At 41.8% G+C, this 128,348-nt stretch overlaps 4 protein-coding genes across 6 annotated transcripts; 1 reads left to right on the top strand and 3 right to left on the bottom strand.

The window, feature by feature from the left end:
• The first annotated feature begins 15,196 nt into the window (after positions 1-15,196).
• Positions 15,197-63,517, top strand: OGDHL (oxoglutarate dehydrogenase L). 3 transcript variants are annotated; one of them, XM_048311081.1, is made up of 23 exons: positions 15,197-15,219; positions 19,672-19,906; positions 26,542-26,721; positions 29,911-30,013; positions 33,285-33,400; positions 35,098-35,252; positions 37,866-38,012; positions 38,601-38,691; positions 39,187-39,366; positions 39,748-39,876; positions 40,255-40,434; positions 40,703-40,855; positions 42,180-42,282; positions 42,880-43,008; positions 45,004-45,154; positions 47,238-47,365; positions 53,609-53,787; positions 57,470-57,541; positions 58,839-58,964; positions 59,579-59,651; positions 61,679-61,842; positions 62,393-62,547; positions 63,266-63,517. In XM_048311081.1, exons 2-23 carry the CDS (start codon positions 19,700-19,702, stop codon positions 63,387-63,389), a joined length of 3,045 nt encoding a protein of 1,014 aa, XP_048167038.1. In that variant the 5' UTR covers positions 15,197-15,219; positions 19,672-19,699; the 3' UTR covers positions 63,390-63,517. The 3 variants fall into 3 exon arrangements, with proteins under 3 accessions (XP_048167038.1, XP_048167036.1, XP_048167037.1); XM_048311079.1 differs by lacking the exon at positions 15,197-15,219 and adding an exon at positions 15,226-15,342; XM_048311080.1 differs by lacking the exon at positions 15,197-15,219 and adding an exon at positions 15,572-15,769.
• Positions 63,518-74,751: 11,234 nt separating this feature from the next.
• C8H10orf53 (chromosome 8 C10orf53 homolog) lies at positions 74,752-76,852 on the bottom strand. The gene is made up of 3 exons (XM_048311392.1): positions 76,792-76,852; positions 75,824-75,943; positions 74,752-74,810 (listed from the first exon to the last, which is right to left on the bottom strand). The coding sequence occupies exons 1-3, from the start codon at positions 76,850-76,852 to the stop codon at positions 74,752-74,754; spliced, it is 240 nt and encodes a 79-aa protein (XP_048167349.1).
• A 1,730-nt stretch (positions 76,853-78,582) lies between these two features.
• CHAT (choline O-acetyltransferase) lies at positions 78,583-112,353 on the bottom strand. The gene is made up of 15 exons (XM_048311778.1): positions 112,221-112,353; positions 109,140-109,284; positions 107,036-107,227; positions 104,822-104,940; positions 103,342-103,395; positions 101,627-101,807; positions 100,470-100,647; positions 95,854-96,023; positions 93,800-93,900; positions 93,539-93,667; positions 92,170-92,292; positions 90,572-90,713; positions 87,422-87,484; positions 84,351-84,488; positions 78,583-82,683 (listed from the first exon to the last, which is right to left on the bottom strand). The coding sequence occupies exons 2-15, from the start codon at positions 109,200-109,202 to the stop codon at positions 82,414-82,416; spliced, it is 1,923 nt and encodes a 640-aa protein (XP_048167735.1). The 5' UTR covers positions 109,203-109,284; positions 112,221-112,353; the 3' UTR covers positions 78,583-82,413.
• Positions 112,354-113,749: 1,396 nt separating this feature from the next.
• On the bottom strand, positions 113,750-116,002 carry SLC18A3 (solute carrier family 18 member A3). The gene has a single exon (XM_048312057.1). It carries the CDS (start codon positions 116,000-116,002, stop codon positions 114,416-114,418), a length of 1,587 nt encoding a protein of 528 aa, XP_048168014.1. The 3' UTR covers positions 113,750-114,415.
• Between the last annotated feature and the right edge of the window lie 12,346 nt (positions 116,003-128,348).

The following is a 128,348-nucleotide window of genomic DNA, read 5'->3' as shown; positions in this document are numbered from 1 at the left end:
CGCCACTATTGACATTGCCAATGCATTCTTCTCCATTCCTCTGGCAGCAGAGTGCAGGCCTCAGTTTGCCTTCACCTGGAGGGCCGTGCAGTACACCTGGAACCGACTGCCCCAGGGGTGGAAGCACAGTCCCACCATCTGTCATGGACTGATCCAGACTGCACTAGAAAAGAGTGAGGCTCCAGAATATCTGCAGTACATTGATGACATCATTGTGTGGGGGAACACCGCAACCGAAGTGTTTGAGAAAGGAGAGAGAATAATTCAAATTCTCCTGCAAGCTGGTTTTGCCATCAAGAAGAGCAAGGTCAAGGGACCTGCCCGAGAGATCCAGTTCCTGGGAGTAAAGTGGCAAGATGGACGACGTCAGATTCCCACTGAGGTCATCAATAAGATCACAGCAATGTCTCCGCCGACCAACAAGAAGGAAACACAAGCTTTCCTAGGTGCTATAGGTTTCTGGAGGATGCACATTCCCGAGTACAGCCAGATCGTGAGTCCTCTCTACCTGGTTACCCGCAAGAAGAATGATTTCCACTGGGGCCCTGAACAGCAGCAAGCCTTCACTCAGATCAAACAGGAAATTGCTCATGCCGTAGCCCTTGGCCCAGTCAGGACAGGACCAGAGGTGAAGAACGTGCTCTACTCTGCAGCCGGGAACAATGGTCTGTCCTGGAGCCTCTGGCAGAAGGTGCCTGGTGAGACTCGGGGCCGACCACTGGGATTCTGGAGCCGAAGCTACAGAGGATCTGAAGCCAACTACACTCCCACCGAGAAGGAAATCCTGGCAGCTTATGAAGGAGTCCAGGCTGCCTCAGAAGTAATCGGCACAGAGGCACAACTCCTCCTGGCACCCCGACTACCGGTGCTGGGGTGGATGTTCAAAGGAAAGGTTCCCTCCACGCATCACGCCACCGACGCTACTTGGAGCAAATGGATTGCCCTCATCACGCAGCGCGCCCGAATTGGAAACCCAAGTCGCCCTGGGATCTTGGAAATAATTACAAACTGGCCGGAAGGTGAGACTTTTGGGTTATCTTCTGAAGAAGAAGAGGAGCAGGTGACACGTGCCGAAGAAGCCCCACCATATAACGAGCTACCAGAGAGTGAAAGACAATACGCCCTCTTCACTGATGGTTCCTGCCGAATTGTAGGCGCTAGCCGGAAATGGAAAGCCGCTGTATGGAGCCCCACACGACAAGTTGCACAGGCCACTGAAGGAGAAGGTGGATCGAGCCAATTTGCTGAGCTCAAAGCTGTCCAATTAGCTCTGGACATAGCTGAAAGAGAGAAGTGGCCAAAGCTCTACCTCTACACCGATTCATGGATGGTAGCCAATGCTCTGTGGGGTTGGCTGGAAAGGTGGAAGAAGGCAAACTGGCAGCGCAGAGGAAAACCAATCTGGGCTGCTGAAGAGTGGAAAGACATTGCCACTCGGGTAGAGAAGCTATCCGTGAAGGTCCGTCATGTAGATGCTCACATCCCCAAGAGCCGGGCTAATGAAGAACATCGTAACAACAAACAGGTAGATCAGGCTGCGAAAATAGAGGTGTCCCAGATAGACTTGGATTGGCAACATAAAGGAGAACTGTTCCTAGCTCGATGGGCCCATGATGCCTCAGGCCATCAGGGCAGAGATGCCACCTATAAGTGGGCACGAGACCGAGGGGTGGATCTAACCATGGACAGTATCTCCCAGGTTATCCATGACTGTGAGACATGCGCTGCGATCAAGCAGGCCAAGCGAGTGAAGCCTCTGTGGTATGGCGGGCGATGGTCCAAATACAAGTATGGGGAGGCCTGGCAGATTGATTACATCACACTGCCTCAAACCCGCCAAGGCAAGCGCTATGTGCTCACAATGGTAGAAGCCACCACTGGGTGGCTGGAGACCTACCCTGTGCCTCATGCTACTGCCCGGAACACCATCCTGGGCCTGGAAAAGCAAGTCCTTTGGAGGCATGGCACCCCTGAGAGAATCGAGTCTGACAATGGGACTCATTTCAAGAACAGCCTTATAAACACCTGGGCTAGAGAACATGGCATTGAGTGGGTGTACCACATCCCTTACCATGCACCAGCAGCTGGGAAGGTTGAGCGGTGTAATGGACTGCTTAAAACCACCTTGAAGGCACTGGGTGGGGGGACTTTCAAAAACTGGGAGATGCATTTAGCAAGAGCCACCCGGTTAGTTAACACTCGAGGTTCCACCAGCCGAGCAGGCCCTGCCCAATCTGAACCCCTACAAACAACAGACGGGGATAAGGTTCCAGTGGTGCACATGAGAGGTATGCTTGGAAAAACTGTTTGGGTAAAGTCTGCCTTGAGCAAAGACAAACCCATCCGTGGGGTTGTTTTTGCTCAGGGACCAGGTTGCACCTGGTGGGTGATGCAAAAGGATGGAGAGACCCGATGCTTACCTCAAGAGGACCTTGTTTTAGGGTGAACTACCCATGGCTCTGTACTTGTATCAATATCAGCATGTATATTTGTATATAATTTGGGTAATGCATAGATTTATATGGTTAAAAAAAAAGTTAAGTTTCATGTAACATGTTAGTATGGGAAAAAATTCGGGGTGGATAATGTTGGGGTTTTAGTTTAGTCTTAGGTTTTCCTGTTAAAGGAATTTTCTCCCATATGCATGTTGCTAGGGGACAAATAGCTGTACTTAAGAAAGACAAAAAGGGGAGTGGGGCAGGCCTGGCTACTCTTTTGTCTACACCTGAGTGTGGGGACAGTTCGCTCTGAGCGTCCGGAGAGAGAAGCTGCAGAGAAAGGAGCTGCTGCTGCTTTCTTTTTGGCCGTTCTTTCTTCCTGCTGGAAGCAACGCCGGGACCCCAAAAGCCGCTTTCCCTGCCCTGCTGGAGACCGGGCTGTGGCTGCCCTGCCCCGCTGCTGCTTCGAGTTTTCGCTACGCTGTAGCCCTGCTCGCCCTGCCTGCCTGGGCCTCCGTGGTTTTTCCCATCTGGATACATCTCGCCTGCCACCCGGGATTTGCGTTCGTCCCTGCCATTCCAGTCTGCTGTTCCTGAGAGTCCGGGATCGGCTGCCCAGCGGTTTGTGAAGCCTTTGTTCCATCCCTTCCCGGGATCCCAGGGCACCGGTGCCGCGTGCTCCCCGAGCTCGCTCCGGAGCGCCCCCTGCAGCCGCGGGGGAACCATCGCACCTGCCCTGCTCACCGGGAGCCGCCAGCGCCCCTGCCGGCTGCGAGCGGAACTGCACCCGAGGGGAAAGGGCCTGACAGCCGAGAAGGCTGGCACTGGGTTTGTGATTGTTGTTACTGCCAGAGTTGTTGTTGTTTTGTTTGACTGGTTATATACATATATATATATAGAGTAAAGAACTGTTATTCCTATTTCCCACATCTTTGCCTAAAGGCCCTTGATTTCAAAATATAATAACTTGGAGGGAAAAGGGGTTATATCTGCCACTTCAAGGGGGGCCTCTGCCTTCCTTAGCAGACACCTGTCTTTCAAAACCGAGACAACACACCTCAGCCTTTTGCAGTCAGCTGTCCTCTCAGATGGATTGCACTGAAAACTCTTTGCGTAACTGATGTGCCTAAAAACAACAAGACAGGTTTTTGTGCTGGTTTTTTTTTCTGAGGTTTTTCTTCATTAATTAATGGTAAATTGAACAGGTGATATTAAAGGTACGAGGTTTTTTGCCCTTTTTTATACTGTTGAGTAGCTAACAGGATCACTTTGATGTTCAAATTTTTAAAGAAATGGAATACAATGAAGGAATTTATTCATTGGGTGTGAAACAGTAACAGTATGCCTGGTTGGGTAAAGGTTACTGAAAAGCCTTATCTCCTTCTGCCCAAGTGATAAACATTGTTTTGTGTAAATCTCCTCTTGGAAAATTCATGCAACATGCAGATAAGAACCTACTTTCTCTCTGTGGAACTTTCCACAAAGGCTTTGTCTATCCTGCTCTCAGTTGTTTTCATTTGGAAGGACAATTCAGTAACATCTTTTTTTATTTATTTTTTAGAGATGCCTTCTGCAAATGATTGGAATTTTTATACCTACTACAGCTGCTTCCTTTTGTAATTAGTATTATCAAGGTGAGATTCTGCACAGATAAAAGCTGCATTTGCTAAATAGGAAGGGAACAAAGGACCAGTGATGCAGGTTTGTTTTAAAAGTCCATGTTTAGAGTTAACAACAAACAAGAATGTAGTGCCACACGTGATGTTACCAGTTTGGATCCAAGACATACATGTGTGTGTTAGCGTCTAATCACTGTCCCTGTGCAAATCCTGAACTTTCATTATAAGGCTACTTTTGTAGGAAGGCAGTAATGACAAATTACAAACTGTTTCTTTTAATATATCTGTATGTCCTCACCTTGTTGATATGTGTGACCTTAGCTAAATGTTACGGGCATTATGGGTGTTTTTGCCTGGAAGAACAATGTTTGCTAGCTTTTGTAAATGGTAATTTACACTCAGAACAGCATCAGGAGTGTGTGAGGAATTAAACCCCTGTAAATCCTCTATGGATGTGCTCCGTAATGGCTACTGAGCATCTGAAATCTTTTCAGGGTGGAGGAGTGTGCTCTGAGGCTACAGGGGAAAACTGCAATCTTCTTGCTCAAAGACAGTGCTTTCACCTTTCTTTTACACTCACTTGATGGAGATAGAAAATTATTTTGATTGTTGGGGAACTGTTACATTTATTCTCAGAAATTGCTAATAGCACCTGTTTAAAAAATAAACCAGGAAAGCAAAGTCAGAATCAGGGGAAAACTTCAGTGTTTTCACATTCATTACAGTAATCTTTTCTAGTCACGCTCTCTAAATGTGATGCTTAGATTCTCTCCGAAGTCATCATCAAGACCAGCTATAAGGGGGGCAGCAATGTATGTTCACAATTAGCCTTTAGTTTCAAAGTTTGCAGGTCTTTGCAAAGAAGACAGAAAACGCTTTCAGGAGCCAGTTGATTTTTGTTTCTGTGTTCCCATTTGCTGGGTTGCCATCTCCCACGTATTGGTGTCCAAGCAGAAACACCTGTATGGGTTTCCTTTGGTGCCTGTGTGATTGATGTTTTTCATTTGTGAAAGACTGTCCTAAGTGGATCCTGACAGTAATCTTGCTTTGCTTATCAGGGGAGAAAAAAAGAAAGGTGGTGTTTCTATGAAAACACCGATGTGAGCTCTGACCACACATGTCCGAGTTAAGTCATGTCTGGTTTGGAACTATGTGGGGCAATGACAAAGTTAAGCGCTTTGCATGTCTAAAATCTTGCAATTTTGAATTAGGATTAAGAAAAATACGGAAAATTTTCTCCAGGCTGCCTGGTTGGTTCAAGTTGTTTTGCTTTGTGTACCTGGAACACCAGAGAGTAGGTTTTCAGTGAACTATTTCCAAGGGTTTGTGTATTTTCATCAGTAACAATGTTCCCATGTTCATGGGGTCCACTTCTGTGGTGGTGAATAACTGGACCAGTGAGGAGCTGGACCCATGTGTAGAGAAGGCAGGGTGTCCCCTCTGGCACTCTTGGCCTTGCAGAACTGACCAGGGGGAAAAGCTTTATTATATGTATTATATGTAAAGATCTTTTCCCAGGAGTTTAACCCGCTGCACTCTTGTGGATTAATTTCTTGTGCTATTTCTACATCAGGTGTTACCTGTAAAAGGACACTTAGGAAAGTTCATGATCCTGAACTGTGTGAATTATCCCTAAGCAGAGAGAAGTTTTGTTTACTTCCATTTGAAAGAGGAGGGAGCTAAATCAAATCAATTCATTAATTGTGTCCACTTAAGATTTAGACGTAGTTTATGACACCTGCTTTAGAGATGCTTCAGAGGAACCCTCTTCCATGGCCTTGCATCAGTGAGGACTTGGCTCCTCTGGACATGTACAACTGGCTTTCAGCTGGAAGTTGATGGGAAGTGCTGAATTCGCTTATTTTTTTTCATTCATCAAAGCATCTTGGCATACCAGATGCAATAAAGGCACTGTATAGATCAAAGTGTTTCATCATGGCACAAAGTTAATTTTGCTAAGATTTGAAGACTTACCTTTTCAAAATTAAAGGTTAAAAAAATTGCTGTGAATAGCTAAATCCTGTTATTGAATAATGACAGAATTTTCCTTAATGTACTAGGAATTGATTGTATCTTAAGCAAAATGTCATGAAAATAAATTAAGGTAATTGTTGGTGTTTCACAACCTTTTATATAAAGGATAAGGTCCTAAAAATTGTATTTTCAAATCCAGAGCTAACTCCATCTTCAAAATGCCTGCATTGTTAGGTAATTATCTTATTGCAGTTTTAAGTCATTATTTCGCCTGTTGCCTGAGGAATTTTACAGCAGAGCAGTATTAATAAGATGCCAGGAGAACAAATTTCATAACTTAATCACTGTCATAAATGGAACTCATATAAACAAAGTGGCATTTTCATTCATAATTAAATGACCTGCAGCAAATGTAGGTCAGGAGTGAAGGAATGTTTGATTTTACATTCTGTGGAAAATCAAAACTATTGCATTTTGAGGAGAAAGGTTAGAAAAAATACAATCAGTGCCTTCTGGATATGGATTGGACATACCACAACTTTGAGAAAAGGAGATTTCTAATTCATCCACATTGTAAATCTCAGCTAAGTGGCATTTAGACTTTACTGTTGGTGATGACAATTTCCTGAGCATTCAGATGAAAAAAAAGACCTACTGATAGATTGAGTCCAGTCCTCCCTCATTCTGCCGATTCCACGTAGACAAAAACTAGCAGCCAAACCCAGCAGATTGAATTTAAAATGCAACAGATTTGAAGCTTTTTTTTTTTCTTATCTGAAATTGGACTACTTGATTGTGAGCAATCATGAGGATGAGATGTTTCTAATGACAACTAAGCACGTCCAAAGTCATATGACTTCAGCATCTGTGGCTCTAAATCTTTTGACTGAATTTTTTTGGGTTGATTTTGTTTTGAAGTTTTTGAAGTCTTGAAATTGTTTCCAGTCATTGGCATGAGAGCTGGAAACACTCAGATGAACCTGCACCTTCTACATGTCAGTTTTGGAAGGGGTTTGTTACCCTGACTTACATCAGGAACCTCCTTTACCTGTTAGGACAGGCTTTGGCCCCAGTAGTTTGAAGGGTTTCAAGGCTAATCGAATTTCTGTTTGCTTTAGACAAGGATCCCCTTCTTTTTGCCTCAAATCTTGATTACATGTGACCTTCAGAGAGCCTCAAAATGTCAATAAATTCCTCGGAGATTGGTTTTTGTTACAGTCCAATGTAAAATTGTACCCATGAGAAATGCTTAATCTATGACCAAAATAAGGCTCTTGTATATTGAAATGATCAGGGGAAGGCTTTTCTGTACTGAAAATTCATATGGCAATGACGTGACTGAACTATGTCTTAAGGGAGTTAAATCCAACTTTGAATTCTGGTCTCCAGGTCAAATAACTCCAGGTATTCTCTGCTGCCTTAATATTTCCCCAGGGCTGGGACATTAACACAAGCAGCAGCTAGTGGCCCAAGTATCACAATGTTGTATTTGGTAGTTTGTGCCTTAAAGCCTTTCCAAACCCAGTACTGGTAATGCGCCCAGGTGGGGGGTATTCTCTGAAGTGGGCTGAAGGGAAGAATGAGCCAGGGGAAGGTGAGGGACCCCCGTGAGTGTCCCTTGTCCCTTGCTCAGCCAGTGCCCAGCAGACACAGGCAGCACGTTTTCCTTACGGAGGTCAAACACACCGCTATAAATCCAGTCCTGGTGGCTGAGACCCATGTGTGTTTTGTCCCACACCTGAGAAGATGTTCATTTCTTGCAAAAGCCTCTTTGTTTACTGAAGTGCTTGCTTTCTATCAGAGTTCTGGGCTGATGGCTCCTCAGCAGCGTCTGGCTGATGAGCTCAGCCTCGCCCGAAAGCTTCACCCTGTCTGCAGGAGGAGTCGTAATTCAGCCTCGGGGCTCGCTCCCGCTAAGCCGCTGTCGCAGGCGGAGCGCCGGTGGGGACAGCGTGTGCCAGACATGCTTAGTGGCTTTAGAGTATTGACTGAACTGCCAGACCCAAACTCATTTACTTAAGGCTTGGGCTAATCACAGTCACCCAAGTGACAGGCAATCCTTGCTCTTTGTAGCTAGATCCTTCCCATGCTACAAGCTCCGAGGTAGTGATGACCGAGGATCATGATTTGCTAGCAGGATTGAGTAAGAAATGACAGGTAGGATTTATTTCTCACTTGCCAGACACCTTTACAGACTTTTCAATATTTTTCTATAATTGGCTTCAGTGACAGCCTCCCACAGGCACTATGCACATCCTGGGAATGGGTCTATGCAGGAAAGGGATGTTTGTTAAGGCAACATCTGTAATTGCCTTAGGCTGCCACAGCAATAGCACTAAAACTCCAAACCTAGCATCGTTACAACCAAAAGTCATCTTGCCGTGGGTCCTGCCTTTCACTTAGTAATGTTGTCCTTCATGTAGTGTTCTGTGCATTGAAGGTGATACTATGATTCACCAGACTAGGATTTAATGCAGCTCAAAATGCCTTCAAGTGGAGCTGTAGAGATACTCTTTTCACGTAAGTGACACAAGCCCAGTTCCAGACATCCACTGGTAACTGGCCTGCAGAGACTGGAGAGCTGGACACTGCTATGGTGCTGTGTCCTGAGCTCCACAACTGCCTCACCTTAATAAGCATTAGAACAATTCAGTGAGCTCAGCATCGATGGGTGAGGACTTTGTAAAACAGGGGATCTCTGTAATGTGACAGCATGGACTGCACAGCAAACTATTCTGAAAGGAATTTAGAGCAGAGTTTGAACAATTTATTCCAAGTTGATAAACACAAAACTACACACCGGGGGCAAGTTTGGGGTGAGTTGTTGACATTTTTTCTATGGCACCAACATTAGTTTTCTGAAAACGTATTTGGTGATATGGCGGCTGCTAGTAGATCAAGAGTCCCCATGAAGCATGAACAGTAAGCTCACCTTGGTAACTGAGATGCTCACGTGTCTACTCAGTTCAGGTGTCTCCTCTCTACAGGAAAACATTTGCAGTTTGCTGGTAGCTAAACATAAAGGAAGCACAGAGCTGCTTCAGCTGTGAAGCTCTCTAATACTGTCCAGCTGAGTTCAGCACTGTAAATGCAATGTTTCCAAATGGCCACCATCAGGAAAATAAGAAATGACTGTGACTCTACATCTATCAGGTTTGATATTCCCAGCCCATCCCTGAGCCCTTGGGTATTTTACATTAATACTTTTGCAGATGGTCCCCTTTGGCTCTGGCGCCGGAAGAGAAAGGGTTGGGAATGCTAGAGGAAAGTGTTAGAAAGAAATTATGAAGTTTTAACTGTACAACAGGTTTGGAATGGAACTCCAAAGAATCCCATTGAAAAACAGATAAGTTTCTAATTCTGAAAAACAGAAGTAAACAGAAAAGCCTGTTTAGTTATTGCAGAATAACTCAGTAGGGACAGTGCTTCTAAGGGAACTCTAGCTTTGAGGCACAACGTGGTGTTGATTAGTGCAAATAAAGCTCCTCAAGAGTCACCTTTCAGCAATTACAATCAGACACTGCCACTGTGGCTTCAAAAGCTTCATTAGCAAACCCTGCTCCTAGTGAGAGCTGTAAATCTCAGATACCCCAGAAGTTTTAGCTGATGGAGAACTGTCTTGCCTTATTTATTTTCTTTCAATTGAAAGAAGTGGAAAGATAAATACACATTCCTTCATCCAGATAAATAGCATTAAAAATCAAAATAGATCCTCCTGAAGAAAACACAGCCAGTGGTATAGTTCTAAAGAGATGATGATAATTTTCCAGTTGAATATGATGAAGTCAGGGCACCTTAATGTTTTATTGTCATCTAAAGCGACAGTCTAACAAAATGCAGTGTCTTTTAGATGTAGCCAAAAGAAGCATATCAAAAATAATTCATTTTTTCTATTTTTGTTAGGGTTCTCTAATGAAACCCCTGCAAAGACTGAAAAGTATTTTCTAGCAGTTTTCTACTAATCCCCTGGTAGAATAGAAGAAAATGATATTTTCAATTCATTCTTGGTTAAGGAAAGGGCAGTTGGCAGTGGTTTGTTCATTGTCATCATGCCAAATGCTGGCAGGCTCTTTTGCAGTACCACCGGTGATGTTTCCACAGTTAGTGGGAAGACTTCTTGCTGTTTTGCCTGCCAATGTACTAATCTCCCATTAAAATAGTGGGACAAATTAACTTTAGTGCTCTTGCTAATTTCCACATGAATTCATTATTTGGCAGCTATAATAAATGTTGTATGCCAGAGTTCCTGCTTAACCTACGCATTTCACCGACTCACTCGCTGCTTTGTATATACTGTAGTTAATTGTTTACTCTAAGAACTTAATGAAAATACAGTGAGGTATCAAAGAAATAATTACAGCAACAGTTGCTTTTGTTCTTGTAGATGTAATGGAAAGACTTGTTTAGTTTATTAGGAAAGACTTGTGAAACCACCAAGTAGAAGTTGTGTTTTCCTGATTTTCAGTCAGCTCTATTGTCTAGCTTGTCTCTCTCTAACAGATCTGTGGCCAGACAAATGGGCTCCGGCAGTTTGATTCTATCCAGATCTATGTTTGAAGAATAAAATCACTTGAAAATAATCTGTTGGCCAAAATCAATCAACGAGCAGTCTTGGGTGTTATTGGTCTTCCAATAAAACACTCTGTACTTGTACCTGTTTTCTCCAGAGCATCACAGCCTGAAATTTTAGAACAGAGAATAATTAAGCCCCAGATAGCTGTTATCCATATAAAACTATCGATATGAGTTTGTCTGTTGACCAAATAATGATGGCATGCTTACCCTTAGGTTTGACATGACTTGGGTTGTGAAACTGGTACAAATCATTGGTGCTTCAGTCAGGTTTGAAGGAAGCTTGGAGGTCATCCAGGGCTCAAAGCAGGATCAACACTGGAGTCAGACCAGGCTGTCCAGGGCTTTGTTCAGCTGGGTCCAGATGCCTCCAAAGATGGAACCGTGTTTCTGGGTCCCTGTTGCGATGTTTTTTTATCCTCTGAGTGGAAAATGTTTTCCTCCTGTCTAGATTGAACCATTTCTATTTCACCATCTTATCCTCCTGCCATGCAGCACTGTGAAGAGCCTGGCTTTGCTGGCTCTGTCTTCCTGCTGAACTCCCTCCCCCCCCCCCCCCCCCCCCAGGTTATCCCTGCATCTGAGGAAAGGGCAGTCATTGCTTCCCTTCAGCTCCTGGCTCTGCTTCAGTTGGCACAGCCCAGCATGCTGTTGGCTTTCCCTGCTGCCTCACATTTAACCTGCCCAAAGCAAGGAGCTATGTGAAACTGGGACTGACTTTTCTGTCCCTCAGACATCCAGCAGCACGTCTCTTTTACCATGGGAAGTTTATTCAGGGAAGTCAGGGATATTACTGAAGCTTATTACTGAGCCAAGGTTTCAGAAAGCAAAGGGAACAGAAATAACCCGTATGAAATTCTTCTTGTAAACTTTTCTGTAGGAGGTATCAAATGTAATTAAAATACTTCTCTTATGTAGGAGTGGAGAGGAAGAAAAGCTTGGTATATTATTTGTTGACAAAAAAAAAACCAACCCAGAATAAAAAAGGGTTTTAGCACTTACTTGAAATGTATACCCAGGAAACCCTCCCAAAGCCTCTCCTTTGAAAACTGAATGAATCATTTGTTGCAGCTGTTTGGTCTGGGGTGCTCTAGGGTTTTTAGGTCTTAGATTTAAATGTTACACAAACATAATGACCAGAGTCTTGTGTGACATCCATGGTGTTTATTGTTAGGCTCGAAGTGAAAGCAGGTCTTACAGTTTCCAAATTGCCTTGCTTTGAGAAGAGATGGTGCTTTAGATTTGAACCTCTGTTAGTTTGTAGCCTGTGTGTGTAATAAACACGTTAGGAAATAAAGGCAAATGGAGTTTCTGGCTTGGCTTAAAGAGAACTTCTGGTAAACATTGTCTCTAGTGGAATTACATTACCAACAACAATGAAGAGTTGCCAAAAATACATAAATGTATCTATCTCGGGGGGGAAGCTATTAATGAGATTGTCCTTCTACGAGTAATCCTGTACCCAGACCACCTCCTATGAGATTACCCTTTGAAAAAACAAGCCCACTGAGAAGTCACGCTGTGTTGGAGAGAGACTTGTGTGGAGCAATTAACCGCAGGAACTCACTGCTGATTGCAAGTGGCTGCTGATCCACCAGGTACCAAACCCAAGCGAAGACAGGAGCAAGGCGTTAGAGGGGTGTGCAGCACCATACCCTGGAGCAAGCACATTGTGCCCTCAGTGGGCAGCACAGTGAGTTTCCAAAGCCAGCTGGGTTATAGTTTTGTTAAAACATGCTTTGGGTTGTTTAAACAGGTTGGATCTAGTTTTGTTAACTCGTGCCTGAGTTAAGCCAGAAATGAGGCAGAAATAAGTCAGCAAACTTGTTAGATTCACACTGGTCTGCTACAAAAGGTAAGGATAAATATAAAAATAAATCATGGCGAGGCAGTGTGTCTTTCAGCACAGCAGGCAATTTCACCTCTGACAGCACAGGGGTGCTGTTGTGACTATTCTGTGCTGTACATTTTATCCAGTACAAAACTTTTCTAACACATAGCACTTCCTCACTATGGAGCTGGCATGAGAACCATGTGAAGCAAGCTGGCACACCTGACTGTGTGTGCTAGGAATTGCAATTTTTTTCAAAGCTTTCATTCTGCTGATGGAATATCCATTCCAGCCAATTTCAAAGTGTGATGGTTTAGGAGGAAGCAAAACCAGTGTATGGATCTCCCTTTGGCTGGCTGGAGGGAGAGGTAAGTATACAAGTGCTCACATAAATGGGCAGGTAAATGTGAATTGTAAATGGAAATTGTAAGAATTTAAACAGGAATCATGAGCAAATGGCTTGTTGTCCATCATGGGCTCACTGGGGAGCAAATGGATGAGTGGTAAGAAGGTGCTGCTCCGGGGTGCGGACTGGTGACAAAGTGACACCAGAAGCCAGCAGCAGTATGGCAATAGCTCAGCACACCAAAAGCTGCTGGGGCAGGCTGGTGGGACAACCCAGTCACAATAAATACTGGAGAATTTGGGAGCTGCTCCAAATCACAATAAACCAGAATCTTGCTGTTACAAGCACACAGATCCCATTGTGTGAAGAATTTAAGAAAAAAAAAAAAAAAAGGAAAAGAAAAAAGCCAAACCCATAAAGGTGAAACTGGGCAAAGGCTTCTGGGAACAACATAAGCACTTGAAATGTACTGTAATATCTTTGTGTCTATCCAAGCATATTTAATTTACCCTGCAATGGTATTCACAGTCAGATTTGACATGTGGGTTTCTCTATAAAGTGGAGGGGAGGTCTGCTTGTCCTCACTATAATTTTTAATTGAATTTATGTTCAGTCAGCATAACGTGATTGCTCTAAAGATGGCTTCTGTCTGCTCATAATAAGGTTAAGACTCAATTAGTAGTTGCAGCATCTAACAATGTTTCACCACTTGCCAGAAGGCTCAAGTAGCATCTGTTCAGCTGCAGGTACCAGTTCAGCACCCATTTCCCTCTGCGGGGGTGCTGGGCCACCCTCCCTGGGAGCACTGAGTGAGGGATGGGCCATCCTGGGGGGTTCCCTGTGCCCCATCCCTGCTCCATCTGTTCCCTGCACTAAACACTGTATCACAAAAACATGAACACATCATTCACACCCTTGCTCTGCAGTATTTATCGGTCTCCTGAAGGTGCACAGCTGCTAGGAAAACTGCTGAGATGATAATAAGGTTTTTGATGTATTTATGTGAGGATTAAGGGTTTTTTTCATCTTGAAGAAATTAATTTTACCCTAATCAACAATTGTATCAACCAGTAAGCCTCAAGAAAATCTGAGCGACCGTTAGGTAACAAAATGCTAGATGAAGCCTGTTGTGTTCCTTCCTACGGTTTTTACTTTCCATTTCTGCTCACCTGACCCTGATAAACTGATTTTTGCACTATATCCTTAGCACAAAACAAATTATAGCTTTGTCTTTTCCTTGCTTTGAAGGTGTGCCCAATTTTCCCATCAATCTTATTATTTACCCAGAAAGTTACCAAACATTGGAATGTGTGTGATGGTGTCAATAGTTGTCTGAAATACCAATTTTACCGTATATATAGGCATTTGATCTTGGTTGTAACTTTATTAAATAGAGCAGGGAAATAAAAAATACGTCATTTCTGATTTATGAAAGAAAATGGACAGACATGTAATTTGAAGGCAACCAGGAGAAAAGAAAACTTGAAAGAGGTAAATAAGAATTCTACCACCAAAGGAACACTTGAAATTCTATTGTCTTGCACTTAATATTTGGTCATATAAGTTGGGACAATAATTCACTCTGAAAAATTGCTCACATACACGTGCTATAATTTTGTCAAGGTCTACTACGCTCAGTCTACTTTCTATACAAATTTTGGAGAGCAAACGCATGTGTCCTTGGGACACTTTGTATGTCCCTTGTGAAACTGCCCGTCACTCCTGCACAGGAGCGGTGCGAGCAACTTATCCACGGGATGGGTTTCCTTAGGCGTTCCCTGTCACGGGTGCTCACCGACGCGGTGCTCTCGCCCCTATTTACACGTTTGATGAGAGCTGTGGGCCGGGAGCACCGAAACGCGCTCACCGGACCCCCAACGGCTCCGGGGCCGCGGGCTCTGAGGAGCCGGGGGCGTGTCCGGGGTGTGGGTGCTTCCCGAGGGGCGTGGGCGTGTCCCGAGGGGTGTGTCCCTTGTCCCGAGGGGTGTGTCCCGTGTCCCGAGGGGTGTGTCCCGTGTCCCGAGGGGTGTGTCCCGAGGGGTGTGTCCCTTGTCCCGAGGGGTGTGTCCCGTGTCCCGAGGGGTGTGTCCCGTGTCCCGAGGGGCGGGGCGTGTCCCGAGGGGCGGGGCGTGTCCCGAGGGGTGTGTCCCGTGTCCCGAGGGGCGGGGCGTGTCCCGAGGGGTGTGTCCCTTGTGCCGAGGGGCGGGGGCGTGTCCCCGGGCGTGTCTGGGGGCGGGGGCGGGTCCCCGGGCGTGTCCCGAGGGGCGGGGGCGGGTCCCGGGCGTGTCCCGTGTCTCGGGGCGGGGGCGGGCCCCCGGGCTGTCCCCGGGCGTGTCTCGGGGCGGGGGCGGGTCCCGGGCGTGCCCGGGGCGGTGGTGCCGGTGCAGCGCCCGCGGCTCCGCCCCGCCGTGACCTCAGCGCGCGCCTCACGTGATGCAGGTGCGGCCCCCGCCCCGCCGCTCCCGACGCTCCCGGCGCTCCTTCCCTTCCCTTCCCTTCCCTCCCCTCCGCGCCCTCCCTGCCGCACTCCGCGGATGCGCCGGAGCTCCCGCGCCCCCGCAGGTCTGTCCGCGCCGGTGAGGGGCGGGGGGCGGCGGAGCTAGGCCGGGCCTGGCCGCGGTGCACGGCCCGTCCCCCGCGCAGGCCCCCGGCGCGGCGGGGCCTCTCGTCGTGCGGCTGAGGGGGGTCGTGCCGCAGGCCGGGCTGGGCCGGGCCCCGGAGCGTGGGGTGAGCGGGGACGGCCCCTCCTGGCCCGGGCTCCGGTGATGCCTCAGCCCTGTCGCAGCTGGGAGCGCCTTGACAGCCTGGCAGGCTCCGGCCCCCGGTGGCCAGGGTGACCAGGGCACCGCGTCCTGGCGCCACGGGGAGGGGCCGGAGAACAAACCCGACCTTCCCAGATCCTCCCCTCTGCTCTTTTACAACGCGTTGGTAGCCTGGAGTCTGTGGTGGTGGTATCCCTCTGGAACCCGCTGAAGGCGTTTCTTCGAGGGTAGGGTAATAAATCCGTTAAGTTTTATTGCACCGAGGTGCCTCCAGTGCCCAGGACTCGCGGTGTGCGCCTTGAGGCCAATGCGCCGCTCAAAAACCTCCTGCAGGCCAACTTTATGGGTGGAGAATTAGGATTCCCTATACAGCGTGTCACATCTGTGCTGGGGGAAAAGAAACATTTAGTGCATGGAGGTATCCCTGAAGTAGCCTTATTTAATAAGGATATTCCCTGCATCTCTAATTTAAATTATCTATGATAATCTTTTGGAGGAACTTTATCATCTTCATCCATTTTTTTTTTTCACTGTCAGCCTTGTTTTATTTGAATTATTCAGTCTGAAAAAGAACTTTAAGCTGTGTGGGGAGTATAGGAGAAAATGGCCATGATAGTGGATGAAGGACTATTTTTGTGAAATATGGGCCAGGCTTTTTAATGACCGCTTCTGCAGAGCATGAAGAATATTTGTTAACATTGGCAGGGCTTCCCATGTGTTAAGAAACTCAGTAAGGATACTGACAATACCAGGAGGATATTGATTCATATGTGCAACGTATTTATAATAAAAGTGATTTTGAAAAAAGCTGGATAAAAACTTTGTTATTAGAAGTGTCTGCTGTCTTTTCCACATGCTTCTGTCACCCTCTAGAAACCTGGGTAGGATAATTCCCACGACTGTCCATGACATTAGGGCACTTCTAGAGTTGGAAGGGCCAAGGTGAAAGCTAGGTTGTTGCTTGAGACAGAACAGCTGCAAAAATTTTCAGCTGCTTAGGCCTTTCATTTACTTCCACCATTTGGAGGGTGCTGTGGTGCATTAAATATCAGGTTATTCTTGTGGTTCACTGCTTCTTTCTTATTTTTGACCTCCGGTAGAGATTTAATTAATACTATCCTTAAGGTTGCTCTTAGCTCAGCTTGATGCCTTTCCAATCACTGTTTTCATTTCAGGGTTGGTTTAGGAAACATAGTGAAGTGGAACAGTTCTAACTCTTCCTGACTCCTGCCTGCTGTCCTGGGTGCTGATTTCTGACTGACAGTCTCAAGGCTGAGTGGGCTGGGATGGTCTATGATCACGCTGGTGGTCTCTGGTTTGTTTAGCTGCTGACAGCTGACATCTGTGCTGAAGAGCGATGTGTGCAGAAGGAAGAACTAGGAAGAAGTCAGGTTTTTTGAGTCATATTAATCTGTAACTGGAATCTGGCTGGAGTGACATAGCTCCTATATGCTTCTGTAGATTGCATATTCAGTAGTTACTACTTGGAGTATGGCTCTGACCCCATTTTGAAATTCAAATGGAGCTGGAGGGAAGTGACTGGTACCACTTACAAGCTCTCTCTTTCTGTTATATATTATGTCATTTGCATCCATTTTCCAATCTCCCTGACAAATTTTTGTTATTCTGTTATGTGTTCTTTACTAACTTCTAGAAGAAAGAACTACACATTCTTCAGGCAGACATATTATGAAGAAAAAATGTAAAATTACCTGTACTTAAGAAGCTTGCTACTGCAGTATGATAAACTAAGAAAAACATTCTTCTCATTCCCTTCTCTCCCAAGTCTTTACAAAGTACTTTAAGTGAGAGTAGGTAATCCCTTAGGAATGAGTGTATGTGTGCAAAGGTTTTGTGGCAGAGGGTGAGATTTTCATGCAGTAAGGTAGGTGGAATAATAATTTCTATCAGAATGGGCGCAGACATAAAGTTGTAAGTGCCATGGTGACCTCTCTGTTCTTACTGTTATAACATGTTGAAAACTCACCCAGTTTTGCAAAATAACATCGTGCATACTTGCTGTTAAATCTTACAGAGAATTATATATGCAGACAGTATATGAGCTCTGTCAGTGCTCTTGCAGTCACTGAGCTCTTCCAGCACTTAATCTGCTTCTGAAATGGTGCTGATGGTGGTTGTGTTCCTCCAGTTGCCAGGGAGCCCTGGTCAGAGATGGGGTGTTGACACACATGTTCTAATAAGCTTCGTATCCGTGAAGTGGAAAATGACAAGGGAATATATGTAGGTAGGAAATAACACTGATGAATAGGGATTCAGCATACCAGTAGCCCAGCTGTTTCCAATTTGCTGCAAATGCCAGGTGGAGAGAGTAGAGTGTGTGGTTTTGAGGAGTTCATAGGTTTAAATGAGGACTGTGTGCTAGTTTCAGTGATGCAGCCTTGGCAGAATACTCTCCATGTGTCCAGGCACATGGAGAATGTGGACAAGTGCTTGTTTAGAGCATCCAGTAAGTGGATGAGAGCAGCTGCTCTTAGGAGCTTTGGGTTGGGTTTGCTGGATGAGAGTGAAAAGGGTATAGAAGTCTTGAAAAAGGAGACAAGGGAATCTGGTATGATCAAGGAGAGTTCACTGCTGGGATGATACAGTTAAAGGTAGTGACTAAGAAACTGATCTAGTCATCAGCGTTTAAAATACATGTTGAGCTAAAAATGTGATGCCAGAGAAGAACAAGCAATAATACTGTTTTATTTAGTAGGAGCCCTTTTTCTTTTCTTTTTTTTTTTTAATCAATATCAACTTTTAAATTGGATGATGAAAAACATAGCTATTCCTACCCCTCAGAATTAGGCATTTTATAACCACATGTTTTGTTTCTTGAAAGGAGGCTGTAAGAGGAAAAACAGTGAGAAAGTAATGGGAATTATATACAGAAAATGTTCATGACATTTTTTATGGTATCTATTTTTGAATTAGAAATAAAGAAATCTTAACATGTAATAGGTAACATTAAAATTTGTTTTATGACTCAAAATGACAGTGTTGTTTTTAAAAACAATTAAAAGTTGATTTGGCAGCTCAGTACTTTTGTTTTTAGCAATTGTACAGTCACACCAAGCAGCAAAAAACGTTGAGTTTTACCTTGGATCAAGTAAATTATTTCTCTAGATGGACAGCTAAACAAAAGAGATACACCTCGGAGTTAAATCTGAATTTTACTTTTTCTAAATTAATACCTCATCCTTCATGTTATTGTAGCATTCTAAATACTTTTAAAGTGAAAACGAAACTAATAATTTCTTTTCACATTATTCCTCTTTCTTTGCAGTTTTAGCAACTTCAGCATTAAGATTATATTATTTCAGGACTAATTGTAAGGTGCATTTGTTCTTTTTTATTTTGAAGGTAAGCTCTGCTTTCTTTTGCTAGCACTGGAGCTGATGGTGTTCAGCATTCAGAAGATTCAACCCTTATTGTTCTTCCCATTGTGGGAAATTGAATTGGAAAATTGAATTTCTCAATTCAAAATTGCAGGGAATCTGCTGTCCTTGTTACAAAGCTCGTAAGAGATCATTGGAAGCACAAGATAAATGTTGCTAGTTAGGAAAACAAATTAGAGCAAGCCTTTTCCCTGTGTTTCACTGTTTGGTTGAAGGCTAATGTCAATATGAACACTTAACTAACACTTCTCATTGTTTAGTCAGCTCCATTACTCGTGGCAGAAATTGCAGGTAGCGGCTTTTTGTTATCCACAGCACCTGTGGCTGACACTGTTTGCTGACCCCACCCCAGTCTGACTGGGTAAAAGGCCACAGCTTTCTAAACAGAGACAGCAGAGGGTTGCCAGGAGCTCCAGAGAGGTCAATGATTAGCAGACCCATTTGTTCCAGGGAGCTGGGCTTAGGGGCTGGCGGTACAAATGGTGATTGCTTCAGGGAGCAGGGTGGTGACAGCAGTTACAGAAGCTGTGAGAGGAGCTGACTGATGTGGGGAAGGCCATCAGCAGCTACTCCACTGCTGTGACTGTAACTCTGAAGGGAACTTCGTGCCTAGGCCTGAGCTCTGTACTAGAGCACTGTAGCCAGAAACATCAGTTTTTCTGTGAGGCTGAAATGCATCTGCAATTCATTGGCTCTTTTTCTGATTAATTTTGGTTTTATTTTATTAATAGACTTGGATTGTCTGCCTAATAAACAAACATGAGTCATCTGAAGTTGTTTGCAGCTACGCTGAGGAGGCATGGCTTTAAACTTCTGGAAAAGCAGGATATAGCCAGAAGGGCATTTTTACATGGCCAACGGTATGTTTCATCAGGAACCTCAGAGCCATTCCTGAGTGGGAGTAATTCCAATTATGTGGAGGAAATGTACTATGCATGGCTTGAAAACCCTAAAAGTGTACATAAGGTAAGTCTAAATCTTGACTGTAATACTGGGTTAAGAGTGGAATAGGTTTCTTTTACTTTTTAACTTGCTTTTTTAATAAAAAGTTCAGGACAAGGTCTTGTGTGAAATGAAAAACATGAAATTAATTTCCCACCTATTGATTGCTGTAAGATGTGATACTGCAACTGTAAAAGTACAGAGGAGGCACAGACATGGTGAGCAGAGCGGAAAGAATAAGTCCAGACCAGAAATAGAAAGCTGCTCTGGAACTTTATTCCTCCATGAACATGCTGGTCAAGCAGTCAGTTCAGTAATTAATTACATCCAGAAGAAGACCCAAGAATGAAATATATTTAATTTTTTGGTTTATAATAAGGCTATATTGGAAAATATGTTATATTTAAATAATACGTGTTGATGTTGGTACTTCTAAACTGTCTGAAGAAGATGAATGTTCTTCCCTTTAGATTAAACTGTGGAGTCTGTAACCTTAAAACTGAATCTGAAATTATCAGAAAATTCTTAAGTATCTTGAAAAGTATTTTGTTTTGTGTCTCTCCTTCTCTCTCCAGGCAATATACATGTGCTTGCTTTTCTAAAAACTCTATTACCCAAATCCTTTCTTGTGGACAAAATACATACGCTTATTTTTTAACAAGCTTTCTGCTGACAAGGAGGGCTCTGTTATGGTGATACATGTACAGTAACTTAAGAAGTTGATCAGAAGTCTGATCAATTCTAAGACAGACAAATCATTTCCTAGGAAGTAATGTGAATTGTGCCCAAAATGTTTACCAGATTGGTCCTCTGTTTCCTTATTCTCGAAGCACGAATATCAAAATGTCACTTAGAAGTTGTTGTTCTAAGTCTCATAATCTGTCTAGAGTGTGAGGAAGTTGACTGTGTGCTGAGGGGGGAAACAAAAAAGGAAACCAAAAAGGGTGGTTTTGGTGGTTTTGTAGCTGTTTTTTTTTTTTTTTTTTGGATGTTGTGTATGAACTTAGTCTTGTTGAAAGTTGACATATACAGTGACAGCTCTGAAGACTGACTGTTGTTCACATAGCAGATAGATCCTAGGTCTTTTATGTTACACCTGAACTTGGGATGGAGAAACCTTCTCTGGCAGTGGCTCTCTCTCATCTGACTTTGAGCCCTTGTCCTGTAGCTGCCAGCTGAGCTCCACCAGGGTGGGGTGGGGTAGCACATTGTGAGGGTGCACTGAATTAATTTCTGCAAAGCCCTCATGATGTGTCAAGGCTGGAGATCGATATCAACCCTTTTATACTGGGGACACTGAAGGGATGAACTCATGCATAAGGAGTGTACGTAGTGACATCAAGGTGACATCTCCTATTGTATTTACATTACATTGGCTTCTGACGAACTTCATTCCTTTCAGATGAATGAAATTCCTGGTTCATCCCCTTTGCAGTGGAGTGCATTTTGCTGCTGGGAAGCCCTGCAAGCATGTCTGTGGGTGGGCAGTTCCCCTCGGTGCGGGCAGGGGAGCGCGGAGCCCGCCCCAGCCGGGAGCGGGGCGGCAGCGCTGCAGCGCGGGGCCCGCCGCCGCACGGAGCTGGCCAGGGTGCTGAACCACGGCGGCTGGGAACTGCAGAGGCGGCTGCTAAGGATTGGTGCTCGGGGTAGGCGGAAGTGCTAAAAGTCCTGCCGAAAGGCCATCCAGTTCATCTGGGAGTGCAGGCGCAGTCTGATCCTGGATCCTGGTGGGGTGATGCAGCCTGTGGGTTGAACAGCAACCAATAAATCATCACAAGTGAGTTGACAGAGGAATGTAGGGTGTGGCCTAGGGAGTGGATCCCAGGTGATTCAAGATGCATTTTTGTCGTGGTTTAACCTCATCTGGCAACCACGCAGCTGCATGTGCGCTCTCTCTCACACACACGCGTGAATGGTGAAAAGAATCAGAAGGGTAGAAGTGAGAAAACTTGTGGATGGAGATAAAGGTAGTTTAAAAGGGAAAGCAAAAGCTGCATGAAACAAGCAAAACAAAACAAGGAATTCATTCACCGATTCCCATGAGCAGGCAGGTGTTCAGCCATCCCCAGGACAGCAGGGCTCCATCACACGTAATGATGACTTGGGAAGACAAACTCCATCACTCTGAATGTCCCCCCCTTTCTTCTTCTTTCCCCATGCTGAGCATGATGTGGTCTGGAATATCCCTTTGGTCAGTTGGGATCAGCTGTCCTGCCTGTGTCCCTCCCAATTCCTTGTGCACCCCCAGCCTCCTCACTGGTTGGGTGAGGAGCAGAAAGGCCTTGACACTGTAAGCTCTGCTCAGCAATAACAAAAACGTCTCTATATTGCTAACCCCATTTCTGAATCCAAACCAGCTACTGTGCAATAAATTAACTACCCCAGCCAAAACCAGCACGATTATAAAATTGTGTGAATTCTTTTCTAGGTTAACTGTGTTTAATAAACTTGCAACAGTAACAAACTGAAGTAAATTCACTGTGTTCCTGATTTATGAGGCTTAAAAGAATATGATGGATAGAAAGAACGGATTACAGCTATTCTTGCCTAAATTACTAGGTTTTTCACAGCCTATGAAGAGAAGGCGGGGATGGGGGGGGACAGAAGAATGCCAATTAATTTTACTTTGTTTCATCAACAAAATTGATTTTTGGTTTCTTGAAAACCATCTCATTTCATTGGCTGAAAGCTACAAATACCTTCTCAAGATTTTTGTTGACAGAAATTGTTCAATTTGAGCTTTCATGAAACAAGTTTAAAATGTTAAGGGTTGAAATCACCCTGTTTTCTTAAAAATACAGAAAAATTTATGCTGTGATTTTGACTGTGAAGTTGTGCACTTGTCATTTTGGTATGGAAAGGAGTGGAAGCGTTGGAAAAAAACGTCAAGAGACACCACGTGGTGTTGATTATGGTATTGTTAATAATTTGGTTCTTTGCAGGCCACTCATATTTCAGTGTTTTATTCAGTATGTCCAGTATGGTTTAGAGAACCAGCTTGTGCTTTTTGACATATTGCATTCTCTTTCCTCATTTTCCTTTTTGTATCCTATTTCTCCTCATGTTTCTTCTTCTTAGATAGTCCCTTTTCAGAGGGGTTGTGCCTCCTCATTGATTAGATGGAAAAGCTTGATTTTTCCTGGACTTTAAAATCCTATTCTATTCCCTTGTACTTAGAAAATCCAATTAATCAGGGCTCCTGAACTGATTTCCCTCTCAGAAGATTTGACTGCACATCTTCCCACATATGCTTATTTACAACTATGAAATATGGCTGTCACATTGCAATGAGCATATTCAGTGTTTCTAAGAATTTCTCCTTTCTATGTATATTATGGTTGCATATCAAGGAATATGCATGTCTATATATATATATATAAAAGAGATTTTATTCTTTGTACAAATCCATTTCTAATGATTTCCTGCTTTTCCTTGTCTTTTGAATTTCCTATTGTCAGAGTAGCCAAAACAACAATCAGAATAAAATGATGTGGTCTCTGAAAAAGGCGTCATTATTTCTCCTTGAAGCTTGGTGTCAGGGCCATAGATCATAAGAGAGAAGCTTGACAAGGCTCAGTTATTACTATCACAAGATTAATTACAAAACTGCATGGTTGGCTATGGAGTACATAATGCCTCCCATGTTATCCTGTATGCAGCCACTCTGCTGTGAGCATGTAATCACCTCCTTGGCTTATGGACTAGGGAAAAGTGGGGGGGTTTGTTTTTCTTTGACTTAATTTTATTCATTTTCTTTTTTAAATGATATAGTGGTGCTCAGTGTGTGTCTTCTAAGGCTTTACTGTCCTCAGTGCAGTTGATGAATATTGTGATGGCACTAAAAAAAACCCCTCAAACTATCAAGATAAAGCATATTTTACTTGTTATTCTGTTTGCAACACTGTTTACTATATGGCAGTAAAATGTTGCTACTGAATCACTTGAATTGTGTTATATTACTTGAGAAAATAATGCTTAATTGCAATATAGAATTGCTGGCAGAAGGAATAAAAAATGTATAATCTATCACTGTAGTAATTTTTTTTGGTGAATGTATTTTTTTGTTTTATAAGTCTCCTCTACAATCTTCTTGAAGAACTTCACTAATTCAGTTGAGAAGCTTCAGGTTTGCTGTGAGACCAAGCTGGTCTTCTCTCTGTTCAGTCACATGGCAAATGCTGTTGCCAAAGACTGACATTGATACACAGAACTTGAAGACTATAATCTGGTATCAATCTTGAAAGACACTATAGAAATTTGTAAAGGCTTTGATGGATGTGTATCTAGTAAAAACTAATTTTCTGTAGCCAAATGATGTATTTTCCCTCCCCGCTGATTAAATGTCAAGCCTGTCTAACAAATCAATAAGTTCAAAAATGTGATAGGAAAAAATACTGTGGGTCCATTCTGTCTCAGCTGGCTGCATCTTCAGATGGAAACATTTTCTTTATATTTGTGAGTTTGCATGAAGAAAGAGCTGTATGCTGATTCTCCTTAAACAGATGACTTGTTGGGTGAGTCTGTTTGCATTTTGTTAACAACTCTGTCAACAGAGCACTTGTCTAAAAACACATTCAGTTGTTTGTGGGACTGTGCTGTGATAACTTTTACATTTAAATGACAAAATCTTACTCAACAAAGGGATAGTTATTATCATCATTGTTTGTGTATCATGACATTGGAAAAAGTAAGGAAGAAACCTTAAGCAAAGCAAATTCTTTATTAAAACTTCGAATGTGAGAGATGTCATGGATCCAAATGTGTGTTTGGAGTTTCCTAATTTAATGTTTAAAGACAATTAATAACTGAGTATTGCCCAAATAATTTCTCCAGTCTAAGTAACTTTAGTAGTTAAAAAAGGGATTATGATTGTTTTTCACTGTCAGGGGTCTGCAGACACTCAGGCTGAGTGCTTTGTAGGCATGGAATAACAATACTGTTCTTAGCACAGAGCAAGAAAGGTGTATAGAGAGAATCCCAGCTGAAATACAGTCACACTAGTAGGCTCTTGTAGACCACTTAGAGGATGTAAATTCAGGCTTCTAATCTGTGTGGCTTCCAAGATGTCAAGGTAAGAATAATATAGGAAATGGGCATGAATAAGAGAAGGGAGGAGGAATGAATTCTTCATAGTGGGTCTGGAACTGGCCACCACACATGATCTGTCTGCCTTAATTTGTCAGGGCATATAAAAGGCTATGTTTAGATAAGCTTGTGTAAGAGCAGGGTGATAAATTAAGTTTACTGTATTTGGTTTGATGCAGCTTTGTATGAATAAAGAAGTAAGAGGAGTGCATTAAAGCAATGTTTCTTGGCAATGTCCTCATGATAATGATGAGGTTCCCACCCACAGGTTCAGTGAATCCCCCCACTTCCACAACTTGAACTTGGAAGGTTGGGTGATGTTTAGCTCCTTTATGCTGCCCCTCTCATGGTGTTTCTGAACACTTTAAAGCTTTTAGAAATTTCAGTATGAAGACTTTTTTTTAATGAAAACAGGATTTTGTAAATATTTTTCTGTCATGCCATGTTTGTATTACATTATTTTGATTGTTTGGTGAGTTCTGTAATGCATATGTTAAGTAATCTTTTTAAAAGAGTTGCTTTGGACTACTTTTTCACTTTTCTGGCACTTGGTTCTTTGAAATGTAATTGAAATCTGCACTTGCAGCCTCACAGAAATTTATCTCTTTCAGTTCTTCTATTCCAGTCAGAAAATTATGAAAGTTTTTAAATAGCTTACTTTTTGTTTTCTGAAAGTAGCCAACTGAGAGAAGTGTTTTACACAGATTTCTGTGTAAATCTACATTTCTTTATTGAGTCTAAGTGTCTCAGATATTTTATCCCATTCTGCTGCTCTCTGTTAGCATTCATATATCTAAAACCATTGTAACCTGGCACAGTGACCACCTCATCAGAATGGAAACAGTTCAGGAAAACAACATTTGGGCATTTGTGAGTGAAGTAGCTTGTGTAAAAGCACAGAAGGAAATAAAATAAACTTTTGTTTGTTGTGATTCAGTTTCTGAGATAAGTACTTTTATAAAATTATGACTTGCACTTGAAACCAGGCCCATCATTTCTTTCATAGTAAGGTAACCTAAGATGGTGAGGAAAGGATTTTAGAATCGAAGTCTCTCAAAAAAACTCCCTTTAATTGCTTTTAAAGTTTCTTCAAGAAAAGCTCTTAAGGACTGATTCTGATTTAGTGTAATCAGTGAATGTCTTGAAGTACCATAAATTCTATAAGTATCATTAAAGGAATGGATTCATTTAGTTTATTAAAGTTCTTTGTTTTATAGGCTTGGTAGCTCTTTACCAGCAAGATATTATCATAGCCATTGTTAGCTGCCTGAACAGCACAATTAAAAAGAGCTGTGTGAATGGATAATGTATGAAGATGCTTTACAGTCCTGTGTGCTGGAGAGTTTTCTGCTGAGCAAGCTCAGTGTAAGAAGTGAGAGGAAAAGTGTTCTGTGTAAATAAACACACAGTTGCTACCGAGATTGGGACATATCAGTGCTCTTTTTTTTGCTGTCTATTAGTGGTGTTTTAAGGCACTGTAATCCAGTGAGGTTCTGTTTGCAGCTTGAAAGAGTCGCTTTGGTTTAGATTTTCATTTGAGGTACTAAATTTTTCTCCTCTGTACACGTGTCCAGTCCTGGGATGTGTTTTTCCGAAGTGCTAACGCTGGCCAAGCGCGTGATCCCCATCTACCAGCTCAGCTGGAAGGAAAGGCATCATTTCTGCAGAGCCACGGCCTGGCCCCGACACCGGGGAAAGCTGAAAAGGTTGTTGAGGACCACCTTGCTGTGCAGTCATTGATAAGAGCATACCAAGTAAGTGTACTCTGGGGTGGGTGTAAGAAGGCCTCTCCTTTGCAAACAACCTTCTTCCTTTTTATGTTCACGTTTGGTTTCTTGTCTTAACCATTGTTTTGCTTCTAATCCAAAATGCCTTGAGCTAGACAGCTTTTCCTTTCCAGCACAGTGTCTAAACATGGAAGTGTTAACATTCAGACTGAGGTGATCCCCTGGTTTAGCACACTCATAATTCACACTACCCACAGACCTGATGTTGGTCATCTGACTTAGCCTGGAAGGACTTTTGTGGAAATAGTGGTTTGTGAAAGTCTGCCTTCACTTCTGGGAATGTTTGTATTACAGTTTTAAATGTTACAGTCTTTCTTTAGGAAAGAACGAAATGTACTTGCCTTCTCATACATCTAAGGTGAATTTTGAGGTTCCTGATTTGAGCAGGATTATAGGGAAAAAAAAGAGAGAGGAGAAATGATGAATTAACCAGAAACTGAATTTTGGGAGGCTGACAGTACTGAGTTTGGGTTAGCTTTGATGGATTTCTTTTAGAGAGCTGTTCATCCAAATTGACTTTGTTTCACACTCTGATTTTTAACCCTTTTATTAAACTAAGAGATTAAGTCTTAATTTCATTATTTTTCCTCTAAAAGAAGAAGTAATTTGGAAATAGGACAGTGGGTTTTGTTAGATGTTTTCCAAATGAAAAACAAGTTGAAATATTTTTTTTTAGACTTGTATCTAGTATCTTAATTTCAATTAAAAGCTTAAAAATTATGTAAAAAACCCCCCCAAAATAACCAACCCATAAAACTAGATCTGTATTTAACAAATATTCCACAAGTGTTTTTTAAATGAGTAACTTCCCAAGAAGTTTCCTACGGTTTGGTTTGAGCAGATCTGTTCCTCCTTGCCCTAAGTATTTTAAATTCTGTTTGGTGTCATGAGAGAAATAGAAGAGGAACTTCTTAAAAGACCTTTTTTTTGTACACATCGCATTGTCACCACTGAGTTGGAGGGCTGTTGTAAAAGAGTGAAAATGTTTGTGAATATAAAGAATATGTGAAATTTGCTTAGAAATAGATATGTAGAAAAGAACCACTTTTGCAGTAAAAATTTGGTGAAGTATTAGAGAAAATTGGAGAATGTTAGGCTGCTTTAAGACAATTTACTTGAAAATAGTTCAGGGGTTGCCATTTTGCTCCCTGTATTTGTCAAGTGATGGAACAGAAATGTCTGTATAAATGGCAGGCACCCATGTGTCTGCAACAAACAGTCACAGAGGATTGCCTAAGGCAACTATCTGCTTTTTAAAAGGTATTTAGTACCCTCTAAATTCAGTGTTGAAGTGCTATGGTAATTTGTGACCTTCCTTTGCCTGATAATGAAATGAAATGGAGAAGGATACAGAATTTTCATTTCTCAAACCTGTCAGTGTTTTATGGTTTTTGTGGTAAACTGCTTTGTGGTCTGTTGAGCTGGTCTTCTGAGAAGGCAGTTAATCTATTGCTTGTTCTAACAGAGAGCCCTGGGCACACTGAAAGAAGGATTTTCAGTGAGTTCTGTGTGCTTAGCAAAAGCGAGGCCAGAGGAATCAAGGTCTAGTTTCTGGCAGTCTGTACTTGCATTTAATCAAAGTTATGGAAATTGATGAAAATTTTTTATGTATGTGTTTTCAAAAGGTTGATCTTTGACTTCTGCAGATGTTACTGTTTTCTGTATTCAGTGAAAGTAATAGAATTGATTGAAAAATAGCTTGATATTGAGGAAAATATGTCTTTTAGTTAAAGACTAAACTGCTCCTGGAATAATATGGCACAGCATTGACTGATCTGCCATTCTGGGTTTTGGCATTCTTGCTGATCTTCTTCCTCTTCCTGTTAATACTGAAGAGCAGATGTAACTTAGGGAGGTGAATTCTTTCCTGTTGATTATGTTTGAGACAGAATTGTTTGCTTTGTTCCAGTCAGATAAACTTAGTGCTGCTGTAAACAGTCAGATGGCACAGATGTTGCTGTGGGCATCATTTGGCCTGTCAGAGTTTCATTACTGATGATTCATGAGATGCAAAGAATCACAGAAATCAGGCTGAGTTTACAGGGCTGGTAGTTACAAAAAAGATGCTGTGTTTCTGGTTTCTTATGACTGGAAACCATTTTGTTATAAACTCTCCTGCAAATATACAATAATTGAACAGTGTTTTTACAGGTCCCTTCTTGATGAGCCACACTCTAATCATATTCTATTACTGTGTGATGCTGTTAATACTGCACTTTATAATTTCTAGGTTTTTTTCAGGGACAATTAAGATACTAGTAGTATGAATGAAATTCTACCCAAGGGGTGCAAATTTGTTATTAAAAAGAAAAATTATAAGGAGAAATTAGTAATATATTCATCTATACAAAGCTTTTAATGAGTTAATTTGCTATGTGAAAGTCACACATAAGAGGCATATTAAAATTGTTTTATGTTTGTGGCTCTGTTGGATCAATTAGTCCTTTCTTCTGTAGCAATGTTCTATGATAATGCACTAGTTTGTAGCCGCTTGTGCCATGCATTAACACCAGTCACACTGATCACTGAAAGCTGGCTAAATTTCCCACTCAATTTGTGCTCTTCAGTGTCTTGAATATCAATTCTGTCATAGATCAAATTTCTGAAATTTCATGAGTGAAAGTAGATGCTGTCAGATGCTATCTGATGTGGAGCAGAGCTTAGGAAGAGTGATCCCTTCATTGCCAATATAAACTACTTCAGCACCAATCTTTTTTAAGTCAGCAATGCTGTATTTTAATGTACTTCAGGTGCAGAAGAGAGGATTCAGGCAAAAATATAAAATGACTGAATTGGCAGAGGGTAGGTTCTATAGGCTCATCATAATTTCTTAATTTTACCCAGAGACTGAAAATGTACTCTATAGTAACCTTCTTCACTTTAACTCCAGTGTAATCCCAGTTAAATTGTGTGTCAGACATAATAAAGATTATGTTGTAGTGTGTGAGGTATATATGGATTCAGTGATACAATGCTTGTTTTTTGTTCTTATGGGAATACTTGGGGAATATGTAGCCCTGTCATCACATTAATGGTGTTTGCTTGTTCAACTTAATGGCTGATATATATCCTATGGAGACCTGTCACTGACTTTTTCCGTTTATCTGACTTTTGTTAGTGTGATTTCATTTTGCTCTTACTTTCCTCCTTTTTCAGATCCGTGGCCATCATGTGGCTCAGCTAGATCCCCTTGGAATTCTGGATGCAGATTTGGATTCGTTTATTCCATCTGACCTTATTACCACAATTGATAAACTTGGTGTGTAAGCTGTGTGCCTTCTTATTTGCAATGCTCATTTGTGTATCATTGGGCTGAGGTGATTTAATAGGACATTTCACAGATTCATGGAAAGTCTTGGGTTGGAAGAGACCTTAAAGATCACCTAGTTCCAACTCCCCTCTATAGGCAGGGTTGCCACATTTCAGGGAAGTTTCTATCTTTTCTGCTTGCTGGTGTCATGATATAGTACTTTTGAGCATCTGTAAGGAGGCTAAAATTTCAGGACAATGGAAATTCTACTCTGAGATCACAGGTGAGGTTCCTTTGAATTCATCACCTGATCAATGATGATTATAAACACTCTATAAACCCCCTAAACGTTTTATTTTGGAACCAAAACAGAAATTAATACTAATCAATACATTGGGCCAAGATTCTGATAATCTAAATTACTCTTATAGCATTACAGTTCATACTTGTTTGAACTGGGGACATCTGAAGGCTAGTCAATAGAGAAGCCAAGCAATAAAGCAAGCACTGGACAGAGGAACTCAGGCAAATTTCATACCAAATTTGGATTCTAATGTCTGATACTTATTCCTTCTGCAATCTTGAAGAAGACTGTTTGAAGTTATCAGAAAAAAAATTAAAAGCGTAGAATTCTTTACCTGTGGATATAATCCAATGGTGATTATGTCTTCTATTATAAACTTCAGTTTACTGCTGTAAGAGTGTAGTGCACTAGGGTCTGCTTTTGCAAAGGTTGTTCTTATTGTTGGAAGGGCTCGTGTCTGAGAAATTGCACTGATCAATTTCTTTGCCTCTCTCTACTTGAATAAAAAAAACACCTGATTGATTTTTCTCTGCTCTTCAATCTACCTGGTTCGTTTAAAATATGGTTTTCTACTTGATGAAGACACTGAATCAATTTTTCTTTGATGCGTAGGGAAGCTTTTTCAATCAGACATAAAACATAGTGCAGGAAGTAAATAATACACATTCTGCTTAATTTTTCTGTAAGCATATCTATTGCCTCTGCTGCTCTGTTTTCTATTTCTGGTGTAGGGAAGGAAACAGTTCTGATCATATAAAGGAATTGGGTGCTTAAGACTAAATAAAGAGATGCTTACACAGATTGGGTCTTCTCTCTGAAGTTTGTCAGCTTTAATTAAGGAAAAACACCTACTAGAAAATACATGAGACATTTACTGAGCAAATATAATTAATTTGGAGCATGGGTGACTGCTAGCACATCAGTACATATTCCTTTAAACTCTACAGATAGTTTAGTACAGGGTGTTGTGACTGGTCAGAAGGCAGCTACTGAAGCCCTCATGCCCATAGGAAAAATATGCCAGACGTCTGAATGAGATGGGGGGATGTGTTTGAGAGTGTAACCCTGGAGATTTCAGTTCGTTAGGGAAAACAAAATTTATAACCCAGTCTTGGCACAGCAAAAATAGAGGAAGATCTCAAATGCCTATCCTTGAATGTTCCAGGCAGGAAACTTACGAAAGGTCTTTGGCAGGACAGAAAGTATTTTAATGTTTGATTTTTCTGTGCATTTCCTTTGTCCCATCTTCTGGTTTCTTTTTGAGAAATCTTGTGGTAGGAAATTTCTTCTGAGAGTTGCCTCTGTAAATGCAGTTAGTTAGAGATGCACCTACTGCCTGAGTCACACTGTAGAATTGCTTTTGGGATTGCAATAAGGTTGTATCCCTTTAAACACGAGGTGATGCTTCAGTAAATATGTGGTGCTGTGGCACAAAGCACAGATGTTCTGTGTGTGCCTGAATCGCTCCTGTACGTGTTCTGGTTTATGCATGAGAGGACATCAGGAGCCTTTGAAGTCTGAGGGAAAGTCAGCAAAAGCAAAGAAATAAATGCACTGCTTTGTTTCAAATGACACTAAGGCTCTGTCATCCCCTGTGTCACTCTCCCCTCCTGCTGGGAAAAAACAGGTTACAGTGCCAAAAAGGAGAAGTAGTGGTACCTATGCTTTTTTTTGGCCACTCCAGGTTTGAAATTTTAATATAGTATTATAATTTTTATTGAAACCAAAATTTACATTTTAAAATATATTATTTCTAAAACACAAAACTTGTTACTTACTGACAGTGCTGTATAGTAGAAGTGGTGGCAATGCAGTCCCGTGGCCTGACTTCAACTCTTAGGTGCTGTTATTATTTCATCTTTAAATTGCTGCTTTGCTTTTATCTTCAGAAAAATCACTTAACATTTAAGCACTTTATTGATTTAAGACTTATGTGCATGCTGTGATATCAGTATTAAAGTGGATGTCTGCAGCTTATCTGGAAACAAGATAAAGAGTTCAAAGTTAAAAATAGAGAAGCTGTTTTTAATTTTTCAAATACTTTTACATGTGTAGGCACATATGTAGTTTTAATGTATATATAAGGTTCTATAATGACTGTGTGTAATGTGTACTATAAATGTTGTATATTTCCTTCTTCCAACTATAAGAAACTGTTTTTCCTTCCTTCATTTGACAGGTCTAGGTTAAACTTGTATTATACAAGGCCTTTAACTTGCATTGATACCAGTCTTTCAGTCTTGTCTGTTGTATATTTTGGCTTTTGAAACTGCATAATAGTTAGGTTAAATATTTTCTTAAATAATATTCTCAGCCAGAACAAGTTGAGGTATGTCCAAATCAAGATGGGTCAATGTGGTTAAACAAGTTTTAGATGATGGGGGTGTGGAAATCTATGTGTTTTATAAGGGGTCACTGCCTGGGAACTAGAGCTCTACAGGCTATTTCAAACAAATTTTCCTAAAAAGAGAGGGTGAATAGAAATGCCTTGAAAATTCTCCAGAGTGCTTGTACAGCATTTTATTGAACCTGTTGTGCATTTTCTCTATCTATTAATGTAATATGCTTCCAACCAACTGGTTCTGTCTGTGAGAAGGGATTCTTTTTGTGTTTGTTGCTCGTGATAGAATAGGTTGTTAAATAAAACAGTGAGCTGCAAGAAGTGTGGAAAATTGATGACATGTCTTAATATGCTAAAATATAAGAAAGGCTTGGATGATTCTAATTTCAATTGTTTCATCTGAGCATTTAAGAAAGAATCCAACAATGACTAATTAAAATATTCGCTTTAAAATCCAGATTAAAGTCAATTTTACTAATGGATACCTTCAAAATATTCACACTTTCAATTTTTAATCTGGTACCTTCTTTCTTAATATTGCTTTATTAAATATGATTGCCATGGTTTAAAAAACAATGCTGGTTTCCTTTTTGTCTTCTGTTCTACTTTGCAAATCAATAATGTACCTGTTGTAGGATTTTATGGTTTGCATGAATCAGATTTGGACAAAGTCTTTCAGCTGCCAACAACCACCTTCATAGGAGGAAACGAGAACAGTCTTTCTTTACGAGAGATCATCAAACGCCTGGAGGTCAGTGGGACATTTTTTCATTTGTGATTTTTTTCATTCAGACCAAAGTGAACTTTATCCAGGTGTCAGTCACAAAACCTTCTTATCAGTTGCCAATTATTAATAGAGCATGTAAAGGATTCCAACAACATTAAAAATAACCTTTGTACTAATTCTAGAGGTAGCAGCACCATTGGTGCAATTAGCTGGATACTGGAAATGCCTAGATTAAGGATAACAGGTGAATGTGGTAGAATACTAATGCCAGCCCTCATTCTGGAAAAAACTGATATTGTTTAAAAGGAGGAGAGCCTTTAGAAATTGTCTTCTAAGTGTTGTACCACAGATAAAACACCTGTGTACACCGTGCTCAGGATGTTCAGGGGTTGCTTTCAGATCCCCATCTCTAGTGAGACCTTTACTTGAGGAAAAATACGAAGGCTGGGTACCAAATTCAAGCCCAGCTGTAGCTTGTAGACAATGATGGTCTTTGTTTTCCAGTCTTTTTTCCAGAGTTTCATTATCTGACAGGTGACATGGTTGATGCCATAGGAAGTCATCAAAGCTAAAATAATTCAAAGGAAAACTAATTTGAAGGAATAAATATCATTAGAGGCGAGCTCCAAATAGCAAAGCAGCAAGTAGGAATGGTAATGAATTTATAGACTGCCGAGTGAGTCATTGCTGGATATTCCCAGTTGTTTGACTTTTATGTTGGCTTAGCTGAGGCATGGTAAATTGTTAAACCACATTATCTCTGCTGTGCATTTGAGCTCGATATTTGATTGGGGGTTTTTTTTGTTTGTTTTTGTACTTCTGGCTTATCTGTGTAGCAATTTTCAAGAGATAATCTTTAAAATTGTAATGTGCAAATAAAAGGACAAAATCAGTAACAAAATCTAAAAGCCTTGAGCAACTGATTTGTGTTAAGGAGAGAGAACCCTCTGCTTTCCTCTTCACTCTAGAGCTTTGGTTTTTATTTTTTTTAAATTGAGGTTAACATTCAATGCTTTCTTAAATGCAGTAGAGAGCACACACTATGCTGAGAGTAGTTTTGTCTCAAACTCACAGTAGGTCTTACTTCTGTTGACTTGTATTGTGGACGTATTTTTCCTAATGAAACACTCTTTTTTAAGGTAAGAAATAGAAAATTAAAAAAAATTAACAAGGAGATAAAATTTCTGTTGTGTCTCTGCATTTCTTCCTGTCCTTTCTCTGCTCTCAGCTGCTTGGATTCTTTTTCGCATTTCCAGGTTTCTGAAACTTGACAGTTATCAGATAATTTGCATTAGACTGTCTTTATTGCTTGATTTATGGTGACATTTAAATAAGATGTGATAAAAGACACAAATTTTGATAAATCACTTGAAATCTTTGCTGGTGCATTTGAAGAAGAGTGTGCTATGCCTGTAAGAACAGCACTGAGTGAGGTGAAATGTGCCAGGCTGGTTTACTGGCCTACTTTGGGTGTACCACCAAATGAGAATCTTTCCGTTTTAAGATTTTGAAATGTTACTTTGTAGAGAAAGTTTTTTGGTACAAAACTAGATTCAGTAAAATAATTTATTCACTTATAGAATTACTTTGGGGAAGGTACTGTGGAAGAGGAAGACAAGGTAGCTTTCAGGAGAGTAACAGAATATAATTTTAAAAATATATTAGTTTCTTTGTGGCCCACTAGCTCCTAAAGCTTCTCTGTTGGTGTTTTCAATTGCTAGTATACCTACTGCCAACACATTGGCCTGGAGTATATGTTCATCAATGATGTGGAGCAGTGCCAGTGGATCCGTCAGAAGTTTGAGACGCCGGGAGTTATGAAGTTCACAAACGAGGAAAAAAGGACTTTGCTGGCGAGGCTGGTGCGCTCCATGAGGTATGCTGGGCTGGGGCTGGGGCACTGCTCTGTGATCTGGAGCTGCTCACATGGGGGAGAACAGTCTCACTGAAATCTGGAGTCCAGGTGGGTGTAGTTAACCTGGCTGCCGCAGCAAAGGAAGGTGTGTGCTGTGAGGAGGCTGTCAGGGTCTGTGTTGCCACTTAGTATTCTGTTATCTTAAAAGGCCTTTAGTGGCATGCCTGGCAATGTTTTCATTGGCTTGAGGAGGTAAACTGGGAAAAAGTTGTTTCAACACACTAGTAATCTACATTTGTGTTAAAGATTCAGTAAATAAGTGTCAGAACAATGTTGGTGTCTGATTTCAAGTCCTGTTCTGGCCCTTTTCATTTTGAGATGTGCCAAGATGTGCTGTACTGTTGCATGACCTGGCAGCAGCAGTTTTAGCCTCTGCAATATATGACAGCACATTTGGAAACAGCTTATTGACTGCTCTCATTGTGGCTATCTGTGTGGAACTACTGTGATCCCAGACTGAATTATCCTCTTACCCCTGGAACAAGGCTTCTCAGACACGAGATTTATTTCAGTCCCTACAACCTGAAACAGTGTGTATGTCCTTTGTTAAACACAAGAGTCAGAGATTTATAAAGGCATGCTTTTTGGTTAAGAGTCTGTTTTCAAAGACCTAAAAATGAAGTGCTCATTAGAGGTGACAAAAGATATTTTTGCCAGGTGTTTTGTTTGCCAGTGTTACAGTGTCTCATTAAAGTTTCATTTAAACAGAAACAAAAATGTCACTTAATGGGCAAGTGAATATTACATTTGAGTAAGTTTGTTTAACAGGCCCTCAGTATGAACTGTGTTCATTTATCCTAAGACAAGAATTTGTGCTTTTATTCCTGCCTAAGCTGTGGAAAAATCTGGAGTTTCTTGTAGCATGTGGGAGCCTAATGTTCATCTTTTGCCAAATGAATTGTCTGCTGAAAAGGGAAGAAAAAAGTTTTACAAAAATTTCTATCCAGCTATTTTTAGAGTGCTTTTTGTTTTATTGTTTGAAAATGACCTAGGAAAGAAGTCTGGTTTTGTGGAAAACTGGTTGTCCTCGAGATTTGTGGCTTTGTAAAGCAGGTTTTCATTGTTTTGCTCAAGAACGCTATTTTCAAAAATGGTCATTCCAAGTACTACAGATTTCAGGTACTTGAAACTGAATTTTAAAGTTGGATTTCTCCTCCCTTGTGGTTTTCACTGAGAGGTTATTGAACAAAGGGTAATTTTTAACTCCTCCTTATGTAAAATACTCATTGTGTATTTTTGAGCTACTTTGTAACACGTTAGTAAACATGTTAGACCCTGATGTGGAGCCTGACCTGGGCAGGATCAAGCATTTCCAGGTTATCCCTTCTGAGAGCAACCAGCTTTCATCAGATGTATTCCTCACTGGATACTGAATGCATGCAGTGACAGGGGCTGAGCCTTTGTGACTCACAGTGGCATGTGGGGGACTGGCAAGGTGTGACTGTGCAGTGCTGTAGCTCTGCACACTTAGTGGCAGTTTGCCTCAAGGAATGAACTAGCTACTTGTCCAGTACTGGCTTAACTTTCTGCTGCAAAGAGGAGGAAATTGGCACTGGTTTCATTCACCCTGTGGGACCTGCTGTTCACATGGGATGCCACTTTCCCTTTATATAAAAACTGGCATAGCCCCACAGACTCCCCTGGGGAATTCTGGCAGAATAGCTCAGCTGAGGGTCTGGCTTGTTGCTTAGATGGCTGGATTGTAAGGTATTGATGGGTGAGCTAGGAGAGACTTTTGGCAACAATTCATATCACTGCTTTTAGGACTTCAGTCTAAAGAGGTAAATGTCAGCGTTCTAAGTGAAGAATAAGCTGAGTATTAATGGATTATGGCAGTGTTATGAGTGGAGGCACTGCACAGATGATGTAACCAATACAGTTACTTTCATGAATCAGATGTATTTTCTTTGCCTTTTGTATCTCCAAGCTTTACAATGTATAATCCTTTCAGTGTTTGTTAAAAGGTACTTCTAACCACTCACATTGCCTCTGGCCCAAATGCATTAAAGAATAAAAGAGCTTAGAGCTGTCAGGGATTGACATCATTCTGCTGCTGAAGCTGAGGCAGGGATACCAGTGTCCTGGTTCTTGGCCCATTCTCAACTGTTACATCACACAGTCTGAGGAGCCTTGCTATTGAATGAGACCTATGGAATAGGTGTGCTTTCTACTCCGGGTTTTTTACAAGTATTAGAAAATACAGGTTCTGTGTTATATTCTTCAATTCATAGAAGAGTCTTCTTTGCTGTGACTCTGCCTATCCAGTGGTCAGTGTCTGTGTACATGAGAACAGAGTTTAACTTAGGAAGTGAATTTTGTCTGAGGTGGGGACTCTTAATTGTTTCAAAGTCCCAGTAAATACTTTTCAGATGGGGGAGAAAGAAGACTGAATTCTCTCCTGTGTTTCCCTCCCCATGTGTGACTTAATTCCAGAAGCCTAAAAACTTGTATTCACAGATGTTTTAAAACAGTTTAATATAATTTTATTTGCTATAAGATGGTAGACAATAAGTATTTGCTACACTACCTTAGTACAAATAATTTCTCTTGGTTTTTTGTTTCTTTTTGGCAAAGATTTGAGGACTTCCTTGCTCGCAAGTGGTCTTCCGAAAAGAGATTTGGTTTGGAAGGATGTGAAGTAATGATTCCTGCACTTAAGACCATCATTGATAAATCCAGTGAAATGGGAATTGAATATGTTATAATGGGAATGCCTCATAGGTAATGCCAATGGAAACACCCCAACAAATGGGCTTACTGTGTTAAGACAAGTTCTGTGTTCAAGAATTTTACTTACAAGGTTGATATTAGAGAAGCTGAGGTAGCAAGAGTCAATCATAGGAAGTAATGGGAACACAGAACTGTAACAATTGCCTGTGAGCAAGATGCTACAGGCTTCACAGGTAAATGGTAGAGAAAGTCTCCTCAGTGTACTTTGAAGCTGCAAGCAAATGTGGCAGCAGCCGTGGTATCTCTGCCATTGCATAGAGTCTAGAACTGGGAAAGGTGAGGTAGTTTTGAACTTACTTTTGCAGTCTGCCTTAATTAATTTTTAATGTGATTTTGTATAAAAATTGCTAGATAGCTACAAAATTTACTTGGATAACTAGGTGTTCTAAAATGTCTGAGGGAATGTGTTGGAGGAACTTTGTAATGGGAAAAAGGGTTGAATCAAGGGTTTCAGGCTCAAAAATTTGAAGAGAACATTTGCAAATTTCTGACAGGGTGGTTTGCAGATTTTGTAAGTTTTATACTGTTGACTCTGTTAGTACTATTTTTGAGACATAACCCTGTTTGGAATTTTCTTAGAGGTCGGCTGAATGTATTGGCTAATGTAATCCGAAAAGAGCTGGAGCAGATCTTCTGTCAGTTTGATCCCAAACTTGAAGCAGCTGATGAGGTAAGATGCTTTTTCAACAGATCTGCATAGAGAGGTCAACGTTCAAGAGTTGCTTTGGTCACAGTTACTATGAAAACAGCATTATCAGCTGCATTGACTTCTTTTCTAGTTTGAGGAACATGATTCGGTGAAATTTCTTAATAAATTCAAAAATTATGTTATACTTCTAACATGCAGAAGGTCTCTCAGGAGTGACTGTAGATAAATAAGTTCCATTTGACAGAGTTCCTAATCTCTAAGCATCTCTTTTTGTTTTGTGTAAATGAACAGTATTTATATGCTGTAAGTATTTATCTAACATTTGATGACAACAGTAAGATAATAGAATAGGAACAGCATCCCAGTTTGAAATTATGGTATCAAACCCATAGTGCTCACTGATGGTCAGGTAACCAGATGCATTTTTCAGGCTGAAGGATGAATTTTAGGCTTAGTGAATCAGATGGAGCAGGTCTGAATGACATTCCTGAATCATGATTACATCTTTCATATTAGGGATCCGGGGATGTGAAATATCATCTGGGAATGTACCATGAGAGGATCAACCGAGTAACAAACAAGAAAATCACTCTGTCCCTGATGGCTAACCCTTCTCACTTGGAAGCAGTTGATCCTGTTGTGCAAGGGAAAACAAAAGCTGAGCAGTTTTATCGAGGGGATACGGCAGGGAAAAAGGTAAAGATTGCTTAATATAGTAACTTTTAATGGTAGTTTTTCATGGTATTTCCAGTAAAAATAGTTTGCCAGTAGTTTCATATCTCAGAATCTTTCTCTTTTCCTCCTTCACAAAAGGGGTATATCACCTGTTGAACTAGGTAAGGTTTCTGACATGATACCTCAAAGGTAACTTCAGGAAGTAGGCTTAAAGCTTTATTTTATTTGCAAACTGAGCAAAAACAGCAGAATGCTGAGAAATTTATGGTTTATTAAAAAATTACTGTTTTAGTTTGTAAGCACTGCAGAAATATGGAGCCAAGAAATCCTGCTGAGAAGCTTAAATTGCAGTTTTCTTTTCTAATGTATGTGTGGATATGTGTGTATAATTCTCCCTCTTAGGTTATGTCCATATTATTACATGGGGATGCTGCCTTTGCAGGACAAGGAGTGGTTTATGAGACATTTCATCTTAGTGACCTCCCATCCTACACCACAAATGGCACTATTCATGTTGTGGTCAACAACCAGGTAACAAGTAGAGCCTTTTCCAATCAACTTCTCTGCTGAATATTTCCTCATCTATGTCTTTTTACTGTTGGTTATTAACTGGGTTACTTGTCTCCTCTAGTCATTAGAATGGTTGGGATGTTTCTGCAAGTGATCCTAGTATCTAACAACTCTTGAGTGGATAATATTTTATCACTTACATGTGTTCCTTTCAATTTGTAATACTTAATTGGATTAGGCTTGCTTTGGTTTTTAAGGAAGCAAAAAGAAGCTAGCTAGCCAAAATGAAAAGCTGATGCTGTTGCTGTGCGAATGGCTATTAAATGCAGACATTGTTCAAAACAGAGTAGAGGGAAGTGGTCCCCAAATTATTTTAATAGAAGTTTCTGGAATTTTTAGATTGGCTTCACCACAGACCCCCGTATGGCCCGTTCATCCCCATATCCCACTGATGTTGCTCGTGTGGTCAATGCTCCCATTTTCCATGTGAATGCTGATGACCCTGAAGCAGTGATGTACGTGTGCAGCGTAGCTGCGGAGTGGCGAAACACTTTCAATAAAGATGTGGTCGTTGACTTGGTAAGTCTTGGTTTTCTTAACTTTTCATTCTGTGCATTATGTACTTCTCTTATTTTTTAGCAGCTTGGAAGGTCCTGTCAAGAAAATGTATTTGATTTTAAAGGCGTTTAGTTTCTTCGTTTTAAAAAACCAAGCAACTAACAGACCCGCAAGAAACCATAAATGTTTTTTATGCAATAAACCACTTAAAATCTCTGTAAAATTTTGAAATGGAAATACTCCATTTTACATTTTTCCTTATCAACAACAGCAGTGTTTCCCTTTGTAGGTTTGTTACCGTAGGAGAGGGCACAATGAAATGGATGAGCCCATGTTCACCCAGCCTCTGATGTACAAGCAGATCCATAAGCAGGTGCCGGTGCTGAAGAAGTACGCTGACAAACTGATTGCAGATGGAACTGTGACACTGCAGGAGTTTGAGGTACATGCCAGCAGAGTTAAAGTAACCTAAGGAGTTGCAGGGAGAAAGATAGATAGATACAACTGTCACTGTATGTTGCCTGCTTGAAACTTCCTCACTGTGATAAGTCTTCACCCTTTGACAATTTGTGTTTCAATTTGGCTTGGATTTTTATGTAAAATACTATTGTTGTAACAAAAGGACTGGAAGTGTTCTGAAGTAATTAATATGTATTGCACATAAAAAATTGCTTCAGTTCTGAGGGTAAAGGTGATTAAATGAGAACACTGGAAAATAGAGGCATTTGTCAGCTGTTCTTCATCTCTAGAACCTTGATTCAGCAACAAGACCGTATTTGAACACTCCCGTTGATAGCTTCATATTGCTAATGTTGGCAGGCTTGTGTCCAGCAGTGATGCAATAGAACCAATTTAACTTTCTTATTTTCTTGAAAGAATTCAACCAAGTTCAGAGATGATTTGAAGTATTCCAGAAAGATGAGGTGTAGAGCCTGGTGTCTGTATTAAACTGGTTAGGTCTTCACTTTAGTTTTTTTGAGAATGGGTGTTTAGAGTGCACATGAAACAAAGGACCTTCTGAGAAGGTGTAGTGACATGATATTGCAGATCAATAAAAAAGCAGTTTGTGTAGGTGCATTCTGTTGTCAGTAAAAATGATCATACCTCATGCAGAAGTAGCTTTCCTGAATTATTTATTATAAGAGTGTGCCCGTAGAGGCACTAGATCTAGGATCCTGGATGGATATTTGGCTGTACAGACAGACTTCAACATTGCTGTTAATTCTTTTAAAGATTAGCTAGTTCAGTAATGTGAGTGTGTGGCTCTGCAATGAAACACAGGTGTTGCAGAGGCATTCTGCCTCTACAGAATACGGCAATCTATCTGTTGCCATTGAGAGGTGTGGCCAGCAGATTCTTTGCGAGACTCTCTCAGACAGACTAATTTTTTTGAAATTTCTTTTCCAAACTTTAGTGGCTTTTGTAGCCAGGAGTATGAGAGCTGGATGGTTTTGATCATAGAAGTATGACTGTAAATCATATTTGGTATTTCACTTCTGTCTCATTCTAGAGCAATGCTTGCAGCTTCAGCTCTTGGTACACTCCTCTGTAACACCTCTCCAATGAACGAAATGATTTATGTAGAGTAATGTGTGTAAGCATGTTTCTAAAAGGCAGTTTGATCCTAGATAAAATTAATTCTATTTATTTGAGTTATTGTGACTAAATTTTCTCAGGGAATTAAATATCCTGCTGAATGAGAGGTGTCATCTGTAAGATATAAGGGTGTTATGTTTATCCATTTTAAAAACCTCCTTGTTCTACAGGAAGAAATTGCAAAGTATGATAGAATATGTGAAGAAGCATATACTAGATCTAAGGATAATAAGATCCTTCACATCAAGCACTGGCTTGATTCACCTTGGCCTGGTAAGGAGTGTCCTTTCACTTACCGTAGTGTTATCCAAGTGTGCTTTTATTTTGAGTCCAAAATTTAGGATTTAAATAGATTTTATCAGACAGCGTTCCTTTAAAATGGAATATATGACCTATGATTTGCCCCTGTTAATAGTAAATATAGCATTCTGCCAGATCAACTTGATATAAGTGCTTGTATTAAAAAACATGCAGAGTAGGGTGTGACTTTGAAAAAGCAATTTTTCCAGTTTAGCAGAGAAGTGGTTTTCCTGTACTGTTAACTGTCTGTGCTGTCTGGAAGAAGGAGTATGTCTCATGTTATTTATTTTTTGAGGGATTGAGGTGCCATAGGCCTTTTATTGGCTGCTTCTGCCCACATAGTTGGACTTCACAGCGAGTGAAAGCAGAAACAAAATAGATTATTGTGTGCCTGTAAGATCAGCTTCTGTTGTCATGCAGACAATCAAAATTTTTGTTTCCCAGCAAAAGGGGAAGAACTAGGCTTAGTCTGCTGCTTAGAATGTCACTTGAGTTGTTAAATAAGTTGTAGATAATATACATATCTCCTAAACAGTCCTTTGAACATCTAATCAAATCTTTTCCTTCCAGGCTTCTTTAACATGGATGGAGAACCCAAGAGCATGTCTTGCCCTCCGACGGGCATTTCGGAGGAGCTGCTGACTCACATTGGCAACGTTGCTAGTTCAGTGCCAGTTGAAGACTTCAAAATACACTCAGGTCAGCTGAAGGCTTTGTGTCTCCTACTGGCTTTGTGTCTTGTTTCATTTCTGTATTTCTGCGCAGAAATTATTCTTGGGCCTTTTCTCAAAGAAGAAAATGCCTGTGACTTTTTTTACTTTTACTCTTCCATTCTATGGGTGAGGAGAATGTGACATTTAAGTTCCTCTTACTTGTTCTCAGCATAATATTCTTTCAGTATCACATCACTTTTGTTCAATACCTAATTAAAATACATTTTTCTCTGAGGGAGGTAAAAGTCTCCTTGCAACCTTAAGAATGAAAGGAGTTATTACCTTCAAGTCCTTGCATTTTTTTTTTCCAAAAAGTCTTGGCTTTTGTTCTGAAAAGATTCAGTTCTCACTTTGGCATCTGTTACATTAAGTGCCTGTCTCACTGGGGAGCCCTAACACTGTGTCAGAGTTCTGATATAGTTTTACTTCCTGGTCAGGATGAAATCTAGCAACTGTTGGGAGCACTAACCTGCTCATTCTATGGGGAAATGTGGAGACCCTTTGTTGAGGGATCTTTTTTCTTTTGTTGACTTGTAGGGTACGTACTAAAGGAATAAAGAGCTTTGTTCTCTTTAAAATCTCTAGCTAATCCTCTGAGAGTCATCCATAAAGGAATAAAGTTTGTCTTCTGTAAATATTCTATGTGTTTGTGTTCCTTTGGGAAATGAAACACAAGTAATGATGGTAGGGCATTCCCAGTTCTCAATCGCAGGCTTGTTGAGCAGATACAATTAATGGATAAATTTAAAACTCTTCTACACATTTGTGCACTTTGTTGTGACACTGATAAATTAAGAATTATAGTCACCCAATAAAATTTAGTATTAGACATTCTAATTAAAAAGGTAAATTGGTCTCTCGTTAATAAGTTGATTAACCATTGACACTGGGGAACACTTGCCAGTATATAAGGTAGACTTATGGTTCAAAACAATTATGGTATGTTAGATTCTTTTATGCAGTTTAAAAGGCCATGAGAGAGAATTTGTGGAGAAATAGAAGGGGAGAGAAATAGAAATTTAAAGTACTTTGTCCTTTCACGAGAGTGAAACAGCTTAATATCATATAGTCTTGCAACAAACAATGGGAGGATTATTTTGTTTTATTAAATGTTTAGTGCATTCTAAAGGGAAAATTTTTCAAGACTTTTTTCTTTACTTAAAATGTGGCAATTTCAATGAGAGTTTTATGTGGAAAGAAGGTGGCTGGTTTTCTGTAAAATTGTGGGAAGTAAGGAAAGAGAAATATGGGAAAATAACATATGGGACATCTTACCGAAATCATCAGTGCAGATGTGAAAATAAGATGGTGTCAAGTGACAGTGAATGCAGGAGACACCTGGCCTCAAAGCACTTGTGTGCAGCTGTGAAGTTTTGTTCCCTTTGAAAGTTACAGTGTTGTGATTTGTGTTTTGGCTCACAAGTTTATAAAATCTTCACTGAAAAAAATCAGCTTTTGGTTACCAACTGAAAACCATTGGCAGCTGCTACAGTTTTTCTATTTATATGATATTTGTAGTATTGATCAGTCCAGCCTGTTTCACTGTATAACATCTCCAGAAGTCCAATAAGACAAATGCCAAGAAAAAATGAGAAAAGGAAGGAAGAAAAAAAATCAGAAACCCATCTGCTGATATTTTCAGTCTCTTATAAAACAGTACTTGGTGTTGTAGATGTGAAAATAAATCTTGAGGAAGAAGAATTTCACCATGGGTCTTTTTAATTGTCCTCAGTAGTTTCTGACCCAGTAAACCTTACTTTCCTCTTCAAAAACAAGGTATGAACATTACACAACTGTTTGCTCAGGAAGCAAGTTGCTTTGTTTTACCAGCAGTTCAGTTCTAGAAAACAAAACAATTTGTAGACTGGATTTGGTATCTGTGCTTAGCTTAGCCCATGAGGAAGGAGAATGGTGAATGTAATGTGAACATAGAATTTCTCTGAAGTAGATCCATTCGTTTCTGATCTTTATGCCAATGTAGGACTCTCCCGGATTTTGAAAGCCCGCTCGGAAATGACCAAGAGCAGGGTTGTTGACTGGGCCTTAGCAGAATACATGGCTTTTGGCTCTGTTCTCAAAGAAGGGATCCATGTCCGACTAAGTGGGCAGGATGTGGAGAGAGGTACTTTCAGGTGAGTACTGAGATAACTGTTAAATGCTGTTAAAAGTATTTAAGTCCCACACTTAAAGAAACAACTTTAAACAGTTTGTTAAAAAATATGGTCTTCTGCAGGGAGGGGGAAGTTGGGGCTGTTCAGCATTAATCTGAATGTTATAGGTTCTAGCAGTCAATAATAATTAAATTTCCTGTGTATCTGTAAGCAGCATTTTAAAGTATAATATTTAAGGCAGAACAAAGATTTTTAGACACTTTCCACCTTTGCTTGCTGAAAAGCAGAAATGGCATCTTTGCTCCTGCTTTCTAACAAAAAGTACAGTTGCATTCCATCTAATTGCTGAGAAGTAAGAGAGGGTACTTGCTGCAGCAGATCCTGAGTCTTTTAAATACCATTCCAGTGGTGGCTGCTTGGAACTTGTATACCCTGTGAACAAACAAGTTGCCAGTTGTCGAGGCTTTTTAAAGTGAAATAACATCCTTTGTACTGAGACTTTTAATGCCTATGGAGCAGGTATGAAAGCAGGATCTCATCACTTGGTAAAATATATACAGTTTGCTGCCTTACCTGATTCTCTGTGGAGTAAAATGTTAATGATGTATTTAATTGAAACCTTTGATGTGATGCCAGTTCCTGGGGTGAATGCTGCACTGTGCTTCATTGTGAATGCTTCCAGAAGAGAGAAATAAATCTTGGTGCCTGTCTTCTCTGGTATAGTATTGGCTAGAATTTGGGAAGAACTGTATATACTGTGTTGCCATAATAAAACAACATGATGGGGTGCTTTCACTATTTTGGGGCTTCTGAAGTGCTGTCTAGAAAATAGTTCTTTCTTTCAATATTCCACGTGATGGCTTGTTTTCTTCCTGTTTCAGTCCTCAACACTATCAATAGATAGATGCTAGACAAAGCTGCAGACAGAAGAACCAGACCCCGTCTCCTTTTGGAGACAAACTGTTGAGAGAATGGAGGGAAGGGGGGCAGACTTGATTCTGTACTGGTTTGATGTCAGTAAGTCTGACAATTGCACATGTGAAACTTCCATCTATGCTCATCTTAATCACCTTCTGCTAGGGAAACACAAAACTTTTTTGCTCAAAAAGCTTAACATCTAGCTAAGCCTTCTGTCTTTGAATGATAAAATCAAAATTACAGTGGCAAAAATGATTCCTGCCAAACAGCTGCCTGGTATGTGAATTTCCCCCTTTCTCTCTACTTTCCTCTCTGTGCTCCTCTTCAAAGGTTCTGTCTTTTTCTGGCTTTACATTGTTGAGTTCTAGATGAATTTCAGAGCCCTTTTGCTAGTGTTTGTTTTAGCAAAGGGAAGTGCAAAAAGATTCAGACTTCAGTGTTGGCAGCTCTACAACACACAGTATTGTTACCAGTACAATAGCTGTCCTTATGTTAGCAGTTGTAAAGTTGGACATATTGCTGTGATTCACTCAGTCTGCTCAGAGAGTTAATGGATTGCAGTAATTACTTCAGTCATCTCTGTTTTGGTAGTATTCCTTCGTGCCCTATTCTAATGCTGATTAATGGTGTTCTAGAGAACTGTAAATGGTGCATGTGAATGGAAATAGCAGGAAAGAGGATACAACTCCTTCAAGTTTCAGTGCTGAAATTAGATTAGATTAGATTACATTTTTTTTCCATTAAAGACAAACAACAATTGTTTCAAGGAAAATATTAGAATTTGTGAGGAAGGCAGAACAAAATGTTTAAATTTAAATATTTAAAAATTTAATAACAATTTGTTCCTCTGAGTTTCTTTACTTTAGTAATTCTGTTTTATAGCAATGCCTTCCCCATCCTTTTCTCTTTCCCCCCAGTTCTACTAGTGATGAGGTATTTGTAGTTTATGTGAGTGCTTGAGAAGCCTGGATAGTCAGTGAAAGTTCTTACAATGCAGCAGTTACATTAGACATGTGATGGTATTTCCCATGGTTTCACCCAAACCGAGCTGTTGTGTGCAGCAAAGATAGCCATGGTGCTTGCTTGCTTTCCAGAACACAGCGTTGATGCTTTAGCTTTGGCAATAGCTCTGTTAAAGCCCAAAGTGATTCTTGGCTAATAAATCTGTTTTAACAACTCTTTGCAGCCATCGTCACCATGTGCTTCATGATCAAGAAGTTGACAAGAGAACTTGTGTTCCCATGAATCACCTCTGGGAGCAGCAGGCCCCCTATACCGTGTGCAACAGCTCCCTTTCCGAGTACGGGGTCTTGGGTACGTCTCGATCTGCCTGGGGTTTGGTAGGGCTGTTGTACAAGAAGCAGAGCTCAGCAAGGAAGAGAATGGGGAAAAAAGAAAGCTGTAAAATGGTTATGTATGAAACAGGTACCAAAGCTCTTCCTCTCAGGTTCTGGCATCTCTTAAACAAGCATCCTCACATTTTACAATTCTGGGATTCAGTTAAAAGCATCCATCTGCTATTGTTGATCTTGGCAGTGCTGGAACATGCACCTCATGCTTTCTTAAAAGGGGAGGAAATGACAAGAAAACCAGGGACTGTTTGTCATAAAGATAAAAAAATCCACCCTGGTCTCATCTGAACTGCTATTCTGAATGTGCTATTTCAAGAAAACAAATTATTTTTAGGGATAGCATTAATCATAGTGAATTATTTTACCTTCAGCCCCAGAGAATGGATAACCTTACTCTGACATGATGAGGGTGGCAAGAGGAATGTGGAGCACGAAACAAATACATCTAATGATTTATCAAAAGCATTACTGATCCTATGGATAATAAAATATTGTGTGAAGGAAAAACTTGAAACATTGTCGTAGATAAAGGTGATAGTCAATAGCTGCTTTCTTCAAAATTCCAGAAATATTTGATTACTTAGTCATTTTTACAATGCTACATATTACCTATTGCTAATAATATTAAAGTGGTATAAAATTATACAGTTGGAGCATGGACTTGAAGACCAGATTTTTTAGATATTTTTGTTAGCTCTGTGGCAGAATTGGTGTGAACAGAATCACGGTTTTTGTATCACTAACATGTAAACTCTAAATAGGAGAGTGCAAGCAAGGATGTGTATGAACAAGAGGAAAAGAATTGGCATAAATAAAAATCAAGAATTTAATTTCAGAGAATGATTGTTTCCAATTTCCTATTGTTTCTCACAGTGTATTCTGGGGTTTCTTAATTTGAGCCTGTTTACAGTGTTGCTGCAAATCTTGTGGGTAAGTGGGTCATAGGTTTCTGGATTTGGTTTTTTTACATCCAAATGATGGTGACAAATGCCTGGATATGGTTGAAATCTGATTTTGTTCCAAAAATAACACCTCGGTAGGAAGCCTAGTGTTGTTATGGTGTGAAGGCAATTTACTGTCACAATTCCATTCTTTAAAAAACTAACAAGTGGGTTCTCTCTCTTTCTTGATCTCCTGCTCACTATTGCCCTTCCACCTTACCCAGCAAAAGATAGGTGGAAGTTGATTTAATAAAAGTCATTGAATACAAGGAATAGGGTAAAATAAGGGTTTGTTTGTATGCTGAAAACAAGAATACCATTTCTGTGCACTTCTGCTTCAGCAGATGGGATGACAGCTTCTTCAAAACTAATAATATTGATACTTTTAATTTTCAAGAACTTTAAATTCCTTATGTTTGAGATGTTTTCTGACAGTAAAGGAGATTAAATTGATAGAAACAGTTGATAATGTGGCTTTTTGTGTTTGTTGGGTTTTTTTGAACTAAAATGCCATGTTCTGTGTTGAAGTGATTTTATAATGAAGTTTCTCTCCCTTGCTGGCTTTTATATATTGACCTTTTCCAACGTTTTTACTCTTGTGTATTGTCTCCTTAGAGAGACAGTGTTGGGATAAGCAGCAGTGTGTAAACATGTCTCCTCTAGTTAAGGCTCTGAGTCAAAGAGGAGCTATTAGAATTGATATTTATTTGGCTGGCAACATCACTGGGTCTCCTTTTTAGTACATGGAAGACATGGAAGGGTGCAGTTCATGGAGTTGATTCTTCAGGAGAACCAAAACCCCTGAACGCTTTATTTTCTCTAACTGCTGTTTCTACTATCTAATTCTGCTAAAAGAAGCAGTTTAGAATTAGTGCACTGAAGTGTTTGGTGGTGGTAGGGAGAGTTGTGAGATAATATAAAAGGGAAAAAAGGTGAAAAAGTGCTCGGAATTTATTTTATGACTGTGTTAACATGCAACACCTCAGAAGCATTTTGGGAATTCCCTTCATTTCTGTGAGGGAAAGCTAAGTAAAAATGTATTAAACAGCCCAGCATGATATAACTACAGATTATTTCCTTGGCAGGTGCATAAGCCAAGAGCTGGTATCCGTTCAGAGCTGTGAGCTGTGCACCAAGTTATAGTTGAGCTAGTTAGGAACACCTGGGGAGCCATTGCTTCATTAAAATGATACTCTGACAAGATTGATTTCACTTAGAAATAAAACAAAGGCAGTCTTGTTAAATTGTAGTTGAGACAACTGCTTATGTTTTGTCTACAGGAAGCTCTGGAGTATGTGTAACCTGGGCATTAAGTCAGAGTACTTAACAATCTCTGATAATTTAGAGCATTTAATAACCTCTGAAAACTTTGATATCCTATGTCTACTATTTTTAGTTATACCCAGATTATTATAATTTAGTTGTGTATCCACTTGACTTCCTATAATTTTTCCCTTTTACTGAAACTGAGTATCTGGAAGTACAAGTGATGGCTGTGAGAAGTCATTTAAGCAAAAGAAGTTTGTCTGAATTTATTTGCTGATTAGGATAGAGGAGAAAAACAAAAGTAATTTACAGATGCTCCATTCTACCTCTTCAGCATTTTTTAAATACTTGAAAGGATTTCCTGTCTTTCTTTACAGCCCTCAGAATGGCTTGTGTAGTGTTGAGTTTCTATCCAGGAGGTGAAGTTCTTTGTCAGATTCTGTACTGCCTTTGAGAGGTCTTGGGCTGTGGCATCCCATACTGGGAGCTTCCAAGGAACATCAGGCAAGATAGACTTGAAACTAGTGTGTAGTTCAGGAAATTCCTCAACCATAGGACTGGAGTATAGCTTTTTCAAGGGAAGAAGTCGAGTTTAAAGCAAAAGATGAAAGGAAGAAGACAGGTGTTGATGTAAAATTATTTTTTTGTGATACACACCTTGGATGACGTATGTAGTATTACTGCTTATTCAGAACAATGTATTTTTAAGGTGGGGGGTAGCAAATACAATTACCTGTCAGAAATTGTGTTAGGAACTAGGACAGACTGTAGTAATCAATGGCATCTGCATGGAGTTCTGAGAAGGCATCAGTCTCCCTGTTTAATAGAGTCAGCCCCCAGATGGGTATTAACTTCACTTTGTCCTGAGCTGTGTTTGGGTTTGTGAAAGGATGCGTATCCCTCTGTAGTCCCTGTGCTTAGAATTTCCGTTAAACATAGCAAAACTCTGTCTTTATAACTTTCCTCCTTCTGGCATAAAATCTTTGCACTGATAAGCCCTTTTAACCATTAGTTAACATTTGTGCCCTACATCCTTCTAAATCATATTGAATTAAGTTATGGCTGTAGCCTTACATTAATTGAAAAACTGCAGTTCCTATGACAATCATGAAAATGCTGTGGGGGAAAACACAGCACAGTATGCTGTGTAAGCTGCCACTTTGCTTGACAACACTTCATTCTGTGGCAGAGTGACGAAAGAACAGTGAGGGAGAACAGCAGGCACTGGACTAATAGAAACAAGCATTTCTGCTAGGCCTGTCATCTAGGGACCTTAATGAACTCCAGCAATTAAAACATTAGTTTTGCAGCCTTAATCAAGTGCTGTGTATTTTTCTTCCCATTGTCTCCTCAGTGTAGAAGTTTACCAAACTGCTGTGCTGGTTCCTGGTTCCCTGTGCCCTGGTGTGCACTGAGCCCTGAGCAGCTGCCTGCTGTTTGGAGTTGGCTGGTTGCTCTCCAACACCCTCTGGGTGTGCAGATTCCTTACCTGACATTCTTTTAAAGTTGCTGCCTGGTTTTCTTAGATTTCCTCACAGCTTCAACCTGTTGTCTGTTTCTAGCTGTGTAAGAGTTAATCCTTTAAACCCACAAAATTTGCACAGCATTCTAAAGAAATGATCAGTTCTTGTTTCTGCAGATGCAAACAATTAAGTTTGCAATTAATCTCTGCTGTATTTTTTCTTTGTTTTTTTTAAAAATTCTTTATTCTGGTCTGAGGTTGAGCCCTCATGAGGGACCTGTTTAGGAACCTGCTCCCCTGCAGTTCATGTCCTATCTCTAGAATGGTGGAGACTTTCTAGTTCATGTCACCTTCCCTGACCTTGACTTTGGTGCCCCAACAATTCCCTTTAAGGAGAGCCCCTCACCCTCTCCTGGGTTGTTTACCTTGCATCTGTCTAGATCTCTTTCCACGAGCATTTTTTTTTTAACTTTACCAGTTCAGATCGTGTTCTTTAAGTGATTTTTCTCCCTATGAAGGTAGTAGTAGTAATTCTTGACAGTCTACTTAGTCTGTCAAAACTATTCCACTGCTACAATAATGATTGGAATAGTTTTAATGTTAGCAACTCTCATTGCCATTTCCCTCGTGGAAAATTGAGTTTTGGTATACCAAAGATGTGTATACCACAGACACACATGCCATGAAATAGTAGTCCTGGCAACATTAATCTCAAAATACTAATCAGAATGTATAGATTACATTTGGATATATTTTCCTAGATATTTTTATGGCTGTCAAAAAGCTTGCAAATGGTATCTGTGCTAAGGTCACATTTTCTGATACAGCTTCACCTACAACATTGTTACATTGTGGAGCTTAGCATAAAGTTGTCGACAAGATAGGAAATGAGAAATTATACTCTTCTTACCATGTGAGTTTTAGGGGTGATCTTTCATAGATGAAGTAGAATTATGTGTGCACTGTGACCAAATTTTAAGTATGCATTGAGCTCCATACTCCTGGAAAAGCGCTGTTTGATTATTGATAACTCTGAGTGGTCAAGACCTCAGCTTGTGCTTCTCTAAAATCTAGATTACCCCACCCTTACAGAGAGCAGCATATGCACAAATAAGTCTTGAACATATTGCATATTTTCTCAACCATGTCACCCAATCAGTAGAAATGGTCTCTTAATGCTTGTGTAAAATTAGAATGGGATTCAAGCCTATCTAGGGAAATCTATTTTTCAGATACCTTTGGGAATATGATTGGAGTTGTGTAATTTTTCCACTGTTTTCACTGTGTTAAGAACAACAGAACTACAGAAATGAGGAGGCCAGAGATGGAGGAAAGGCTGTTCAGACAGTCAGGCCAAAGGCAAGGCCAGCAAAAGTCATTCTCTTTGGTAAAGACCTGTCATGGGAACTCACAGGCAAAGGGCCATCTGTCTGACTTACCAGTCTTCTTTTGGCCTCTAATGTATCAGTTGCCTTTTGGTGGGACCATGAGCGTCTGCTGGAGTCATGGATGGACTGTTCAGAGATCAGCAGTCCAAAAGCCAAGTGACTCAAAGATTTATTGCCATGGGGATGGTAAGTGAAAAACTGGGTTGGAATTACCAAGGAGTAGACTATGAAGACCCAAAAGTTAGTGGATCTGCTGGGGTAAATGTCACTGACAATACTCCTGTATTGAAGTTCTGTGTTTGAAACCAGATCATTATATTCTGTGTAGAGCTTCAACATGAATTGTATCTATCAATTAAAAGTTTTATTCTCTGTGTATTGAATCAGTTTTGCCTCAGTGAGAACCTCTATGCCCAGAGCAGTGCTATATAGCTCTGCTTTTTCTGAGAGCTTTAACCTTTTTGGTTACAATCATTCCAAGCTATAGGTGGAGGATCTGAGTACAGGTATTCATTCGGCACTCCAGGCTCTGCTCTATCAAAGGGTCAAAGGAAAATATGAACAGAGATCAAATACTTTGACACTGAAGCAGAAACCTAAAGGGTCCTTAACCCTGCCTAAGAAGGGATTGTTTATCCAAGTCCCAGATCTGTTTACCATGCACCTATTATATTCAAGCTTTTTGCAAGATCTGAAGACTATTATCCTGTCTGTAGACTGAAAATTGATGTCACCAGTAATTTTCTTCAGCATCTGTGTATGAGAGGGGGGGAAAGAAAGACAATGTTGTGTAGGGCTGTGGAAGTATTAAAATTAATAAATAACTTTTGGGCGGTAAGTGGATGTTTACAGGAGAAGATAGGAATGAGCTCTTAGGGAAACATTACATTAAAGCTGGAGCTGAGGGAGGGGGATCTGGTTTGTTTAAAAACTCCTATGATGTTGAAGTGCTTGAGGAAAAGTTTGAAGGAGTGAAGTCAGGCTTGGAAATGGTACTATTGAAAACTGTGTGATTTATAACAGGGCTACAAAAATCCAGTTCATGCTCTAATTTTGGGTTTGTTTTATTTTTAATTTTTAACAAGGAATTAACAGGACTTTCAGGAAATCTGTTTATTTTCTAATTCTCCTACTTGTTTGCTTGTCAGGTTTTGAACTTGGCTTTGCTATGGCGAGTCCCAATGCCCTGGTGTGCTGGGAAGCCCAGTTTGGGGACTTTCACAACACGGCTCAGTGTATAATAGACCAGTTCATCAGCTCCGGCCAGGCCAAGTGGGTTCGGCACAACGGGATCGTCCTGCTCCTGCCACACGGGATGGAAGGAATGGTGAGGGCTACTGGCTGCCACTTGCAGGAGGGAAATGCTGACTGCAGTTCCTTCTCTGCAGCTGTAAAAGCCAAAGGTGTCTTGGGGATCCAGTGGTGATGGGAGCCCAGGGCAGGAAGGCACTGTTAAGCACGTGGGACTGCCTCAGTGTGACAGAGAAGAATGTAGATAGACTGACTGGTAAAAACCAAAAAACCCTGAGGAATATTTCTGAGCTCTTAACTTCCCGTCCTTCTTAGTGGCATGTACCACTTCCCCCCATTTTTTTCCCTTTTTTTCTCTCTCTTTTGTGGTGTCTTTCCTTAACACACTGCCATCTTTCCCTAGAAAGCTTCATTCTCAGTGTACAATAAGAAAGAAATCATGCCTAGGAGTGCTTGCTTGGTTTTATTTTGCATAAAGTATGTCTGTGTAAACTCTGCACTAAATTCTCTTGCCATGAAGTGATATAAGACAACTTTAAAACTTCTTCAAAAATACTGACCTTGGTTAATTTTGATATAATAAGAAATCTCCCTCTTTCTGGAAAGGAAAATGTTTCTACCAGCTGTTGACTGTCTTTTCTTTGGCAGCTAGTAGGAGGAACTAGACAACATCGTAGAGGGAAAGGGCGTGGGCACGCCCTATGCATAGAGTTATGTGAAGTTCATATCAGCAGTAGAATAGTTCTTCAAATATTTTAAATTATTTTTAAGATTACATGAACATCATGTCAGGCAAGGTTAATTTTCTCCTTTTCAATACATTAACCTTCATTAATTGTTGCATGCATGTTTCTAGTTTTCTATTAAAAAAGCATTGTATGTGCCACAGTGGCAATCTCCATCTGTATAAATGCTTTAGACCTTTTCACCACAAACTCTGTCATTTCTGTTCTCACAAACAATTTAGTTTATTACCATTCTATTATGATCCTGTCCTGATACACTGGGGTGCATTCATATCTTATGAATGGCTTTCCATTCCATTGTACTTAAAGAATAAAGGGTCTGATGCTGTTCATAAGGGTTTTGATAATTTTTTTTTTTAACTGAATCCTGAGGAGAGAGCCTGAATGAGCCCTCAGCAGGAGGTGTGGTCCTCTGCAGGGAAGCACTCAGCTTAAGGGGCTGGTTCTCTGCTACTTACAATACATTTAATCTTTCTTTTCCTGTAGCCACTTGGCAGCAAAGATTTGCACAGGTCTTCTGAAACATGCTTATTTTGCTACTAGTGTTAGCTGTTTTTGGAATATTTAAGAATCCCACCAGGCTGTCGAAATCTTTTATCTTCCCAGAGGACCTTTTCATTACAGGAGGGCTGGTCTTTCTATAACTACAGTGTTGGGGACAAGATGATTTGGGGAAGGATTTTTAATGGGATATGGATCCCTTCACCTCTAGGTCATGCATTCACAGGCAAGTTGGCTGTGATTGAAAGACTCTGCAGCCTAATGGCTCCTTGGGGACTCATCTGAAAGTAGCTAATGGATTCAGTGTAAGTCTCACTGGATAGGTGGTCACAGTAGAAATAAACCCTACCCCATCCCACGCAGCAGTTGCTGGCAGTCTGATTGGTGGTGTCAGCACAGAAGCCAAAGATGGATGTGAACATTGAGGCTCTGGACTGAGGTTGTTGCTGGGGCAGTGTGTGAGTGGTGGGGAAGCCTCACCTGTCTCTCCTGTAATTGTGTGCTGGTAACATCTCTGTTCCCAGTGTACTGACTGCAGTGTGCTTGTGAAGCACTGGGTTTGTGCTGTGTATGCCTTGCTTAGTGCAGGATTTTATTTACAAACATGTGAACTGCAGAGGTGCTACGATAAACTGGGCTGCTGCTGTGGTACACTAAACTGGGCTGTTACTGCGCACCATAGTTCTGTGCAGCTTTGCTCCTTGCTCTCAAGTCCTTAACTGTCTGTGACGAGATTACTTGGTACCTCCAAAGTGGAGGCAGACTTCAAAGGAACAGTGATACAAGGCACAGTTCTAGGCTGTTTGTGTTACACCTTTGTTCCCAACAGAATGTTTTTATCCTTTGAATTCCCTTAGTCCATGAAGTAGACTGAATCACAGAGTCTGATTCAGTCTACTTCACAGGTTTGGGTTGGAAAGGACTGTAAAGACCATCTAATTCAAACCCCCTCACCATGGCAGGGAACCTTTCACTAGACCAGGCTGCTCAAAGCCCCATCCAGCCTGGCCTTGCACACTTCCAGGGATGGGGTACCTACAACTGCTCTGAGCAACCTGTGCCAGTGCCTCACCACCCTCACAGCAAAGATTTTCTTCCTTGTATCAAACCTATACTTGCTCTCTTGCAGCCTAAAGCCCTTCCCTCTTGTCCTATCACTGCTTGCCCTTGTAAAAAGTTGCTCTCCAGCTTTCTTGTAGGTCCCCTTTAGGTACTGGAAGGTGCTGTAAAAGGTCTCCCTGGAACCATCTCTTCCCCAGGTTCTCTCAGCCTGGCATGATAGGAGAGGTGCTCCAGTCCTCTTATGATCTTTGTGTCCCTCCTATGGATCTGGAATCCTGCACTTGAAATTAGGAAGGATGATGTGTTCAATAAGGTGGACTACTAGTTGTCAGAATAATGACTGATACTGGAGATCATATATTAAGATTTTGACAGAAGAAGTTATGATGAGAGGTGGCCAGCAAGAAAAGAAAAAAATCTCATTATGAACATTATTAGCTTAGGAGACATGGAGAGAGTTGAGAGGTGTAATAGTTTGTGTTTGGGTTAAAATATTTCACAGCTGTGTGCAAAATAAAAGTCCTTCCTAACGGCTGCCTGTCACTTGAACAAGCCAAGGCTATCGGCATTAGCAATACATAAAAAAGCACACTGCATTCTCACACTCCTCACAGCTTTCTCTGATCCTTTATAAACAAGGAGATGAAAAGGAAAAATAATAGCTTCTGCTACATTCCTTATTCCAGATAATTTCTGTGGCCAGCATGCATGTTTTGCTAACGTAAAATGGAGCTAACAGTGTTTGTGCAATTCAAGAAATTGCCGTGGGTACTGCTAGTGAGACAGTGGATGGGAGTGTTCAGTAATGACAGAACATAAAATACCTCCTGAGGAGGCAGAAATTAATCATAGGTTAGTCTGGCAGATAATGTGCCTGTGTATTTTGATCCATTTTAGCTAAAGCATTCATCTAGGTATTTGGTCCTGTACCGAACAGTGAACAATGGTAGGAGAGATCCTGTGTCTGTTTTCGTTGCTAAGATAGCAAAAGTAGTCAGCAGTTAACTTTGTGTTTGCTCCTCTTCAGCATGCACGAAGTGTGAGTCACTGCAGTACTCTGAGGCACCCAGAGTTTCTCCTCCTGGCATTCCTTGTACTCCTGTTTGCTCTGCATTAGCAAGGTCATTCTTGTGCCCGCACGGATCCACTGCCTTTCCACTGGTCTCCATTGCGCAGCTAGACTGAGGGTAGAAATCACTTGTAGCTGGTAGAAACATTGGAAATACATGTGAAACCTGATCTGCTATGAAAACAGAAGACAAGGAATTCCTGTCCTGTGGTGTGTGCTCTCTCTCTCTGGTGCTGTTGATGCCTTTGGCTGGGGGGCAGGCGTGCAGCTGGTGCAGAGCTGCCAGGGGGACAGGAGGTACTCATGCAGTGACTGATCTAGACTGATGTCTTACTGCTTATTTGGCCTTTTAACATTGCTTTATATGATACCTTTACCAGGGTCCAGAGCATTCATCAGCCAGGCCTGAGAGGTTCCTGCAGATGAGCAATGATGATTCTGATGCCTATCCAGTAAGTAGTTTTGTCCTTTTCTTGCTTTTCACATCTGAGATTTTTTGTTAGAAGCATCCTTTTAGCTAGGTATAGCAGGTTAGAATTTAGCTTCAAGTCTTGGTGTAACATTAACTTGATCCCAGGAAAAGTAATGGAAGCATGCAGCATTGCTGCTCATTGCAAAGCTGAGGTCATATACAATTAATCTCTGGCAGCATGATCTTTTTATGGCTGTTCCTCAGGGCCAGTGATCCTGCTTGTTTATGTTGCTGTGTGTACTGCAAATAGGTGTCTAGCCAATTTCTAAAGGAGGTCAAGTGAGACTACCCTGGCTCTTTGCAATGGAGCTAAATTGTATTGCTGGGAGCATGAAAATAAGCAACTTCTAATTTTGATTGGGCTAAGACTTTCATAGATTGGTCATTCATTTCTACAGATAAATTACATAGCTCTACAGGGTGCTGGGCGTCCACTTCCCACTGCAGATTTCCTAAGAAACACTGCCATGCATTAATAGAAAAGTCCACCAATTAAGCAAAATAAAATGGATATTTCAGTTTTGTCCCTGACTTTCTTATCCTTGGGGCAAGGATCGTCTCAAAGCCATGTTCCTCCTCATATAAAAGTGATTTTTTGTCACTGTACTGGCAGATTAGGGACCTGTTTGATTGACTATAGTTAAGCACTGCCACTGGCACATAATAAGGAAGTTACAACCTTCTTTGTAGAAGGTAGAAGTTCAAGGAGGTTGTGTTAAATGCTGTACCAATCTGTAATTAGATTATTATGCTATAATATAATTGTGCCTATACCTACGCTCACCTAATATATACATTTGTAGCTATGGATAAAAACTCCCTATGTTCATAAGATATGTAAACAGAAAACATATTCAATTTATGTAATAAAATGGTATAAGAGAATGGAATACCTACCAAAAAAATGGGAGAGTGAAAACTAACTGTACACTCAAAAGTTGAATTATAGTTTAACATTCTTTCAAAGAGGTTCTATTTTGTGTCTTCCATCTGCTGATGTCCTAGTCCTCCTCAATCTTCCTTCCTGGACTTCCCATCTTTTCTGAATTAATGGAAACTTTTTGTGTTTATTTGCATGAATTTTTAGTAAGAAGTAGAAACAGAACGGAATGATTTGTAGGGATGCTTCCCTAGCTAATAAAACAATCTCAGCTGAGAGCTGCTAAATAAATTTTTTGAGGAAGGGAGTTGCTGAGAATCAGAAATAGAAGGATGGCTTTCAAGCCTTTTTTCTGATCTTTTAGACATTTTTCTAATGCCTTTAATGTTTCTCTCAGGAGTTCAGTGAGCAGTTTGAAGTTTCCCAGCTGTATGAATGCAACTGGATTGTGGTGAATTGTTCAACTCCAGCCAATTACTTCCATGTCCTCCGAAGGCAGATCTTGCTGCCATTCAGAAAGCCGGTAAGGTTGCATTAATGGACTTGATTATTCCAGGTAAATTAGCCCTCCAGCAAGGAGTGGTCTTTGCATATGACACACTGCTGAAAAGAATAAGGATTGCTGGTGAAAAACCTTAACTGAACACAGGTTGAAGTTGCCAGTTTGATAGAAAGAAGCTCAGCTCTGACTTACTATGGCTCTAAAACTTGATTTTCAGCTTTGCTTCCATCTGGCTGTGCAGATCTTCAGATGAGCTTGTCAAGATAATAATGATGTAGCTAACAGGTTGCAGAGCCATTACCTGCATGTCTAACTGCTGGAACTTCAAAGACCCAAGATACAACTGTTGAATGTTTTACTGGTTTATAGCCTGTGATTTGCTTTTGTTGTCAAAAAGAAGCATAAGCAGTGAATTTTGAGAACCTGTAAAAGGAGTAGACCACCCAAATCTTCTGAATAATTTTGAAACTTTCATGGTTCTCAAAACAGGAAAAAAATTTACTGTGTTTGCTATTCATATTAATTTATTCTATATCATACTCAGTTTGTGGGTTTTGTGTGCACAGTATTACAGATGTTGCATGTAATGATGTAGGTAAAGCAGCTCCTGAGTGTTGGAAAACTTTGTCTTACAGCTGATTGTTTTGACACCCAAGTCACTGCTGAGGCATCCAGAAGCTAAATCCAGTTTTGATGAAATGGTGTCTGGTAGGTCACCTCAAAGTATTGTGGAGAAATAATTAGCTATACCAAGTTGCATGTTAGACTGTGAAGAACAGAATCTGCTCTGCAGAGTTTGTCTTTTCTTTCAGCATAATTTCAGCTGTCATAGTGAGATCTAGCAGGGACTTTTGCTGAAAAATTCGCTTTCACATATAGATTTTTAATTTTAACAGGCTTACCTTATAACCAGCCATTAATCTTAATGGAAAGTGAATTCCCGTCTCTGCAGGGATGTTCCCCTCAAGAGGCTGCTATGTTCCTCTGGTCTTTTTCTCTTCTTATAAAAATTTACTTGTTTTGTGTACTGCCCATGCCTCCTGACCAAGATTGAGGGATAGATTGTAATTACACTGGGACCATTTGGAAGAATAAGGTGCCCAGTTCTTGTTACAATGCTCGGTTTTGGGGCTGCTGTGTCACACCAGTGATCTAAAGTGAGATCAGTGAGTTCAGAGCTGTTGTTGTCATGCCATCAGCACCAAGAGATACACAGTTACTGCAGGGGGAACACCAAACACTGCAGTGGTTTTGTCCTGCCTTGCACTGGTTAGACTGTGTTGGAGTGGCATCAAGAAATGCAGTGACATGTAATGGGTGGGGAATTAGTGACTGTTCAGAGTGAGAATGTGGGCATAGATGTGCTGGGCTGTCTCCAGTTCTACTCAGTGTCTTGACTGGTGTCAGAAGAGAACAACTGCTCAGGTTTTTAAAAGCAACTTACACTGTATAAGTGTACTTAAATATTGCATTATGTTCTTTTTTTAAGTGTGTAAAATATGCTTCTCAAGCAAAGGCATTTGCTGTTTTTATTACTGTTTAAAAGCGTTGTAGAATGGGTCAGATTAGAAATTCTGTAGGCTCTGTGATTTGTCACTTGGACTTGGGAGTCTCCTCTACTTCAGGCTAACCTCAATAGTGGCCAAACTCGTAATTAACATTGAATTCTGACATACTTTCATGTTTCTTCTGAAGAGGACAGCAGGTACTAAAGTGTTTCTGACTCTCAGCTAACCCTTTTTGCTCTGCTTTTAATAGAAAGCTGAGAGAGAGCAAGACTGACTCCAGCTGACCCAGTGAAGCACAGATTCAGTCTTTTTTAATGATGAATTTTGCTGTTCAGTGGGACGGGATAATTCTGACATAAATCAGTTCCTCTTTGATATGTTTGTGCTGTTGCTTTTCTTCCCCGAGATAAATGGTTCAAACAAGAGCTTATTCTCCTGGTAAGTGGGTGTGCTGATTCAGAATAGGAGGTTGTGCAGCTGTCTGCTACTCTGCAGTCGTTTAATGTGGAAATAGTTCTACTCAATCATATATGAGAGCAAAGAAACCTTCAAGTCCCTCTTCCAGTTTCATGTATCCCAAGCAAATTGTATTCCTGGGAGGTGGTAGCAGTGAAGATATGCATCTGAAATTGTACTTACACATTATCACTTATACATATGGTTCAGCTCTGTGCCAATTCTTGCTTTGGCTCTCAAACAGAGGTTTAAATCAAATATACAGCAGTAATGTGTGTGCTTGGGAAAATATTTCTGCAGTTGCCAGATTTAGTTGCATTATGGATATGTTTTGTTTTTCTAGAAGAATATTCTGAAATTTTGTAAAGCTGTATTAATGTTACATGGTTGAGATCATCTTGGAAAGAAGAAACATTATTTCAGGTGATTCTCTGAAAAAAACCCCAAACTGGAAGCAAAGCTGAGCTGTCCAATCAATTTAAAAGATGTAATACACAACACAAAGCTAAAAACCTGTTAATGTGATTCTGTCTAGTGGTGAAAGACTGGATTGTTGACAGTCTTCTAACTTCTTGAAACTGAACTGCTGAAAGTCACTTTAGCCAAGTTACCAGTCTGGAAAGTAGGACCAGAGAGGCAGGAGAACCCTTTGATCACTGCAACCTCTTGCTTGCCCAGTAAAGGACTAAAAGACTGTTTCTTGGGCTGCTTTATTGAAATGTCAGGTCCCCTGAGAGCACTTTTTCTAATTTGGTAATCTAATCTAACCAGGTACCACTTTCCAACGTGTGATTCCTGAGAATGGGCTGGCAGCTCAGGCACCACATGAGGTCAAGCGAGTGATTTTCTGCACAGGAAAAGTGTACTATGACCTTGTGAAAGAGAGGAAGAACCAGGACCTGGAGAAACAAGTAGCTATAACCAGACTTGAACAGGTGAGCTCCCTGATCCTCAGAAGACAGGGTCAGTTGGGTTCCTGTGCTTTTAAATAGACACTTCTCCTAGAATCAATGGTGATAGCATTTTTCTAGCACTTGGCATCTTAGAAGACATATTCTAATCCATCATGGCCTTGTGGAGAAGGAACACATCAATAGCATACTGGACAATGAGACCCAGAAGGCACGACAACTTTTCCAGAACAACATAACAAAGTGAAGATTACAATAAGGTAGTGCCTTAAATTTGTATATGCAGTCTGCTAGGTTAAAATGCTGGGAATAGTACACTTCGAAGCTATACTGTCATTCACTGATTAAGGACAGGCTACAGCTACTTCACTAAAAAAGCTGTAGGAGTGCAGGTGGTCTGGACTATGACCTACTTCTGTTCATACCAGTACAACTATAAAATACTTGTGTATTCATTTCTGAGCATTAAATCAATTAGAGAAACATGAGTCACTCCCCATGAAAAAGGAATGACTCACCATGGGCTAATATCATGTAAGAGAAAGCATTTCCAATTATTACCCTCTTTTTCCAGATCTCACCATTCCCCTTTGACTTGCTAAAAGAAGAACTTGATAAGTATCCAACTGCTGATCTAGTTTGGTGTCAGGAGGAGCACAAAAACAGTGGCTATTACGATTATGTCAAACCTCGTTTCCGCACTATTGTGAACCACACTCGACCTATCTGGTATGAGACTTTAACAATTGCTCTGTCTCCTGGGCTTATTTGTTTGCTTTTAAATTTTGTTGGGGTTGTTTTCAGGTATTCATGGGTTAGTCAGGTTCTTCACGAATCAAAACCCCTGAATCTGGGTTCTTGGGTGAGGGAGGGAAATGTCTAGACTACTATTTCTCAAATACAACATGCACATATTGCTCCTTCTTGTAGATCTAAAGGAAAATCAGTAGCAACTAGGTCTGTATTTATTGCTACTTAGCACAGCACTTAGCTCTCTTTTGTCTAAGATGCTGTCTTTTTTAAGAATTTTATTCCAGATGTTAGGTTTCTGGAGGAAACAGGTGTTGTAAGAGCTCAGTCCAGGCACCTTTGCATTTATTTTAGATGATTGGCTCAGATCTGCCTGTGCAGCTGTCAAAGGAATGAGAGTCTTCATTGCCAAAAGCAAATTATCTAATTATGAGATAGTGTACCTGGCTGTCCTGGGAGGGATGGGGGAGAAGACACAGCTTAACAATGATGGCAGGGGGGAAAGAGAGGGAAGCTGACCAGAAGGTATAACTTAGTACAACTTAGATTGATTTTTATTTAAGAAAGATTGATGACTAAATTTCCAAATCTGCCAAGCTGACTTGAATGCATTAAACAGCATGTTCTCATGCTTGTTATTGTCAAAATAGTCTCTCTTTTCACCTCATTTGTCTGCCCAATTCTTTTTGTCATGCAGGTATGTTGGCCGAGAGCCTGCTGCTGCAGCTGCCACAGGCAACAAGAACATGCATCTGGTGTCACTCCGAAGATTCTTGGATACAGCTTTCAACCTGGAGGCCTTTGAGGGAAAGACATTCTAACTGCAGGGTACTGACCTGTCTCTGACTGGTAGTCTCTTAAAACACTGCATCCAAAAGGAAAGTGGGGAGAATCCTGGAAATTATGTATTTTTGCTTTACGAAATAAAAGGATCCAGCAGCTGACTTCATTACTGTGTACCTTGCTCCCCAGTTTATACGGAGAAAACAATTCCGACTTACCTTCTACCATTTTCTGTCACTTGTCTATTTAAATTGGGATGTCTTTGACACAAGAAGCTTATTCTATCCTAAGATGCAATGTCTGGCTTGGTGAGGCTCATATCTCAGTCTATGGGCACTGTCTAAGTACTGTAAGTAAGTAGAGCAGGCATGGACTGCACCATAGTTATGCACACAAGGAAAATAAATTACTTACTTCTGTCTATATATCAGAGAAGAGTGATGAAACTGAAAAGCAGAGTTGGTAGATGGTTTTGGTAGAGAAATGTGCCAGCAGTGTTTGTTGGAAGGAGATGGTGAGGTAACGTGGAGATGTGAGGAGGAGACTGGAAATAGGGAGTCACATTACAAAGTTGTTCAACTGGGGGATAACAGTAAGTAATGTGAACCACTTAGATATGAGATCAGGGAGGGCAGAAGTAAAAGGGGCCAGGAAAAGGTTGTTTGGGGATAGCTGAGGAGGGAAGAAGTGTACATGAGACCACAGCTGACAGAGCAGTGGGTGATCACCAGGAGAATTCAGCATCAAACGACTTCAAAAGTAAGGTGCTGGGCTGCCTGCTTTGATGCTGTGTGGTATTAGGGAATTGTGGGGTCCTGTAAACATCCTTGTTTTGGATGAACAGTCTTTCCCTTACCATACCACTAAGATCTGCTGTTCTTTGACCATTACAAGATTTTGTTTGGATGAGAAATCTCTGTTTTTGCAACAAGCAGTGGGTTCTCAGCTTTCTCCAGTGCTATTCCCTACCTCACAGCTCCTTGCTGATAATAATTCAGCTCTGAAGTGGCTATTCCTGATTTACTCACCCTTTTTTAAAGGAAGGTGGGCAAGCAACAGCTGCTGATTTACCAAAAGCACATGCTGTGATTTTGCACAAGTAGTAATGGTTATTTTTGGTCCCTTATGTTTATTTGTCAATTTAGGGTATCAATTGCTATGTACTTTCAGTTTGGACATAATAGTGAGCCACCTCAAGAGCTGCTCTGTGTCATGGGGCTGATGAACAGGAGATGCTGGAGGGGAGAGAGCAGCAGTGGCTGTTTCTCTTCCTGGGAGGTAATGCTTGGCTTCTGGGGAGGCACTGCATGGCAGGATGGTCTGAGAACCATTGCTTGTGCTTCCTCCTCAGTGCTAGAAGGCAGGTGAGCCCAGCTTTCCTCTCCCCTCTTGATATAAGAAGGTCCTGTTCCCTCTGCCCCAGGAGAACCTGGCTCTGAGTGGACCTTGTGACTGCAGGTTTCTGCAGCGCTAACCTATGTAGTGGCAGGAGACTTTTTGCCATCTTTGTGCTGGCTGGCAGAGGGAATGGTGAGGTGAGCAGTGTCAGTGGGGTACAGAGGAATGGCCACGCGTGTGCTGGAGCAGGGAACTGTAAGCAGCTGCACAAAGCCCTGTGCCCCAGCAGTGCCCTGAGGGAGGGTCAGGCTGGATGTGCTGAGCAGCCACCTGGAGACAGCATAAGAAGTGACTGAAAAACAGAGAGATGAGACTTCACCCCATCTCCACTTGCCTGTCCTGAGCATGCTCCTTGGACATGCTTTTGCTCTGGGAGTACCTTTTGGCCTGCTGCTGCTGTATGGACTGTGACATAACAAAGCATGGCAGCTTATGTCTGATTCAAAGAGTCGGGTGATGCTGGAAAGCTTCTTGTCTCATCAAAATAAAAAGTTGTAATTAAAAACTTTTAGCTATGATCAGGTACTACATACCCAGGCAGGTTTCCAAAAAGGCCTGTGTGCCTTATATTGTCATTTTATTTGGCTCAGATACACCATATGATGGTGAAGAAACAATCCTTCTGTCAGAGTGTAGAATTGATGTGGTAAGGTACTTACCACGGCATCCAGAACTGAACGTAGTCTAATGTTTGTGAAACTCTGTAGCATCCTTTTAAATCAGACTGGTTGCCCTGGGCTTTTTCTCTCACTTAAGCATTTAAGCTAATTCAGTCTTTGAAAACCTAATGAACTTGGAAAGTACTGCAGTTGACAGCCACAAATATTGTCTCCTATCCCTTTCTATAGCTCAAAACATTAAGCTGATAGAGAGTAACCATCCCCCGAAGTATTTTAATGCTTTTATGAATGCTTGTTTCTGTAGCAAGAATTGAGTGCAGCTAAAATATACTCTGTTTATTGTATCCTCAGTTTGCATAAGGCAGTCAGTGCTGCATGAAATATGATAAATGCACTTATGCCACAGTATATGCAGAGGTAGAAAACAAAATTAACATAGAAATATAAATGGTAAATGACAGATTTCCACTCTCATTGTGTATCATAGATTGTGGCATAATAGTTGCATAAAAATTCTATCAAAGATGTAAAAAACCCCAATAAAATAAAAGTGCGTAAGAAGAAAATTCTCTGTTATGGCTTTTCTTTTTGACAATTTCTCCTTTGAGTGAGGACATTAACAACCCATTTGTAAGAGTGCTAGGACAGCTCATTTTTCTGTTTTCTGTTTGTTTCCTCAATGGTGGCTTATTTAAATATAGAAGTAGTGAGAGAGACAGCATATGAACTAGAAAAAGATAATTATTCAAAACCATTGAGTCAAAATTGACAATAACATTGAGGTTATATTAGAACACTTTGTTTATTATTTGCTAATTTTTTGAAATAACATGTGAATGCGTTTTTATTTCAAGGAGAGTTTTTAGAACACTGAAACTAGACTGGAATTAACATCTAATTTCTAAACATTCTAAGTCATTAATCTTTGTAGAATGTTTGAAAAGGACTGAAGTATTTCATAGACCTCTTCTGAAAAAAGTCGGCATTGAAATTCAAATGACAGCTTTGCAACTTGGAAGAAACAGCAAATGTGAGAGTGAACTGACTTCATCTACTTGGGGACACACCATACTGTGCATGCCCACAGCAGCAAGTCTTAGCTTCTGTCACTGTTCTTCATTCCTGATAAGCTGCACTGACAGCAGGAGTGTGCTTGGTGGAAACCTTTGCTCTGCCCATGGTACAGTTGGAGTCTGTGCTAGAGCAGAGGAGTAACCTGTTCTCCAGAAAAGAAACCATTCTGTTTGTTCCAGGAGGTAAAAATTAATGTGTGAGACTAGGCAAAAAACAGGAATGTGTGTGCATTGTTTGAACTGAGTAGATGAAAGTGTATGCCTTGGGGGGTGTTGTCTGTTTCGTTTTGTTTTGTTTTAAGTATCCCTTGCTAGACTCTCTGGCTGCTGTTCCAAGAGCTCTGGGTAGCTCTTAGCTGGGTGTACAACCAGCAGATGTGCTGTCTCTGATACAGAGATGAGAATACCCACTGCTGCTAATAATAACAACAAAATGAAAGCTTGGGAACCTCTACTCTATGCTTTCACACATACATGTATCTATATATATATATTTTATATCTATATGTATATGTGTATATCCTTTTAATTGCTGTTGGCATAGATGACATTGTTTAAAACATGAAATAGAGACACACTCAATAATCACATAAAGCCAGAACAGCCCAAAACGCAGATAGAATACATTTGTAAACTTAAGAAGTCTGGTCAAAGATGGAAGAAAAAAGTCCAGTGTTGTCTTTTATATTGGTTCAGTGAATTCAGAATGCTTTGATTTTATAGGCAGCTCCTCAGGTTGGTGCAGGGCTCTGGGATGCGATGAGGGGCATCAGGGCCCCTGCCAGGCTAACAAGCAGCCCAGCAGGGGATAATTAATTATGGCTGATAGGACTGGCCTGTGAGCTGTGGGGGTTAAAGCCCAGGTTTTGGCCACAGCTGGCCCATCTCTCTCTAATTTGTTGTTGTCCCCGTAACACCTCAAGCACTTCACCGTCTTTTCCTAGAATGGAGGGCTGTGGCTGTGCCCTCTGTGGGCCCTGTGAGCATCACTGCCATTTCCGCAGCAGGAGGGAGTTACAGAGTTAAGGTGCGGGGAACAAGGCCTCGGACGGCTGCTGGGAAAGGCTCAGGAGTGAAAGGAGGCCTCAGGCTCCCAGATACTTGGACTTTCTGCGGGTAGGTAAGAGACTGGGAACTGGGTAAGGATGTCTTGTCCTGCCCCTGGGGTGAAGGGAACATTGTTCTGTGAATTGTTGTCAGAGCTGCTGAGGACTGTAAGGCCTAGAGTAAAGAACTTGGCGTGGCTGTGGATTTCTGAGGTGAGCCAGTGGTGAAAGCTGCTCGGGCTATAAAATACTGCCACTTGCATTGTGAGTGCAGTGAGGCTGGTTTGGAAAAAGTAGGGGGACCTTTGGGTGGTAAAGAAATACATTTTGTTCTGTTTGAAAAAACTCAATAAAGCAAACACTTAAGCTAATTATTCTTCCCTCGGGAGAGGTGTAGAATGACCCGGCTTTTTCCAGGCTGCAGCCATCATCTCCAGGTGAGACCTGCTGGGATGGACAGACACTGAACCTCTGCTTCTCCCTCTTTCCATGTCTTGTGGACAAGATTGCAGGTCTTGGAGCTTTGGTCAGCACCTGTCATACAACCTTCCTGTGCTGATGAAAATGCGCCATTTTAGACACCAAAAAAATCTTTGCAGCTGTGAGTAATTTTGCACATACCTTTCTGCCTTTGTTCTTGAGTAGTAAAGGTTACTGAGTAGAATAACTACAAAATGGCAGAAGGCATTCAAGATTCCTATTGGCACTGATAAGAAAGTTTTGTGGGGTTTTTTATTCTTTGTTGCTTTTGGCTTTTTAGTAGTTCTGCAAAGTCCAGTTGTGTAGCAACAGGAGTCTTGATTTCATGGACTCTACTGATTAAAAAGATAATTGAAAGTTTTTCTTCATTTTTATGCAGAACAAGGACAGAGATTAAGTGGGTACATTTTCTTAATCATTGGTGTAAGATATCAGGAAACAGCATGCAGTCTAAAATAGGGATTCAACATACTTGCTAGAAGGAAACAGGAATATTTTTTTCTTTTCTAATTCATGCTTTTTAACATTGAAACCACTTCTGGTTTTAGATACCTCTTAACTGTTATTTCAGGTTTTTTTAATGCCGTTATTTAAAATGTAGCCTATTATCCAAAAGGAATAAAAGAACAAAAGGAGTAATTATTCAGGAAAAATATTTTAGAGAATTATTAGCTTTGATTGAAAATGTTTCACGGATTTCCTCAAAGTTTTCAATTATTAATAAGCACGCCAGGCAGTTCCTTTGTGATACTTAAGTGATTCGGTCATTAATGGCAAATGGAAATCTAATTTGTTTAGAGAGGAAAACAGTTATAGTCATCACTAAAGATGCTGTGTGAAACCCTGAAATATAATTTCAGAAATCTTTACTTGCTGTTCAATAGCCCATAAATTCACTGCTACTCTTATAAACGAGCACATAGACACTTTCTGGCCATGTCATACACAATCAATGTTAAATTCCCCTCCCCTTCAGGAGAGGAGCCTGCCACAAGAGGAGGAGGTCTGCATGAGTGCTTAGCTTGGGTCTCAGTTATTTTCCTTGGGTGGTTAGAGTATCCCTGTAATGGGTTTGTTTCAGTACTGGTTTGAGTGACTGCATTTCGCTTGGAATTCCACCTGCAGTGGAATAACAGCTGTCTGCACACAGACTTGGTTGAAGGGCAGTGATGTTTAGTGCTCCCACAGAATTCCCCATGCACCTGTGATGCTACCCAGGCTGAAGGAAAAAGTGCAGATCAGTGCTAGAAGCTGCCTGAAAACACACCACTGGCACCCTGTGTTCGGGGCTTGGCTGTGCTGTAGAGGAGACCTGGTTCTTCTCTCTGCTGTCCCTAAGTGACCTCGCCCAGGCTGTGAGGTTAACTCTGCAGTGATGCCCTGGGTAGTCTTGCTGGGGTTCCCACTAAAGCTCCTCTATCTGGAGTGAGTCAGTTCCACAGGAAAGGCTGGGAAGTAAATATGAGCAGCCACTGTGTGCTGGCCAGGACTTTGCAAGGGCAAAGTTAATTAGTAAAAGGCAAAAGACATATGAAGGAAGAGTATGTTTCATACACATTAGAGGAACGATTATATTTCCCCAAATGAGCATATCCACTGCTGGGGGTAAAATAAAGAGGCTAAAATAAAATTGTCTAATATAGAACATGACAAAATGACTGTACATAATTTACCGTGACCAGAAATAAATGTTTAACAAACTGCTCCCAGTAGGCTTGTTAAAGATGAAATATTTATTACTATATGTTAATTACAGAGTTTAAGCAGTACTTAAGTAATTTAAGGGGATTGGCTTCATCTTGCTTTCAATAATTTTATGTGATTAAATCCTCCTTCATCAGTTGCTCTTTGTGCTACAGCAGTTTGCCCAAACATATCCTTAGTTAGTCCGTGTTTGCAATGTTGGTTGAATTGTATAGGATGAATAGTGGACAGTTTTCTTTGTGAGTTTCACGGCCCAAGCAAAATCAAATTCCATCAACACTGATGTTTTTGCATGTGGACTGAAACACAATAACTTGTCAAGTCTAGAAAAATCCTATTATTATGGTAAAGTTGTATGTTACTCTCAGGATACTAGCTGCTGACATTACAAATCAGTTTTGAAGAAGTCGTTATATACTTTTTTTAGGCTGCAGTATGTGCAACAAATATATACTGAGCATTTACGTTTTCCTCTTTCCCCTGAACAGCATAAGGTATCTGTAAATATTTTGCTCTTTTACATCTTAAAATACTGGTTTTTACCAACCCATTTTGCACAAAATTACATTGAGTAAAATTTTTGGCTTATCCTGACTTCAAACTGGTGTTGACAAAACTGTCATCTTGGAGTTGATGAAGAACTGAAGCTCTGCGTTGCTTAGGGACTCTTCCTTGCAACAACCTACTGCCTATTCAGAAGGAAAGATAAACAGAAATAAAGCAACTTAATCTCCAGTGATTCTAAACAGTTCCTAGTTACACTCTTAGATAATCAACTTCTCCTGTGATGTGCTCATTTAATAGATACCTGGTCATATGTGACCATGTTTATTTAATGTGGTCTGCAATATTTATATCACAATACACCCTTCTCATTATAAACCAGACAGTCTTTAATTTATTTACACGCACATATTCTAAGGCTTTTGCTTGGACAAAACTCTACAGGCTTCAGGAAAATATATCTGAATGTTCATGTCAGTTTATGACTGCTCATAAATAGCTTCTGAAGAGACTGCCAGAAAAAAAAAATCTGGTATTTTTCCTTCTTTTCAGCATTACTGTTCTGATATTTATGTACATTAAAAAATTAGGGACATGCTATATGAAGTGTGATTATTTTTGTTACTTCCATTTTTATTTCATTAGGCCTTTATCACAATGCTGAGGTCCCTCATTAGACTTATCAGTAAAATATTATTTTGTCATAGTGAGCACAATATTGCACAGCTCATAAGCTCAATATATTTATGCAGATTTCAACTTTGTGGTACCTGTCCCTGTAACAAAGCCCAAAGGGAAGGAGATCTCCGTAGCCACATTCTGTTCTCCAGAATTAATTCCAAAGCCTACAATAAAGACCACTTGTTTGCAATGTTTCTGGCTATACTTCATATGACCTCAGTGGGCACATTTGCATATACACCTATATGTGAGCAACTATTTATGTGCCTGAAAAGTGCCTGTGTGTTGGTGCAGGACAACTCTTGTCTTTTCTTAAAACTGCCTTGCAAAACTGAAAGCTGTAGCAAGCAAACAGCTGCATTTCATATCAATTTAAAATTAATTTCAAATTAGTGATGCATCTTCTCTCTCACTTGAAGGAGCCTATACTGAGGATTAGTGTTGTAATTTCCTTCCCATGCACCACTTCTGTCTCCACAGAAGAGCTCCCAGGCCTTTGTGGCCTTTTATTTTCCCCTTGATCAAGCTGGTAACCATGAAAGTACGTATGTCTTGCAGCAATAGCTGTGCCACTTTTGAATTAGGCTTCTGAAAATTACCTCCTTGGAAATTAAGTGTCTGCTGTCTTTAATATGATAAGGTATGGGATAAACACCTGGAGGCTTCCCCTTGTAAGGGCAACTGTCCTGCTGCAGTGTACGGCTTGTGCAGCCACTGGGAGTGATGGCCAAAGTCCTCCTGTTTGCTGAGCATGAAGAGTGGTGACTTGGATAATGCCAATTTGCTCTTTTTTAAATGTGCTCCTTATATGAGGAAGAAGCCTCATCTTTCCTAATATTGTTTGAAACCAAACACCAATAAAGAGTACCAAGATTAGGAGCCCAGAGATGCTACAGGCTGTAGAGATCTGAACTGCTTTGTGGAGGTGCCTCTCTCCATCAGTTCCAGAGGTGGCCCAGGGCAAGCCAGCTCCTAACTAAGGTTCACTGAAGTGCCTGCAAATAACTGACAAACTCAGTCTTTGGAGGTGTGTTCTGCAAGGGGGGAGTGGACTGGGTGCCACACAACCATGCTGCTGTGCAGTCCATACTTGCTGCAGTTGTTTCAATCTTTTTAAAAAATTTTTTTGAATGTTTTTAATTTGTTTCTTGATAGCTAATGTATTTTATGTATATTTTCCCTCTCCTTTTGAAGACATTACTGGAAAAATTGTCAGATTTTTCTGAGCCATTTGCAAAACACGAGGAAACGCACATGATGGAGCTTAATCATGTTATAAGAGATTGTTACTGTGAAAGACATAACTATTTTAGTTATATTGGGTTATTGTGCCATTAGTACCGTTTGACTGCCAACTGTGCAGCGGCGGGGCTCCAATCAACAGGAGCCTGGGAGCCTTTTCCATTGCAAAGAGTGCCAAGGATAGGAGGGAGAGAGGCTCTTAGTGGTACAGTTTTTTCAGTGATTAATAATACTTGAGATCCATTTCAGTGATCAGAAATGTGCCTTAATGAGACAATTAGTCAAACCATAAAAGCTGCACAGCAATTTAGTTGGTGTTACTACTGGAATAATTTGCTGCGGCTGCTTGCTTCTTCCTGATTTGACTTTATCACAATGGTCTGTCTGAAAGTCGCTGTAGAGAAGACTTGGAGGCTAAATTCAGTTTTCAAATGGCCATGATTATCTACAGGGCAGATAATCCCCTTAAAAATGAGGAAGAATTTAAGGGGGAAAAAAGTGGGTATTAATTATAAAAAATTTACATGCCTTTGTCCAAGTGGCTACTGTAGTGCCTATCCAGCTGCCTGCTAGTGCTGTGGAACCTAACTGCAGGTAGTGTTTGGGGGACAGGTACCAGACTGGAAGGGCTACTACAAATCTATATTTATTTCTTCCTTATGTAACCAATACATAGTAATGGGAGTTGAGTTCTCTTTATGTGGAACTATGAGATCTCTTTTAGGTGCAGCTGACTTTTTGTCTCATGCTCACAATTTGGTCATAATATTACTCTAAAGCAAAGTCAGAGCAGTTGCCCTCAACTCACGCTTGTCTTGAAAGCTTGCTGTTTCAAATCCGAAGTTTTGTGTTCCTCAAAGCTTGTTTGTATTTACTCCAGCTAAACATGTTGATCTATTAAGGCTTAATATTTCCCTGCAAAACTGCTGTTATTTTAACTTGGAGGTATGTCAGAAATGTTCTCAAAGTGTTGTTAAAGAGGGCACCAAATAGAGCAAAATTAATCCACTCAACAAAAAACCAAAATAAAACAAAAAAATCTACCCCAAGACTAGTCACACTAATGAGCTTATCTCCTTGCAGTGTTTCCAGTAATGTTCACAGCTTTCCATGCTCAGGAGATCTGGGGAGTTTAGTTTGCTATTTTTGGGAGTAAATCCTGCCCAGAACTAGCATTATTTGAACTAATTTAGTCTAATTAATTTGCATTTACCTAAGAGACCAATAAACAATTTACTGCCAGAGCAGGAAGCCGTTTGTTGGTGTCCCAGTGACAAATGCAGCAGGTGGGTTTGAGAAAGCCCTGCCTGTGCTGGCAGCTGCACTGGAGCTGGGTTATGGGCAGGACAACCTGCTCAGTAGTGGCAGGGAGGGTCAGGGTGACAGCAAGGTGTCCACAAACTTCTGCTGTCCAGGGCAGGTGCTGAAAACCCAGTTTACTGTCTGTGTGAATGCTTGCTGCAAAAAGTGTTCCTGGCCAGCTGTGCCAAACTTAATTGTATTGATCTTCTCAATCCAGCTCAGTCTGGATGCTCCCACTTTCTAATCTTGTTTTATCAGAGTTGTAGAACGCAGAAATGTTTCAGTCTTCTACAGGGACAGTAGAATTCCTACTTTGCTCAACTTTGACTATTGTTTTTCTTACTAAAGAATATTGGTTTAATGCCTTTGTCACCTCTAGGGAAGGGGACTGAATCTGGACATAGTGTTATTTTGACATTTGTGTTGGATCAGGGTTATTGTAAATGTGGTTTGCAGTCTCGCTGCAGATTTCAGCTGGTAGAAGATACTGAATGACAGGCTCTCTTTGGGTTTTGGTTTTATGCTGGGCAGCCTGCTCTCCTGCAGCCCTGCTGGAAACTGCAGCTTTGCTTCCTGGTGCTCCTGGGCCTCAGCAAATCCTTGTGTTTCTTGGCTCAACCCCCTCTGTTAGTATGCAAAGATTAACACTTCCTTCTTTCATAACTAATTATGGGCCAAACTGAATCTTTCTCGGGGTACCAGCATTCTGGCATATGATTATTCGCAAGCTGTTGAATTTGCCTAAGTGTAAATTGTTTTTAAAATTACATTGAAGTTGAGTGTATGTTGACAAATAAGGAGCATAAATGAAGCCTCTTAGTCTAATTATTTTTGGGGTACCTGGAATATCAGTTGTGATAACACCCAGTCAGTTTCAGTCCTGTCCTTATGGCTATGCCAAATTCTTTCTCTCTACTTTTGGATTCCCTAGGGATGTACAAACATTCTCTGAGATGTTTGTCGCCAAGAGAAGAGCACAACTGGTATTAACTGTAAAAATAAGTATTATCAACTATGAATGACTTTGAAAGTATCTTTTACATAGGAAACTTTATAGAGTTGAAAGAATGAAAGATACCCAGGAGTTTTACTTTTCTTTTAACTAAATTCAAATTATTAAAACTATATACAAGTCAGTTCTACACATATTTGCGATATCCAGGGTAGTAACATCTGACTGGTTCTGGAAAAGGTGCTATATTCTTATTTGGTTGACACAGGGGTATAACAAGATTATCCCCTTCATTAAGAGACCTAGAAGTGTAAAGAACCAATTGGTAATATCTTTGTGATGCAAGTAAACTGCCTGACAGAAACTCAAGATTAAAGGGAAAGTGTCCTTGTAAATTGTTAAGCATTTAACACTGCTTTTCTGGCTTCTTCACAACGTGGATCTAACTTGCCATTACCTCTTAAGGGAGAAAACCACAACTTAGAAAATAAATGCAAGTAAATGTATTTACCTTTTACATTTCTACTTCTTACTCCAACACCTAGAGTCCTTTGTGTTCTTCCTCACAGTGCTTGGACAGAGCTTGGCTCTGCTGTGGTTAAGTCTGTAATCGGAGATGGATTCAGCCTTGATCTGGAGTTGAAACAGAGCAAGGCGTGGATGCAGCAGTGCAGGCCATTCTGCAGGCAGCAGCAAGGCCTGACAGCCAGTACTTCACTGTCCAGCATAAGGCTAGGATTGGAACAAAAGGAATCAGTCTTTTGTTGCAAATTTCCAACTGGAACCTCCCAGTTTCTGATCTGTCTGCCTTGCTTTCAGGAAGATTCAAACCAGCTGGGCTGTGGTGCTGGAAAATCCATTGTCCTTGGTCAGTTTGCTGCTTTTTCTTAACAACTGTCTCCAGTCCTAGAGAGGCTGTTGAAAAGTGGGAAAGGGAGAAGCAGGGGCTTTCAGCCTTTTTCTGCAAGCCATTGGACAGGAGATGAAAAAACTTAAGCCCCAAACTCCTGGTCTCACCCGCAGCAAAGAAATGATGACAAAATTACTCTCTGCAAGGCAACTTTGAAATGGTATTACCTATGTCTTGCTGGAGAAGAGGAGGGGAAGACAAAAAACCCCCACACCAATAAACAGCAAAGAAACTTAAGGCTCAAAGAAAATAAAAATTTCTATTTTGAAAGCAGAGGGAAGCCCTAATACCTCTGTGGGCCAAAACTTAGCAGGTTTTCTTGTTGTTGCATGCTGGTGCATGTGGGATGGCCTGGGACAGTGCTCTCCCAAGCATGGCCTTAACTCCCAAGCCATTCTCTGTTCCTGACTGTGCCTTTCCAACTGCCTTGAATATAAAGCAGTACAGAGCTTAAAAGTGTAAATGTTGATGCAACCTGGACTGTTTATGCCTTAGGAAGCACTCGTTTCAAAATGCAAGTCCTTTTGGAGACACCGCAATAAATAAAACTCAGGAATTACCAAAATCCAGGTCATGGATGTTACAATGAAATACAATCTCCCTATCAACCACCAGGTCTACAGCATTCCAGTCTGTTACCACTTTCTGAATAACGTGATGTCCATCTGCCTTCAGGATAGCTGGAAAAGGGCAAAGAAGCAGTGGCCAGTACTGTAGTTGCTTGGTTTCCAGTGAATTTTGAGTGTATCTAAGTTTTAGCACTTTTGAGGAGGAGAAAAACCCAGTGTTAATGTAGTTAAGCGCCATACAAAACTCCCCACAAAGCCTATCAGCTTTAATCTCTGACTTCACTATTATTACATTAATGGATCTCCTTTGAATGAAGCCTCCCCCCTCTGTCATTTCTAGGTCTAGGGGTAAAAGGCAAGAAATTAATTTTGTACTTGTATTTGCTATTAACTGGCAGAGCAGCTGTAAGAAACACAATGTATTTATTTGTAAGTACCATAGAATAAGATTAAATTCAAAAGAATTCTCCAGTAAGCATTAAGATGGTGTTATAGAACAGCTGGAACATTAAGTGAACAACCTTGATAACCCAATTGTTCATTGACGCATAATTCATTTTTCTTCTACTGAAAGAGTAATTTCTCAGGACATTAAAGACTTGAGATTTTTGTGAAGGTGAGAATCAAACCAGAATGGACAAAATCATCTCTTGATCCATGTATTTTGTTAGATGAATTAGGTGCCTTTTAGGTTTATTATGGTACACTGTATAATGTTAAATTAATCAGAACTGGGGAAATAAGAAAACTGGCTGATAACACAGTTCCAGCAACACAGAAATGCCAAGTACTTGCCTGGGCACCCCCTAGATTTAAATTTGTTTTAACTCATTGCTTTCTATCGAGCTGTTTTGCAAGGCAGAAGCCTGTACAATCATTCAGGGTCTCACTTTTCCAGGTTTCTATCAGCCATGTTAAGGCTGTACTGACACCTCAGTTATTTTGGCAGGTGGAGGTACTTTCTCGATCCCAGTTCCACTGCAGCTGTATGATTTGCAATGGTCGGCGTTTCTCAAACATTTAACCTAACTGTGTCCACCTGTGAGAGCTGCTTGCAGTATTTTAATTCAGCTTCCTGAAGTAGGAAAAGTGGCTGAGGAAAGAGTCTGTTTCATAAAGCAGCAAGCCTTCAGCTTCTGCTGCTGTTTTGCCATCCTCATCAGACAGCTCTCACTGCTTTCTAGGAAGCTTTGATGGCAATCTCAGACAATTAATTCACATTTATAAAATGGGTGAGAGAGATGACATCTTTATACTGTGGGCTCTAAATTAAAAAGTTCACCTGATCAGTTTGCCCAGGTTAGGGCCATGACAAGTACATTGCAATGATCTACCTGCCCCAGTGAAAGAATTAGAATGAGTTGCCAGTAGCCCACATATTGCATCCTATTTGTAAGTTTTCAGTGTCAAGCAAATAGGCATTTGTCTCAGTTTATTTTTTTTTGAGTGCCTCTATGTTATCTAAAACCTTTAAATTCACAAAACTGTACTTATTTGAATACTTGAGATCATGCGCATGCAGTTTGATTTGTCTTGCAAACTTAGATTAATTTTGCTGGGCAGAAGTATTAAGTATTACAGCTGGAGAACATTGGAGCAGAGGAAAAGTGTTGCTCATTCCCTCATAAACAGGAAATAGACTCCACCGGTTCTTAATGAAATGAATGAGAAAAAATTAGCTACAACCCTCCTCTGTGGGCAATACATCACTGCACCTTTAGGTATGGATAGTGAAGTTCTGCAGCACTTGCAAACTCTGTAAAGCCCCGAGGCACTGCTCTTCTGTCAGAGCTGCCGTGGAGCCATTTCAAACCCTGCAGCAGTGCCCCAAGCTGCACAGCTGCCTCGGTCCCTCACCTGAGGATGTGGGAGGTCGGAGCAGCTCTGCTCCAAAACGTGGCACAACTGCCCCGACCCTGGGGGCACCTGCTGCCTACGTTCTGTTGGTTCCTGGAAATAATAGCTGAGCTGTAAGCAGCAAATGTAACTCTACTCCCAAATACTTTGCTTCACAACATTTGGGTTTTAAATGTTTTCATCTTTGGTTTATGTGTTTATTTCAGTCTGTGTTTTTAATGAGATTTGTGTAACTGGAAAATATATACACACTAATGCAAGCTTATTTTAGCAAACACAAAAGATGGAGGTGTTTGTGCTTTCTGAGGCGCGTTTGAGGAGCAGCCCTCTCCCTTGTCTCACACGTGGCACAGCTGCTGGAGCCCCCTTCGCAGCCTGCCAGCCTTGCAACACCGAGAGCCTTGGGCACAGGGAATCTGTGAGCAGCGACAGGAGCCGAGGGAACGGCCTGAAGCTGCGTCAGGGGAGGTTGAGGCTGGATATCAGGAAAAGGCTCTTCACCCAGAGGGTGGTCAGGCACTGGAACAGGCTCCCCAGCGCAGTGGTCACAGCAGCAGCCTGACAGAGCTCAAGAAGTGTTTGCACAACGCTCTCAGGCCCGTGCTGGGATGGTCGGGGCTGTCCTGTGCAGGGCCAGGAGTTGGGACTCCGTGACCCTTGTGAGTCCCTTCCGGCTCGTGATATTCCACGATTCTACGTCGGGACCCCAGCGAGCCGAGTCCCGCCCGACCCCCCGCGCCTCCTCCTTCGGGCAGGGCGGGGTCGGTCCGCGCGCCCGGCCGGGACGGGGCAGGGGAGCCGCGGGCGGGGCGGTCCCGGCCTCGGCTCCCTCCCCGCGGGGCCCGGGGGGCTCGAGGGGCCGGGGCTGCCCGGCACAAAGAGACGACACGGCCTTTCCTCTGGTGACTTTTATTTGCGGTGCGGAGCTGCGTCCGTGAAGGAGCTGAATGCGCGTTACCAGTGTACACTTCAGGGCGTATATATCGATATAGACAGATAAATATATTTCAGTAGAGACAAAACAGAACAGGAACAACATGTGCTATAAATACACATTTACATTTGTCATAAATATATACTTTTTTATAAAAATAAAAGTATCACTAAAATATTTCTCTGTCTTCTGTAACTCACGCTGTGTTGTCACAGCCGTGTCCTGCCAAATTACCCGTGGCACAGGGGCTCTGGCAGCACTCCTGTCAAAAAAGCGAGGTCGGGTTCTTACACCCTTGAAACATCCCTGTTTTGAAGTCGAACGTCTTTTGCTTTTGATCACTGTGAACATGGAATTTTATTAAATATTGGCTTTTTAATTTCTGCACCCCAGCACTGCATGTACGTTGGTGTACACCCACGCGGACAGTGAAGCAATTACCTTCTCGAAGTTCTCTTGCAGGGGGTTGTGTGCCCCGGGTCCCACCAAGAGGGCTCATTAAATCATAGCCACTTGTCACATTAATGTAATTACACTTAGTTAGTCAATCAAAATTTTCTCTCTTTTTATACTGAACAATCTATTCCACACTATTCTGATAAGAAACATTTTTAAAGCTTCATGTTTGGTTTCCATAAGTGCATAAAAGCATGTATTTTTAAACTTCATAAATGAACTTCATTTGTATAATGCAGATAATTTTAAATAAGAACTTAAGAAAACCTATTTCTTGAAATCCTTAATAGATACAGCATGGGATCATACCACATAGGTGTAGGGAATTCTGTCCACTGAGAAGCAGTACAGTCCCTTGTGAAGCTCCTGCTGTCAGACGAGCTTGTAATGCTTGTGAATTTTTATCCATCTGTAATTTAACCAGAACCCTCCAATTTAAACAGACCTGAACTGATCCTGAAGGTTCTTGCACAAAGTCAGGTACCTTGCAGATAGTGCTTTCAGCACAGGTAATGGCAGAGGTAAAGCCTGTACGCAAAAGGCTTCCTCTGCAGGGACTGAGCTTGTCAAAGCTGCTCCTTTCAGAATTTCAGGCTGAACACTAAAACCAGATCAGTAAGGTACAAGTATGAAATGGTTAGCTAAATAAATACGAAGTATGGGTGGTCACTGGTCCTCAAGTAAAATATAGTCAGTATTTCCACCACTAGTAGTTTCCAGAGCTGGAGAATGCAAAACACCTGTTACAGCAGCTGTAGACAACTAACGGGCTCTTAATGATAAATTGGTAAAAAATATCAGGTGTGGGTGTAGATCCATCCTGAGTTCTCAGTGACTGTTAAGCACAGCGTCTGAGCTACTGTTAAGATTCTAGATGAAAAAGTAAAATGAGAAACAGGTAATATTTGCAGGTAACTATCAGTACTTAGGTAACTAGGAATACAAAATAAAATTATGTATTTAATTAGAAGAACATCAATAAATTATTAAATAACTATTCACAGTATTTTTATATGCTTAAAATACAATTATAATTTTAAGCATATAATTCTACAAAAAATCTGCAGTGCTACATGTATTTTAGAAATGCAGAATGCTTTTGTAGTGAAATGAGGCAAAGCAAAATTATGGGAATGTTTCAAAGTAATTTTCATAATTATAGTACAGGAACAATTTAAAGTTTTATTTTGAGCAGTGTATTCTTTAAGCAAACTTTTGGTCTGGCTAAAAGTTTTCTTGATTTTTGTTTACGTGTTTTTACATGTTAACTTTTAAATTAGATTAGATGTTAGGAAGAAGTTCTTTATTGTGAGGGCAGCGAGGCACTGGAACAGGTTGCCCAGAGAAGTTGTGGATGCTGCATCCCTGGATGTTTTCAAGGCCCGGTTGGATGGGGCTTGGAGCACCCTGGTCTAGTGGAAGGTGTCCCTGCCCATGGCAGGAAAGTGGGAGCAAGATGATCTTTATGATCCCTTCCAACCGAAACCATTCTATGATAACTTTGGGGCAGCTTTTATGCTATAATACTATTTATGTAATCTAAAACCAGATTTCGTCTTTGATTTGAACCACAGCTCATGGAGTAATAAAACATACATATTTTTCAGTGAAATATACTAACTTTAAAAAAAATTAGCCCAGCTCTTAATGTCTGTAAATCATCATAATTTACTCCAAGATAGCTGCTAATTGATTACCAGGCTCACTGTGCTTTCATATATGGGGTTGTGGATATTCTTTACCCAGCAGACTTCTTAATTGCATGTATGCAACTCTTAAGAGGCAGTAAAATAATCATGGATACACAGAATCTCCTGAATCTCTATCTAGAGTTCTTAAACAGAAATGTATCTGCATCTCTAGGTTATTGCACTAAATTTGTTCTGCTTTTAGGCTTCAGAGTGCTCAAGCATGTGATTGTTTGGTCTACAAAGGAAGAGAGAACACCTCCAACTCTCCACAGGCAAGGAAGCATTCCCTGGCGAGGCCTCAGAGTGTGCTCTAGCTTGTGCAGCATGGGATCTGCACTGGAGTTTGGAAATAAGTGTCTTCAGTCAGTGAGTAAGTTGTATTCTAACAATGATAACTGCACAGCTCTAAGTAAGGCAGCATATTTCACCTCATAAGAAAGTAACTGAAAATATCAGTCTTTGGAAGGGTTTGTAGGGAATGAAACAGATAATGAGAAAACACTCATATAATATGGGAATTACCAGCTACTATATTATTTTCCTGGTTGAATTTACTGTATATTGCAGAATATGATACCCTATATCTGCTATTAAAAAATATAAAATATAAATCCCTCCAAGTGGGATGATGCAAAGCTGGTATGAGTACCAGTACTGGTATTTATAACTCCAGCTTGAAGACTTCCTTATATTGTAAATTTACCTCTTCATTCTAGTTATTGCTCTTTGATTTTGTATGGTTGCATTCACTCTCCTGCTAGTCACAGTGACTAAATGAATTCCAATGCAAACAGAAAAGGCCTTAAGTAGGACTGAATAGTACTTATGTTTTGTGCTTTGCCACTCTGTCAGGCTGGATTTTGCTCACTGATAGAAAGAAATAGTTAAGTCAATTCATTAGGGACAACATTCTCCCTGTTCTCTGTGATGGATCATGTCTCCAATATGCTGCTTTCAGAACAGGACTGTGCTTGAGACCAGTGCAAACCAGAATAAAGGCTAAATTATTTCTGCAGCATTTTTGAATTGGGGGAAACATGCAAACGCTCGTGTTATCTTCCTAAACTCTGTGGAAATGCACAGGGGCCACTCTTTTAAAAATAATCAGTTTTTTCTTATATGGTAAATAGACTGGTGGTATTAAATCCTCTTCATGCAAATGTTTAAGATATAATGGTATCAGCCTATTATTTACAGTGTTACTCTCAAAATTCCCAATAGGGGAAATTTCTTCTTTTCTTTACATGCAAATCTTGTAGTAATAGATGTGAATATTTTAGAACTACTTGCAGGGGATATTAATTAATTGGTGTGCCTTAGTATTTAATTTATGTCATAGATAAACTTACTCAATTTTTTAGGTGATAAAATGGCACAAGCTAATTATGGTTAGAAATGGTAGTACAACACATACTTGTCTGACTTCCTCCTTCAATTCAGCCAGTGAGACCAAATCTTTTTTTTGCTGATTCTCAGGCAAGAAATGGTAGATTTAGTACACAGAGTTGTAAATGTTGGCAACAATGAGAAACAAATGACATTTTGGTTCTACACTATTATAATTACTAGTACTATCCTGCCTTTGAACAACTATGTCATATTTCTTCATAAGGTGGATTCAGGAGGATAATTCCCACAGCCTCTTAGCACTGGTGGTCACTCTGCAGCTGTGTGGCTGCATCTTGTTTAGCAGGTGGCTTTGCTGTAGTAGAACTGCATTTGATGCACAGATCTCTCATTGCTAGGAGACTATCTTCCACAGCTTTTGCAAACATGTTTGAGGAGGTTTCCTTACATTCTTTAAAGCTTGAGATGCAGAATAATATATGCTCTGGCTGAGGGTTGTAACATGCCCCATATCCATTGGGCACCACAGGCCCATAGCAGCAGAACATTTCCATAGTAGTTGGAACCTGGTTGCAGGGAGAAGGGAAGGAGTGATCTCTGATTAATCAGGGCACCTGAAATCAGCTGCTTAGGAATTAGGAAAAAGAGAAAGAAATTCTACAAATGCTGGTAATGTGGTGAATCCAGCCTTGTGGAGTAGCACTACCTTCAGAAGTCCAGACCTGGAGATGATTTACCTTGGAAGGCAAAAGCTGATCTCAGTATAGAATTTGGTTGCTCTGCTTGTTCACTATGGTTTAAAAACTGGTATAGTTTGAGGTGACTGTAATGCATTTGCTCAATTTGTATAGATATTTAAAAGCTATAAGATTTGTTGTTGATAGATAGGAATTTTATGTAATCCTTGTACATAAAATGGATATGTAAAGCTTCTCTAAGGTTTTTAATTTCTTAAGGTTATTTTAAACTTGTAATGTGAAGACTGCACTAAGAGAAATTAGCATTGCCCATTTCTAATAACAGTTTATAATTGTGACGCTGTATAAAAACACTTCAGTGCAACTAGGCATTCTATTAGACCCCAGTTTAATCATGGCATAATATGGCAGTGCAACACTTTCTCTTGCAGAAAATAAAAGATGTGTTAGAAATCTATATGTTTCAGACTTTGTGTACATGGGCCTTCACAAATGACATTTGCCTTTTTAATGGTGTAGAACAGGCCATTAGTTCTGCTAATAGAGCCATAGAATTGTCAGATGAATTTGCTGTGCAACAGCCGAAGGCCATAAAGCTATTCAGAAGCACTCTTTGCTCATGGATAGTTTCTTGGAGAATTTATGTAGTAGTGTGTTGGTTATATTCACTCATGTCTGAAAGCCTACAAACATTATGACAAGATCAAATTACTTATTAAGGTTTTATGCTGTAGCATGATATTATAAGTCTCTTTTGTTGCATAGTCCCAATCTGTTGCAGCTGGGTTAGTATTTCAGTTAATGAATTCCTACATAGATTTCTTCTTTCATTAGGACTGCTACTACATGCAACAAAACATTTAATTTTTAAGCTGTATGCCATAAAGATGCTTCCTTATTCAGAACATTGAATGTAGGGAGTATTGACTCTTAGAGTATCTTTGTATGTGCAAATAACTGTAAATCTGTAAATGTCTGTACCTGTCTAAAATGTCTGTAAGTCTATGTTGCATGCCTGCATGGGCTGTTGTCTTGCAGCAAATAACAGAAGGCTCTCAAAGATCTCAAACATAGCTACTTTTAACAGTAAAATTTCCTCATGGCTCTTGGCTTTTAGTTGCTCAGAGCAGCAGCCCTTCTGGCTTGTGGCTGTACTGTCACTGGAGTAAAGACTGCTCACTGGAGCTGTCATCTTATGGAAAGGAGGAAAAGAAGGGGACTGGGAACATATGTAGTTTGGAACTTGAGGAAACTGAGCCATCATGTGAATTTTACTGAGTGTGTTTGTGTGCATTTCCAGAATTTCTGCAAAGGACTTTGGAATGTTGCATATGAAGTGATAACTGTAGTCAGTATTTACTATGCTGATGAACTGAAACAGGATTGAAAATGTGGAGCAATTTGCAGACTTCTTGATGATACTGCTTTTGTTTGCTTGCCTTTTTTACATTGCTCTCACTGTGAGCTACAAGGTCTGGCAGAACACAAATGAATTATCTTTTGCTTGTCAGGAGCAGTGAACAGGAGAAACTCACCTGGCTAGTTGAGAGGATGAATCGATTGCTTGTCAGATAAGTCTCATCTGTAAATATCTCTGGCAGTTCCTTGTAGTGTTCCCGTGCCACCTCTCTGAGCCCTAGCAGGTGATTGTCTATTGCCATTCCAGTAACAGCCTGTGTACAATGTGATAAGACAACAGCTTTTAACTGAGCTTGGAGGCATTTTGACTATTACTGCCTAGTGTTCTGGTCAGAGATGATGAACTTGGTTTGAGTGAGGTAAAGCCTGTAATGGCCAGATATTACTCTGAGTATTTGCTGAAGATCAATAACTAGAAATTAATTTGGTGCTCTGAAGATGTAAAAATTAGGAAGGAGACAGTCTTGAGATGTACTCTGTGCTGATGTTATCTGGGTGTTCATGTCTCTCAGAGCTGAATATCATGGGCTGGGCTTCTAGAGATACTGAGGGGAGCCTATGGGACAGCAGAAATTTCTAAGCATGTTTTGGAATTTTCTGTACATCATTTGGATTATGTTTCAAAGTGGAGGGCTCCAAAACACTTCCAAATTGGAGCAAATTAATCTTCCATTGCCTTGCTGCCTGCATCTCCCTCTGGCAGTTAAAGCATATGTCATTCCATCGAATTCAGAACCAAGGATCTGGTAGGTGTCTGCAACAGGCTTAACAGAATAACAGATAGATTACTGGCAAATCTGTCACAGGTGTATGAGCAAACCCCACTGCTTGAGAAAACTGGGGTTAGGGACACAGAAGCAGCAGTGGCAGCTCACAGGAGCTGCTGCTGAGCCTGCAGCAAGTCCCTGCCATCAGCTGCCTATGCTCATGTCTCTGCTCTGTCCAGCTACATAATGCTCCAGACTTGAGGCATTTATTAGCTTTAAGAGCCTTGCCCTACTAGTAAATGTGATTGAAGATGGCTAAAGGGATCAAAAGTCAGCAGTGGGGGATTGGCAGACCAGGATAGTTAAGAGTTTTGTTTCTTTAGGAAACCAAATGAAAATTTGTTCCAACCACACAGGAATTGCCTCCGAGAAATAAGTGTGTTCAAAATCCTTCAGTCTAGGTTTGTTATTGCAGGTAAAAGCACTGATTTTGTAGACTGACCTGTAGCTCTTCCCTGGTCCAGGCTGAAGTCATGTAGGAAGGAAATGCTGAACTAGAGACATTGTATTGCCCTGAGAGCAGAGCTGATACCCCTGTGGCACAGGACCCTTGTAACAAGGGAAATGAACAGCCTGAGAGAAGGCAGGATTTAAAAAAGAGCACAAGCTTGGTTTTCCTCTTAAGGATTAAAAAAACGTAAAAGGAAAGCACAAGTTTACTTCTTCTCTTATGAGGAGAATAATTTTAACCACTGGTAAGTGCCTGAAGCAGGGGGTTGGGAGTGCATAGCCTGGTTTGGCTTATTAAGAACTAGGCACCCATTGGTTAAAGGGCTATTTGTTCATCAGCCCAGACAGAGCAAGGATGCTCACAAAAATGTAGCATACATCAGGGTTGTGTTTACGTTCTTTTTCCCATACAGGGAAACTGACTTGATAATCAAAGGAAATATTTTGCTATCACACAAGATTTATAAGGCTGTTAGCAATGACATTTTTGCAACATAGATCAATGTCATGTCTGAAGAGAGGCCGAGACGGGCTAACGAAATAAACTGTGAGTCAACACATAGGAAAAAACTGGGCTAAATTGAATTTCAGAGCTCCACATTTAAGATAGCAATGCTACTAGTAAGCCTTAACAAGGGGAAATAAAATCATTAAATTGCTTTTTGTTTTATGAAGTAGATTTTTTTTTGTTTTCCTTAGGAGCTATTACATTTCAGTCTGTTACACACAATTTAGTCAGACCATCTAAGTCTTATCCAGAGTTTAAAGCCACAATGATTACATTTTGCTATTCTGAGAAAGGAGGGGGAGCTTTGGTGAGTAGAAGTACCTGGAGAGCTTTTTAAATTTAAAGATAAATTATTTTTCCAACAGCAGTTTTAATATTTTCCCATGAGCTACACTGGAGGCTGAATTTTGTAACAGTTTCTAGATCTGAAATGACTTGGAGGGGAGAAGTAATGGACTTTTTTTCTCTCACCTTTTTTTTTTTTTGAGAGCTGTTGTACAGAAATTCCATTGGTTGTGACCTAGTAGACCTGCAGTATGTTGTGTTCATTGTGAGGTTAGCCTGAGATGGTTCAGGTGAGGCAGTTGCCCTGAAGTAAGACTTGACTTCACTTTACAGAATACGTGAAGTCTCAGCTTCTAAGATGTGGGTTCTCAGCACAAGGCTTGAAACACAGAATTGTTTTTCTTCCCTGCTTCTTCTGCTTCACAGTCCCACCTGAAAGCAACACTTTGCCTCTCCAGTGCTCTGAATATACCTTTAAACCACCTCTGAAGGTGAATGATTTCTTGAATATTATGAATATCCAAAGAGTAATCAACAATATGGGTTTATTAGGCAATGGTCTGAGGCAAAACCATAGGTAGCAAATTCACTTATCGTAGCTGGTTATTAATATTTATTAATTTCATGAGTGGTATGACTAAGTTTATAAAACAAGTCTGTGCTTTGTCTTGGCACAGTGGGATGTAAAACATTACCCAGACTGAAGTGTCTCATTTTTAATCAACAGAAAATGAGTCATATTTGATATTAAACTGATTTCTTCACTGGAGGGCATCTCTTCCTTTTATTAGATGCTGCATTCAGGTCTTTAAAAGAAAACTTACTATAATAATTCCTTCATTGTTAATGATCTTTGTTAGAAATGGCACTTTGGAATACCAGAATATATCTTCCAGAATACCAGTCCATCTGAGGATCAGGTTCCAGATAGGGACCTCTATCCTCTAGTGAAGAGAAATATAAGAAAATGCATAGATGGTTAGTTTTAGGGTTAGGTTTTTTTAGTTGAGGTTAGTTGAATATGGCTATTTGGGCCATTAGAAATGTTCGTAAGTGTGACATACTTTCCTATTTAGAGATACCTACATTTTTCTAGTGCTTAAATAGCTAATGACTGTATCTTCATACTTTTCTTGAAAAAGCTGACCAGTTCTTACTCAGGCAGTGTTTTACTCACCAGGGCAGAGTAATTAGTCTGAGCTGCAATTGCATCCTTAAATCTCTGCATCTTCTCAGAATCCTGTTGGGGTTATCAGAATATATGTATTATTGAATAAACTCTCAAAGAAATAGCATCTTCCATCAAAAAGCAAGGAGCTCAAATGTCCTTTGCTCTTGGCTCAGGTGCAAGCACTCTGATGAATGAACAGCCACACTAGTCAATGTCCTGATCAGCACAAGCACCTGGCTGTGCAAGGGTTGAACAGGATTATTGGTGGTGGTTTGTTTGAAGTCAAGAAAAAGCTTGCAGTTCCTTTTGTGGATTCCTTCCATGGATTTTGGGGGTGTAGATTATTACCAATAGAATCACTCTGTTTAGAGCAGGGAAAATAATTGCCTAGTGTAATTCAGTGTTTTCAAAACAGACAGGCAGTGTATCTTCTCCAGAATGGTTTATCTAGACAACGACAGTGACATTAATGAAAGCCATTACTGATGTTTTACTAGCCAGTCAAAAAATTACTCCTGTGTGTGAAAGGGCATCTACAATTTTCCAAGGCTGCTCTACCCTCCACAGATACCTCACATTTCAGATAACAAGCTAGTAAATTTTGACTCCTGTCAAATGGCAGCGTTTTATATTAAGGGAATGATCTTAAGAAATGCTGCACTGCTGTACATCAAGTCCAACACTGAAACTTTGGGAGACCCTGAAACAGCCAAAATGACTGGGTCTCCAGATAAACAGGGGACCTTCAGCTCCTATGGACAATGAATGATCTTTTGAACAAAGAATTCATTTCAGAAGCAAGTCAAGGTTACCATCAGGGACCTTCAAAATACAAAGTCTGATATTTTTTCACAAGGCTAGAGCTAGGCCTTAGTTCCCTTGTAGAGATTAAATTACCAAATGCAGTCTTTAAATCTGATTAATTTACAGCTATTCAAGCAATCTCTAGTGTCAGTAGCTGCTGCTTTTACAGCAAGTGTCAAATGCAATATTTCTCCTGCTGAAGAATCAATCTGACTCAATCAATCTTTGGTGACTGTTCAAGCTATCATTTGAGGATAATTTTTATTTGTATCAGAAGGAAAATCTTTTTTAATTGGATTTGAATTAATGGCTATTAACAAACAATATTTTGGGGAGTTCAAGGCTACTTAAACCAAGTGGTGCATCTCTTTGTCCAAATAAAAAAATTAACCCTTTCACATTCAGAGCAATTCATAGATCCGAGAAATCACCTTGGAATAGGATTGTATTAAATTAATTTTCTAATGTTTCTGTGATACTAATATATATATGTAGTTTTGAATGGAAGTATGAAACAAAGATTTATTAATGTCTGTTGGAAAGACCAATCACAGATCAGTATAAATGTCTTTTGTATCTCTCGGTGGAGAAGAGGGCAGGAAAACGATCAGTGGATTCGTTCGCGCTATGATTACAGGTTTTCCAGGGGAAATGAAACCATTATTCCCCCTATTCTGTAGGACCAAGGCATGCAGTAGAAAGATATGGGGGCTGAGACTGAGCTGCATCTAGGCACACATGGCATTCTTCAGCTTGCTTGTGTGAAACAGTACACTTTAGGGTGCTGTGAAAGGGCAGCACGATCTCAGATTTGGGTGGGAAAAAGGTGAGAAATGCTGAAGCTTTGGGAGAGCTGCAGAAATCAGTAAGTGTTGGAGGAAGGAAGGAGGGAAGAGATAGTTGCAAGGAGCTAGAAGGATCTGTTGAAACAGCATTGTAGGAGCAGGCTGGCTCCTCCCAGGAGCACAGTCAGTGTGCCACAGCATGAGCTGGAACTATGCTGAGTGCCCAGGTGTGGAGAGGAAAGTGTGCACAGACAACAGGAACTTCTCATGAAATGTGATGAGAACTGTCTTCTCCGACAGGACATTAATAACAAATAACAACAGCCTCTTCTTGCCTGCTGTGTGGTAGTCACTATTATGTGCAATTTTATGGTCATAATCTGCCGTGAATTACCCACTCAGCAGAGGGAATTATTTCAGGTTTTTTAAGTTACCATTTTACCATGGAACTTATTTAAGCTTTGTTCATCAGGAGCTAAATTCTTAACCTTAAGGAGATTGAAGAAGCAGTGGATTAAGGGAGGACTTCTCTGGACAAATTTTCATCATCCTCTGGGACGTTAGATCTTGGTTTATAATATTTCATTAATTTACACCTAATCTACAGCCCAGCAATGCTTCTAGCAATGTTATGCTAAATTCTAAAGAATAGCCACGTGGGTTGTTGCCACTGGAATGGGCTTACTGTGAAAAATAATCTATATTGTGGCAGCATTTTGCATCTAAGCAGCCACCTGGAAATTCGCTGTACAGCAGCGCAGTGCAGTGGGTGGAAGTGGCACAGAGACATTGAGGGAGGCTCTCCAGGGACAGCGGGAGGGACAGGGCACAGGGCTGTTTGTGCAGCTCTGCTCTCAGCTGTACCTCTTTACATCCCCATCTACTCTGTACAGCACTCATGCTTCTGGCAAACAGATGGTGGTGTCTCAAAGAAAGGCAATTTTAATTTTTCTTTTTGCAGTATGATATCAGGACAGTTCAGAGAGTTGTTTGGTTAGCTTGATGAAGTTTTTCATCATTAAGGTTCAGCTCCCTTGAGGATCCTATAAGACTTAGTCTATTTGGTAGAAACATCCCTTTAAAACAAAAAAGATCAGCCAGAACATATCCACATATCCAGAAATGAAAGCATGGGAATTACATCACATATTGCAGTCTGCAGCAGAACTAACCACTGCAGGAGACCTGCCAGGAAATTCCCCTGGTGTGGCAGTTTAATGATCCTGAACTTTGCATGTTCAGCCTAGATCTCTCCGGGGAGCTGAATTTGGATCTGATGATAGAACATTCATAAGACAGTACTAAATCTAAAATTAGATATTATGTTTCTTATAACGTCATGTTTAGGCACCTCTGAATCTTTTGGATGCTTAAATAAAAATAAGGGAATATTAGATTTAGCTTAATGGTTGGTCTGTAGAAAAAGCAAAGTCCTGTGATGCTTGCTACCCTGCCCTATGCCTTTATGTTCTCAGTTAACAGTTAAAAAGTGAGAGACTTGGGACCATGAATGCATTATTTACTTAGTGTTTTGGCAAAGACGACAGAGGGAGCCAGCCCAACATACCGACACAGCTGTCTTGTCACCAGCCATTGCTCTGACAAAAGCAAGTGCTTCTGAGGTAGCAGACCTAATATTCTCAACCCGGCCCTCATCGAATCGGCGCAGGGAAGCACTTTCATAGGTTGGGACAAGCCTCCTGTGGCACCTGATAGAGTGAAGGAAGAAAAAACAAAGAATAATCAAATAGTCATAAAGACTAAGAGAAATATAGGCTTGGTACATTTTATTGTTACAGCCACATTTTTATTTCTTGCACAGTATTCATCTTAATGTTGATAGAATTCTGTAAGAAACTTAAAAAAGATGGATGCTCACTCCTTTCTAATATGAAGAGCTGCATACAGCTGTATATGTTTTAGTTATGCATTGCCAGTAAAAAAATGACTTGTGTAAAAACAAGGCTAGTAAAACTAAAATTTACTGAAAGATCTCACAGAATGTTTTATTTGTACTGCATAATAAAATAATTGTGTAATTAATCATTTACTTATGGGCTTGAAATATGTTTTATTTAAAACAAGAGAAAATGCACTGTGTGAGTGAAAAGCAGAAAACTAAAAGGGTGTTTTTTGTGAGCTGGAATGAAAACCCACATAGTGATTACAACAGAGTATGAAAACTGTTGTTTAATCTGCATCCAGGTATACAGCTACTATTCCTTGCTTCAGGAGACAGACTGTGTCTTTCAGCTGAAGCAGGTGGTCTCAGAACATAACTGTCCCCTAAGGTTTTTGTTGCAAACATGGGATTTATATAATGGCTGGGATCCAGATGAAAATCTTGGGCTAGGTCATTGTTGAAGTTTTTTTAATGGAATATGCAAAATGGATGTTCAACAGATATTCAAGGAGTACATGAAATGTGTTAAGCATCTCTGGTCTTGACCAGGTAAAGACCACTCTGGGATTTAATTTGATGTGTTAAAGAATTGTTTGTGTAATAGGCTGTTCTGCAGGAAACCAGGCAACCCATCTCTAGCCTGGAGTTCTGGCAATGTAGAAAGGAGCTTTTAACTTTGATAAGACCATGGAAATTAGGGGATATTCTCAAATCTTGGGATGCCTGTGAAGAAGGGAACAGCAGTAGTAACTGTTCTGTGTAGGAGCTCTAGTCTGATATGCTGCTGTAGTCTTCTCCCCTGTGGATGCTTTTCAGCCTGTGGTGCCAGAGATGCATGTGTGATTACTGCCATGGCTCCTCCCAAGCTACCCACAGTGGCAAGGCAGTGGTGCTTCTGCCCCAGGGACCTGGGCTCCCCAGCTGCTGCTGCTACAGATAGCCCTGCCATCCCTGCCATATTCCCTCACCTTCTCTATGCCAAGCACAGGGACAGCTGTTGGGAAGGTACTGGCTGGCAATGGCATGTGTGGGACACTGGGATGGGAAGGTACTGCAAGAATAGGGAAAGGGAATGAAGAAAAAGAGTACTCTCTCTCAGAGCCAGGTATCAATTTCCATCTTGTCTGTCCAACAGCCATTAGGCAAGGTCACTCATTTCCATGCAAGAGGCATTTGTTTGAATGTTGAGGAAGAAAATGGACCCTGTGTATAAAAAGCCACTGCCTTGCGTACCTTATTCCTATGAATTGAATTAACCTTACCTGTAGAATGCCAGCTGAAGTGCTACTTGAATGTAGGCATCTGGGCTAACTTTTTGTTTCTTAATAAATTCCTTTCCATAGTGCTCAAACTTGTAGGCAATAAAATCCAGATTTCCCACTACCCTGGAAAACAAGCAGAAGGCAGTTATTGCAAGAGTAGATGTAAGAATCTCACAGAATTGTTAAAGTTGGAAAAGAACTCTTAGATCACCAAGTCCAACCATTAACCTACCCTACCTTGTTCACCACTAAACCATATTCTGTCCCATTTCCTGTTTGCAAATAAAACCCAGAGAGCTTTTCCTGACTGTAGCATCTTGGAGGTGAGTGGCCTCCTGCTCTCCTGCTTGCAGACAGTCCTGGTCTTGGTAACTTGTTCCTAGTCAGTAACTTATTCATACAGATTCTACACCAGGGTTGTTATCTGCAGCCTTAGCTATGGCACTCAAGTCTGTTCATTTAAGTAAGACACCCTTTTTAAAAAAAAAAAAAAAAAACCAAACAAAAAAACTGGCAACCTCCCCCCAACCTTAGTGTTTCCACCCCTAAGGGTCTCCTTTGTTCTTGACAAATTTCTGAGAGATTTACTGGTGTGAGAATTGGGTGCGTTTAGAACCTGATGTAGGCCTTAAGCTCTTTGCAAGGTTCAATTTAGAGGACTACTACCTTTATTTAAAAACAAAAAGGAATTATACTGCATCTTGAATGTTCTCACTCTTATGTATCTTTCTAGCCACGTTGAGTTCTTATCTAATGTAGCCACACTGGACATACTTAGAGCTGATCATGCAGACAATGTGTTAATTCCCTACAGAGAGATCACAGGCCTGAGTGTTGAGGGAAAAAAAATTCTTATTGCCGCCCCCAACTCCAAAGATCATGCAAATCTTTGACAGCCTGGAAATAGAGTCAGAAAAACTAGGCTCTGTAGGAGCAATATGAATGTAAACAAATGAGATTGCTAAATTCAAATTGTTTATTCAAACCAGTTGTATTCTACTGTCCCCTATATGTACCCCTATCACCCTGACTTCAGACTGAGTCAGCTCAAACCCATAAAAGACATCCACAAAAACAGAAGCCCTGCATTGTTTGCATCCTGTGCAAGTACGGGTAAGCTGTTTCTCCAGTGGTTTTTAGATTTCCTAGCATTTACATGGAAGGAAAAAATGGTAAAGCAATTCCTGAATACGGACAAGTAGCTCCAGCCTATAAGGGTCCTATCCTGCAGAGAGATGCTAGGTATGTGCAGCCTGGTAAGAGGAGGAGGAGCAGGAAGACAGGAGGCCCCCTAGGAGGGAGCCCATGCCTGCACACAATGTGTTCCAGCTTGCAGTCACTGCTGAGAAAAATGAGGCATCTGTTCTACCTTTGGAGTTTTTCTGCTGCTGATGCCAAATACATCTGAATATCAGGGGAACACTTCCATCTTAGTCTCCGTGGGGCGGGAAGCTCACTCACTGAATCAGCTCGGAGTAATTTCTTGGAACTTTCTTTCCTGTTGGTATGTGAGACAGAAGTCGTTAAGGTCACAGGAATAATCCATTCGTTAAACGCTGCTCTTTTAGCAGGTAAATTACTGCTTCCCAGGGGCTGGAGTGGGTATAAAATGTACAGAAAGGGAGCTCACATGTGCCTGAGCAGGTATTCGGTGCACTGCACCATTACGATGCCATCGAAAGGGGAGTGTTCGCACACAGTCCCGCACAGTCCGTCTCTTCCTACCACAAACTAAACGAGGAAAAGAACAGGTGCAACATATACAGGGAATAAATCACGTCCTGGATAAGTTATCCATGAAGGCAACCTGACAAAGGTGTTACCGTTCCCCTGTGGTTTTCTTATTGCTCATATCAGGAGCTTCCTTGCCCTATGTGGGTCTCTAAGTGGGTGACTTACAGACTTATTGCAGGAGACTTGCTTGTCCTGTGAAAGGTGTTGCACTGAATCCCTTTCATGCTGCTGTTTTGGACTGAATCCTGTGAGAATGTAAATTTTAGCAATTCCTGATGGAATCTGAAAATTTGATTTAGCATCTGCTTTATGGTACAGAAAACCCATCAGCAGAAAGACAGGCCAGGGTTCTCCTGCTTTTGAGGGCAGTAAAACATCTGTATCTGGGAAATCCTTAGGATCCCTATTTATTACAAAACTCATCCTTATTTGATAGCTTTCTCATAGCTTATTTTGAACCTTTGGTTTTTTTTTTTTTTTTGAGATGCTTTCTTCATTTCATTTCCCTCTTACTTGTCTTCATTCTTAATTTCATTGTGTGCACATGGCTCTGCTGGTAACAACCTACTGCACTCCAGTTCTGTGATACACCCATGCAAATTGTTACTTCTGCGTCTCATACAAAAGCAGATGTCTAGGACAATACTGCAGTTTTCCTGTCCTTTTTCTGGGCTTTTCCCCACACTTGTTTTGAAGTGCATTTGGCTGGACTTCACCCACTTAGTTCTCTCTTGCACATTTGTATCACACACATCCTGCCTCCCTGCTTTCCATGAGGTTTTCAGAGAGTGGGCATGATGCAAAAAGTTCACCTGGCCATCTTCTGAAGCCTTACTGCAAAGGTGAAGAAGAATTTGGAGAGAAGGAACAAGTCCTACTGTGAGAATGGCTTCCTACATAATCTGTGTTTGCATAAAAGGAAATGGGATCTTATTTCCCTAAGAATTTCTCTTCACCTTTAAACTATTTTGGCCTGAATACATCTGGACAGATTAAGCTCTCTGACACTATGCAATTTAATTTGCTTTCTGCTACCTTATGATAGTAGACAAAAAGAGAATGTTGTTTATTCTCATCTGCTTGAAATATCTCAACACTTGACCCTGCAAATAACAGGGTTCTAACTAAAGACAAATGGTTTGTTCTTCAAAAGAGTCTGCTAATAATGTCATTTGCAGTGGCATTAATCAGGAATGATTACTGAAATGTATTTGCTTCTGGGTAAGTTGGTGCAAGTGAAATTATTTTAGGGGTTTCTCTTTTCATGCTGCTGTTCTTAGATATGGCAAGAACAACAAGAATTATGCAAGCAATGGATCAGTCAGGGTTTTTTCAATTTTTCATAAGCTGTCAACATTGTTGACAGTTGGAGATTAATACATCACTTCACTCTGGGTCTATTGCAAAGCGTGGAAATAACAGTGCAACACTTTAAAATATGACAACCAAAATCTGATTGGGAAAAAGGCTGGGGAAGTCAATACTTAAGGAAAGTCTCAACAAGGATGTCATTAATTGAGTAAACAGTCTGTTAAGTGAGGACTTAAACACATGCCAAATTATAAGCAGTTGCATCTCTAGGATGTCGGGAAAATGTGTAAGAAGAGGAAATGGAGAAAAATATTGTGCTTTTCTTTTTCATTCTGGGATATTAGGCCAGCATTTTAATTTCTTTTGACTCAGTGTAGTAAAATGCATTGGTTTTTTATATCCAGTGTCTACCTACTCATACATCTCTGTATCTGTATTATCTCCTCAAGTGCAAAGGGCAGCTTTGGAAAAGGTGGAAGTGTCCCTGCTTCCCCTGCCTTGCAAGGGACACCCTTGCTCACACCAAACCTGCCCAGGTAGATGCTGACACCACCTTCCCCTCTTTCTCCCACCTGACTCTAAATGGTCCCCACCATAAGGCAACGTGCAAGTAATGTCACAGTGCTGTAAGGTTTTTACCTGCATAGGTTTGTCATACCAACGATTGGCCCCGTTTTTATGGTAGCCTCCTCCATGCAGCATCTGAAATGCCATGTTTGTGTTGTTGAGTTCCACCCCACTGGGGCTGTCCAGGCACACCAGGCATATGCAGCGTTCAATCATGTCCAGAGAGTCACGGTTGGTGGAGTCTGGGGATAAGAGAGAAAAAATGTTCACATCCTCTTACCTGTAAGTACAACACTGGATGGGGAACCCTCTGCCTTGGAGAGCATGGAAGATCTGACCTTGACCCTGCAGTGAGCTGGTGTCTGCAGAGCTTCTCTCAGCAGCAGATCATCTCAGTGCGAGGGAGCATTATACCACGGCATTAATTCATGTGTTAACTTTTGTAACTGTGTATCTCTCACATGATTCAATAATAACCACTTTCTTTTTCTGCCTTTCATTTCCTGAAGTAATTATATTACAAAATAGATCTATTTTACTCTTAAAGCCAGCATTGCTTACTTATTTTATATATAACAGTTACAGAGGACAGGGGGAAAACAGAAAATTTCAGAGCTCACGCTATTGCTGCAGTATTCTGCTCTGAAACAGCAGAGCTGAGAGTGTTTTTGTGTTGTTCTCCCATGAAAACCCTTTTCAGAACAAGGAACAGCAGGGCCCATGTTGTTTTTGTCTTATTGTATTAAAACCCTCCTGTCTCTCCTGTCCCTGATCATTAGCTTATGCCTACATCACATGAAGAAACATCTTCAGTTGAGGTTTTGAGGTTTAGTTTTTGAACATGGTTTTGCCAAAATCATGGGTTGCCACATTACACTGCTCTCCTGTCACTAGTGTACAGCTGAATAAAATGGGCTTTTGTGGATCTCCTCCTGTTCCTTTTCCCTATCACGACACTCTTGCTTATATGGTTGGACTATGGGAGGTATTTTTACCTTGTCCTCAGTGCTTTCCTCCTTATTTATGGTGTATTTATGAGTTTTGGTTTTTTCTTCTCAGCTTGTCTAACTCAAATATTACAAAGGTTAAAGGTTTGTTTGTATCTGAGAACCAGTTTGAAGCATAGGAGATATTTAATTGTGAGCACATAATACAGTTCTTCATTGAAAAGATAGAAGTGTGCAACCTATAACAAGAACTTATTTCATTTAAAAACATACAAGATTATTAATTGCTGTTATATGGTTGTTAACAAGATCAAAGGAAAAAGGGCTTCCAAGCTTCAACGTAAAATTCCTTTTGTTCTTAACAGATCAGCTTTCATCTGATGGTTTTGCTAGATTGTGGTGTAAATGATTTTTCACAATGATGTTTCAGAATGTTCTCAACAAAAGATATGAATTCAGATTGATCAAAACTTACTTCAAGTCTAGGCTAAGTTCAACAAATATGTGCTCAATTCAGAAAATTACTTTAGCTGAAAGAATGGAAAGAAAAATTAAAATTAAGCAATTCTGATTTGCATTTCAAGTATGGGTACATTTCAATATGCGCATGTTTTTAAGGTTTGAAAATATGTAAACTAGCTTGATTCTCTGAAAGAACAGCATTTTTCATAGTAAGAAATAATGCACCTTTCCAGAAGGAGTAACATAGGATAGTCAGGAGCTAGAAAAAACCAGATGCTTGTTACCCTCCAGCTTCATTCTCCAAATACTGTGTAGTGAAAAAGAGACCAAATATGCAAGAAATTAAAAATGTGTCAAGAGAAGGAGAGGCAAGGGATAGCAGTGGATGAGAAGGAAGAGGGGGAGCTGTGGCCTTTCGCAGGCTATGATAAGGTACTGCCTATTGCTGTTTGGTGGCTCCTGCGAGGCAGCATTAGCAGCCAGGAACCCAAGGGACAGAGATGGTCAGCCTGACTTCTTGCAGGCTCCCTGGGGACCTGGTGGAGTGCAGAGTGTGTTGTCTCCCCTTGCCAACAGAAGCGGAGTCCTAGGGAAAGCAGCTGGAGCACCTGCCAGCTCCTACAAAGGCTTGAGCCAGGAGATTGTGTTCGATGGGGCATGTAGAGAGGTTGCTGTCCTGCAAAATGTGAACACCAGAGCCCCTTCTGAGTGTCTTCAAAAGCATTCAGAAGCTTTATAAGAGAGAAGACCCATCCCTGTCCACTTGGCTGTAAAGCTTTCTAGTATCTCACACTTGCAGGGCTGACCATAATCGTGGTATTTTTTATTGATGGTCTGGGTGCCTCGATGCAAAGGCTGAAAAGATCCTTTTTGGAATGGAATGGAAGCTGCCCCGTATACAGCAGCTTCTGGTGTTTGCAGACAGGCACCTTTGAGGAAAACCAGCTTGGACAGTGATTTACAAACTGCTCACAGCTTGCTCAGCATTCTGCTTTACGCTGTTTGATAGGTTTATATATATTGCATTGTGGCTGCTACCCACACATCTTTGACAGATACGAAGCCCTTAGTCTGACATATGGCTTCAGGGTATCTGGAGCCTAGGTATTAGAGTGAATAAAATTAAGCTCTGCTAGAAACAGAAAAGTAGGGGAAATATGCCTTTACAGAAGGAAACAGGCATATCCAGAGGGCTGATCAAACACTGAAAAATTATCATGTGAAGCAGGCAATGAATTGCACAAGAACTCATGAACCATGACTTGGGATGGAAAATATCTGCAGGAAGAGCTAAAACAGAAAAGATTAAGACCAAGCCTAAAGCCCTGACAAGACATTTCTTCCTTTCTAATGCACAATTGCATTGAATTGGCCAGCCAAGTGTTGGTTAGTTGGGGTTTTTTGATTTGGTTTTAGAAAGGAAAATATGAGAAGACAGTTTTGAATCAAATTCAGATTAGTATGCATGGGACTGTAGCCAGTCGCTTCATACAGAATTCCCTTCCTGTACTTAGGAACTGAGTGAGCTAGTTCTGCAGCCTGAAGGCAGTTACAATACTGAATGTGTTTATAAATCAGTGATGGCTGGGTTTATTACAGTATCTTGGACATTTTCTCACCTAGAAGACCTATGCTCTACTTGCAGGTCTAGGGAGGCCGATGGCTATAGCTCCTTCATAGCCTCTGCAATGCACTGCACAGGTTTCCTGTTCTGAAGCATCCTCTCTTGCCCTGTCCAGTACAGACCAGCTGTGGAGTGACCCTTTCACCCACACTGCTTCCCAGGTTTTCTCTTCCTCGGTTATTTATTGTTGCATGAACATTTCACCACCACAGATAAGAAAGAAAGAGAGCTGTTAATAATCATTTATCCATGTGTAACAGCAATGCATTCACCTATATAGAGGAGCTCTGCTAACATGAATGGTCTGGGATGGGATTCCTGCTTAGGTTAGAGAAGGCTCACATCATGGTGCTATGAGATTTACTGGTGCAGAATCGGCATTTTTCAGCTGCATAACTGAACTGGTTTGCCTCCTGATTAAAATGAATATTTTGGTAAATTCCAGGCAATCTAAAAACACTATGGAGAGGGTTTTGCTAGTTTTTGTTGATTTTTCTTTTTGTGTTTTTCTTTTGGATGATGTAGGTTAACAAAGATAATTTTGCTGCAAGTTAAGGCATTGACTGTTTTACTTAGTATGGCATGAAAAGAAATGATTAGGTGTTTACCTCAATTTTCATTAAAATAAGTTATCTTTTTGTCTCTTCCTTTAAAAAGAAATGATGGGATGAGGAAGGGAAAGCTTAAAGATGAGGCTAGTGCTATGTAATATTGCTGAAATAATGGCCAGGACTCTGTGTGTGTGTGTATGGGTGTGTCTATACTAAGTTTTTATAAGCACAGATAAACTTGAATAAGAAAAGGGGAATCTTCCTTAGCATGGTAAATGTATTTTGAGACTATTGGCAACTCTTGAATATTCCAGGGCATTGGTAAAACAGCAATATTTTCTGTAGCATTGCTGAGCTGGAGATAAAGAGATGAGTTAATGTTTTCTTCAAGAGGAAAAAGTAAATACTTAAGACATGTAGAATGGCAAAAAGAATGTATTTATATCACTTAGCTTCAGCGTAAAACACACAAGGTGTGATGTGATAGAGGTCACTAACCCCACTCTTTATTTTCATCTGTTTCCAAGTTTGACATTCAAGTCCAGAATCTGAGACAGCTAAATGCTGCCTGTTGGAAAAGAGAGAGAGAGCGGTCCCAGATAATACCTGGTGTCATCTTTCCTAGATACTTACTTAAGAATTGGTTGAATCAGCCCTGGTACCTTCTCCATTGGCTAGATAGAGCTAGATTCAGTAGGTGTTTAACTTTCATATCCTTTTGTTAGATAAGATCAATAATGTCAAATAGTTGCCAAAAGCTAAGAGGATACATCATTCCTATTGGTACAAAATGGATATGAAGAAAGAGACAAATGACAAAATCTGATGTGATGTAATTTACGTGATGAAAAACAAAGAATGGAGTGAGAGTTATTACATGGCATAACACTTAAACATACACAGCCAAAGGGTCGAGCCATTTCTGCTGCTCCCCTGGCAACACACATCTTACACGTACTGAGTTTCCTACTTCTGGAAAAATTCAGCAGTGAGGTTGCACATTCAGTCTTGTGTTTGCTGTGATATTTGCTCTCAGCAAAAAAAGTCATTGATGGTGAGAAGGAAGATGATGAAGAAGAGAAAGCTGGGATTGCTGCTGCTAACCTTTCATAAGGATCATCCTGGCCTCTGCCCACTCTGTTCTTCCGTCTGTTGTCAGCAGGCCAATTGGAGGCAGCATTTCCTCTTCATTCTCTGCCATTTTTGCTATCTTTTGTAACTGAGTGAAAAGATCTCCCTCACTGAGACGACGGAAATTAATGACAACATCCAAAACAAAAAACTGCAAAAAAATGACAGAAGTCAGAAGATCAGTCAGAGGTGGGTTGGACCTTTTGTGGTCCAGCATTTTGCTGTCACCTGGGTAGGTGTTGAGATGCTGAAGTCCTGCCTGGAGAGCCAGGCTTGCAGGCAATGGAACACAAAAGCACTGGGGAATGGCCAGTGTTTTAACACCAATGTAATGCCAGTTGCCATAGGGGACTTATATTGTGTACTGGACTCAAATAGAATATACACTATTTGAATAAGCTTAAAAAAACTTGGAGAGATAAAATCAGGAAGTAAGTAAATAATTTTCAGGGTATTATTTGTTTAAACATAACCTAGAGAATCTAGAAAATTTCCTGCACTTCCCAGAAAAGTGGAAAGCACTTCACTGGAACCTACCTCTTCATTCCAAGAGGGCCTGCAGGCATGGCTCCAGTACTGCTGGACTATAAGGTACGATGCCCAGAAAATGGACTCTGCTGCTCCCTGGCAATTACTGGTTGGGGCACATTCACTCTAACACTTCAGTATTTCTGCCTGCACCTGTGCTAACTTCTACAGGCATAGCTTAGGGCCCCTACATGGTGTCTGTGCCATGCACAGGTATGATGGTGGTATAGTTGCCATGCATTGTGTGACAACACTTGACTGTCAAGAGAAGAGCACTTCCAGAAAATGCACTCTAATAGGATTCTTTTTTCTCTGTGGTTTCATCTCTGTTTATTAAACATTTTTGTTTGAAAAAGAAAGCAAATGAATTCTGCCACATTCCTCCTTTCTGCATTGCTGTACTTGGAACATAATGTGGGCCAAGGACAAAAATGCTGCAGAAGCATATTTTGGAAATATTGACCACAAATGCTTGGTAAGAAGTGAGCTCATACGTAGCATGTTAATTGCATTTCTGAACAGAGATTAGATTAGGCTCTTCTGGAATGAATTTAAGCAAATTAAGAAATACAGAAAGGTATAAAAAAAGAAAACTAATTTACCTGATTGTTACAAGCAACAATGATGTGCTCTGGTTCTGGCATTACATTGCTTTTCTGGGCCACAAGGGTATCTTTGGTACGTCCTGGAAGACGATAGGAAGAAAAGAGTCCATAGTATTGCTTCATACAGAGAGGATGACCAGACAGCTGTCCACGAGAAAAATCAGTAGGTAAAGCATGGCTGCAGAGAAGGAGAAAAACAAAGCCAGAGGAAAAGAGGGGAGAGAGACAGAAAGGAAAAGAAATCTAATCTGTCCTTTGTTCTGTTACAATTAGATCAGGTATAACACAAATTGAATAATAAAATGAGATTACAGTATAAGGGAAATAGATTAATTCCCATACCAAAGTTAAATACATCATTCTTGGCAGCTTCATGCATATTCATTAAGCAATTGTATTATCATCTAGTGGAAATGGAAATAGCAGGTCACAAGCAGCTTTGCACTGTGTATAGGAAGCCTGCCTAGATGGCATCCCGGAAGCTTGGCAGGACAGAAGTCAGCGGAACAGCTGGGAAAGACCAGCACCTTGAAAAAAGGTACTGATGAAATTCCCTGCAAATCACAGCAGCCCTGTACTGTGCTGACTGGTTAGAGAATGTGTGAGAGGGCCTTGCCTGACAAACAGGAATGACTTGGGTAAAACAGAGGGAATTTCTGTTTTCTACAGATCCTTGTTTTTGTGCTAATTTTAACTTAGACCTATGGAATAATATGTGCTGAAAACCTATTCCTTTTTGATTGGAAGGCAGGTGAAACCAGCATCTCTTAAAAGGCTTCTTCAGTGGCCAGGAAAAAAAAAGTTATCAGAGTCACAATTATGGTTATGGATTGTAAAATACCCCACTGACACTGCAGCAGGAAATAATGGTGCTACTGGTCAGGAGAGGCTGCAGAGACCGCAGGAGGAAGATCTTACAGTGCAGAGATTTTCCTTCAGCAAAAGAGGACTAAGCTTCCAACTTGTCAGAGGCAGGAGTGAAGAAGCAGGCAAGGAGGTTTAGTCTCATACAGCTGATAAGGGATAATGTTTTATGCTAGTTTATCTTGGTTAACCATGTCTTTAGAACTGCTGCAGTTCTAAACCAGGGATGTTCACTTTAGTTCCCAACTCTCAAATTCTCTGTATCACTTATTTCCATGTACAGGTGCATAATATATACAGGACTTGAAGAATCATGTATTTCCCCTGTGTTTTTATTCAGAAAGTAACAAGAGCATCAGTAGCTTGTTTTTCCTAGCTACGGAGCCAGCCTGTCTGTAGTGAGACTTCCCTCCCCTGCTGGGATGTGTTATTTCTCTGGGGGGAGGGAGGTGGGACAGTGTTGTTCTAAGTGGAGTATGTGGAGAGTTCCAGGAAGGGTGTGCAGGCTGTGTAACCACAGTGCTGATGCTCTTTGGTGTGGGGAGCACCAGCTTCCTCTTGTGTTCTCAGTGACTCTGTTAGGCAAATTGTGCGTGTCCTTTTGGGCTGCGCTGTGCCTGTCGGAGTGATGACTGTCAGCCATCAAAAAGGATCCTTCTTCAGGCTGTTACACTGCACGAATACAGCAGAAAGGGCATAGAAAATTGCTGAAGCACTTGCCCTGAAGCATGCTGGAGCCCCTGCCCTTCCCAGTGGTGGAGAGGTACAATACAGCCTGACTTTGTTCTGAGAGCAGCCTTGAATCAGAAGCCCTGTGGATACTCAAGCTCTCCTTCCAAGCTACTTACGTGTCCAGTAAAGCTTTGTAGTCCTGCACTCCTGAAATGAGATTGGCGGCAAACCTGCAAGTAGCAGAGAGAAGTAACATCAGTCCTTTGTCATTTGGCAACACTGGGCTGTTTCGGGGAGACAGAGGAAAGCCTGAATGATTGATGACACAGCATAAGGAGAGAAAATCTTCTGGCTTGGCAAGAAGAGCTCCCTGCCCCCATCCAAAACCTAAATTAATTCATGTCAAGAGAAATATGAAAGACTAGAGACAGTCCCTTCAAATGGTTAAACAGACTACCAGAGGAGGAAGCCTGAAAGTGCTTATTTAGAGAATGGGAGCAGAGACTGAATATTTAATAGAATCCTCACATGGGTTTCAATATCAATACTCATAACCTGTCCAGTATTAGAGTACTTCCTGTCCTAAGCAGATATTCTTTTTGCAGAGCTGTGGGCAGGTGTATTATTTCCTGACACTGTCCATTTGTGCTGTGTCAGAATGGGAGGCTCTGAGAAAAATATTTCCTCGTTAAAGCACGTGCATTAAAAAATGCAAAGTGGAGTTTTTTTGAAAGCTGTGTGCACAGTAAATTTAGTCAGTAATGAATGGAAGCATTTATAGTTATGTTTAAAGTAAAAAGATGCATTAGCTGTCTATGCAAAATGTTAAAATAATGCATATTGGTTTCAAGGTTCCAAGGCTGTTTTATAATAGCATAAATTCACATGCAGTTAATTATTTCAGTAATGAGCAGCCAGAGAGTGCTAAAAGCAAAGAGGAAAATTGCACTATATGAAGGTAGATTTTTACTGTTTTAAAAGGAAGAATGTTTTGGCAAAGGCTGAAGAATGGAATCCTGTTTTAAGGGTGTCTGGGGAAGTATATTCTGTGCTTGGCTACGTGCTTACCTTCTCACTTTTTAAATGATAGTAATTGTGCACAACAGCTCAAAGCAAAAAGACCAGTTCAGGGCTGAGTCTGATGGGACTGAAGGAAGCAGTGTTCTTGGGTAAGAATGATTTCTGAATTCTTATTCTTAGATCTCCTGTGTTTCTGGTGCCCTTTTGTGCATCTGAGAGGGACAATTTAATGCCAGTGTGGCCTTTTCAGTTTGCAGGGTGGCTACGAGTCGTAGTGAAGCCATGTTAAAGATCATTTTCCTTCAAACTATGATTCAGAAATTAGTGGGGTTTTTTTTCATCACTAAGTGGTTTACTTGAATTACGTACAGTAAAAAGCTTTGTAAATATTCCTTAAAAATATAAATCCCATCGCATTTTTTTCATGCACTAAATGTAATAGTAACAACATTTTTCTTTCTGAATATCAGTATGAGTTAGCCCAGAAACACTGCCCTCAGTCAGCAGGCCTAATAGGAAATCACTTTAATGGCTACAGCCCTTATTTTTTAATGAAAGTTGATTGTCTTTTTGCAAAAGCAGTACATTTAAAATATCCTTTCATTTAGCAAAAGCTGCAAAGTTGTAATACATTACCTCAGCTGGTCATTTACATCTTCGAAATACTGACGAGCAAAGATAATTGCAGGGCTGGAATTGACTGGAAGAGCCAGCCGGTTGTTGAGGTACATGTCATCCAGCCAGTAGTTAAACACCTGAGGGAAGGGGACATGACATCTTAAAGCTGCAAACAGCACACAGAAAAGCAGTCTGGGGGTGAGGGGACAGTGTCTGGTGCTCCTGGTGTCAGGCATGGGCTCTGATTAATGGAGCTGCTGAGCATTTTCAGTCTGGGCTCTGTGACCTTAGCTCAGCTGAAGTCAGCCGCAATTCCATAATCCTATTTCTCAATCAATGGCAATTTACAGTGTGTTCCATTAAAAACTAAACAAGCTCCAGATTGTGGTGCTTTGGGTATTTTGTTGTTTGCTTCTCTCTACAATCAGCAAATGTTTGAGTACAACATGTTAACTCTTGCATTGCAGTTAGAGATAGAGAGGGTTTTACTAGTGATGCCTTTTCTTGGGGGGCTTCAAATATTTGTCAGTGATGCCAAGATGCTCCATTGTTTGCCATCAGATACTGTCCTGTAGCAAGACAGAGTGGGAAAAGAATGTCCCATGCTGAATGGTTCGGTCCTGCAGATAGTGGCATGTGGATAGGGCCCCTGGAGAATTCCTTCTGTGTCCACTGACACAAATGCAGATTGCTGATTCTTGACCCAGACAGACACACATTAAATTTCTAACCATTTTTATTGAAATCACAGATGAACAGTAGCTGCATTCCTTTATGTCTGAGCAGAGACTGAAGAATCATGATTTGGAAAACGGAGGCTTTTATGAAAAGATCAAATGGTCTTTCTGAGAGGGCAGGCTTTGCATATGGTAACTATAAACAACAACAAAATTATGCAAAAATAATTACAAATGCATGCATCAGTTGAAGAAGTTTTCCTCCGAGATATTTCATTGCTGTTAGAACAGATGCTTCCCCCACAGTCTCTGGAGTCTTCAGGGGAACATGCTAGAGCTATGCTCCTGGCAAGTTAAATTCCAAATAAAACCATTTCTGATTTATCCTAAGAATCAGGTATTTATTTTAATAACCAGTATTTAAAATTGTCATGTTTCAGAAGATGCTTATGCATCCTTCCTCTGTAATTTTCATGCTATAAGTGTTCAAATGAGGAGTTGTCTTCTGGAACACTATTTCCTATCAGGAACACTATTTAAATGCTGGTTAGTTTAGCCACCATGAAGTTGTATGATCACAATACAAAAACAAGATTGGGCAGCATTTTGTTCAGAAATTAGGCACTGCTTTTAAAATGAAAGCACTGACAGCACTGTAGGCTTTTTTCCCTGACTATAGCAGCAAGTTGATGGAGTTTTTTTGTGTGTCACACAAAAGGGAGAACCACAATTCACTGACATCAGTAAAAAGCCTGCAGGATTTCACTGAATCCATAAAATCATTTTCCTTGTTGGGATAGAAAGACTTCAATAAAACTCTGATTTTCGGCTGCCATATTCTAATGTTGCTAATGTAGGCAGGATGAACTGCGACTTTGCGGAATGATAAAATCTGCTTTAGCTATGGCTTATTTAATTTGCCTGCCTTGGGAAGCAGAAAGCTGAACTATTTTAAAGGCAGAGGTCTAAGCAAGGTCTGTGTGATAGATATACATGTATATACATGTATGTGCATATTTGGCAAAGTAACTACTTCAGGGTAACTACATCGGTATAGCATGACAATGAATGGCAAATAATAGTTCAGTTTTAAAAGATGAATTCCTGTCATTAAGTATTCCATTCCAGAATAATTGGAGTGGATCAGAACTTTGGGTAGATGGCTATGCAAGGCACTTTTAAAGCCCTATCAGAAAGTATTTTTCATTCTAACAAAAATTCTAAATCCTGTTATTTAAGGCAAAGGAAGAAATTGCATCCAAAAGGTGTGTTTCCTACAGGTGGTGTGACACTTCTGTGCCTGAACTGGAGGTGAATGAATGTCCATATTTATGTCAACAAAATGTTGATCTGAAAACATAATAATGACATGGTTTTTGACATAACTTGAAAAATCTAGCCTATTACGTCTGAAATATTCATTGTCAGAATGATCCCTGTTTGCATTGACCTGCTGGAAGAAAACTGTGATTGCACATAGAACATCAGAAAGAACTTGTAAATAAGCATCATGGAACACAGCATTTTTTTTTTTTTTTCCGCTGCATTTGCTTACCCAGTTCATTGTCTTTTCACTTCTTTCCTCAAGCATTTGCTGCAAGGATTCCCCCAGGCCTCCTGCACTTCCAAATTGCTCCACAATGACCTTGGTCTTTTTAAATTGCTCCTCTGGCACCAAGTGTTTCACGCACTGTAGATACATGCGTAAGGTCTGTTGCAGTGGTGGAACTGGAAGTTTTGGCACTTCCTAGTCATTAAGAAGAAATATATATTAGTGAGTAATTCTACTTGTTCCCAATATGTCCTCTTTTTTTTTCTTTTGTTGCTGATTAATATGTTACATCCATTTTTAAATTAATTTATTCTTTTTTAGAAATTGAGAGGTCTGATTACTACAAATGTACTGTTTGTAGGCTTTCAAATGCATAGAGCAGGGGACTAGTGGAAAATTATTGAGGAGAATACTCCTTGGTAAAAATTCTAGAAATCCTAGGATAAAGAGGCATGGTGCAAGCAAATACTCTGAGCTAAACTCTAGGAAATCTGCAAATACATTACAAAATAATAAAATAATATCTTAAGAGCAGGTATTTCATTAGTAAAGAAGTGAATTTAGCCTATGATTAGTAAAACCATGGGTTAATACTTGTCTGATTGGTAATATGAGTATTTATAAAATTATAGATGTAGAAAATATGCTGGTCTACCTGTTCTTTATTACTGACTATGTACAGTCCTCAATAAACCCATATTTTACCCTGCCAAAGCTCTGCTGCCAGTCAGTCTGGAACCCCCCAGAAGGCTTGATAAAACGTTTCTGTTTATACTTCCTTTATCCTTACCCTGTTTGAGCAATAGTATCTGGGAAGAAAAGAGTTCCATGCTGTCCCGTAATTAAGTTTCCTTTGTTTTTTAATGTAGAATTAACCAAGTGAAGTGTAATTAGTCATTTAAAAGACAGAGCAATTATGGGGGCAGTGGGGAAAATCAAGCAAGGAGGTAATTCATGAAAGGCTGGGGAATTGCAAGAGGCTGTGATGCTCTAAGCATGGTTGCTCAGGGAGGTAGCTGTGTCTCCTAGTTGAGAAATGGTCATCTAATGCAGCTATGCTTGTCCATTAGTGATTAGTGTAGGCCATAAACTTTTGGAGGCTTTATTTTTCTAATTTGATTTTTGCCCATCTCCTAAAGTAGGCAGCGTTCAGATTTTTTTGCTAGCTCTTGCTGTAATGGGCATTCATTTTCACAGGATTTCAGGCCATAGTGCGAAGAAAGGATTAGCAGTTACCTTGTCCCACTTGCTGCTCCGAGCTAGTCTAGCTGCAAGCTCCTTGGCCAGTGCAGGCAGGGAGGGAGAGTGTGGAGGAAGTGCTCTGAGCAGTAGGCAGGGACTGAGTGTCCTCTGAGCTCAAATACCAGCTCTGCCTTTAGACATCCACAGAAAAGCCAGTGCTGCATTATGTTCCCTATCTAGAAACTAAAGATTTTAGATACTCATGAAAAGTGTCATAGGATTACCTGTTACTAATGGAAATGCAAATCCAGTTTAGCCTGTAATACACCCAGAAATAAAAGAACAGCAATTCTACAGTTTCAAGCTATGTTTAGTCAAGACATATTTCTTCTGTCACTGATTTCTTGGTCAGTGGAAAGAGATGTGCTAACTAGTATTTCTTTTTGATACCTGGCTTCAGCCCTATCTTTCTGGGTAAGATTACTGTGCAGTTCATGACTCTGCTTAGGAAAAAAAAAATCTTTAAATCCTGGAGGCTGACTACTTACAGGCATACACACCCAGCACCTTCTGAACCAGCTTGAAAATGAATCATATGTGATAGTTTGATAGTGCTGTACTAGCATGAATAATTTCATGCCATCTCTGACTTTGTAGTATAAAAATATTTGTTGTATAATAATATTTAATTTACTGGAATTCTTCAGAGGATGTTGGGAGAAAGAGTGTATTTGGATATGAGAAGCACTAGTGTTAGATCAAGGTTCCTGACTATAAACTGTTGCAGGATAACTGGTGTTCCCTGAAATGAAGAAATTGGCTCTGGAACAGAGCTTGGGTTACAATTATGGTATTAATTTACAGAATTAGAAGTTGTTAAGTCATCTTTTTTTTCCTTTTTATTGTCCCGGAAAAAGTTACTTACTCTTTCATCTTTACTGCATGTATCTTTCTCTTTCTTCTGCATGTCTTTTTCTAGGTCAGGCATTCCTGCATTTCTTTTGGTATCTTTCGTTGAGGATAGAAGTTGAAGTCACTTGGGTGCACTTATGGAGCCTGATGCCTCAGTTCTGGAAATAGAAAAGATTTAAAGTCCTGTCAGTACCCATTATTTATAACCAAATGTACGAGGGGAGTATTCCCTGCACAAACATACACAGAAGCCTCAGAATGCAAACCTGAAGAGAAATAGAAGTATAACATTCAAAGCAGCTGAACTGAGCCCTGTGGAGATTGCTCTGACATTCTGTTTGTCTCATTTTGCTATAAATTTATTTATTCAGAACTATCTGATGCTCATAAAAGATCCCTTCTCAGCATGGTTTATTTTGTCACTGTAATTTACTTTGCAATTTATTGTGGCATGATCTGTGTGCTTTGTATTACTGTTATATGTTAGCTGGAGGAAAGAGGGGACTTTTCTTTCAATGCACTTACATTGACACAGGTAATAGTAATGTTGCAGTTTTCTATATTAGGATCTTATATTTCCTCCCCTTACCATTTTATATGAAAGCACCACAGTCTTTAAATGTGTTTTTCATGGCACTGTTCCATGGGTACAGTGAGGTGCCATGCTGGAAGATGTAAAAAGGAGCTTGATGGAGATGTGCCTTTGCCCTCTGCAGCCTAGAATCTCACAGGGTATGAATGCTTTGGGGCATAGGTCTGGGCTGGGGGACCCTGTGAGCCTGCCTGTGAAGGCTGTGGGAGGACTGGCAGGGGTGCTGTACACTGGATTTGAGCCACTTTGTAGAGCAGTCTTTCCAAATAGCATATACCTATCCAGGGAGATGGCTTAATCTGCCAAAAGCCACAAAAGTAATCTGTGACAGAGCAAATACTTCCACTCCTGTCTCTCTGGTACTGTGCTTATCCTGGTTTTCACTTCTAAAGATGCCTCTAGCTCCTTTTCCGTGCAGGAATAAGCTACCTGACACAAATATTTCTTCTGATATACTAGTGACCACACCAAGAGATTGTCCTTCAATTATGACAATATGTAATTACAGCTAAAGCAGAGTCAATTTTTTGTGTTCAGTCAGGTCTTGATGGATTAGAGGTTTTTTGGTTTTCTTTTAATTACTTTGCACTGTGTGTACACAAAATATAGAAGATAACGTGTTGACTGTAGAAAATAATTTTTTTCTGTAGTCTTTGGAATTATTACATTCGGGAAACTGGAATTGTTTCTGCAACAGCTTTTAAGAACAATTTGGATTAAACCCTACAGTGTATGAAAATGAGTTGAGGAGGTTTGTTTGGCAACGGGCAGAGATGGCTGTGGACTATTCCTCTCATGAGGAATTAGCTTGGCTATTCCAGCCTTGCAGCTTTAGCATGGCTCTGCCAATGTGTATGTGGTCACTGACACCTTGTGTCGATCCTGTCCTCTCCCTGTCCTGCACTGGCTGTCAGTGGGGCCATGTGCTGTGAAATAGGTTGTATAAGGCTGAGAGATGTCCCTGGGGCCCTGCAATGAGCCACACAGCAAACTCGTGTTGATCTATCATCTGCTCACAATTTCAACCCAGGTGAGAGGCAATTTCCCTCATGCAGAGGCCACATTAACCCATTGCACTGCTCTGCTCCCTCTCATGTGCGGCACAGGTCTCATCACTTAGCCAGGCACTCTATTCCTAAAATGCAAGTTCAAAGCACCTCAAATAATGCACACGTCCTGTAACTCTTGGAAGACTGTTGGCTTGCCCAGCTGTTTATGGGCTGGCCTCAGCCCCCCACCTGCATTCAAACACAGAGCAGCCATTTTGTCTTTAGAGCCCCTCAAACTGTATTCCCCAAAGGAAAAATCCTGTTGGTATTCTTTTTGCTGGGACTTTTGTTCTTTCTTTCCTTATGTTTTTTTTGTCCAACCGCAATATAGTGTCACACTGACTAAAAGTCTATATTGGCTCTGTGTCTGTGGGAAATGCTACTACTAACAGCCCTGCATATCTGTAAAAACAGTGTGATAGAGAGTTTGGAGGTGGTAGCCTGAACTGTGCTTTTCTCTGTTGCGGAGATGAACGGAGGCTTTGTCTCTGGTTCAAGTGCTGACAGCTTAGCATCACACCCAATCCTGTATTTGCTTAATAAAGGACAGGAAAACTGACACAGGAGAAAATCCTGCAGAAATTCAAGATGGCTTCAAAGTTTCTCACTAGAAAGCTGTGAGGTACATTGTCAAAGTTATTAGGCAAAAAAAGAAAAAAATAATCCTAGCTGTTTTTATTTACAGCTGACTTAGCTAGAGGGCCAGGGTGAGCGGCTTAGCACGGTCGCTGCGAGTCACAGCAGGCTAGGAAGCCGAGTGGCCTTCCCCACAGCTCAAAGCAGCAACTCAAATCCACAACAAAAGGCACTGATCTCTCCGTTAGCAGATAGCAGAGAAGGACCAAAATAAGCCCATGTGCTTATACTTGAGTTCTCCTGACACGGTGGACTCGGGAGGCAGCTTGCAGTATATAATGTTGTTGGGGCAATATATTCAGCCCCCATCTATTCATCCTCACTCTCAGTCTTATCAGGAAGGTAAGCTTAAAGTTCTCAGGAATCTATGCTTGAAGTTAAGAGGAATGTACGCGTTGTCAGGAATACACGTGGGAAGCTCGCACTGCTGCGGCTGTGGACATTGCGAGCGGAGCCAGGAGCCGCCCTGTCGCCGGCCGTGAGCTCCTTGAGGGGTATTATGGTAGCGCCGAACCCGTCGGGGAGCGCTCACGCTCCGCCTGAAGCTGCCGGCACGTCCCGAGACCTTCCTAAGCCTCAGACCCGAGGGAGCCCTTTCCCTCCCGAGCCGCCCTTCGCGGCGGGACACTCGGGCGGCGGCAAAAGGGGCGGCCCCGTGGGTGCCGCCGAAGCCGCGGAGTTTGGCGAGGGGAGCTCGCTCGGCTCCTCTCCGAGAGATTCGCCGCCCCCGCTCCCGCTCTCCCCGGCCCCTGGCTCTCCCGAAGCCGCGCCGTCGGGGCAGCGGCAAGCGCGGGGCGCGCAGCCCGCCCGCCCGTACCTGCTCGCCGGGGAGCTCCGGAGCGGCTGCCGGGCGGGCTCTGCCAGTCGCGGCGGCTCTGTCCAAGGTACCACCGCCTCCTCCGCGGCCAGGTCCCCTCTGGGTGGGGACGTGAGGAGGGCGGCTCGACTCTGCCGCCGCTGGCTCCTCCCCGCCCCGCGCCGCCCGGCCCGGCCCGGCCCGGCCCGGCCCGGCCCTGCCCCACCGCCCCTCCTGCTGCGCGCAACAGGCGTTGCTGCCTGCGCTGCTCCCGCCCGCGGTGCCCCTGCGGCTGCTGCGCCCGGGGGTTGCAGCTGCGCGGGCTCGCCCCGTGCCGGCCGTGTTCCGTGAGGGGACAGCCTTGGCCGCGGCAAGGGCAGCCCCAGGGGGCTACTGTGCTCGCAGACCCGCGTTTCCACGGGGGTTGTCGCTAGTGTCGAGAAGTGTCGCCTTGGGGCATCTGCGGCTCCTGAAAGCTCGGTAGCCGAACAGGGGCGGGCGGCACTGCCGGTGGCTGCCGGCACCACGGCCGGGAGGGGTGGAAGCCGCGACGGGGTGGCAGCGGTCCCGGGGGAGGGCCCGGCTGTGCAGGAGCTGCCGTGGGGTCGGCAGCAGCAGCGGCCCGGGGCGGCAGCGCGGGCGGCGGACCGCAGGAGGCTCCGCTTTTGCCGCTTTCCACAAAGGAGCGGCTGCGGTTAAAGGGAGCGGGTCTCACCTCCCACCGCCATTGTTCCTTCGCCGAACCCCCGTGCCGAAGCGCCATCCCGCTGTTTTCATGAGTTTTGCGCCGCTTGAGCAGCGACTCGACGGCCCCGGCGGGAGCTGCGGGGTCACGCGTCCCGCGCAGCTCGGCGGAACTGACCGGCCGCTGCTGCGCGGCTCCCTCGCGGCGCCCAGATCCCCAGGGGCGGCTGGGAGCCCTTAATAGGTGCTATGGCCGCTTGTAAATGTCTTTCCCCCCATTTTGCGATTACAAATAATTTATTTTGTTTCCTAATGGGTTAGGAATTAAAACAAACGACTTTATTTTATATTAAGAGAAATTTACAGGGCAAATTATGCAGTCTGGGTCCCTTGTGAGTGGATCGAAGGTTTCCACTCTTTGCAAATGTTTGAATGAAGCATTTCACCATCTTTTGTTTTTGTTTAATCCCTGTCGACTAACTGAGGTGGGTGCCTTTCAATTGGGGCAGCATTTAGCACCGAGAAAGGCACCTTTTAGTAACGTACCTCTAACTGCTGGTGATGTAATTTTTGAAAGATTAGAAAATTAAAATTCATGATTGTGGGGAATAAAAATTGAATTCGCATAAGAATTCAAGGAGCTGGTTTTAGGCAAGCAGTAGCACGGTTGCAGTGCGATGTTGTTTGCTCAGAGCCGTTAGGTTGTGAAGAATGAATGAGAACATTTTGTACTGGGGTTTCCTCCTATGCGATTTTGGTAGCTAGTGAGAATTGTGCTCTGGGGAATTGTTATCTTAGGGGCTATACTGAGTACTACCAGCTCCCTCCCTGAAGCAGCCCTCAACAACAAAACGAAAGACAATCGATCCCCTTCAATTCTGTTTATTCAGATCGTATTATTCTTGTAACTTGGACTTCAACATAATACAGCATATTGCACTTACCGGAGAGCAGCACAAAAGAGAGAAAAAAAAAAAGTACAATAGTTCAGTTTATTCCCAAGGAAGAATAAAATGAGACAGATGTTGCTCTTCTTAAATATATGAAACCAACTGAAAGTCTGAGTACATGTACACAAGATTTACTAAGTCCCTGAATACACCATTTGAAATTTTACACATACTTTTTTTGCTTTCCTTGTAATTTTTACAGAGATATACAGTATGTCACACACAGTTTCAGCTCGAGAACACTCTGCACAATTATACCCCAGCTACAAGGCTGTTGGGTTTTTTGTTTTCTTTTTGGTGTTTTTTTTTTTGAAAGATCCCCTCAGATTTCTGCTAATGATTACTCCAATAATTTTCTTCAGGTCTGTCTCACATTTCCCACCCCCTCCACCTTGCCAGAATGCTGAGGGAAATACTGATTAACAGTAAGTCTAGAAGAAAGCCATTACATCATGACAAAGGGTTAAACTGTATATATTGCACATCAGTACAGAAACATAATGCAGTAACGTTTTCATCCCTCGCTCTGTCTCTCTCCCATACGTCTCTCCTTGCTCCTGGGTCTGGGCCACGTGGGGGAACCTAACTGTACTCATAGTCTGATGAGTCCTCCTCAGATACCCCTTTCAGGTCTCTGTGATAAGAGTCCATGCCATTCTCATCCATCTCTCCTGCTGGCTGGAGGCTTTTCCCCACACCTTTGCGCTCCTCCATTTTGATGGTGTCGTAGAGTCCCTTAGGTCCTTCCTCAAGGAGGATGTTCCTCTCTGAGTGAGAGGGTTTCATTTGGCAGACATTTTTGAGAAAGAGGAGGACAGGGGCATAAAGCACGTTGGCAAGCCCCATGCCCAGGTTGAGCTGTGCAAAGCCCATGGTGTGCACAATCTGGCCGGCCACAATGGGCCCCAGGGCATATGCCACGGAGTAGGAGATGTCCGCAATGGCGTAGACACTGCCATAGACAGAGACGTGACGCACGTCCACCAGGAAAGCCAGGGTGGGCAGCAGGGCTGTGTCCACCAGGGCGATGCCAAAGCAGATGCCACAGAGGGGAATGATGACCTGCCCGAAATTCCTGCAGGCTGGCACCAAGCAGGAGCTGGCACCGATGATGGCCATGCCCAGGGCCCCGTAAAACCACTGCAGGTGGGGGTACGCAGCAGCCAGTCGGACGGTGACGTAGACGCCCAGCACGTGGGGGAAGAAGGCGGGCAGCCAGGTGAGGCCCACCTCCCACTCGCTAGCCCCCATGGAATCCTTCATCCAGTTGGCGATGGTGGGCTCCAAGAAGGCCAGGGGGATGTTGCAGGTGGCCAGGGCCCCTGCCACCACGGCAATGTAGGGGTCAATCATGAGGCGGTGGATGGGGGTGCCGACAGGCATGTTGGCCCGTGCCCCCGTGCCGCCGGGCGGCGCCAGGACCAGCAGCAGCAGCCCGTCGAGGAGGCAGACGCAGGCCAGCACCAGGAAGGGCACCCGCTTGCCCGCGAACTCGTAGAGGACACCGCCGAAGGGGGGGGCGGCCAGGCTGCCGAAGGAGATGCAGGCCAGCGCCGTGCCCAGGGCGCGGCTCCGCGCCGGCTCCTCGGCGTAGCGGTCGGCGATGAGGGCGATGCCGGCGGTGTCGGCAAAGGCAGAGCCCAGCCCCTGCAGACTGCGCGCCGCGAACAGCGTCGCGTAGTTCTCGGCGAAGGCGAAGGTGGCGGTGGAGAGGAACATGACGGCCAGCCCGGCCAGCAGCGGCGCCTCGTAGCCCACGCGGTCGATGAGGGTGCCGCTGAGGGGGTTCACCAGCAGCTGCAGCATGGCTTTGGAGGCGAACAGCACCCCGATCTGCACGTCCTCGTTGCCCCCCGAGGCCGGCGGGTACCGCGCCGGCAGAAGGCTCCGGTTGCCGCCGCCGCTCCCGTTGCCCCCCGCGGGCGCGGACGGGCCGGCGGTGCCCCCGCCGCCGCGCATGGCCGCGATGTAGTCAGGGATGATGGGCACGATGACCATGTAGAGCATGTTGTCCAGCAGCAGCGCCACGCACACCACCACCAGCAGCAGCCGCCGCTGCCGCCGCGCCTCCCCCATGGCGGTGCCCAGCTGCCGCCGCCGCTCGCCCACCGCCTCCGAGAGCCGCTCCACGGCGGCCCGCGCCCGGCCCGCGCCCCCCGCCTCCGACATCGCCCTCAGCAGCGCCGCCGCCGCCCCGCCGCCCGCATGGGGCACGGCGGGGGCGGCCCCGCCGCCTCGGCCGCCCGAGCCGCCGCCGCTCACCTCCGGGCGGCTGCCGTCAGTCCGCGCCGCCGCTGCGAGGCGGCTCCGAGGGGCCGGTCCTCCATCACCACACTAATAAGCGCCGCGCACGGAAACCCCACCCGCCCCCGCCACCGCGCCGGCCCCGCCGCTCGCCCGCCCGTCCCCGCGCCCCGCCCCGCTGCACCGCGCCGGCGACGGCAGCCCTTCCCGCCGCGGTAAGGGGGCTGCGGGGCGGGGGTGCCGCCGGGGCTCCCCGCCCCGGGGGTGTGCCTGGGGGGGGCGGTGGGGACGCGGCACCGCCCCCGAGGTGGCGGCCCGACGGCGCGGCTGGCCGCGGACGCCCGGGCAGCGCTGGAAGCGAGCCCGGCTCTCTGCCAGCCTCACGGAGCTCTCCGTTGCTTCCCCCTGGGCCTGGGCGGCAGGGCCCGGGTGCGATGTGCGGCCGCCGGTGCTGCGGGCAGCGGTCCCGTGTCCTCTCGGGCCCGCGTCGGCGCTGCCTTAGCAGAGCCCGGCTCGCTTGCGGAGGTCGGCGATTACGGGCTCTGCCGCTGTCCTACCGCCGTCTAACCCGAGAGCTGCTCGGGGCTGGTCGGGAACACGCGGCGCGGGTCCGCCCGCGACGGCGTAGCCGGGCCAGGGCAGGGTGTGGGGGCGCTCGGGGGCACTTGGGCTAATCGGGAATGGGGCTAGTCCGGGCTGGGCTGAGCCCTGCCCTGCCTCGGGTGGAGGGCGTCAGACCATGGAATCTTCATTGGAAATCAGAGAGCAACACAGTAACTGTCTTCCTGCCTGCCGAGCATGTGTCTAACACTCAGACAAACACCAGGGAAATAATCTTCAAGTGCGGTTGTGTTACACACTGCCCGCATTTTGCCGGGCCAGTGCGGCAGCTGGAAGCATTGCAGAGCAGGGGGCCTCACTCGGTGCAGAGGCTTGGGTATCGAGAAGATACTCTTTAGCATAAAGCAGCATATCATTACTCCTGTAGCAGAAGTGACATGCGGGCTGATCCAAGGGGGATCTCTGCAGAAGGCTGTATGAAATAACCGCATCTCTCAGCCGAGCGCTTCCTGAGTAAATGTGGATTTTGGGCAACTTCATTGGCTTGCATACCTGGGCTTCCAGAGCTGAAAGGCAGATGATTTATCTGTCAGTTGCTGTATCTTGCTCTGTTGCAAGAAAACATTCTAGATGGTCAGAAAGACTTTAAGATGGATCCCTGCATGGAGTGGCACACAGATCCGATTGTGCTTACACAGAAGTGGAATCTTAGAGCATATTTAAAATAACAGTACTCCGAGACATCCATGTTGTCGTTGTTACCGTTATTTGTTATTCATTTACTGCATCCACTGTAAAACTGCAGACATGCACCACTGACAGTCGGGACAAAGATCTTGACTTGGGACTCTAAATAAGCTATTATCCTAAATGCTTCAAAAGCTAATTCAGGGTGTAGAAGGAAAGTGTCTGAAGGAATAGAAGAGTCTTACTGGAAGGGTACTGAGCTGAAAGCCAAGGCTGCTGCACTTGGCTGCACGGTGTCAAGATACTTGTCACCTGTGAGACTGATTTAGTTGGGAAAAAATCAAACCAAACACTACCAACTCCATCCTCTTCTGATTCCTCAAACAGACCCTGGGGTAGCTGCCTGGGAACGTCTCTGCACAGGACTGCGAACGTGGGAGGAGCAGCTACCCAGATGATGAGGAAATGGCTGAAGGATGCACCTCCTGTTTGGGATGGATATCACGTTTGCAGTAGGCGGTAATGGGTTGGGGGCAGATATGACTTTGGATCATTGCTGTGCTGCAGTCAGGAGTATTGGAATCTTGGCTCTCGCTTGATGAGGCACTTTATTTGATTAAAGTTTCCCTTTTAATCAGAGATATGGTCATTTCCCGTCTCTAAAATGGAATCTGGCTCTGGGGGTCATGTCTGGATAATAAAAGCACTGGTTCTCTTGTCTCATGGGAGTTGATATTGAATTTATTACCATCAAGAGAAAGCAGAATTATACTTGTAAAATGTTGCATAATAAATTTAGCTTCCTTAGTAAATCAAATCAGCAGATACCCTTATCTGCAAGAGATGCGTCATCGCTACGTGAGCTTCTTTGAATAGACAGAACTAATGGGGAGAAAATGTACCTTCAAGTGTGGTCAAAGTTGATGGACCCACAGTAAATTAAAGTTAAAAAAAAGTCTCCCTGGTGTTTGGCTTAGAAATTTATAATTATATTTGGGAAGGGACTTTAAGGTGAGATGAGATGACTTTTAAAATTTTGTGCTTTTATCCCAAAGCCCAGAGATGTGACAATTATTTAGTCTGAGAGGAGGAATGTGGAGGAGGTGATGTACTTCATTTGTCCTCCAGTGCAGAGCATGTGGATTTGGAAAACCACTGTTAATGTCAAGGAGATAGAGAAGATTTTGGATCTGTGTAAAGAACAGAGTTTACTGCACCAGGGCTTTTACCACTTTCTTTGTTGTAGAGGCTGTAGATGAAGGAAAAGTAGCTCAGGATGACTGCTTGGCAATAAAATGCAATTTATTATTGAATCCAAAAAAGCCCATGGCCCAGGAAGAGAAATTATACTTAGGATCTTCAAGACTTCAGAAAAATATTCTAGAGAATATATAACACATATGAGTATACAAACCTTCATGTATGATGATGATATCAGTTTAAGTTGAATGTGAGGATAAAGTGAGGTTTAGTATGACCAGTTGATCACATTTCTAACATTCAGTTTAAAAAGGAAGACCTACCTACATTGGGAATTTTGGAAAAGTGAGAGAGATTTCTCTCCAAACATCAAAATAAATATATGAGTAGTTAAAAAGATAAAATTACTTGTGTACAGTCTGCTCTTTCTTGTCCTGGTACCTACTGAATTGATAGTCCTTGTGCTTTGAAATGACAGTTGTTTTTGATGCTCTATCAGGGTGATTTTACAAAGAGAGAGAGAGAGAGGGAGAGAAGCTGGGATGCAGTCTGCTGTCAGGAATGGAACTGAGTTAATTGAGCATCCTTAGGAGCCTTTCTTTCACAAGAGAAAAAGTTTTTGCTATGAGGTATCCAAACACAGTGAATCAGAGAGTTAGAGTTCCACAGGTCTGCAACATATTAATACTCTTAATAGCCTAAGTACTTAAAGTCTGCAATAGAGAGTCTTGCCCCCTTAAGGATATGGCAATACTTTTTAGCACTTAGGACTAAACTAACTATGTGTTTCTTTTTTGATTAAAAACCTGCTAATCTGATTCTCCAAATAGGAGAGGCTCACCTAGTTTGACAGGTATGTTACAATCTTTAGAAGTGTGGTAGAGGAAGAGGGAAGAGATAGAAGGTAAGGTCAATTTTCAGCAACTTAATTTCAAATGCATTTTTGTGCAGAAAATGGTCAGGCTGTTAAATGGCAGCCAGTAAGTTATTGTCATGAATGTAATTATTGAGAAAACAACTCATTATTTTGGTTTTTTGCATTATCCATTAACATACTCCTGTATGTCAGTAGTAGCTGAGGTTTCTGCTCTTCCTGTTGGGCTCTAAAACCTTTGTTGCCAAGGCAGATGGAGACACAGCACAGTCAGAAGCACATGAAGGCACGCAGAGGAGCTTTGGAGAGCAGAGGAAAGGGGGAGTCCTGCCAGTGGCTGGCAGACCCCGTGGCTGCTGGTGCCATGAGGTGGCACTGGGCAGGGGCATGCCAGGCAAGGCTTGGTGCCCTCTGCTGGTCCTGCTTTGGGTTCCAGCTGGGCTGGTTGGCAGTCCTGGCTGGACAAGCCTTGGCCCCTCCAGCCAGTGGTAGTTTTGGCATTAGCAGGATTAGCCACCAGGCGCAGCCTTCTGCGGGGACTGTGTGTCTCGTAACTCTCTGTCAAAACTTCATGTGTGCAACAGGTGTAATGTGGGATGGGGACTGGACATGAAAATGTGCCCTTCCATTTCTGTAAAATCTTTGTTCAATAAGCAAATCTGTTTTTTATAAATGGTTGTCATACTTTGAGGAATGATAAAATGACCAGGGTGGGTTTTTTAAACTAATTTTACACCCATACTTCATGCTGCTTCACTCTATGGAAATAATGCTTAGAGAGAGAGGAAAAATAGATGTGAAAAATAAGGGAAAAAGCTGTTCAAGGATTTGTGTCTAAGCTTATGTCAGCTCTAGCAATAGTTGGTGTTCTTGATAGCTGTAATATACAATTTTTCAGTTAAAGAGAGCTAGTAAATGATGGTGTGTCTTCCAACTCTAAAAGTACAGGACATTCTCTATGATGAAGTTGTGTTTGAACACATAAATAGCTCAGTGAATGGAATTTCCACTTTCCCTCTTGGAGAATACTTATCTGTCCAATAAAATTCAGGGCTTGAGTAGTCTCCTGACATTAAGTTTGAAATTTCTTTTCCTGTTTTGTTCACACTAAGCCTATGTCTACTGTGTGCATCACCTCAAACCGCATTTTTCTCTTCTTTATATCCTTCAAACATTTGCTATGTTCGTTCCAGACTACGTGAGCATGACAACTGGTGTCCATCTTTGAGATGCAAGAAGCAGCTATAAAATCTGGGAAGATGCTGTTCCTCCCAAGGACTGCTTCTCTTCCTAGTCATTGAACACCATTTTTGTCCATCATGTCTTTTTCTGCTCTTTTGCGGAAGCCTGTCAAAATGTTCTCCAACCAACCACAAAAGTATGTTTTTTTCCCCAAAGTTATCCTGGTTTTCATCTTTTCAGTTGTAAAAATACAGAATTTATCCTTGCTCCAAGACTCCTCAAGTTCATACATGCACTCATTTCTGATCCAATTTTGCGGGGAACAGGAGCTGAAAGAATGTTTGATGCTCCTGATTCTTAATGTGCTTCTCCACTAGCTACTCATCTCTGCTCACCGTTTGGGGCTTTGCTGCAGTCCAAATCAAATTCCTCATTGCTTAATAGCCTCTCAGAACTGTGACAGCAGGAAACACATCTTCCACATGCTCACAAATAGTTTCTGTGGCTTTAAGAGTGGTGTCAGATTGGCAATCTAGTTTGCTGACAGTTCAAATGTGCGTTTCCATCATGCTGGACATTCTCCTCATGCTGACTACAGAAGAAAGATATTTCAAAAAACCTGTCAGATATTTTGGGTTGATAATCTGCAAAGACATTCATTTGTCCAAAGCAGAATGAATTGAATATGAATGTTTTACTTAAATGGGGAGGCAAATATCTTGGCAAATAATTAAATATATGTTGGCAAGATATATTGTAAATGGCATATCCCTGTAACAGGATACGTCAGTCAGCGTATATCTTCTAACTATCTAAGTAAAATTTCTTTGTCAAGAAAAGCTCAGGCATCTGGCAATTTTGTAATGCCTTTCTACAAAATTATTGCCAAGGAGAAAATTGTAAGTATGAGCTAGACATTGGTGTCTGGAGACAAACAACATAAAGTTGTAGTGGATCCTACTTTTCCATGTGACCTAAGGAAATCAGAAAAGGTAAACGTAGATAATTACTCATGTACATCTATATCTAATGCATCTAAATATCTAAACCTTAGATATTTACTCATGTGCATATATTATATGTTAGGTTTGTGGCAGTGTTTGCCACCAGTCTTGCCCATCTCTTCCCAGTGCACTGTTTAGTTCATGAGAAGTTATGTTTCTATGGCTTTCATTCTCTGCATTAACATTTTGAATAGCTGTGGTATTTCAAAGCATTGAAAACTGCTTGTAAACAAGGGGAGAAAATGCTCCTTTCTACAGCAGAGATAAAACCAGTGGAGACTGAAGCCACCTTGTAGGTCCTTAAGGGTGTGTGGGATTAGTATTCACACAAATTTAGGAAGGGAAATCAGGTGTGCATCATGCCTCCTACCTCATTACAAGACTGATTCTTAGCCTGCTAACCTGAGGCTGGTCTTGGGATGGCGTGACCTGGTGTCATTGTGAAGCTGCAGTTGGAGTGAATGCTTGAAATTGGTTGTCACCAGAGGCACAAGAGTGAAGGTGCTGATTTTGTGGTGCTTTTTGTCGTTTGGAGTGTCTGCTGAAGTCTCTGTTGCCACTGCAGCTTCACAGCAGTATATGGTCCACATGGCCCTTGTCAGCTGGGGGCTCTTCTTTACAAGATATAAAGGGCAGTGGCTCCCGCTGGTGCTTTTAGATCTATCAAAGCAGCCTTTGGTATTTTTGAATAAAGTTGAATAATAATCTGTCCTAAATAATACATTAGACTTTTTTTTTTTCTCTTTGTTCACGAACCATCTGAAGGTACTTGTACAGTTGTCTCTTATTTTGTTTGAAAATACTGTAAGTTGCTCTCAGCGTGAAGGTTGTTCTTAGAGAACTTGCTGCAAGTATGAGGTGCCCAACATTAGAAATCTGGACTGCGCTGAATAGCTCTCAGGAGCGGAGCACCTCCTGTTGCTTCCCTGCTTGGACTGGAAGCACATGGAATTAGTGTTAGTTTCCCCTCTCTTTCCTGGTGTCTCATCCTGAGCATGTCTATGCCCCCCAAACTGAGAAGAATAGACCATAAGTGGAATAAACTTCAGGAGAAGTCAGCCCATGTAGTAAATTTGTGTTTAGAAATTGTACTGAAAGCTCTCTGGAGGATTTGAAAATCCAAGGAGATGAAGTCCATTTGCTGCTAACCAAGGCAGGACCAGCTGGGTAGCAGGAGGAGTACCTGGGAGAAACTGAGAGCGGAGAGAGCTCCTGCTCTGAGCCTTCTTGCTGCTGGGAAAATGCATGGGATTTGCTGTTAAGATGTGATGGGACTGGTGATCCTAAAGAATGCTTGGTTATGTAGGTTAGATTCAGAATCAGAATTTCAGTTTCCTTAAGCAGTTTGGCACAGTGGATGTGTGGGAGGGTTTTTTTTTTTTTTTGTTTGTTTGTTTATTTGTTTGGGTTTTTTTGTCCCAGAAACACAAAATTACAGGGCAAGTTTTCTTTGACATTCAGTTAGATGGTGGCACCTGCAGATGAACTTAATTCTTTTTTAATGTACCCAATTGTTTTAATTGTGATCATGGCAACAGAATGAAATGTACTTTGGTTCTGTGGGATATCCTATTTTTTTCCCCAAAGTTTTGCAAATTTTTATTGGTACTGTTGAGAACTCTGTTTTTCAACTCACAGTATATGAGCATTATGTATTCTGTGCTTTTCATGACCTAAACTGTATGTATGGAACAGAAGGCTGTTCTGTGCAGGTTTCTGTACTATGTGCACATCCCTGGAGTAAAAGGGAAATGCAGGGAACATGCCGCAATGAGCTAAAGGATGTTGAACATACACTGTGAAGGAAACTGATTCTAATTGAAGACAAATGAGGTTGCATTTGAAGGGAACCCTTTACCTCCTGACAAAATTTTAGGAATTCAATAGGCTCCAGTAATTTCCGAACAGTGAACTTTTAAAGAGATTTTGCACTTCCTTGATTGCTGCTATATTTAAAGAAGATGGCACTTGAGAATTGAGAGCAGGATGCGGTGACCTTGCCTTACCTATAACGCCAGTGGAAGCCACTATTCTTGGAGCACTGTAATTCTGCTCTCACTGGGAGGCTGCCTTTGATTTCAAGGCAAAAGGCTGGAGCTCCCATATGGGAGACTGCTGTCCTGCATCTCTCACTGAGCATGCATTAACTGGAGAGCAGGCATCTGATTAACATCCCTAGTGCTGTCATAAATCAATCTGTGTATGCTTAAACAAGTTACATCAGCCTAATGGGAAAAGATGTGGTGAGACAATTAAAAGAATTAACCCAGAGCAGGGGGGTCGATAGCGTGGAATAATCTGTTGCTGGAGTGTGATGACCAGGCGCTGTGGTAGTTCTGGCAGCCAGTCCCTGCAGGAATTGAGCCCCAGTCTCTCTCATGGGAAGGCTGATGCATTTGCAGAGGATCTGGCAATGGGGCTCTGGGGTTTCCAAATGCTTGAAGGCTGATGAGGTTTAATTATTTTTATTATTAACTTTTATTGCTCTGAGGTGGAAAGCAGCTGTGTGTGAACGAGTTCACTAGTGTGTGTGTAAATAAGCCAGCTCAGAGCCTTCCTGCCAGTGGAATCAGAGCATAAGCAATAGGGTACAGTCAATTTTAGTGATTTAATACTGTCTAGGTAAGCTTTTCTTCTTACTGACTCAAGAAGGTTGTCTAGGAATACTGTTCTTATGCTTTAGTGAGTTGCCTAAATTGAGCTGTGCAAATGGCTGCCAATGGAAACCAGAAACTCAGATTTCTTATTAGATTTAGTACAGTGGTCATTATGGTGAATTTGATTACAAAAAAGGCAGGGGAGGGCTGCTAAAAAAAGAAATGGTTTTTTTTCCTTTACTTCTCCCCACCTTGTGAAAAGTCAAATTAACAATGCATATCTATCAGTCTTACAGCCTTAGAGCATGCATTGCAAGCTCCTATTCAAGTTCAAGGCAGTTGCACAGAGGTCCTTGAAAAATGAGCCTCTATCTTGCCCAGCTAGTGTTCAGTACCTGAATCCAGTTCAGCCACGCCCCTGTGTGAGTTAATGGAAGCCTCTGGTTCTCCATTTCCTTTGAATCTGTTTGTGGTTTCCCCAGAAGATTTCTGTGGGCCTACTTGTGCCTGGAAAACACAGTCAGTATAATGCACCCAGGACCAACATAAATCTCCTCCTTTCCTGCCAGATCAATGCAAAGAAAGTCAAACTGTGCTGAAACTCACAAAGTTGTGAGAGTCTCTTTCACACAGGTGTGTTTCAGAGAAAGGCAAGAGAGTCAAGAAGAAATCGAGAGCTGGTGGAAAGGGGCACTCACAACATTGTGTTTGTGTACTTGACCCTCTTTTTTTTTTGCTGCAGCTTTGTTACTGTCTTCAGGCAGAGAAAGCTCTGCTTGCAAATAGTTTTCTTTTCAGCTTATCCCCAAGCAGCAACAGTGAAGTGTTACTGGGACCATAAGGACATCATGGAGTTCAAGGAGTTCTTTGGAGGTGGGGGAAAACTCCACCATGTATCTCAGAGCACGTGATGTTGACACTGTGAGTCCACCAGACCACCAAAGCTTGAAGAGTGAAGCTAAAATGCTGGTTGTGTCTCCAAGAAATTAAGTTATTGGCTGTCCAACCCTTTGCTTGCTAAGTGTGTCCCTTGGCTCAAGGTGCATCGGGTAGTGCTGGGACTGCATTACTGCTGCTGCTGCATTACAGCAAAGCCAGCAGTGAGCAGCTGATGGTGCAGTGTCCTCCATTTCCAGAGGGCCGTGGCAATGGTTGGTTGAGGGAGCTGCTCCCCCTGCTCATGTATGCATGACTCAATTTTTGTGTGTGTTGTGCTTAGATATGTTTTTGGTGGACATGCTGAAGAGGGTCAGGAGCAAAGAAAGGCTCTTGCTGACTCAGGAGACCAGCAGCATGGAAAGGCTATTGAGAGATGCAAAAGAAATGCTGACCCTAGTTGCTCTGCTTTCTGCTTCCAGTTTTGAAGCATCCTGGCAGTGAGGTAACATGCAAGATAAACTTTGTGACCATTTTTCAGGGTACCAGTTGCATATATGATGGATCTCAGCTGGGAAACCCTACCAGGACAGGGCAGGGGTAAGGGTTAGTGCAAACCTGGCTTTGACCCTCCCCTAGCAGCTATCCAGATGCATCTTCTAGCACAATGCCTTTAGCAATCATCGAACTTTTGACCCCAGTCTCTGAAGTAATGCCAAGTATGTTTAGCACACACACAAATGAAGTGGAAATCATTATTGGCTTGCTCATGACCTGCTGAAAAATGGTTCCCCTCCAGGGGCTCTGCTTGCATTTCCCTCAGTCTCTTGTAGCACTCAATCTTTCAGCAGTTTCATGTGCTACAAACTGAGCATCACTGTGCTTTTGCTTGGATCGACCTGCCCTTGTCTGTTCACTCCAAACCCTTTCCCACCTTAGGTTTTCTGAGGCAGCAGTAACAGGGCTCACACCTAAGCACTCCCAAGAACACACACCACGTTTATATTGTTATGTCCAGGTGTGACTCAGGACCACATCTAGCTCATGTCATGCTGGGAGCTGGTCTCAGCCTGTCCTCTCTGTCCTTCAACTACCAAGCCCCAGGAAGAGGAAATGCAGATCTACAGGCTGTCAGGAGGCTCTGCTGATCCAGATGACTGGCAGTCCAAATGGCAAGGTTTCTTCCAACCCTGAGTTTTATTTCTCTGCTTTCCCTCTGCACGCATATATTCATTTTGTCTGGGCTGCCATGAGTGTTGACAAAGCTGATCTCTTCTTTAAATGTCCATAATTGGAGCCTCTTCTCTTCAAAACAAATAGATCTCCAAATACTCAGAAACCTCTGTATTATTTATCTGAAATACAGGAATAAAAATACATTATTTTTATCTTTATTTCTTTTCTAAACAAAGCTGCACATAAAGTTTGAGATAAGGTCAAAGCTCATTGAGAGAATTGCTACTTATTCTGTGTAGATACAGAGTGATTCCAACAACTGGATTGTTCCTTGTAAGAGTCTCCTTTTGCGTTTGCATGCAAATGATCACAGAAGGAAGGAAATCCCAGTATTCACCTCGTCACCTTATCCTGCACTACAGTTGTAATATCCTGAATAGTTGATCCTTCCATTCTGCAATTTTGGATGGCTGTTGGGTTTTTTTGGTTTTTGTTTTTTTGTTGGTTTTTTTTTTTCCCCTGTTGTACTATTTTAGTAAATGGCATTTTCTTCTGCCAAATGTGTTCTTTTTGGTGGGCTGGGGGTAAACTAGAATAAATAAGACAAGGCTTCACTGAAAGGAGTCATGACCAGCTAGTTAAAAATAGTAAATGAAACAGCCATGTTGAGCTGTCTTAGTAAAAAAAAAAAAAAAAGGTAAATTTTTATTTGTTTCTAGTTTCTTTTCTGTCAGTATACCAGAGCTGTGTTGAGACAGCTACTGTTCCTGGCAGAGTACTATGTGTTTGCATGGTGTTAGTATGACTGATTGACAGCTAACCCTGTGACAGCAAAGCCCTCTCCTTCAAAGAGATGACAGGACTGCAACATGATGAGGGGATGTGGCAGACCAAGGGGAGCAGGGCCCTGGCTCTTCTGTTCCTTCTCTGCTGTTTCCTGCAGTCCACTTGGAAATCCACTGTGCCGAGGGGCAGCTTGGAGCCAGGCAACCTGTGCGTGTCCCCAGTGCTGCTCCCTGGCCCCGCTGCTCACTGTGCGTGCAGCGCAGGGTGGGGGCTGCTCTGGCATGGCTGCACATTTACCGGCTGCTCCCAGCATCCCTTGAACCTCGACTTTTTCGTGTCACGGGGCAGCTCTTCTGCAGCCGTGACAGACAGGTGGTGGTGCAGCCAGAGCAGTGGTGGCCCCAGGGTGTGCCACCGCTCCGCAGTGCGTGTCACCCGCGGACTGAGGGGAGCGGTGCGGATCTAGAGCAGTGCGGGAGGGAATCGAGCTCCTGCTCCACTGAACCACGTGCAGGAAACTCGGGGCTCTGAGGCTCTCTTTGGTGTCAATGTGCAGGTGTGCGTGTGTGGATTTTTCTTCCCGAGACTACAACCACGTGAGGGATGCTTTCGATGGGCACCCAGCTGCACTGGGTAGCTTTCCCTTGCACTCCGGCAGGGCTCCGCTCTCTGCACCAGGTCCTGACAGGACTTTGTCTACAGTAAAACCTGGCAAGCTGCTGCCTGGGCCATCCATAGAGGCGCGTCCCTGAAGCTATACAGAAACATTGTAGGAGAGGCAAGGTGGCAGCGCGGCCTTCAGAATTGCTGGAAACCAACCCAGGATTCAGCCACACCCCCAGTTTCTATAGTGGGACCTTTTTCATTAGAGATGATGTGAGTAAGGGATAAGGATCATGGGTACCCGTTCCTTTGAAATTCTCTTGAACTTTTGAGATTCTGCTCCACTGGTCCACATGAGAGTATTGCACATATTGTACACACGAAGGGGTGTGGAGTCCTTCTGAGTTCTGTGGTTTCAGTGGTCTTCAAAAAGGCCAGGGCAGTTGTGCCAAGGGTTGGTTGCACGAGCGGGAAGAGACATGAGGGAAGAAATAAAGTATTTTTGCTGCTAGTGTAACACGAATTAGTTATTGGCTACGTTGCTCTAACTCCAGGGAGTTTATGCGAGTGGTAGCCTAAATTTCAGATTTACGCTGCGTGAAGTGCCCAGGACCCTTCCCTGCTCGGCTCTGGCAGGCAGCAGTTCAGGACACTGGGAGCAAATTTGTGGCCATTCAATGCCACCTTCTGGTTGTAAATGTAACAGCAGAGCTGCTCCTAATGGG

This window comes from Corvus hawaiiensis, chromosome 8 (assembly GCF_020740725.1).
Source record: "Corvus hawaiiensis isolate bCorHaw1 chromosome 8, bCorHaw1.pri.cur, whole genome shotgun sequence".
Lineage (NCBI taxonomy): Eukaryota > Metazoa > Chordata > Aves > Passeriformes > Corvidae > Corvus > Corvus hawaiiensis.
This window is presented reverse-complemented; position numbering and strand designations above follow the sequence as displayed.

Coding starts and splice junctions, on each gene's coding strand:
- OGDHL (XM_048311081.1), top strand. CDS start 19,700: ATGAGTCATCTGAAGTTGTTTGCAGCTACGCTGAGGAGGCATGGCTTT. Junction 47,366..53,608: donor TTCCGAGTACGGGGTCTTGG/GTACGTCTCGAT, acceptor TTTGCTTGTCAG/GTTTTGAACTTGGCTTTGCT. Junction 53,788..57,469: donor CACACGGGATGGAAGGAATG/GTGAGGGCTACT, acceptor TACCTTTACCAG/GGTCCAGAGCATTCATCAGC.
- C8H10orf53 (XM_048311392.1), bottom strand. CDS start 76,852: ATGTTTGAGAAACGCCGACCATTGCAAATCATACAGCTGCAGTGGAAC. Junction 75,944..76,791: donor GTGGAACTGGGATCGAGAAA/GTACCTCCACCT, acceptor GCCCTTTTCCAG/CTATCCTGAAGGCAGATGGA. Junction 74,811..75,823: donor CATCCATGACCTGGATTTTG/GTAATTCCTGAG, acceptor CTCCCTTAAGAG/GTAATGGCAAGTTAGATCCA.
- CHAT (XM_048311778.1), bottom strand. CDS start 109,202: ATGCCTGACCTAGAAAAAGACATGCAGAAGAAAGAGAAAGATACATGC. Junction 93,901..95,853: donor GGTATGACAAACCTATGCAG/GTAAAAACCTTA, acceptor TTCCTCGTTTAG/TTTGTGGTAGGAAGAGACGG. Junction 82,684..84,350: donor TCATCCTCTCAACTAGCCAG/GTGAGTTTCTCC, acceptor CCCTGCAACCAG/GTTCCAACTACTATGGAAAT.
- SLC18A3 (XM_048312057.1), bottom strand. CDS start 116,002: ATGTCGGAGGCGGGGGGCGCGGGCCGGGCGCGGGCCGCCGTGGAGCGG.